The sequence below is a fragment of the Mytilus trossulus genome, chromosome 4 (assembly GCF_036588685.1).
Source record: "Mytilus trossulus isolate FHL-02 chromosome 4, PNRI_Mtr1.1.1.hap1, whole genome shotgun sequence".
Classification (NCBI taxonomy): Eukaryota; Metazoa; Mollusca; class Bivalvia; order Mytilida; family Mytilidae; genus Mytilus; species Mytilus trossulus.
In genome coordinates this window covers 10,567,866-10,712,044 of record NC_086376.1, presented here as the reverse complement: position 1 = coordinate 10,712,044, position 144,179 = coordinate 10,567,866, and the positions used below count along the sequence as shown (strand labels likewise).

General features: G+C 32.1%; 8 protein-coding genes across 12 annotated transcripts in view; 3 read left to right on the top strand and 5 right to left on the bottom strand.

Moving 5' to 3' along the window:
• The window catches only part of LOC134714647 (xylulose kinase-like), a 22,296-nt gene extending 2,569 nt beyond the window's left edge, over positions 1-19,727 (bottom strand). Inside the window, exons 1-16 of one of the 2 annotated variants that reach the window (XM_063576069.1) lie at positions 19,592-19,727; positions 18,064-18,146; positions 17,700-17,769; positions 16,770-16,850; positions 16,420-16,506; positions 15,821-15,913; positions 14,759-14,860; positions 14,300-14,431; positions 13,786-13,845; positions 12,994-13,075; positions 12,556-12,596; positions 3,992-4,107; positions 2,037-2,149; positions 1,331-1,404; positions 917-1,013; positions 26-84 (exon numbers count right to left, since the gene is read on the bottom strand). In XM_063576069.1, coding sequence (XP_063432139.1) covers positions 26-84; positions 917-1,013; positions 1,331-1,404; positions 2,037-2,149; positions 3,992-4,107; positions 12,556-12,596; positions 12,994-13,075; positions 13,786-13,845; positions 14,300-14,431; positions 14,759-14,860; positions 15,821-15,913; positions 16,420-16,506; positions 16,770-16,850; positions 17,700-17,769; positions 18,064-18,146; positions 19,592-19,678 — 1,377 coding nt within the window. In that variant the 5' untranslated portion in view covers positions 19,679-19,727. Of the gene's footprint in view, positions 1-25; positions 85-916; positions 1,014-1,330; positions 1,405-2,036; positions 2,150-3,991; positions 4,108-12,555; positions 12,597-12,993; positions 13,076-13,785; positions 13,846-14,299; positions 14,432-14,758; positions 14,861-15,820; positions 15,914-16,419; positions 16,507-16,769; positions 16,851-17,699; positions 17,770-18,063; positions 18,147-18,607; positions 18,686-19,591 lie in introns of those variants that run through there. The other variant, XM_063576070.1, reaches the window with a different exon arrangement.
• Positions 19,728-25,713: 5,986 nt separating this feature from the next.
• On the top strand, positions 25,714-48,330 carry LOC134714646 (ornithine aminotransferase, mitochondrial-like). Of its 3 annotated transcripts, none has more exons than XM_063576065.1 (9): positions 25,714-26,007; positions 27,826-28,017; positions 28,633-28,857; positions 29,999-30,222; positions 42,695-42,867; positions 43,481-43,559; positions 43,937-44,050; positions 44,997-45,135; positions 48,052-48,328. In XM_063576065.1, the coding sequence occupies exons 2-9, from the start codon at positions 27,837-27,839 to the stop codon at positions 48,213-48,215; spliced, it is 1,299 nt and encodes a 432-aa protein (XP_063432135.1). In that variant the 5' UTR covers positions 25,714-26,007; positions 27,826-27,836; the 3' UTR covers positions 48,216-48,328. The 3 variants fall into 3 exon arrangements, with proteins under 3 accessions (XP_063432135.1, XP_063432136.1, XP_063432137.1); XM_063576066.1 differs by lacking the exon at positions 25,714-26,007 and adding an exon at positions 26,173-26,229 and having other exon boundaries at positions 48,052-48,330; XM_063576067.1 differs by lacking the exon at positions 25,714-26,007 and adding an exon at positions 26,266-26,286 and having other exon boundaries at positions 48,052-48,330.
• LOC134714327 (uncharacterized) lies at positions 33,277-42,279 on the bottom strand. The gene is made up of 8 exons (XM_063575564.1): positions 41,810-42,279; positions 39,572-39,756; positions 38,965-39,031; positions 37,716-38,265; positions 36,973-37,143; positions 35,652-35,736; positions 33,793-34,326; positions 33,277-33,654 (listed from the first exon to the last, which is right to left on the bottom strand). Exons 1-8 carry the CDS (start codon positions 42,255-42,257, stop codon positions 33,277-33,279), a joined length of 2,418 nt encoding a protein of 805 aa, XP_063431634.1. The 5' UTR covers positions 42,258-42,279.
• A 6,591-nt stretch (positions 48,331-54,921) lies between the features above and the next one.
• LOC134716420 (uncharacterized) lies at positions 54,922-61,095 on the bottom strand. The gene is made up of 5 exons (XM_063579415.1): positions 61,071-61,095; positions 60,607-60,748; positions 57,492-58,096; positions 56,309-56,992; positions 54,922-55,273 (listed from the first exon to the last, which is right to left on the bottom strand). The coding sequence occupies exons 1-5, from the start codon at positions 61,093-61,095 to the stop codon at positions 55,029-55,031; spliced, it is 1,701 nt and encodes a 566-aa protein (XP_063435485.1). The 3' UTR covers positions 54,922-55,028.
• Positions 61,096-69,460: 8,365 nt separating this feature from the next.
• Positions 69,461-88,699, bottom strand: LOC134714645 (serine-rich adhesin for platelets-like). Its single transcript, XM_063576064.1, has 9 exons — positions 88,589-88,699; positions 85,407-85,467; positions 81,713-81,816; positions 80,515-80,585; positions 78,871-79,040; positions 78,001-78,126; positions 75,589-75,615; positions 73,005-74,650; positions 69,461-71,308 (listed from the first exon to the last, which is right to left on the bottom strand). Exons 1-8 carry the CDS (start codon positions 88,595-88,597, stop codon positions 73,044-73,046), a joined length of 2,175 nt encoding a protein of 724 aa, XP_063432134.1. The 5' UTR covers positions 88,598-88,699; the 3' UTR covers positions 69,461-71,308; positions 73,005-73,043.
• Positions 88,700-99,558: 10,859 nt separating this feature from the next.
• LOC134716419 (lithostathine-like) lies at positions 99,559-107,124 on the top strand. The gene is made up of 3 exons (XM_063579414.1): positions 99,559-99,580; positions 104,237-104,423; positions 106,896-107,124. The coding sequence occupies exons 1-3, from the start codon at positions 99,559-99,561 to the stop codon at positions 107,122-107,124; spliced, it is 438 nt and encodes a 145-aa protein (XP_063435484.1).
• Positions 107,125-110,607: 3,483 nt separating this feature from the next.
• Positions 110,608-115,247, top strand: LOC134713720 (uncharacterized). Its single transcript, XM_063575011.1, has 3 exons — positions 110,608-110,807; positions 112,473-112,598; positions 114,846-115,247. The coding sequence occupies exons 1-3, from the start codon at positions 110,627-110,629 to the stop codon at positions 114,992-114,994; spliced, it is 456 nt and encodes a 151-aa protein (XP_063431081.1). The 5' UTR covers positions 110,608-110,626; the 3' UTR covers positions 114,995-115,247.
• A 9,248-nt stretch (positions 115,248-124,495) lies between these two features.
• LOC134714644 (nuclear receptor-binding factor 2-like) lies at positions 124,496-127,001 on the bottom strand. 2 transcript variants are annotated; one of them, XM_063576062.1, is made up of 3 exons: positions 126,890-127,001; positions 126,130-126,214; positions 124,496-125,220 (listed from the first exon to the last, which is right to left on the bottom strand). In XM_063576062.1, exons 1-3 carry the CDS (start codon positions 126,908-126,910, stop codon positions 124,577-124,579), a joined length of 750 nt encoding a protein of 249 aa, XP_063432132.1. In that variant the 5' UTR covers positions 126,911-127,001; the 3' UTR covers positions 124,496-124,576. The 2 variants fall into 2 exon arrangements, with proteins under 2 accessions (XP_063432132.1, XP_063432133.1); XM_063576063.1 differs by having other exon boundaries at positions 126,873-126,938.
• Positions 127,002-144,179: the final 17,178 nt, after the last annotated feature.

Here is a 144,179-nt window from a genome sequence, read left to right as displayed (position 1 = left end):
TTATGATCAGATTGATTTCTCTTACCTGCTGTATGGCTTTGTTATTTGATGCTCCACCTGTAGCCAGAAGTCTTGTCTGCGGAGCTGCAAAAATTTATTTAAGAAAAGATAATACAGCAGTATATGATATATAACTGAACAATCATATGTGGATAAAGCCGATTTTTACACTATTTTAGGGAATTTAAGTTTTTGGTCAAATTTTATCAGTCTTGAAATTTATCTGTCTATCTTTTACACAACGTCTTATGAGATTAATATTCAGTAAAATTTCATCAGCAACCCTCATTTATCTATCTTTTTTTATGTTACAATAAAACATATTACAAGCATTTGGACTTCTATTGTAACTTTATTAACATTATTGTAAATGGTAGTCATGCAGTCTTGATGTTTCCAATAACTCATGAATTCTTGACATATCAAGATATAAGATTCAATCCCCCCTCATGAATGTAAAAGGTAAATGTCAAAGTATATTTTGTTCATATCAACCTACAGCGTTTATTAGCTTAATCACCAAAAGTGCAATATATCTAAGCATCGATCTGTGAATTAATCATAATTTCTCTACTGATGACTCAGAAATATCAAATTGCTGATTATGCCATGACAATAATTGTCAACACATACCTGTCACCCTTTAAAATGATTATTCAGCCTGATTATGTGACTGTGATAATGGTTTGGATCAAGTGTTCATGTTAGGAAATTGTCAATGCAGTTATATTATTCTGATTAAAGAAATTTTATAGGCTTTTCAAATTTTGTGTCTTGTGGTAATTTTACAGCATTCTGATGCAAGAAGTGGCTTACTTTTGTACTTTATTGGGTAATTTTCTCACCAAGAGCATACACCTGTTTCAGTTACATTTTTTGTATTTTCTCACCAAGCATACACCTGTTATTTTCTTACTTATTTTCATGCCTCTGAGTTCTGAATAAACCCTTCTTGCTATCATTTGTCCTTCTAAAACAGCTCTTACTTCTACATCTGGTGGGAAAGCATCTACCTGCAATACAGAAATAAAGTCTCAAATAAATTTATCAAATACCGGTACACTACTGCCGCTCTAAGATGGCATTTAAAGAGTGGACACTGATGAAAGTTATAATACAGTTTTAAATTGATAAATGTCTTGGTTAATTATTAAGATTATGTTGCATCTCATAATTGTTATTGGCACTGGTTGGATTAACATTTCAATAGGACAGTATTTCAATATTTAATTAAGATTTGTATAGAATATGAACATAATAAATCATGAATTGATATGACATTATGCATGCAATCTACATCAATATTTTTTTCATTTAATTTTAAGAGTACCTTCTCGTTTTTCTCATTGAATCTAAATGTTCCTTTTACAAATGGCTGGACTTCAACCTGACCAAAAAACAACCCTGAAATTAGAAACAACACTCAAATCAGAACTGTTTAAATATTGTAATTAAAATTGAATTAAGGTCCTGATTATAACTAATGATAAATAAATTACACAGTTGCCTACATAGCATAAAAAATTGACTTTGTTGTTTATTTGCCAGGAGATGGTTCAGATATTTGTTTATTGTTTTATATGGTTGTTCTTGTGTTGTGCTGTTGCATCACTGTCCAAGGTAAGGTATAGCAGTTGGCACCTTTAAACATGTTTAACCCCACCCAATTCTGTTTTTGCCTGTCACAAGTCAGGAGCTTCTATTTTTGTGTTTGTGGTTAGTTCATGTCTGTCAAATTTGATTTTTTGTAATTGTTTCATTTTCTTTCAAGTTGGAGCCTTTTATAGCCAACTTTACCTTAAGAGTTTTTCTCATTGTTGAAGGCCATACAGTTGCCTTAAATTTCTTACATTCATTTCACTAGAACTTTGGTGGAAAGTTGTAACTTGTCACATTGGCAATTGACCATATCTTCATATTTTTTCAACATACAAGTATAAAGAAAATCATTGAAAGCATGGTAGATTGGATGTTTTTTCCTTAATACTGCTTTTCCTGAAGTTTGTTTAGAATATTGATCATCATTATCTACTCACCAAAGTTGCCATTATTTCCCATAGGCGTTGATTTCACCATATCCTCAAATTTCTCCCATGATCCAGCACATTTGTCTTTTATAGCTTCTCTTTCTAAGGAACCATTCTTAAAACTGGAAAGAGTATTCAACTAACATAATTTAAATCCTACAACATATACATATAATATGACTACTGGTACATATCTTGGGGGATGCACACAAATCTAAGTAATAATTGGACATATACTAAATGATATATTACTTTATTCACTTCTAAGTTCTGTGACATTGTAAATAGAAGTTCAAAATAATATTTTAACAAAGAATATTCACCAATACTTCATGGTCATAGTTTTACCAAGAGTAAGTTTGAGTCATAAGTTTGAGTTAAACCTAGTCAGTCATACATACATTTCAGTACATTTAAACGAAATGAGTAATATATATGTAATTTGGACAAAGCATAACTAGTCAAGAATTATGTAAAAATAGTGCAAAGCTTGGTTTGAATTTAAACATACTTGATTTATAGATTATCGTTGATTATCTCAACGAGAATGATTTTCTCGCTTGAGCTGGAACAGCGAAAGTGAGAAAAGCAATCGAGTTGAGATGACCCATGATAATCTGTTTATCGCTATTTTACCTATGACGACGTTGTCAATTTCAATGTCAATTTCGTTAACAACGCACGTGGCGTCCTTAGTTTCTAACGATAATTTTTCCATCTCAAGCGAGTAGCATGATATGAAAATTATCACAAAAAAAGATCAAAGGAAAAATGCACAAAATAGCGATAATATTTGTTATAGTATAGCTATAAAAAGATACATATTCATGTCATTCAATATGCAACGTTAAACATGTAAACAATTGTCCTCCTTTACAGACCCTGTGTGTCCCTATGAGGGTTTAGCTTTGATAAACAATTAACTTGGTTTTTACATAAAATCCAAATGGTGAATCAACACCTTTAAGAATCCATTTTTTAGAGCATCTGAGTTGAGTACCTTGGTATGCAGGGTTGTCAAATATTGCAAATTGATGAAAGACTAAATTTATTAACCCTTTCCTCCATAATGACGCCTTTTGACGCCACCCCCCTTACTCCATAATGACGCCTTTTGACGCCTGTGTAGTGCCTCAGTTGAAACACTTTGACTACAAAGTGTCTGCAGTTGACTTAATAAAGTTTGTATCCAATATGAAAAGGAATATCATAGGAATATCTGACTTAAATTTATTTGATGAAATAGTTGTTTTTCACAATGCCTCAATACTTCAAAGCACAAGTTCAGCATTTTATCAAAAAAATCCTATGCGAATCAAGTATGCAAAAAAAAAAATTCAATGGAGAAAACTACAGTTCAAATGGTCTGCAATTTTATTAATCACATCAACATGTTTAGCCTGCCATATCTGACTATTTGAGGTGTTGTTATTAATTCAAATAAATTTAGTTCTTACATGTTTTATCTGGTCTATAAACTAATTAAACATGCATACACATGAAATGTGGAGTATAGTTTCATGAGAAACTCTGACAACAAGAATATAACCAGATGTTTGACAATGTATAATATATCTAGCTCTAAATCATCCTGACCACCTAGGTGTTTGTGTGATAGCGTGTTTGCCTCAGGTGCATGTGAAACAATGCAACAGAAATATAACAGCCTAATTTTCATCAATATAATTTAAAATAAGCAAATATGACAGACATGTAATTTGTTGCTGTGCAACATATTTTTTTATCGTTCATAATTTTGTACATTAACATGATTAATAGGTCATTAGTTTTCTCCTTTGAATTGTCATTTCTTGGCCTTTTATAGCTGACTATGTGGCATGTGCTTTGCTCATTGTTGAAGGCCCTACAGTGACTTTCAAGAAAATGGACATGAAAATTTATAAACTTCAATTAAAACATAGTTTTTAGATTTCAATTTTGAAAGCACTTATAGGTGTACATACCAAACCATAATCATATAATCATTAGGGTCAATTGGGTTGACAAATACATGTCCCTCGGTTTCTGCCCTTTGCTGTGACATCCACAGAAAAACTGTATCACTGGTACCAAGACTGACCTGTGTATCAATGAATAAATTAAGCAACGTTTACAGACATAGGTAAGCATATAAGCAAATTAGCATAACAGAGTACTCATCAAATACTGAGTGCATAACAATCTTCTTATCTAAAAAGCAAAGCAAAAGCTTAATACTAGTAAGCTTAAGGATAAAATACTGTTTAAAGTTTGATATATACAATGTGATATATTTAATACAGTGGATTCATTATTATTCGTTGAAAACTAAAAATTTCATGGATTTTGTGGGTAAAGGTCAACCATGAATTTAAAAGTTTAACAAAATATGCATTTTCTATAGGCTTGTATGCACACTTCAGCAAAACCATGAAATGAAATATACACAAAAATACAATTTGTCTTCACATTTTTTTTTTACCTAGTGTGGAAAGGAAAATCATTTCTGAATGTCTGTCCTGTCTTTCAATTAGGATCTAGTTTCATACCTTTTATTTCCACATGTAATCATGTGGTCAGTAAAAAGATATAACTTAAAACCAACAATGCATCCAAGCAACAGTACACTACAACATTTCAAAATGAAACAAAATTGGTCAAAATAAACAAACCAAGAATTTCAACAACAATTTTAGAAACTTTTACGTATTTCATTTTCTTTTTAAAGTATTAAAAGTTTTATTGGTCTCTATGTGACCCTTATCTGTCTCTGAATAACCTTCAGACACCATTCAATAATTATTATTTTTTTACAAAAGTGAACTAATGCCTGGTGAATCTGTAGTACTATAGAGTCCCTGATTTTTTATAATGATGCTAAATCTTTAAATAATTATAACTGTGATGCAATTTTTTCAAGGAACTTGTTTGTTACAACACGAGAAAATCAAAGCGCGAAAGCGCTGTAAAGGCAGTTAATTACAGGTTGTGTGTATTTCTAGTCCAGTTATATCATTATCTTCCATAGAACAGAGGTGGTTTGAAGAATTTAAGATTTAGAGTTCTTTTGTACCTAGTTCACCTATATCTAGTCTACTGTTTACAGTATATTTTCTGTGCCTCCCATGAAATGCATTTTTAGCCATGGCCTTGTCAGTTTGCTTTAAATTTATGAGTTTGACTGTCCCTTTGGTGTCTTTCGTCCCTCTTCTTTAGACATATAAGAACTTTTCCTTTTCAATATAAATAGACTATTTTTAATTATTGATTGTATACACATATTTTATGACTCCCATAAAAAATAGTTCACAAAGATTGACTAGTCTCTGTACTGTGTGTATAGCAAGGACATCAAGTAACATAATGGTAAATGTACATAGTAACATGTCAACTTTTTTGATGACCATACCTGTCAACTGTCAGTATTTGCAGAGTATTTCCCCCATCGAGCTCAAGGCTCCCAAATGGAAATTTTGTGAGAGCAATTTTGTCTACTATTTTAAGGAAAACAATTAATTCAACAATGGCTATGAGCTTGTTAATGCACGAAGAAGCCAAAAACCACATTGGAATATATTTGAAGGGTATCCATGACAAATCGCCCCACTTTTTCAATAACTCGCCTCACTTTAAAAACAAGAGTGCACACACTGAAATGTCTCGCCTTCTTTACTAATCATTGATATTCTGTTGATAGTCCTAATAAAAAAGCGTTATTACAACTGTCACATAATCTTAACATAAACCAAGAAAACTAAACATTGACCTTTGAACCATGAAAATGAGGTCAAGGTCAGATAAACCATGCCAGGTAGGCATGTACAGCTTACAATTCTTCCATACAACAAATAATATTGACTAATTGCTTATAGTTTAAGAAAAACAGACCAAAACACAAAAGCTTAACACTGAGCAATGAACCGTAAAAAATGAGATCAAGGTCAAATAAAACCTGTGCGACTGACATGTAAATCATGAAATATTTCCATACACCAAATATAGTTGACCTATTGCATAAAGTATTAGAAAAAAAGGCCAAAACTCAAGAACTTAACTTAAACCACTGAACCATGAAAATGAGGTCAAGGTCATATGACACCTACCAGGTAGACCTGTACACCTTACAACCATGCCATACACAAAATATAGGAGACCTATTGCAAACAGTATAAGAAAAACAGACCAAAGCACAAAACTTAACTATAACCACTAAACCATGAAAATGAGGTCAAGGTCAGATGACACCTGCCAGTTGGACATGTACACCTTACAGTGCTTCCATACACCGAATATACTAGACCTATTGCTTATAGTATCTCAGATATGGACTTGACCACCAAAACTTAACCTTGTTCGCTGATCCATGAAATGAGGTCGAGGTCAAGTGAAAACTTGCAAGGTACGCACATACCAAATATAGTTATCCAATTACTTACATGTATAATAAGAGAGAAATTATGTAACATTACAAAAAATTTTAACTTTTTTTTCAAGTAGTCACTGAACCATGAAAATGAGGTCAAGGACATTGAACATGTGACTGACGGAATCTTCGTAACATGAGGCAACCATATACAAAGTATGAAGCATCCAGGTCTCCCACCTTCTAAAATATAAAGCTTTTAAGAACTGAGCTAACATCGCCGCAGCCGTATCACTATCCCTGTCGAGCTTTCTGCGACAAAAGTCGCAGACTCGACAAAAAAACTGCCCCAACCTGGATTACCAAATCACCCCACTTGTGAACTGTGTTAAATCCCTTTAATATTACTCCTGCCAACTGGTCCCATCTAATGGAAATGGGTGAAATCTAGATAAATATATTATTAACCAGGATGAATTAAGTAATGCCAACTCGCCCCACTTATGGAAAAAGATGTTATTCCATTGAATATTAGTTAAATTCCTTATATTGCATTTTGATACATTTAACTGGTTACTTTTCAATTGTTATGCAAATAACTAAGCTTCAAAACTTAGTTATTCTTCAACAATCAGTTTTTTTTTAGAATTATAATTTCAGTATATATCAATAATAGTAATTAAATTAATTTTCGGTTTGTTTGTATTCTGTGTAGATTAGTTTTCATTAAAGTGGTACGAGTTTTTATTTTTAATTGTATATATTAATCTAAATATTACTGTTTTTTTATAAGTAGGGCGAGTTGGCAGGAGTAATATTAAACATGATTTGACCAATTTCACATGTGGGGCGATTTGATAAATCAGTTTGTGGCGGTATTTTAAAAAGTGGGGCGATTAGCCAGTGGGGCAACTTGTCCTGCTTCCATTTGAAGGCTCCCTTGAAGGTTTTGTATGACTATATGGACCATCTTTCACATAAAACCCCCATGTGCATTTTGAAAAGTTGGCAGATATGTTTCTAACTCCAGGCAAAATCTACCGGTATGAATGAAAAAGAAAATTTCAATTAAGGCTATGTGGCCATAACAGCTGTCTCATTAGCATTTTAACCACTTCCCATATTTGCAATTAAAACAATAGAAGAAAATTATTTAACGCAAAAACAAAACTTGCTTGTAAATATGAAATTCTCTTTTATACAGTATGAGTTTTTCTCATTGTTTGAGATTGTACAGTAGTACCTGTAACTGCTTATACCTATTTCTTATTCACTTTTGCTTGATAAACTCACTTAATATCAAATACATTGTACCACATCTCCTTATTTTTATAAGCATTCCAATAACATGAACAATTGTAATTCAATTCTATATACCAAAGCAAAATGAACTGCACCACCTTCATTCACTAGTATGCATCTTTTGGCAAAATACAAGTTCTTAAATGACACAATATATATTTATTGATAAAAGAATAAAATTTAGTATTCAACTCTTTAACAAGTATAAAAAAAGCACAGCTGTGTCATAACTTGTGAAATCTGTGCTGAAAACATAGACATTGGTTTTTGAGTAATTCCATATGTGAAGCTCAACATTAGCTCGTCAGTTGGTGGTGGACAGTTAAATATATAGTTCCTTTCTGTAGGCTAGGATGAATGACTTTTCAGGAAAACCAATTTCACAAATCAAAACTTTCCTCTAGATTTCTCCTACAATATTCATCCAGTTTAGTTCTCAAGTTTGTTTTAATTGGACACCGTCCTGATTTTTAATTTTGCAAACCATTCAGTCTCTTGCTTGCAAATGGTGCATGAAAATAGGATGGGTATGGCAGTAGACAAGTCTCTTTAAAGTGGGTTTGTGCCCTGAAAAAAAAGTTTTATAACCAGGGGTGTGGAAATGCTATGCCCGACTCGTACATTTGAACAACCGGACAAGTAATTATTTTTGTCTTGGTTGCCCGTGGACAAGTAAAAAAATACACAAGACAAAGTTCAAATCCAACAAAAACATAAAATTAATTTCAAAACGTATAGAGATGTTTAATTTATGTAAGAGAAACAAATGTTCAGCAAGTAAAAACATCAATGTTCATGACGATAAATATTACATGATACCGGAAATAGATCGATTACCAAAATAAATAAAATAAGTATGCGAACCCGAGTCGCGTAACATTGCATTGGCTTTGTCCATTGACCCGGGATCGTCGATTAGGTTTTATCCGTCATTTGCCGGAAGTGTCATTTTGGCGGGAAATCATGTACACATACACACGTAGATTGGCTGGTACCCGATCGTAATGTTACACATCACATATATCAAATAGCTAATACCCGGAACGTAGTACCGGGAACCAGGATAAAACGTGGACAACATACATAACTAGAACCGAAATTGAAAACGCTTTACGGTTTCTCGTTCATAAACCGAATTCCGCTTTGAATTATAGAAAATGCAATATTAATCATGTTCAGTCGACTTTTCATTGTTATATCAACGTCTGAACTAATTAAAGAATCTTTAGATGTCAGATAACACTCGAAATTGAGCCGACCTCTTTCCACACGGAATACACATAATGATAGTTTGTAGTCAGGTTGACTGCTTATAATGCAAAATACACACTAATAACAAGTTCTAAAAAACGAACAATACACACTGATCGTTTCTTTAGTCCCCAATGTAAATGAAAGAAACAAAAACCATATTATACCATAAAAAGAAGAGGAGAAATTCGAACATTTCCGGATCTATTTCTGGCCAAAAGACCCCCTGCAAAGATTGCGTATGAAAAGATGAACCTCATGACTTAAAAGTCAGGCCTTAAAGCACTGCCTTTAAAAATTGAACATGTCAAAACATTTTTTTTTTAAATTATAATATCATTAATTTCTTGTTGTAATTATGTAGATAAAATTTGGTTAAAAAAGTAATTTTAGTAGGCTGAACCATTCCACATGCCGAAACTTCAAAAACAATCTGTTTATATTGTAAAGCCACTTCCATCTAACCTTAACTTCAAATTAAGTACATGTAGCACCGGCTTTATAATGCCTCTACTAAATCCCAAATAAACACACTTAGTGGAATTCCTGTTTGCCAATTTAGGTTAATTTCTAAACATTTGGCTGAAAATCTTCTCATTTTCTAATATGTGTGTAAGGGGAGTTAATTCATTACTTGTGACCTTTTTATATGCATGCTTTACTGTATATATATGCTACATAAATATTAGTCAATTACTATTAGTTTGATATATGTGTGTAGCTTCAATGAAACTTTTTGTTGACCAATCTTTTACTTTTCAATAAAGAGGGGAACAAAAACATTCTCCGTGACTGCCATGTTCTAGTATGTGTAATTAATTCATAATATGCAAATATATATCAACCAGGATATATAATCATTGATAATAGGTTAGAATTACAGAGGACTTATCTTAATTGAATAGCCTTAATCATGTTAATGAAATACAAATTTAACAGGAACAGATTTTTTTGTCCTAAAATATTCAATCTTCATCAAAATATCAAGCAATTCCTTCATTTATTCCTTCATTTTAGGCCAAACTTTTTTCTGCTTTAGTACACTTTTCATACCAATTAATTTGAGGACAAATTAGGTCTGATTGCAACCTTGTACATTTTCAAAAAAATAACAAAAATCGGCTTGATGTGTTTTTACCAAATGAATGTTTTCTTGAAAGTTGGTCATCAAATATAGATATGAAATCAAAAATTCATATGGACAACTTTTGATTTGATTTCAATTCAATTTGAATTTAATTAATTTGGATGGTCTTTTTCTTATGATTTTTATTTCACAAATCCATTGAAGCTGTGTTAGTAATATACTCTTGATTAAGATGAAGATATAATGCCTCAATGCTGGGAGGAAATAACTGGTGCACCACCTAGACACTTACCCTACAAAGTTATAAAACTCATCCTGATGCACAGGGTTTATATAAGCATCGCCTATTAAAATTGGTCGCCAATCTGGTACCCAAAGGAAGATACAATCACTGGTTCCAAGACTAAACTATGAAAATGAGGAGCAAAAGTTCTAATAACTTTGTGAGCATGCTAGAACATGAAGACATTGAAGAGTAAAAAAATATGTAACATCATAGAAATTAATCTAGCATCACAACATTTTGTCATGAAACCAAGTTCTATAAAACATTTTTTAAATTCTTCAAACTAAAAATAGAAACAAAAAAATGTATCTACTTTTGTCAATGGATCATGGCAATCCACTTTTAAAATTTTGATAAACTTTTACTAATTTATTCTATTCATAAAAATGTACCGGGAAAAGAATTTTGATAAGAATAAAAATCATTGTTTTGAAAAAAATTGGGTCAAAATCTGAAAATTGCAATCAACAAGTTTTACAACAATTCTAGCTATGAACGTGATGAAGAGAAAAGTTCTATAACAAATCTATGAAGAGAAAAGTTCTATAACAAATCTATGCAGAGACAATATCTATAACAAATTTATGTTATGAAGAGACTAGTTATATAAAAAATCTATGAAGAGCTTAGTTCTATAAGAAATCTGCCTGGAGACATTATTATCAAAATGCACAATGGGTGTACTTATATTGAAACCTCAAACTAATGTTGAATAATGAAGTTTAATGGAGTAGTCAACAAATGTAATTAAATAATGTAATTTTTGTTTAGTTAACATTATCACCATAAAAGCAACACCTATGTCTCGGCTTCCACAACTTTTGCAGGTGAGATGAAATCGCAATTGGTAGCAGTGTAACTCATTCAATTCATTTAAAATAATATTTCCTGTTGGACAAGTTAGTTCAGTTCATTTCTATATTTAAAACAGCACATCTAAAAAGCATTTCTCATATAACTACAGGTGCTGCTAACAAATCTCACAAATTTATATCCCTACTTCCTCATAAAGCAATGCTAATGTTTGTTATCTACTTTTGAAAAACCCATTAATAATTCAGATAAAAAAAATAATTAGAGGTATACAATGGCATTACATGGCTAAGAGTCTGAGAAATTTTAAACAAAATGTGGTGAGACCAACTTTATATCTTTCTTTGATTTTGAAGGAAATGAAATACCTTTACTAGACAATATGAAAGCAGAGAACCAAAATAATCACACAGTTCAGCTTATATATATCAAACTTGGTATAACATATATAAAAGCTATGAGTTGTTGTGGGTAAGTGAAGTGCACCAAAAAGTTTGTATATATGCAACAATGTCAAGAAAGGACATGTATCTGGAAGAGTGGAAGCAGATAAGTGACAGATCTACATATGTTTCACACTATATAGTTTACCAATAAGAAGCTTGGTTCCAAATATCAAGATTGATGAGAAAATGTAAAGAAAAATTCTTATATGTGCATTAATAACACATATGAGGCAAATTAGGGGTAAATTTACACAGAAAAGCTTACCTACATATTGGTGGTAAATTTATAGAAGATCACACAGAAAAGCTTTCCAATACAAATTGTAGTGTTGACTAATGCTTACTAATGATAACTGTAGTGATAGAATAAACAGGATGTTGATGAGCAATTGACAAGAAAACACATCATTTAGTGTCATACTTATTTGAAAATTGATACCAAATTTCAGGAGGGTATGAGCTTTATTTTAACTCAAATCGTCAGAATGTAATGCAAAAATTTCACAAGATATATTGCCTCAAGCTCATTTTTACTAACTACAGTAATATATCTATACAAGAAGAATAAATTGTACACACAAGCTTTCTTAATGTGTAATAACTATACATTCATATAAGGATATAGCAGTATATAAAGCAAATATAGACCAACACCTAATTCAGATGACTTATTTTTGGGATACCAATACAATTTGTTCCATTTAGACAATTTTCAAATGTTCAATGAATCTTTAGTCATGCATTAGCTATAAAGCATAGCAATTTAATTTCAGGTTCAGTAAAGAACAAAAGACAGCCCCATCCATATCTCTGTTTAGAAATTATTAACAAAAGAATTCCCTTTTAACAACTTTTTCTGTAGCACTCAAATTTAAGATGGCATTTTACACATCTCTTTTACAAAGACTTCAATTATCACAATATTATTTATAGGAATTTTTTTTAAAGAAGTGTATAAATGAGAATAGTACATTTGTACATAGATACAATTAAATACTTACAATAACATCCCCAACCCTAGGTGACAGTCCTGCTAGAGATGCTGAAATCATAACAAATATATTACTATATATAGCATATATACGTTGCCTTGGTACTAGATATTTGTAAAAATGTATCATCATTTGGATGTGTAAAACAAGATTAATTGTTTCATCTAGTGCTTTCCCATATAAATCAAGTAAATCTTAAATATATAATTGAATTCTTTGTAAAATGGAAAAAACATAGAAAAAGTTAAAAAGTTAATGTATGATTTAAGATTGATGTACACATTTTTGTGAAATGCAAGCCAGATGTCTACATATATAGTATTGACATTTTCAGAAATATGACTTACAATTATTTAACAAAAAGTATTACCCGGGATATTAAGAAGACTTAATAATATGTTAAAGATACACTGTTAATCTTCTCTTAATTTTGAATAGTTTACTTACAGGGATTATCACCAGTAAATGCTACAATCTTACATTCATCAGGAAAACCATATTTATCACAGAAATAGCTATGAATATTTCCCTGAAATATAACAATGACAATAATCAAAATAATCAATGTTATAAAGATACAACAAGATATACCATTTGGGGAAAGGCAGAACATAAGTGTTGTTTCTTGGTGATGAATAATTTGTTTTCAAGTACAGATTTTACCTCCTTGGGTCAAACATTTTGTCTCAATCTTTCTACTTATTTGACTGTATGGCACTAATGTTAACTACCTGGTAAATTTGCTAATATCATAAAAAAAAAATCTAAAAAAAAAAAAAACAGTATTTACTTTTCATATAATTGGTTGTTATTTTAAAAACGTAAAACACACAAAATAGTTTTATATTCAGGTTGCAAGAGAAAAAAAGTTGTATTTTATATATAAATTGTAAAAGAAACATTTATAGAAACAGATGATATAACTACTTCTTGTACACATTTTCTTTAACTTCCTTAAATCAAATAACCAATAATTGACAGTTTGTTTAACATTTGTTTTTTAAAAAGATTAAATTCAATACACATATAAATGTGTTAACACTTTTGATATTTAGTTAAATTTTGTCTCCGAAAGGCCTTTGAACTGCTCCAGATAAACTTATGATGTAAAAAAAACAATCATTTTTAATTCTGATGTCAAATTTTTGGAACTGTGATGTCAAAGCTGATGGTACCTGTGTGATTTTACGTAATGGTGGACAAATTGGCATACAAGTATAAATATGTCTATTAACTTACAACTACAGTGGGTGATGGAACAGGTTCTCCTAACTTTTCTCCTAGATTCTCACCACAGGCCTAAAAATGAAAAAATAATTCACATATAGTTGTTTAACATGTTCCAAGCACATCATTATATCACAGCCTCTGGTTGCTGACTTATTTTAATTATTTGAGACTTGTTAGACACAGAAACAAGAAACAAAGCTTGTATTTTAAAATATTCACTTCAACTTAGGATTAATAATGAAGGTACTACTGGACAAAGTCTAGTCACCTTCTGATTTAAAAAGGCTAGAGGTTGATTGCACAGTACAATCTTACCAAATAATAGCAGATGTTAAAGTTCCCTTCACAAACTTCATCTCATAACTCTAAACACTGATATTGATATAAGAAATTTTATATATGGGAGCAATTAAAAAGTTATGGTTTTTTTTTCTGTTGATGAATGTTCCCTCTGTTTATTCTATTATGCATATCTAGACTAAATCCTGAAGATAGCTATGTAAGAGCAAAATATTAAACTTACATCTAAACATTGCTTAGACCATGTTTTAGTATTGATATCCAACAAATTCATCCCACTTCCATCACTAAAATCTATTGGAGCATAATCACCAATCAAAATACTTGGCACAAAACTACTGACCAATGATATCCTCTGAAAAACAAAGATTTATTTAAATTGATGCATTTTGAAATCATGGTATTTCATTACAACCAATGGATTAATTCATTAAAAAATTATTGAGGATGCAGGGTGACATGAAAAATTTATGTCTATGAGTTGATAGGCAAAATCTTTCAGCCAATCAGAAGGCATTTTGCATTCAAAAATAAAAATATGACATGTAGTCATGCTGTGCCTTTTTTAATACTATTTAGTTGGTAATTTTGAGATATTTTTCTAAAAAAGAACTATTATTGGATTGCATTTATTCTTCAAAACTGAGAAGAGTTTGTTTTTTTTCTTTTTAGTTACACAAACCTCTGTATTGGCATATGTTTCAGGGTCATTCTGTGAAATCTTCATTATCTGTTCACCAGTCATTCTTACAAATGCTCTAGAACCAGTTATTTCTGCCAATTTCTGAAATCATTAAGTAATAACTAATAACCAACATACCATTTGATTATATTTTAAAATTCTTTAACATGTTTAATGAAACAATTCTTATTTTTTAGTATCACTGTTTTTAAAGAAATACATAGATGCAAACCAAATGTTATGAAATAGGAAAATTAACATAATTTGTTTTTCACAAACATCTGGTTGTAATAACAGTTATCTGATTTTAGTTAATTTGGACCAGGTTAAATGAAACTGTAATAGGTTCTAAGTCAATATCATGTCTATCCCACAAATATTCCCAGTATTATTTGTATATTTGTAAGTGTTCTTTGGTGGTAAGGTGTTTACATAATCCATCAATAAAATCTCAATTGATTCAATCCATACAAGTTTCATAACTGTAATGTATGTAAAAATTAATGTGGAATGTTTCATTGGGACAAATATGGTGCCCCAAATTTCTCACATACCCCATGTCCCCACATTGTCATTGGAGAATAAAATAAGTGTAAGAAAAAAAAATTGAACCATAATTTCCTGTCAATTTGCAAAAAATCATGAAATTCTGTTGTTTTGTTTCAGAGGAGTTGTGATGACAAACTGTTGCAGTTGTACATTGAAGCAAATAAGTTCCAAGGGGCGTAACTCTGCAACTTCGTTGTGTGGGGTATAATAACCATTGAGTGTGAGTTTTATAACATTTAGTTGAGGCAAACTTTATTAAGAGAATGGAAATGAAAAATTCAACAATTTTTCCATTTGTAAAGGGGCATAACTCAAGAATGGTAAAGTGACACAACCAAAATTTAATCTTGATCTGTGTTTTGTGGTAATAAGTATTATGTATAAGATTCCTAATATTTGATTAAACTAAACGGAACAATAAATGTAAAATAATCTGTGTTCCCTTCCACAATAGCATCTTAATAATGTCCAAATTCACAAAGCTACAAGACATACTGAACATATTATAATTACCAGAGGACCTCCTACGCTTTCTTCTAACTTTTGACATTGTGTCATAGTACTGGCATCCATCCATATTGGAGACTCTGGTACACTAAAACCCTCCTAAAAAAACATCAAAATTTTGTTATTTTATGTAAAATTATTAAAAGTTGTGGAATTTAAACTGCTCCTTGAACCACATTGGTATGACTGCAAATCTAGTAACAGAGATTGACATAATTAAAGGCCAAATTTTCTGTCAAAGTGGGGAGTAAAAAGAAATCAACTTCTATTTGTACATTAGTGGGCATAGATTGTTTATTTACATGCTGTTTAAACACACACATATAGTAGTAAACAAATATGATATATCCAAGAATTTCAGCTGTCATGTAATTTTACCCCTAATAACAGATATATTCTAATAACTGCCCCAATATGTTGAAAACCCAACTATGCCATGATGTGAATTGCCAATTTATTCTATTCTAGTATAAATATGTATTGATAACATATTTTAACATGTTTAAAAGTGCCAACAAAAATATTTGATTGAAAAGAGCTATAACAACTGTATTCCATTAAAGTCAAGTTCTCTTTCATAAGCTTTCAGAAACTATATTATTTACTTTGAGCTGATCATGTAGACTAGCCAATGGTTTAAGTTTATTCAGTTTTAACTTTGATCCCTTTTTCCAGTACACACTTCCATGTTGCTGCAAAGAGAGAAAAAAAATTGTTCCACAAAGCATATATAACAGCCATCAAATATACATTAAACATAAATTTTGCGGTCGTATAAAAATCTTACTGTAGTTACAAGTATCAATTAATACGAACACATAACTTTTTTGTACATCAAATAAAAATTCTGGGTACATGTATTTTCAAATATTGTGAATTTTCAAATGTTTATGTTACAATTGTGTTTGTATTGCACTTTTGATCTGTAAAAGTTGTGAATACAATAAATCCATACCTGTCCACAACCAGATATTCCCATGACATTGGAGAAATCAAACAATCCATTCTGTAAACGGAATAACAGAATATCCAGTGCCTAAAATACAAAAAAAAAAGTGTAACATAAAACAAACAAAATGAATAATTAACAGTGCCTAAAATACAGAAATACAGCGTACAATAAAATACAATAAAACATAAACATTAAAATATAAACCTGTGTAACATAACTTAGAAAAACATAACTGTAGAATAAATTACTAGAGTCTACATTCTGAGTATCTCTATTGAACATGACTGATTTGTTGAAAGTCTTAAAGATCAAGTTCTTCCTCAAGTTTCACAAAAGTGGAACATTACCTATGATTCATGAAAATGAAATAAATTTCAAATAATTACAACCAGACAGACATGTTCAGCTTACAATCCTTCCATACACCAAAGATACATTTCTTGCTAATAGTATTCAAGAAACAGACATTATCACTGAACTAGTATATATTTGTTTAGGGGCCAGCTGAAGGACGCCTTCGGGTGGGGGAATTTCTCGTTTCATTGAAGACCTGTTGGTGACCTTCTGCTGTTGTTTTTTCTATGGTCGGGTTGTTGTCTCTTTGATACAGTCCCCATTTTAAAATCATAAAAAACTTAACATTGACCAATGAACCATGAAAATGATGTCAATTTAACATGATTATGATAGACAGATATGTTTTTCTTATAATCATTTCATACACTTAATATATAGTTGACCTACATGTATTGCTTACATATGTAGTAGCAAAAAAACATGCCATATCATGAAATTTAACATTGACCAAAAGTAACATGTTCTGCTATCATGCTATGGTAGATCATTAATTCTTTGTTTTCAAAATTCCAATAGGGAACATACATAATTCTTAATGTAATGTAACTGTGCCTTATCTACTATTCTACATCTTACCTTGACCCATAATGCTGTAGGCACAGTTACCGTAACTCTGTCATCATGTACATTGACTCCTCCTTGTGTTCTGAAAAAAAGTCTGACAATTATCCTTAAATTCATGCTCTGAATTTTTTTCTGATTAAAATACCTTAAACTCTTTCAGATTTGATCTCTTTTGTATTTCTCCATAAACATGGGAAGGATAATCAAGTGTTACAGTAGTGTATTTTACTATTATACTGACTAGGTTTTTTTTACAGCTATTAAATACAAATAAATGAATTGTATTTGAAATATATGAATATGCAATACATGTTTGTGCATGTATTACAATTATGATCTGTCCAATTTAAATTTGGTTGTAACATATCAGTCTTACTTGAATTCTGGCAAGTCTGTGTCAAATCTAACTGCTTTCTCACAAATAAAATTCAATTCTTCATCGATTGCTACACATTTAATCTGTAAATGAATATGAACATCTATCATGTCTATATTGTTGTACATGTATAAAAATGTATCATGTTTGTTGTGTTCATTCAATAGAGAAAATAAACATTTATGCGATTGTAATATTTTTCAAGAGTCCAAAACAGGAATCAAGGCAAAATGACCTGGTTAATTGTGTTGTACACTTGTTCTTGATTGACCAGGTTGGGAACACACCCTACATGTATATATGGTGTTTATATCTATATAGAGGGATTATCCTTCTAAAGAGATATACATTTGTACCTCTATAAAGGGATTTATTTGTTTAGATTGGATTTAAAACAGGAAGATGGCATATTGGCATTTTCTAGTTATCAGGTTATATTGACTATAATCTATACTAATATATGTATATCAATTATTGCAATTTACTAAATATTGGAATGCCTACTATTCTGCTAAAGGGACATGTAGAGATGTACAGAACTTACAATCTTTCAAGTACATGTACATGTACCTATCTGAACACCTGATCAACAACAAGAAGGACATTCGACCTTTAAATCTATTAACAATAAACATTTTCTCATTGAGGCATAACTGAGTTGAATTCACCTGATCATTACAGCTTTCAATCATGATGAACAAAAGAATGTATATTCAGTGAGTTAAGTAGTAAACTGGAAATGTGCATATTAAATTAAGTATGTTGATTGGTGCATTTAATGTTACTGTCATAATAAGTAGTGTAGTGAATGTGATTTTTGTATTCAATCAAACAAATATATCTCTTTATAAAGTTATATACACCATGTAGACAGTTTTTTCCCCCAACCTGTTGATACACCATATCGCTATTTAGTCCATTCCTGGAAAAACAGTCATTTATACAACTTCCTGTTTAGGTCACGCGTGACAAAAATGGAGGTCATCAGCAGTGAGCTGAGGGAGGAAAAACTTTAGAAAGTGATCATCAAGAAACTTTGATTTCGTATGATCCACTTTTTTCGAAATTAAAATTGAAGTAAAAAAATATTTTGTTTGAAGTATTTACGGTAGTATAAACAGGTCTCATTAAAAAGTATCATGCATGGTGAATCGTTTAAACAGGGTCCCAGATAGCTTCAACTGGATGAACAAGTTGTGTAATTTTAGAACTTATCCGGAATGGAATAAATAGCGATTAGGTGTATTGTTGTTGTTTTATACCATTTTCAGCAAACTTACATTTGTAGCTCCATTATGACAGCCATTTTTTACAAATGGAAGAAGCCGGAGTTCCTGGAATGATCAGTTCTCATTTGGGGTTCTGTGTCAGAAGAGAACCAATATGACCATACATGTAGGCATAGCCATAGCCATAAGCACACCATCTCATATCATTTTGTCAATATCCTTTATTTATAAGTGCACCTGGCGCATACATTTTTTAATTCTTAAAATATTCTGACTAAAGTGAAGAAAACCTCTCTCACCTGCTGTGTGCTAAAGTCAAATCCTAAATATATCGAGTTTCCACTCATGTTACCACCAAATATTTGTCGTTTTCGTCTCCCAACCATCAGGTATATTCACTAAAGTGTTAATTTTTATTGCACCCTTTTTACAAAATCGCAATTAAAATTAAAAAAAATTAAAAGATATTTCTTGTGAGTTTACATATATTTTAATTTAGAAATACTTAAATAATGCAACAGAACCTTTTGATGCATGTATACTATATTTGACGAAAAGGTTAAAGAGAGTCCAAGTTTATTTATTCATACACTTTACTGTGAAATACAGATAAAAAGTGTAGAGCAAATACGGACAGATGCGTAAATATTCCGAGTTATTTTTAGCGCAATCTTTTTTTTCTTTCGGTACATCAACTAAAAAAAATGTTGTATTGCTTCAGTCCGGTTTAAGCTCACCGTGTTACTTTATTATGAAAACGGATACGAAGTTATGTTTTACTAGATATACGGTTTGTAAGGTTTGTGTATACTTAGTATAGAAAGTCCCTGGTGTCACTATGTATACAAATCCTTGAGGGGGGACTATATGACTTTTATCGGGTCTCCGGGATCGGGTCTTTTAAGCTCAGGATTTCTGGATTGACCCTTTACTGAACCTGGGATTTTTTTTCGGATTTCGGGACGTCGGGATTTACAAATATATAAATTAGGGATTTCGGGATTTCGGGATCAGGACTCCTTGGTAAGGTCGACTACAAAAACCTTTTGGCGTCTTGGTCAGAGCATGAATTTTTCAAGTCAGTTGGGTTTGTCCGTTTGGTATGTTTCCACAGATTTAACTGATGGGTCCCATTTTTGTCACGAAAACCAGTTATGTATTTTCACCAAATTTTGTCAATAGCGGAACTATAAACGTTCATGCCGAGATACGGGAGGTTTAGCTAGTTATAAAATAAGGTTTAACCGACCATGTTCATCAGAAAATATTTATATACCAAGTCAGGAATATGACAGTATTCGTTCCTACTTATTAGATGTTAAGAATGCTTAAAAGTTCTTCTTTGTAGAAGCCATAAATTATTTGCTAAATTTAATCCACTAAGTTAAACCTGAGACTACTATAACATATAGTAGTCTCAGGTTAAACAAGAAAAGAAATTGCGAATTTATCGAAATGGGTAATGTGTCAAACAGACTTAGAAAGCCACCGTCTTGGTCAAATGACAGTCAAGTGATATCTTTTTTCTTAAAACTTCTAATTGTTGAACAGAGACATCGACAAATGTATAAAATGATATAAAATAAACAGCTGCGCCATGAGCGCATGATACGCCTTTCGTCTTGTTTGAGAAGTTTTATGCAGTATTCATTAATAGTTTCTGAGATATGTCGCGACATGTGAAAACCCTTCTTTTTTTACAAAAAACTCAATTATTCGAAAATAAATTTTGAATCATAACCAAAAAATATACACATTTGTGTGCATAAAAAAATGTATGCAAATATCTAGACTGATGTTGTACTGCGATTGTACAATCCAAGATGGCGGTATACCATAAATTTATCATCAAGGCCATGATTCCCGTCTGATGCTCCTCTCAAATAAAACTTAGACAGATAGTTTTTTTAGAAGGATCCCAAGGACTCAATCAACATTTGCCAAATTTACAAACTTCTCTGATTGGAGCAGTGAACAGAAAACTGTCATGATCGATGTCTCTGTTCAACAATTATCAGATTTGTTGTTTGGTCGATGTCTCTGTTCAACAATTACCAGTTTTTGTTGTTTGTTCGATGTCTCTGTTCAACAATTATCAGAATTTGTTGCTCATATATGGATTCTCATATATTCTATGTATAATTTTTGGACTAGTTTGAATCTCGGTCTATTTCTGTAATTTATTCTTACATACTTTTGATTTTTTAACCCTGTATGCGTACATTGCCTATGTAAATTTTAAAATTGTTTGTATGCACATTGAACGACAAATTTATGTGACGTATATAATTTTTCTGACGTCGGACACTCAAGTAGATCCATGTGTTCGTGGATAGGTTTTTGTGTCCTGTTAAATTGTTCCTTTTAAAAGTTTTGGATTCTCATAAATTCTATGTATAACTTTTGGACTAGTTCGATTTCTGTAATTTATTCTTACATACTTTTGATTTTTTAACCCTGTCTGCGCTCATTGCCTATGTAAAATTTAAAATTGTTTATAATCCAGGTACTTTTGATAACTATTGTATGCACATTGAACGACAAATTTATGTGACGCATATAATTTTTCTGACGTCAGACACTCAAATCAATCCATGTGTTCGTAGATAGTAGATGTTGTTGTGTCCTGTTAAATTGTTATACGATGATGACTGATGTTCCCATATTTTGACTATTTTATTGATTGTGACTGTTTATTTAACGCATCATGTAAATGTAACGGAATTTGATGAGACTGTTATTAAAGTGAGAGGGTTAGCGCTATAGAACCAGGTTTAATCCACCATTTTCTACATTTGAAAATGCCTGTACCAAGTCAGGAATATGACAGTTCTTGTCCATTCGTTTTTGATGCGTTTTGTTTTTTGATTTTGCCATGTGATTATGGACTTTCCAAATTGATTTTCCTCTGAGTTCAGTATTTTTGTGATTTTACTTTTTGCTAAGTCGATGTCTCTGTTCAATAATTACCAGTTTTTGTTGCTTGGTCGATGTCTCTGTCCTTTTCTTACACTGGTTATTATTGTAAATTCTTTTCTTTACACGTTTTGTTGAACAAGTTTAAAAAGGAGAGAGATCGCAAAAAAAACTACTTTTGAATGTGCCTGTCACAAGTCAAGGACCTAGACTAGTCATTTCGTTTGTCGTATGTTATAAAGATATAGGAAGATGTGGTATGAGTGCCAATGAGACAACTCTCCATCCAAATAATTAACAATTTATAAAAGTAAACTATTATATGTATTATATTGAAGGTACGGCCTTCATCACGGAGCTTTGGCTCACACCGAACAACAAGCTATAAAGGGCCCCAAAAATTACTAGTGTAAAACCATTCAAACGGGAAAACCAATTAACGGTATAAATCTATATATGTCTTTAGTAGAAATGTTTTTCTTTACTCGTTTGAATTGTGTTTTGATTGCAGATCTTTGATTGTATCTGTTAAATTTACTTGAGTATAACGCTTTATAGACTAGAGCTGAATTAGAGCTTTACATATTGTATAGGCCTCTCAAGTGTCTTACCATATCTTTATATATATATATATCTGATCTGTAACAACAACATCTTCATGCCTTATATATCATGTACTGTAGTACGCCGCTAGATTAAAACTGACGTGGAAAGGTAACATATGGCCACCGAAAGCTTTACTTTTGTGAAGCCCAGGTGGTCGTGTGGTCTAGCGGGACGGCTGCAGTGCAGGCGATTTGGTGTCACGATATCACAGTAGCATGGGTTCGAATCCCGGCGAGGGAAGAACCAAAAATTTGCGAAAGCAAATTTACAGATCTAACATTGTTGGGTTGATGTTTAGACGAGTTGTATACACGGTGGGCATGTGTTACCTTTCCTCGTCATATATATATATATGCAACTATACATGCATATGTTGGACCAATCCCAATGCAACCAAGAGTCACTCGTAATAAAAATGACGGACGAAGTTTCCAATGTGTATTAACCGGGATAAGTGATATTGAAAGTGCATAAGCTAGACATTTCGGTTGCCTGATATGTGTTACACCACCATGTCGAATCTGATATATAACAATAACACAAAATAGCTATGAGATACGAAAAGTAAATCATATATCATTTAAAAGTTGTGGTGTAATTGGATGTCATACTTAACTAAATTCATTCAATTCACGAGGAATTGTGTTCATTTTAAGCACGTTGGTTTGCTCTTTTTAAAAAATCTGGACCCCAGAACCATACATGAAACTGCCCCTTCAAACAGATCACAGGTAGCCTAGGTTGGAGGTAGCCTAGGTTGGAGATATCCGTGTACAAGTTTGATTATGAACTAATGTTTCAAATCTTTTCTCCAGAAAATGAGAAAACCATTTTAAAAAGAGCCTGATGACCAATTTTGTTAGATCTCTCCGATAATATAGAACAAAATTTTGTTTGTTTATAGAATCTTCCTTATACGTTGGATAATGATTTGGACAGGCTCAGAATGAAGAATAACCAATAGCATAATTGGTGAAGAAAAAAGAAACTGTACATAGGCTTAAAGGTGCTGTTGACTTAAGTTGTTATAGGCAATACGAATGTTGGTTAACATGGACGTTTACATACAACTCAATAAATATATAAAATCCTAAGTGTAAATACAAATAGTTCACATTATCAATGGGATAGACGGTCTGATTGACATTTTGAATGAGTAATCTCTGGTTAATATTCAAAATTGGCATGTCTACACCTCTGGTTTGCCGTTCCTCAGCTCTTCTCCTTTATAAATTCCATGCGTCCGAAGCGCTTTTCTTGATTTACCTTCATCGGGAACGCTCCAAAACAATATCTATGAATAATGCTATAGTAGTCCTTTGTTATTAAATTCACGTATCATTGTCATTTTGCATAGTTTATTTTGGGTTTTTTTTAAACATGTTTAATCCCGCCCCATTTTCTTAGTGCGCCTGTCCCAAGTGCGGAGCCTCTGGCCTTTGCTTTTCTTTTATGATTTTCAACTGTTCAGGGCCAGCTGAAACCCGCCAGGGATTTTCTCGCTGTTTTGAAGACCCTTTGTGGCCTTTGTGGCCTTTGTGTAAGTAAGTAAGTAAGTAAGTAAGTAAGTAAGTAAGTAAGTAAAAGTAAGTAAGTAAGTAAGTAAGTAAGTAAGTAAGTAAGTAAGTAAGTAAGTAAGTAAGTAAGTAAGTAAGTAAGTAAGTAAGTAAGTAAGTAAGTAAGTAAGTAAGTAAGTAAGTAAGTAAGTAAGTAAGTAAGTAAGTAAGTAAGTAAGTAAGTAAGTAAGTAAGTAAGTAAGTAAGTAAGTAAGTAAAAGTAAGTAAGTAAGTAAGTAACTTTATGAGAGTATAACTGCCCTGTAGGCTGTACAGTCAGGCGGTCAACCGGTAATTTTCGGCTACCATTAGCGTCGAATTAATGAACATTTTAATGTGATTCGTCAAAAAATCCGGCCTTATCGTGGTTCGTCAGAGGTCTCAAATAATTATAGTTACCGTTTATTTTTTTTGGAAATAAATTGTGGGAGGACCATATTCGCCGGGGACACAATTTCGTCATTTTATGATTTTGAGGGGGTCTCATTGGGGGTTCCGATCCTGGATCCGGCTTAATGTTTTATCTGTTTTAATCTGGTGCAAGAAAATTAGTACCGTTAATTTTATTATCACATCCCCGTATCCCGCTTACACTATGTACGTAAGCAATTCTCATTTTTTTGTCATTTCCCGGGTCCCGCAAGACCCCATTTCCCGCTTTCACGCCACAATAATTTGACTTTCACGTGTCACGCTTACAAAAAATCGGCAATCCCGCGTCACGCTTAGACCCGAATGAGACCCACTTTTGAGGTATAAAAATTAACACTTCAAAGGATGGCTGAAATGGAAGAAAATATGCCGATGAATTACAATTTTATAACAATCTAATATGATTATTTTTCAACTTTAACAAAATTACGACACTATTTAAACCGCAAAAGATCGAAAAACGGACAGCAATTTTCGGTCAATTTCCTGAATGAAAACCAGGATTTTCAAAGATTTTTTTTCTAAGGTAATTTTTTGACTGATTGGCCTAAATTTCTGTTTTTTACACCTTTGAAATGTCTGCTGTTCATCTATAATGCAATTTATTTGATAAATATTATAAAAAGCTGCATTTATATGGTTTTAAATATATGTGTAAAAACGGCGAATATGAAGTGATAATAACTGTAAATTCATTATAGCGCTGGGTTTTTTTTTATGATTGTCTTAAATTGTTTGTTCATTATGGCCATGCCTCAATGCCCTGATAGTCTGTAACTTGATGTACTAGTTTTGCTTTTATGAATACGAGTCAGTTTCATATATAAATCACTAAACTGGTTAATAATATTAATATCATGACTCATATACCATAGTATACTTGTTTCTAGACACGGCCATAATCTGGTGAGTGCTCCACATGATAATGGAGGAAAATACATATAACATGGGAACTGAATAACAGAACTGAACGTAACTGGTTACCACTTGATTGTGGAAGTTTTGACCTGATTAGTGGACATAGTATGGATCGATATATAAATTTAAACAATTCCACAACATACATGACATAAAGGATTTTAAAATATACCATTCCGCACGTGTTTACAGTTGAGCTGCTTCCTCCCTTATTGGACCTCATTTAGTGAACAAAATAATATTGCATCAGCAGCAGCTGTTACGTAGTGGAAAAAGTTACTCTCAAGGTAAGAAATTTACACTGTAATTTTATACGATTGAGTCTCTTATATATATGTAGAATAATTGAGAGTTTAACAAATATGGTCAAATTAGCAAATTGAAAAATAACACTTTCTTTGACTTTGTCATTAAAATAAACATCGTCTTGAATTTCATACTAAAAAAAACCACAGCACAGACAGAGACTTTGTTTACTTGTTATTTCACACTCTCACAAGAAAGTACCGGTATGTATATGTAAACGACCGCTTTGATTCGAACTTCATGTGAACTTTGGTGAATAGGTATTTTATTGTCAATCATACCACATCTACTTATAATTTAACATTAAGCTTTTATTTGGCATATTTTTTTATTAGATAAATTGTATATCATCATGATCATGTTTGTGTTGGCTGTTCAGTAATATTCCACAGTTCCATATCTATATATCCAGATAAAGATACAGATGGTAAATAATCACACCTGTACATGTGTAAAATTTCCATCAAGATCAATTAATGCAAAAATTATAATATTGTAATATTTGCCACTGGACACAAAGCATCAGACATTTAGTCAATCAACAATGATATGATATGTAGATATCCAAGGATATAAGGGTAGAATGTAGATCTGCATTATAATATTGATTGTTGGTTGCTTTACATCCAGTGGCAAATATTTCATGCATATTCAGGACGATGCATTACAATAAAAGCACTTTCAACTGCACGCAAGACATGTGTCTGTGATATAAGAAATGTATGAAATTCACTTTGAAGTGAAAAAAATTAATTATGAGTAGCAAACACTTGGCATCCTTCATTGTAAGTGTAAAATATGATTTGAATGGATAGGTAGCAAAGTCACTGTTCCTGTTTACTACCATCATGACCATATAAATTTATTTAAAAGCCATTTTATTTAAAAAAAAAATATTCTTAGTCTTTCCCTATATCATGTCTATTCATTAAATCCTATTATTACAGGGTATTAAAGATAATAGCTTAAAATATTTTAAGTTTTTAAATGGGTCAAATAAATATGTCAATACAGTTACAAAGTCAGGATATATACAATTGAATTATTGTTTAAAACCTTTAACCTCACATTTGAATGAAGTATGAATACAAAAAAATAATGGTATATAAATGGTAACCTATGAAAATATAAGGTGATAAGTTTAACATTTATAGGTAATTTATAAAGAAGGAAGATGACAGGCAATAACTTAACCATGTTAATTTTTGTTATTCCCTATGCCAAGGACATACATTGTATATTAGTTATACATCCTTGCCTATGCATTGGCATGGAAAAAAACATATCAAACACCACACTAATATATATGATATTGTCTGTCTCTGTTAAAATCTAGCAAAGACTAACAATATCATATAATACTTGTGGTGATTGATATGGTGATGACTTGTGGCCATAAGAATAAAAGAGGAGTAGTTAAATGTGGGGGGGGGGAGGGGGTGGGGGAAAGGGAGGAATGGGTATTTTGCCAAAAAGTGATTCTGATTTTGTACTGGTTTGATTTGTACAAGTGTATATTTTTAAATAAAAAATCAACATAACACATTTTTGTTGCTGATTATAGGATTCATTTTCCAATTTGTGGTGTGCACAGTAAATACATGTTTAATATCAATTAGATTATATCATTTTCAAAACCAGGAATGTAATGTAAAGTCTGGTTTAAAGTTCACAAAACATAACATTTCATGAACAATTTTTTTTAATGTTAAACATGGGGTAGAAGGGTTTTAAATGGATGTGATTGATGGTCTTTACATGCAATGTGATTCTTATGAGAACACTTTTTTTGTTTTAAGCATAACCAAGAATGTTGAGTAAATTAGTAAGACAGCCATTGGCATGTGCAGTCAGACAGGTGTGTGCACAGGGATCAGGTGTCAGAACAATTGCCACACAGACTAAAAAGTCAGAGGAAGTGTTTAAAAGAGAGGACAAGTTTGGTGCTCATAATTATCATCCCTTACCAGTAGCTCTGGAAAAGGGAGAAGGTATGTTTATGTATTGGTGCTCATAATTCATTATCATCCCTTTAATTTTTTTAATTTTTAGAAAAATCAGGGCTTTTGTTGTTGATTTGCTGGAAAACCATTGTTCATTTTAATTGAGTCTTACGCAGATCACCTTATATTTTTTTTTTTTTTTTTTTTTTTTTTTTATCTCATTGTTTGTATTGTATTATGAAAAAATTATTGATGTTGTAATGTTTATGCCCTTTGGGGCCCATAATTGGAAATAAAATATCTTATCTTATCTTATATTATTATGGGTATAAATAAAAAACAGTAGTATACTAATGCTCAAAAGTCCTAAATTGATTTACAGAAAACAAATCCAGATTATAAACTATAACCGAGGGAAACATATTAACAATGAGAGGAAAACAAAAGAACAACAGGAAAACTAAAGTGCAACAAAAACAATGTTGAACATAAACATTGATAAAGACTACAGTCATTGAAAAGAAGGAGAAAATGTGAAAGCTGCTCACATTGGATGTATCAACTATTGTCAGGTTTTGAATAGAATGCAGAATATGATTGACAATAATTGATAGGTCTTTGAAATTATCAATGTAATTGAGAGCTCTTTCTTGATTTGTACAGGTTGTTTTGTATGGGATGTAGAAGGCAACCGATACTTTGACTACCTTAGTGCATATAGTGCATGTAACCAAGGACATTGTCATCCAAAGATTGTCAAGGCATTAAATGACCAAGCATCCAAGTTGACCTTGACTTCAAGAGCATTCTACAATGATGTGTTGGGAGAATTTGAGGAATATATCACAAAAATGTTCAAATATGATAAAGTTCTTCCAATGAATACAGGTTTGTGTTTACTAAGTGGAGGGTAGCGTATCAGAACATCGGATTTTAATGAGATTGCACTTTAAGAATAAAACGTACATATTTTGCCTGCAGAATGAAAACATTTTCCAAAAAATTGATACTGGGATATATGCATTTAATCTTGTAAATTGCTACTTTTAAAAATCTTAATACTTGTAAATAATACTAGGTTGCCTGGCATTTTCTAACAAACATAAATGCATGTGTATACATTAAAACACTTAAGGTTGGACATAAGAATACAGGGAGATAACTCTGTAAAAAAATCAGATGAATGATTTAATTTAGTGCAATTGTATAGGAGATATTCACCTTCCCAATGATCAAAATTGGTGTTAGTCATACTGCTATTTGTCCAACAATTTTCTGATGAAGTGTGTGGTTCAAGTTTTTTAATTTTTTATATTTTTGTCAAACATATCAAATGGTTATATAAACATGTAATGTTAAAGTTGTGACATTTTTGTCCAAATTTTATGAAAATAAAACTAACCAAATTAATTTAAGTGAAGGTGTTTGGTACCAACTTAAGTCAGTTATATTAATAAGAGATCTGAGTACATTTGTACTGATACAAAGTGAAGTACTAGCAAATAATGACAAACTGCAATCTATTGGAATGAAGTGTACTCTACAGAAGTTCACAGTATTAGGACTGATGCTTTAAAAGGGAAGCATTCTATAGTACATGTCATAAATTCTTCAATTAAGACACACATAAAAGACTGTGGTATGATTGATAAAAAAAAATGAGAGGAAGATCAATCCGAGAACAAATGATGTACGTTTTATCAACTATTTGGCCTTCAACAATGAGCAAAACCTATACCATGTAGTAAACTATGAAAGGCTCTAACATGCCAATATAAAACAATTCAAATAGGGCAACCAATAGACTGATTTATGTACAACTGATGTTTAATGAAAGACTGCAATCAACAACACCAAGACCACTGAGTGGTGGGCTAAACAAGATATTTGTGAGGATTCAAATTTACTCAACTTAAACTGATGTTTAATATTTATAGTTGTTCTGTATGCCCTAGTTGAAAATGCCCAAGCTGGAAAATGTTTTAGGTATTTGACTTTCAAAGCATTCTTTCAATTTCTTCGATTATAGGTGTAGAAGGAGGAGAAACAGCCTGTAAATTAGCCAGGAAGTGGGCTTATAATGTGAAGAAAGTTCCAGATAACCAAGCCAAGATTGTGTTTGCTGCTGGTAATTTCTGGGGTCGTACCCTAGCTGCAATCTCATCATCTACAGACCCTTCAAGCTACTCTGGCTTTGGACCATACATGCCAGGATTTAGCATGGTACCATATGATGATTTAGGTTCTCTTGAGGTAGATACTTCAAATATTTCCTAAGCTCATCATGTTATGTATTGCATCTAAACGGACGGAATCTTAAACCCTGTATTTTACTTTTTCTAGAAAGCTGTTGAAAAGTTCAGTCTGCATTTTCCAATCAGATTTAGCCTAGCTATTTTTATTTATTTATTTATTTTTTGTTGGGGGAGGGGGGACTAGAAATGCTTAAATAACAACTTAAACAGGAACTTTTTATTTCAAGTTGGATTGGTTTTCTACTTGAACAATGTTGAATTCCTCAGAATTAATTTTTGATTGCCAATATGTTACTATATTCAGCATACTACTTGGTTGAGGAAAACCTAGGTACAAAGAATGTACATGCTTGGAAATTTCATCATCTTCTTTAAGATTTATGGATAATTACACACCAGCAAACACAACTCACTATTTCTATTAATAGAAATGCTAAAAGATATTTTGAATATCTAGAAATGCATGTCAGTACCTGATTTTACCAAACTGATTAAACAATACATTTATAATTTTTATTTAGTCTTTGGCAATTCTTATCTTTGCAATACCTAATAATTCTTATATGATTTGCATATTACGGAATATGTTGATATGATTGGTCCATAGAACTTCCGGTAGTTGATCTTGACGTTGGTTATTTTTGATAGACGACATTGACCACACTTCTTTTCGTTACCAATGTAAACAAGATGGCAGCGATGATGACGCTGATGTTAACAAAAAGTTAATTTTTCTTCAGGTTAATCATTAAATCAAATAATACACAAAAACATTTGTTTAAATGATAATACAAGTTTTTGCAGTTTACTTTTGATCACTCAGCTAATTTCATTGAGTACATGTGTTTACGTTTACTAACAAATATATTCATGCACCAGGCCTATTCAATGACATAAATATACAATTTACGTGTGATAGAGGTAATGAGTGTGGAAAAATGTATACCTTATCTCCAATTGTTCAGTGATTACAGTATTTATGCAAGTTTAGATGAAATTTTATAAAATGAAAAATTGTCCAACTTTCAGAAGTATAAAGTGTTTTGGGGATCTTATCACTTTTTTCAAACGTAGCACTATGACCTTCACCTTCAGTTGAATGATCAATACAACACTTATATTCTCAAAGAAGAACAATGAAACTGAAGTATAATTATTTCTTTATCTTTTGAAAATAAATGTTCGTAACATTAACAATGTAAATTAAGAAAAATAACAATAGGATATATATATATATATATATATAAGCTGGTCCAAAACTACCAACATCTTCAATTGCACCCAATCCATTACATAGCCAAAAATACAAATGGTCCTATATCTGTCACTCTGTCATATCTGTTATACTAAAGTACCTATAACTGTTCCAAACCCAAACTGACTATCACACCCTCAAAACATCATACTGAAGTTCCCATAACTGTTGCACCCTCAAAACATCTTCCTGACGTTCGGATAACTGTCAGATCCTCAAAACATCATACTGAAGTTCCAATACCTGTCAAACATTGGTAATACCATACCAAATTTCCTACGACTGTCACATCATCATGACATCATATACCCAGGTTTTTATAACTGCCACACCCTCATAAATATCATATCCATGTTCTACTAGCTGTCACATATTGGTAACATCAAACCAAATTTCCTATGACTGTCACATCCTCATAAACATTAAACCCAGTTTCTATGACTGTCACATCCTCATAAACATTAAACCCAGTTATGATTTTCACACCCTCATAACATCACACCAAAGTTTCTATAACTGTCACACCCTCAAAACATCATACTGAAAATCAGATAACTGTCGAACCCTCATAAACATCATACCCATGCTCTGATAGATGTCAAACATTGGTAACATCATATCAAATTTTCTATGACTGTCACACCCTCATAACATCATACCTAAGTTTCTATAACTGTCACACCCTCATAACATCACACCAACGTTTCTATAACTGTCACACCCTCATAACATCACACCAAAGTTTCTATAACTGTCACACCCTCAAAACATCACACCAAAATTTCTATAACTGTCACACCCTCCTAACATCACACCAAATTTTCTATAACCGTACCACCCTCATAACATCACACCAAAATTTCTATAACTGTCACACCCTCATAACATCATATCCAAGTTTCTATAAATGTTACACCGACATAAACATTAAACCTTGTTTCTATAACTGTCACACCCTCATAAACATTAAACCCAGTTTATATGACTGTCACACCCTCAAAACATCACACCAAAGTTTCTATAACCGTCACACCCTCATTATATCATTATACACAAGTAGTAGAAGGGGCATTAAGATTTACCATTGTAGGTACACATAGGCTATTTGGAATTTATTGAATATTTAAAGAAAGTCCCTCAACCTGTACAGATGAACTGGACGTACATCCTATAATTGGTTTCCATTCTCTAACTTTAGTATGCTTTTATGAAACTTATACACAATGTTTATTACCAAAAAACACAGATCAAGTTTGAATGGTGTAGCATGGCAGTTACCATATATACTAAAATTATGCCTTTTTACAAACAGAACAATTACTGAATTTTCGTTTCCATTGTTTTCCTCAAATAAATGTTATGCAACTTATACACAGTGCTAATTACCACAAAAGCTAATAAATTTGAAATTGGTGTAGTATCACTTCTACCATTCTTGAGTTATGCCCCTTTACAAATTGAACAATTGCCTTAACCTAATATTTTGAAACTTATACACAATGCTTATTACCACAAAACAAAGATATATTATGATTTTTGGTGGCCTTACTTTTACTGTTCTTTAGAAACACCCCTTTTCAAATTGAAAAAATTGCTGATCTCTTTGTTTTTGTTTTCTTCCTTCAAGTTTGCCTCAAATAAATGCAATGAAACTGATATGCAATGATTATTAGTAAAAATAAAATTGTAAAGAAAATGGGGAATATGGCACAATAGTTTCAGAGAAAAATTTTGTAAAAAGTAGAGTGAAGACAGTAAGACAACTACGGACGCCAAGTGATGCCAACAGTATGAAATTCACTCTTCTTTCTCCAGGAAACTAATCACAGATGTTAAGTTCTTGTTTGTTAATCTTATATGCAGATCAGTTAATAATAACTTTAAACCAGAGTTTCTGTTATGCGCTAATCTAAGATGAAGTGGAGAGACACCATTTCTGGCCAACTTGGTCACTGCTGCTAATGACATAAATTTCTGTTGTAAAATTTCATCATATCTTTTCTTCACATCATGAAAGGATATGTGGAAAAGGTCTTCATCAAGCACTTCCTTCTCTATTTTTTCTGTGAATAAAGTAGTCAATACTCTCACATCTTCTTTTGCATCATGTGCTTGATAAGTGCAGTTTGTAAGTTTACTGACGAGATTTTCCTGCTTGTAGTTGCCAACATCACACTTTTGGAAGATTCTTTTTGAAATTTTCAGAGTGTCAACAAAACCAAAAACATGAGAAGAAAATTCTGAAAATAATTTAAATTCAGACATTCTATTACAAACAATAGGAATGTCAAAATTACAAGCATTGTGTCCTACAAGTATGGGTTGAGGAACTTTCTTTAGATATGCAATAAAATCCAAAAGAGCTTCCTGTATTGGTTTTGATAAAACTGGAATACCTCTATGGAACATAGTATTTGTTCCCCTATCGTATCTTAGCATATTCACAGCAGATGCCTGTTCAGAAATTTCACAACGTGGCTGAGCATACACATTAAAATCATCACCAGCTGCTATCTGCAAAATGTCACTATTTCTCCCTCTGCCAGTTGTTTCTGTATCAAATACAACATATGTAAAGGCATTTTCAGGTAGTGTTAATCTATTGGGAATTTCTGTTGTTTGGGTGAGTTCTTCATCTAGATGTAATTCAGCAGCTTGGTAGTAGGTAACACCTTCGTGAATTTCCTTAGTTGCTTCTTTCTTACTTTTCAATATTTTTTTCAACAGACGTTTCCTCTTTGCTTGTAAACTAATCTGCTTCGCTTTTTGAAGCTTTCTCTTAGCAGCAATTTTTAAGGCCATTCTGAAGGTAAATTCTCCCGGTGATAATCCTACAGCCTTGTTAACCTATGAAAAAGAGACAAAACTTATTGCCACTAGCTTTATAAATCAAATATAAAGATATAGATTGTAGAGCATTTGATGAAAAAGTGACTAAAGTCAATTCTTTTCCCTTATGGTCATTAAGGTAAATAAAAGGTCAGATTTCCTCAGATAGATCTTTTTTATACTTTGCCAAAATAAAGTCTTGTCTATGCTTTTTACAAAAACTAATAAAAAGTATGGGTCCTGGGCTATTTATCAAGATACAGGTCATACAAATTGTTCAAATGTGCCCAGATTGTTCATGAAAAAAACACATTTTTTGGCATTAATAAAAGAAATCTATGAGAATTTTGAGATAAAATATAAGAAGATATTTTTTTTAATATGCTTAAAGAAAGTTGAAAGAAAAAATGTTGTCACCAAACTTGTTGTATTGCTACAAGTAAGATACTAAATTACTCTTTCAGTCCAGTATAAAAAAATAGTAGAAGATTTATCTCCCCTTAAATGGCCAAGCTGAAAAAATAATCTAAAAACACAAATATTTTGTATTTATTTGAACATTTTGAATAATGCAATATATCCCCAGGTTTTTCTTTCTATAAATCAACAGTCTAACATATAAATTCCCAATCTGTCTCCAAATTAGCAGATTTATACCATGAATCTACATTAAAAATTTCAATTAAGGGGAGGTAAAAGATCTGCAAAACCTATAATACATCCATGTCCAGGACAGTATGATGATAGTGGACTTATGATGAAAATATTCATGATGTAAGTGTCATACTATCATATAAAGTAATAGTACACAAGAAGACAGACCTCCAGACTCCTCAGGTGGATAAACAGCAAATACAAGTTTTAAAGCCTTTTGTTAGACTCAGCCAGGAATCTAATCCCAAACCTTCATTATGGGCAAGGCATTGACTTAGATAAGATTTCTACTTGGTTTTGTTGAAAAGTAACAGTACGTATCAAGTTTATTAAATAATGTACACAAATGTACAAAATGTAGCTCAACAATATGAACCAAGTTTTGTGTGAAATTTTTAATATCCATATATCTTTGTCTCTGTGTCATTGACTACATGGCTTGGCATATTGTTTCCTTTGTTTTTCTTAGCTTGCAATAATTCTATACTCAAAATGTAGTTGAATTAATGCTTTTAACATGTGAAATACAGACAAAATTACAAAAACTTAACAATAACCAAAGAATCATAAAAATGAAATCATGGTCAGATGAAACAAAGCCAGACAGACATGTACACCTTACAATCATTCCACATACCAGGTTTAATCTGCCTGCCTGTCTATCACTTATAGTTCTATCTAACACAAACCTTTTCTAAATACTTGTGACCCTCGTTCTTCTGCAGAACAGATGCTGAAATTCTCCCTGTCAGAGATTTGCTTGATCCAAATGACCTGTAAATATTAAGGTTGAAAGTCCCATTTATAATGCAGTTGAACAAGTATTTTTTGTATGAAAAATTAAATGCAAAACAACATGTTTACAATGAACAATGAGGCAAGTGTTGACAGAATAAACAAGTGAAACAAATCTGAAAACGCATCACACGGTATAGCTGACTTATATAAATCCTGAAACTTAATTTCAGAAATCCTTGTATTTTAGTTCCTGAGAAAAATGTGACGAAAATTTTCAACTTGGCTATCATGTGTAAAATCATACAAGTGTTCGGTAAACAGGAAGTTGTCAAGTGATCAATCTGAAAACGCATTAAACAGTATAGCTGACTTTAAATATATAAATCCTGAAACCAAATTTCAGAAATCCTTGTATTGTAGTTCCTGAGAAAAATGCGACGAAAAATATTCATGGGACGGACGGACTGACGGAAGGCCAGACAGAGGTAAAACAGTATACCCCCCTTTTTAAAGCTGGGGTATAATGATTGGTTTGATGTATAAATTATTGAGTGGCTGATTAAATGCATATTAAGGATAAAAATATTCCAAAAATTTGGTTGCTTATATAGGGAATCAATGAAGTGTGACTGGAGCAGGCCCCTTTAAGGCAGCCTTTGGCAGTGATATTGTTGGCTTTTTTCAAAACTACCTCTACCTTTTTTTATAAGGAATATATGCGTCATTTTCCTGGAATTGGGAAATCTGGAATAAACCATAAATTTGACTGAAACTTCAATTTACAGACCCATTTTCAAGAGTCAAACCCTGCTTTAAAATAAGACCCCATTTTGTCAGTAAATTAATGATACATAAATATACCCTCAAATGTGCACATAATCCTAATATAGAAATTTTAGGCCAAAAAATTGATCAAATGAGTGTTTTTCAGTTTGTATTTATGCATGATTTCTACTGAGACTGCACTGTTTGGGGAAAAGGTTGTCTTTTAGGGAAAAATTTAAAGCCATTTTTTTTTCAAATTTGGATTATTCTCCAGGGGGAAAAGCCTTTATTCTCCACTAATTTAAGGCAAACAAATATCACTGATTGGGCCCCCCCCCCCCCCCCCCCCCCCCCCTTATAAAAAATTCTTGATCCGCCAGTGATAGTTGTTGATTTGTGTGTTATTTTGATCTCGTGTGGAGAGTTGTTTTATTGGCAATCATACCCTATCTTCTTTTTTATATCATATAAATTCTTATTCATTATGAATATGAACAGATATCTTACTTGTTTTTTGGAGCTTTTGTTGAAACTATGAAATTAAAATTCTCATTTGCTTGGGTTGATCCTAAGTTGGTCAAGCAGGCAGCTCTATCTTTTTGGCTGTTTACAATGGCTTTAAGATCTGTCTGAAGACTTGGACATGTGAGAGGCTTACCCTGCGGTAGACTGCGGTACCTATAAAATTGATTGTTTAAATGTTAAGGATAAAAATCACAACCCAAAACAACTTTTTAGACACAAAAAATAATCAAATAATCAGTTGTACAATACATGTACAAAGCATTATCATAACTCAAGTATATCTGACTTCTGTGTTTATTGGCTAAGAATCTCAACATATATTTTTTTATTCTTGTTTTATATTTACCTATATATATACATTATATATTAACATAGTGGTATCAACTAATAACTTTTTATACTTGAATATTTTGCACAATGGGACACCTTATTGTTATTGAACTTGTTATATGTAATCTGTATAAGAAAATAACAGACTTTAAACAGATTTTTTTAAGGATCTTTTCCCAGGCATCTCATCTAATGTCCCCCTGTTCTTTGGGGGGTTAACGCTGCAAGGACTTTACAAGGTATCATTGTTAAGAAGTTAAAGCTGCAAACCAATTTTAAAGATATCCAGTTCAGAAGTAGATTTATAAATGCTAAATATTTACAATAGTATTAGTAGCATTAAACTATTTGAAATAAATATTTTTTTCTTTTTCTTAAAGAACTATGTACTATACCTGAATTGAGAAGGATTCTTCTGATAACTGCACCAGGTAGCATCTTCACTGGCACAAAGAGAGTGGTCACCATATAAATGTGGAACTATAATATCCAGTGATTTTCTAAGACTCTCTGGCTCTTTTGTCTGGCATTCTTTTATGGCGTACATGAAGCATCTCCCAATGTAAGATATTACATTTGGTTGTTTTAGAACTTTATATTTGTGGCTAAGCTTATATAGTTTTGATGTGATGCCTTTTTTAGTGTGGTTACTGTCATCTTTCTTCTCAATTGAAGGGAAAACAGCTTTCAGTCGAGAAGTTGTGGTCGAGTCATTATCACCATGGATGACATCTATTGCACATCCAGTTTCCTCTAACTCTCTGGCCATTGATATTGCCATGTCAGGCTCCATTGCCTTACTAGAACCATCCCAGTTTTTTGAACATTCATGTACAGGTATAGTGTGGTTTTTACTCTGATGTAGGGCACATATCTGGCAAGATTTACTTCTAAGAGAGAACTGCAATACCTTTCCTGTTTCTTTCCCAATTAATGATGCATGGCCTGAAATTATGGACGTTATTTTTACATAAAATGATTCCAAACAGGTAAATTACCATGAAGGCAGACGTAAAAAGAGTTATGTCTCTTGTTAATATTAATTACATGTAAAATTACATGTGTACAAGTTTTACCAGATTTTTATGACATTTATATCATTTGTTTTTTATCAGCAATGTTTAGGACAAATTAGAAAATCAGTGTAGATCAATTATTTTTAAAAGAGTTATGTCCCTTGAAAATATCAATTATATTGAAAAATGTATTGTAAGCATTCGAAATGATTCCAAATGCTTACATTTCTATAAGATAATAATACTATAAGATAATAATACATTTGTACATGCAATATGAATAGTTTAAAATAACTAAAAATTTAATTTATTTTTTGATTATTGATCTTGGAGTAAGTTTAAGTTGGACAGATAAAAAATGTGCAACATAATGAACACTGAATTTAGTTTTGTACATAAATCAGGCCATTAGTTTTCTCGTTTAAATTGTTTGCCATTTGTCATTTCACTGCCCTTTAGAGCTAGCTTTGCAATATTGGTTTTACTCATTGTTCAAGACCACATGGTGGGACATATAGTTGTTAATATCTAAATGTTTTGGTTTATAGGGAATAAATGTCTAAATTTAGCAATCATACCACATCTTTCTTATTTTCATACAAGTAAAAATAAACAGAAAAATTCTCACCTGTATTACTATTATAATTCCATCCTGTACCCCTTTTCTGCCACCCACCGTCAAAGCTTACTTCCATCTTTAAAAAAAAATAGATACATACATATATTAAATACATGTACTGAAGAATTCATGTTAGGCAAGAAATAAAATTTGAACTGTTTGATGTTGCCTAACCAACAATCTATAAAGCAGTCTACCTATATTCTAAAAAGCTATTTTACAGAAACAGATTTTGGCAACAGATTATAAAATATTTGCTCTTTCAATGATGAAAATGATGGAATACATAGTTACTTTCCAAAATATTGATCCTGATCAATATCAAGCCAGTCCTAAATCAGCCCCATATCTAGAAATGTTTAGTGTTTATATATGCAATTGTAGTGAGTTTAAGTGTGCACTTTTCGATAATCCCTATTTTCAAGTAAGTAAGCGGTCCATGGGTTTTCTTTGCTACAAAACAGGAGAAAAGCTCAGCAATTAGCTTTCCTTTTCGTCATGTTTTTGAAGCTCATAAAAAATAAATTTTATATTTTCCAACAATGTACATATATATTGTATATTTATTCATGATAATTAATATAAAAATAATCATTTGGAATTTTAAGTTTATTACCTTTCCATTTCCCTTTTCAATTTCTTCCTTTTGGGCCTCAAGACAAGATTTTTTGGCTACGGTCTCCAGAGTTGTATCAATTTTTTGTTCCCTTCTCTTAAGAGTGGACGGCACAACTGGTGGTAAATTTAAAGTTGCAAGGAAGTTGTTAATCTGTACTGGGCCCATTCCTGTGTGTACCATGGCTACAATATTTTGCATACATATTAGTTTAAAGAACAATCGCTTCCAAGAAAAGTCACATTTTTATCACATTAAATGCACCAACACTGAAATGAAATATCAATTCATTATTAAAATCATGATTGTCAAATTGACATATTTATTCCGTATTAATTTTTCATGCAAGCTGAAGGAAAAGTTGAAAATGTATACATAGTATTGGATGAACGAAATTTTAGTCATTGAGCTTTATAATAAGTCACTTAAACTTTAATCCCTTTTTTAACTACATAAGGAATAAATTAAATTAGGGACTGCCTGATCCAACACCACTTTTTCCAATAATGTAAAATCTCATCTTAGGGCGAAATTTGATGGGCATAAAATTTACATCCGTCATCATGGTAATATACTTTTCTTTTGCCTAATATAAATCATTCTAATGTAGACAGGAAATGAGAAAATAATAATTTATAAAGCAGCAAAATTTAATCTTTAACCTTATAGTATTGGATTCAAACTTTAACAGGTCATGATAAATCTATACCAAATATCAAATATCAAATTAATATCTATGTAGATCTTCCCACTGCATCAGCTTGTCTTGCAAAACAGGCATTAGACTTCAGACAATCGCTGAAATGCAGTTGTAAGGGGAAAAGAGGGGGGGAATTATTTTTTTAAATGGTTTAAAAATAACAAAATAGTGTAAAATAATTGATTTCTTCCTATTGAAATCAGAGTGATTGTAATACCCCCACCCAGGGTTTGAAATTAGCAGGAGCCCACACGCCAATGGCCCCTAAAATTTGATGTGGGTTTCTTAAATTTCAGTTTTCTTGGGTATTGGGTCCGTTCGCCCTAATAACATGTTCCCCCTGGGATTATTCTTCCATAGCGTCCATTGCCCTACTAAAATAAATATAATATTCAGGGCATTGAAGTTAAATAAACTTATTCAGACAGATTCAGTCTTTTAATTGCTTGTTTAGGATCAGTAAATTCAGTGGCTGAATTATTGAGATCCTTGTCTTTTCAGTTGATGGATTAATAATAAAAACAAATGTTTTGTTTTGTTTTGATAAAATATTCAGCTTTAAATTAATGAAAACAATGATGTACGAAATGTAAACCACGAAACGGATTTACAAGTTCCCTTATTATTATACTATGAGACTACTATAAATAATCTGTCAATTTTTAAACAAATTTTAACATAGTTTTTTTTTTGTTAAATACTTAAAATCATGCAACTAGACTGAGACTCCTACTGTAGTAGTCTCACAACTAGACAACAGTTAAAAACAAGAATGTGTCCACAGTACATGGATGCCCTACTCGCACTTCTATGTTTAGTGGACCGTGAAATTGAAATAAATTCTCTAATTTGGCATTAAAATTAGAATGATCTTATCAAAGGGAACATGTATACTAAGTTTCAAGTTGATTGGACTTCTACTTTATCAAAAACTACCTTGACCAAAAACTTTAACCTGAAATTTGCACTGTCATTTTCTATGTTCAGTGATTGTGAATCGAAAAATTGGGGTAAAAACTCTAACTTGGCATTTAAATTAGAAAGATCCTAAATGGGCACATGTATACTAAGTTTCAAGTTGATTGGACTTCAACTTCATCAAAAACTATATATACGTGTACTTTGACCAAAAACTTTAACCTGAAGTGGGACAGACGGATGAACGAACAGACGGATGACGGATGGACGAACGGATGCACAGACCAGAAAGCATAATGCCCCTCTTCTATCGTAGGTGGGGCATAAAAAATAATAAGACAGGGCGAATGTATCCTGAGCAAACAGGTATCAGTTAATAATCAGGGCGAACAGGTACTAGGGTGAATGTAAATCAGTGAGAAATTCAGAATGGACCCAGATTCCTTTTCTTATATAGGAATATATATTTGGCATACACAATTTAAGCTGTGGGCTACAGCTGCCAGTCTTCAGTTAAATCCCTGCCCACCCCATCCATACATTTGTAGATTACATAGTTGTTCCCTTTCATTTTTTTTTCTATAATATTTAAATGTATGTACAAAAAACATTGTAATTACCTAGTGCTAATTTTGAATTGATGTCAAATGTTCCGTTGTTTCTCTTTCCTGTTTTAACGTCGTTTAATGAACTGCACACACTGTTCTGACACCTTATAAAAAGTATGCTGCCTAAACCATATCGTCTCTCGCTCTCGATGTCGGCCAGGTGTAGTCGAGCATCACACGAGGTGCAAAACATCTGTTGGGCTAAGGCTTGAAGCTCGACTACCCGTCTACCTGTCTTCCAGTCATTATTAAGAGATGGGTCAATGGTACAGCTTGCACCAAGTTCAAGATCTGAGTCTGAGAAAACTGGATAAGTGTTGGCATGCACGTAGTTGTGATCTGCTGTAATGGGCTCATCAACAGGATGACTTACTAATATATTTCTTCTGGACTCTTGAGCTTTGAATTGCTTAACAAATGACTTTTTCGATTGAAATTTTCCTGTTTTACTTCGCAACATTTTGCAGACGATAAGTAGAATGATTGCAAATTATGTTTGCATTGACAAGGTAAATTTCGCTGATTTCAAACGCTCGAGTGAATCAGTGTTATTCCACGATTTGAATACGAGTTGTCTCCCTGTGAACGCAAACCTTACCTTAAAGGAATTTATTGGTGTATAAACTGGACCAAGTCACTCACAAACATATTATTTGTTAGTGAGTGAATTGGTCGAGTTTATACACCAATAAATTCCTTTAAAAAGGCATTTGATCCTAGAATACTGAAATACAATGATTTTTTTTGAAAATTTATTGTAGAGCTGTGTAGTCCTAGGGATCAGAGGTTATAAAATAAAGGGTAAATTTGATGGGAAGTGGTCAATGTTTACAATGGACAATAAAACATTATGACAGGCTTTTTGTACTTCTTTAACGCCAATTTTTTTATTTTTAGAGAGAATTCCAAGATCCCAATGTATGTGCCTTTATGGTTGAGCCTATCCAGGGAGAAGCTGGTGTTGTTGTTCCATCTGAGGGGTACCTGAAAGGGGTTAGAGATCTGTGTACCAAATATAATGTTCTATGGATTGCTGATGAGGTTCAGACAGGTTTATGTAGAACAGGAAAGTGAGTACAATGTTTACTATGGATAGTTATGTATACATATATTAGACAGTAAGTGCTGTAACTTTAAATAGTCTGCCAATTTTTTTCAGTTTCATTGAGCCAAAAACAACACGAACAAAAATTATTAGAAAAAAAATGATCCTTTTAACTGTTTAGAAACATGTTTTATTTATGTCATTCAGTTTGAGCTGTATGAATATATCCTGAGTAAAATCATCAATTTTAATATCTTTTTGAGTGTTTCTTATTGTTGATCTTAAAAGTAGGACGCTGTCTCAATATTCTCAATATTTCATGTATTTTTGAGTTTTTGCATATTTCATAATTACATGGCTAAAATTGAAGATATTATGACCTGATATTTTATGTATGATCACAACTAAAAAAGAGGAATGTTAAGATCTCCAAAAAAACTTGAAGAGACAACTCTCAACCAGAGACCAAATGACATAGAAAATTAACAACTATAGGTCACTGCACAGCCTTCAACAATGAGCAAAACCAAATAGTCAGTTATGAAATACCCTTAAATGACATGTGAAACTATTCAAATGAGAAAATGATGTTTGTATAACATATGAATGATGGTGATAGTTTTGCTTATTTATTTCAGAATGTTATGTGTAGAACACAGTGGTGTAAGACCAGACATGTTAGTATTAGGCAAAGCTTTATCTGGAGGTATATTTCCTGTAAGTATTTCAATGTTTCTCTTTTATCACTTCATTAAACCTTTTAAGATTGATAGTTTTCTCCTCCCAGCTGAAAAGCCAAGATATTTTCTATTAAGTAGCAATAATGGGAAATATGAAGTATTTGTTGATAGTCTTAGGTGTAGTATTGTCTTATTGGGGCTTTTTATAGCTGACTATGCAGTATGGGCTTTGCTCATTGTTGAAGGCTGTACAGTGACCTATAGTTGTTGATGTTTGTGTCATTTTGGTCTTTTGTGGATAGTTGTCTCATTGGCAATCATACCACATCTTCTTTTTTATAAGGCATAACTTTTTGCATGGTAAAATTATTTCAATTTTAACAAATATTTCACACAATTTGGTTTTTTTTATAGGTCTCAGCAGTATTAGCAGATGATGAAGTGATGTTAACAATAAAACCAGGAGAACATGGATCTACTTATGGAGGAAATCCTCTAGGGTGTAAAGTAGCAATAGCTTCATTAGAGGTAAGTTTTTATAAGCCTATCAAAAACAGGACTTGTTATGGTATACCACTGTCCATCAATGTGTCTGTTTGTCAGTACTTCATGCTTCAACCAATTCTTGTTGGATTTTTGTTGGCATTGATAAATAGAAGCTCCCTTCTATTTTTGATATATATTTTTTCCCTTTGCCCAAGGTTGCAGAACTTTTAACCACTTGATTTGAGGCAATTTTTCATTTAACAACTCAACAAGAGAAACATATTATATCTTATTTTGAGTTTGTTTTGTATGGATTTAGTGAAACCATTATATAATTGTTGGAATTGGTGCACATTAAAAAAAAAATATGTCATTCCAGGGTTGTGGGACTTTGAACATTAGATGAATTAAATAAAAAGCATTTTTTAAATGGCATACATTTGCTAAAGTGTTTTTAGATCAATTTAATACTCTTGTTTTGTCTAGTTTGTCATTCCAGAGTTATAGCACATTTGACAGTCATAACTTACATAACCAGTATATTTATATACCAAAGGGAATCCTCATATATGGTCAAAAACACACCTATATCTTTCCATGATTACGCTATTTCTTTTGAGAAAAAAAATTATTTGACAAATATCTCATGTATTTAAGACTATGGTTATTACTGTTTCTGTGAAAAAATATACCAGTATTGAAATCTGATTAGTTTCTGATACTCAGCAACCTTGTGATAGATTTCAATTTACAATCTTGATCTCATATATTTTTAAGCTCAAAATAGTTATGTAATCCAGCAGCTCATCCTTACCAGTAATTAGGTAGTAAGTGCCGCCTAATGTGTAGAGGCGTACTGATAAATATGTTAAAAGTCGCTTGCGGGTGTATTAATAATAACTTTCTTGAATTTTAGGGAATTGGTTTCCATTCTAAATATCCTTGCATTTATTGGTTATAGATGATTTGATAATTTTTCTTGTTCTAGGTTTTACTTGAGGAGAAACTAGCAGATAATGCAGCCAAACTTGGAGAAATGCTAAGAAAAGAATTAAACACACTTCCTAAAGAAGTTGTCAAGGTTGTAAGAGGAAAAGGATTATTGAATGCTATTGTAATAAGTGAAAGTGAGTATATGTTAAGGATTTATTTTTGATTTAATATGAGATTAGACTGGAAACATTTAATACATCTATACATATTGGCCATTTTAATACAAAATTGTTATGAAACAATGCCATACAGGTATGATAAATTGTGATAACATAAGTCTACCTTTGCAAATAACAAACATTTTATATGCAATATTGTGAAGAGTTCATGATATCAAACAACTACTGTTAGAACCCCCTCTGTAAGTGTGTGTTGTCCAATTTTAAATGAGCAATACATATACTAATGGGAAATGAGGATTTTGTGGTAATGTGTGATAATGAAACAGATTTTTACAGAAAATCCATAGATTTTATCACAGAGATTTTTGTTTTACAACTTTAAACATTATATCTTATCCTTTTTAGCTCACCTGGCCCGAAGGGCCAAGTGAGCTTTTCTCATCACTTTGCGTCCGTCGTCGTCGTCCATCGTCGTCCTGCGTCCGACGTTAACTTTTACAAAAATCTTCTCCTCTGAAACTACTGGGCCAAATTTAACCAAACTTGGCCACAATCATCATTGAGGTATCTAGTTTGAAAATTGTGTCCGGTGACCTTGCCAACCAACCAAGATGGCCGCCATGGCTAAAAATAGAACATAGGGGTAAAATGCAGTTTTTGGCTTATAACTCAAAAACCAAAGCATTTAGAGCAAATCTGACATGGGGTAAAATTGTTTATCAGGTTAAGATCTATCTGCCTTGAAATTTTCAGATGAATCTGACATTTTGCTGTTTTTGGTTATTATCTTGAATATTATTATAGATAGAGAAAAACTGTAAACAGCAATAATGTTCAGCAAAGTAAGATCTACAAATAAGTCAACATGACCAAAATGGTCAGTTGACCACTGTAGGAGTTATTGCCCTTTATAGTCAATTTTAAACCATTTTACGTAAATCTTATTTATCTTTTAGAAAAATCTTCTCCTCTGAAACTACAGGGCCAAATTAATTGAAACTTGGCCACAATCATCTTTGGGGTATCTAGTATTAAAATTGTGTCCGGTAACTTGGCCAACCAACCAAGATGGCGGCCATGGCTAAAAATAGAACATGGGAGTAAAATGCAGTTTTTGGCTTATAACCCAAAAAACAAAGCATTAAGAGCAAATCTGACAGAGTTGAAATTGTTGATCAGGTCAAGATCTATCTGCCCAGGAATTTTCAGATGAATTGGATCATCGGTTGTTAGGTTGCTGCCCCTAAATTGGTAATTTTGAGGAAATTTTGCTGTTTTTTGTTATTTTGAATATTATTATAGATAGAGATAAACTGTAAACAGCAATAATGTACAGTAAAGTTAGAACTAAAAATGAGTCAACATGACCAAAATAGTCAATTGACCCCCTGAGGAGTTATTGCCCTTCATAGTCATTTTTTAACAATTTTCACAAAATTTGTAGATTTTCACTAACATTTTCCACAGAAACTACTGTTATAGAGAGATAATTGTAAGCAGCAAAAATGTTTAGTAAAGTAAGATCTTCAAACACATCACCATCACCAAAACACAATTTTGTCATGAATTCATTTGTGTACAATGTTTAATATTAACATAGACCAAGGTGAGCGACACAGGCTCTTTAGAGCCTCTAGTTTTCTCATCACTTGGCGTCCGGCGTCTGTCGTCCGTCGTCGTCGTCGTTAACTTTTACAAAAATCTTCTCCTTAAAAACTACTGGGTCAAATTGAACCAAACTTGGACACAATCATCATTGGGGTATCTAGTTTATAAAATGTGTGGCGTGACCTGTCAAACCAACCAAGATGGCCGCCATGGCTAAAAATAGAACATAGGGGTAAAATGCAGTTTTTGGCTTATAACTCAAAAACCAAAGCATTTAAAGCAAATCTGACATGGGGTTAAATTGTTAATCAGGTCAAGATCTATCTGCCCTGAAATTTTCAGATGAATCGGACAACCCGTTGTTGGGTTGCTGCCCCTGAATTGGTAATTTTAGGGAAATTTTGTCCTTTTTCGCTTATTATCTTGAATATTATTGTAGATAGAGATAAACTGTAAATAGCAATAATGTTCAGCAAAGTAAGATATACAAATAAGTCAACATAATCAAAATGGTCAGTTGACTCCTTTAGGAGTTATTGCCCTTTATAGTCAATTTTTGACCATTTTTCGTTAATCTTAGTTATGTTTTACAAAAATCTTCTCCTCTGAAACTACCAGGCTAAATTAATCCAAACTTGGCCACAATCATCTTTGGGGTATCTAGTTTAATAATGTGTGGCGTGACCCGGTCAACCAACCAAGATGGCTGCCATGGCTAAAAATAGGGGTGAAATGCAGTTTTTGGCTTATAACTCAAAAACCTAAGCATTTAGAGCAAATCGCACAAGGTTTAACTGTTTATCAGATCAAGATCTATCTGCCCTGAAAATTGGTTATGCTACTGCTTATTGTTAACAAAAAGTTCCATAGTGTATAGTCTCATCCTTGAAGGTGTACTTGAATAGATCTATACATACATACATACTTTTTTTCACTTATATATCTATATTCAAACAATTGTAAAGTGAAATAATTAGTAACACTGCATGCAGTTATCCTCTATCAATATTAAAAGTACCTAATTACCAGATAAAGGCATTTGAAAGGAAAAGGTGTGGATTTTCTATAAAATTCACATATTTGAAGATGAGGTGATTTTGAAAATGAAAATCCTGATCTGGTAAAGACTGAATATAAAAATAACCTTGTATAGACTGGATGGAAACAAATATTCTTTAACACAAAATAGATACTCTCAACACCCCGACACCCGCACCCCTTTTTGCTTGAAAATTGAAAATCAAATGGTTTTCTACTTCACCTGCTTCATTGCTAAATGTTTTAACTCAGATTTATTAACATTACATTTTATTTTTACAGGGTTTGATGCATGGGAAGTATGTATGAGACTAAGAGACAATGGATTACTAGCTAAACCTACCCATGGTGACATCATTAGATTTGCCCCACCCCTTGTAATGAACGAAGAACAGTTAATGGAATCAGTGAACATTATAAAATCTACAGTGATGTCTTTTAATTAGAACACTTTATTTATAGTGATTTTGATTGTTATTGAAAAAAAAAATTACTTATGGACTCCTTTTGATTCAAACAAGAAATGTTGCCAATATTTGGCAGCATTGAATAACTTGAAGGTAAAAAAAAAACTGAAATTTGAAAGGTTTATTTGCAATACTTTTTTGGTTTTTTTTTCAATATAAAATTTACACAGAATTATTTTCTTTCTTTCTGTTTCTTTTGAATGTGAATAACTTAAATTTTTGGTATATGGACATCATTCTTTTCATTATTTTTCTTTTCTTATACTATACATAGATTGATTTGATTTTGTTATTGATTGAAAAGCTCAACTTAATTTGTTTTGCATTTTGTTTACTTGTTATATGTAATAGATCTGAAAACTGTTATACCATCTGAAGTTGTTTATATTTTTACCCCCAAAGTATTTAGAATAGATCTTTTTGTAACACTGGGATTTTCAGTGGTGAAGACTTAATTATTTGATAAATATAAAATAAATATTAAAATTTAACAGAATAATCATGGCAATATTTATATTACAATTTTAGTCAGTGATATTTTGTATTTTGTGCATAAAATTGTTTGTTAATCTCATATTATTGATTGGTGATTAATATAAACACTGATAAACACACTCATGATTGTTTGTCTTCAAAAGGTCATGAAGAAGTGGCAATAATTACTATGAGTATCACTCATTTTTCATTTTGAATCTCATTATATCATTTGTATTTCATTTGGTAAATCTGTCTTTTAAAAGAAATAACTAGTAATTTCCACATTTCTATGTCTATCATGTCAGAAAAATGTATTTCAGACACAATATTTTGTTCATACAATATGTTATTTTGAAACATAATATGTGTTTATTAGAGGAGGTTGAAAATACCTCATTTTAGTCTCAAATTATAAAATAGGCAGTCAATTGAATTTTTATTTATCAGCAGTCATCAATATAGCTGATACATTTTGTTTTACTGAAATTGATCTAGTCCAAATTATACTTAACTTATTATTTTTTTAAATATCTTCAAACAAGCAGCTTTATACATGTTACTTATTCATACTTACTTTGTAGACTAATTGAATCTTACAATTTAAGTTAATATTAATGAAATCCAAATATGTTTGAAATCTCGATCTTTTTTAAGACTTGTTTATCATGAATATTTGGGATTTTCAGCATTTATAGTTAAGACTTTTAACTTGATGAATCTGCTGGCATTTATTTGTATGTTAAGATACAGGAACTACAGAAAAAAACAAAGAATAACGGCTATATTCCTTATACACAATATTTCATGTACATGTACCAAACAATTCCCATTTTAGCAAGTCATATTGATAACGTAATTGATGTCATAACAAAAACATGCATTCTTAATATATTTGCATGCAGGATTGAATTAAATAAAAAAAAATAACGCTACATCTATTATAAACTTAGTCCTGCATATTTCAGCAGGACTAATGTTTTGTATGTAAGGTACAGTTGTTATATGTGATACAAGATCCAGTCTTGTCATCCACATTTCTTTTTTAGATCGTTGTAAAATTTATATCAAAGTTGAGCATATATCACCAATGTCTCAACAGAGTTGGAAAACCTGTACAGTTCTATTTTTAAGCCCTTTGGTTAGTGCTATTAATTGTTTCGAGTATTAAATTGTAAGTGCTATTAATTGTATGGAAAATTGCATTGTAAGTGCTATTGTATGTATGTAAAATCAAATAGTAAGTGCTGTTTAAACTGCGTTTCTTGTTAGATTTTTATGATATTTATATAAAAACAGACCATGTTAAAATTTTGGAATATGCAGTAATGTTAGAAGGTGTTGACACAACTGCAGGTCTTGTAAAAGCATAATTATTTTTTATACAAAATGTATTGAGCCAAATGTTTTATCCATTTAACTTTTTTGGAATTTTTTGGATGATTTCTACTCATTGTCTACATGTAAACTTTTCTGTATTCATTAAAACCATATGAATCAATGACTTTGTGTTGTCTTGTGGTTACTGATGTTGATGATGGGGATTATACTAAGATGTTTTGAAGCTAGCAACAGGAGTGGTCAATATAGAACATTTACAAGGATTCATAATCTGTATAGAATAAATGGCAATGGCATCATATTCTATTATCTTATAGACCCCTTTCTCCAAGCACTTATTTTTAACCACGGAAAAAGGGGTATACTGGTTTACTTTTATCAACATTTCCTGAGCTCATTTATGTTACATTCACTACAAATCAGAGGTTTTTGGTATGTATAGCCTTTCATATTGGGAAGCTAGACTGATACTTTTTTTTAGATTTTCACTCTTCTACTACCTGTTTGCTACAAACATTTATTTTTCACATGATTCATGTCTAACAAATTGTTGCAATTTTTTCTCAACAACTGCAGATCAGAAATATTAAAGATAAAAAAACAAGTTTGGTGTATACTGCCATTTATTAGTTAACATTGTAAGTGAGGTGTTGTTTGACTTTAATTAGGGCCCCTCTTCAAATTTAAATAACACTACCTCATTGTTTGGAAAAAAATTCAATGTTGTAGAAAAATATACCCCAAAACTCAACTCATTCTCATGAAGTAATGAACTAGGACTGCATCATGTGAAAAAAGCTTATCAGAATTATTATTAAATATGCAAGACCCACATGTCTTCTACTCAAGGCCAAATCAAAACAAAATTGAAAAGCATTGAAAACAAGGGAAAAACACCACAATTTGTGCAATATCTGGCGGTTGGTCTAAATAGAGCTTATGCATTTATACTTTTTGAATGACTTCAATGTTTTATGAACCGTTAATGTTCAGATATGACTGTACCAATGGCAGTACTTTAGCAAAATAATGTATTTGATAAAAGTACACAAAAGTTTTCCTCAACTTTGTTCTCTTGACAAAATTATCTGCATGAAAAGTGAGGTATAGTAATACGTTTCACTTCCTTAACCTGTTTATTTCGCATATGCACGGTCCAGTGATCAGTGTGGTTTCTGATATTTACATCAATTTCATGGTTCGTTGGTTAAAGATATGTGGTGTTTGTGTTTCAACCATTCTATTAGACCTATTGGTGACCTTCTGCTGTATTGTCTGTTCATGGTTGGGTTGTTGTCTATGACTCATTTCCATTCTCAATTTTATTAAGTATTTTTAAGCAACTATAGATCAACTACAGTTATTGTATGGGATTATTGTAAGGTGAACAGCTCTCGAAGAGTCTATCTGAATTTGACACTACATGCAATAGGTTAACTATATTTGTTTATACTGTGTTTGTACAGGTCTGTCTGACAGGGTCGTCTGACCTTGACATCATTTTCATAGACTTGTGGGTCAATATTAAGTTTTCTTTTATTAGGATTGTTTCCCAGATTCAAAGATTTACTATATACTAATTCTAACAGATAGTATACATAAAGTTAACTTTATTTGGTTTTTAGAATGATTGTATGGTGAACATGTTTGTATAATGGTTTCATTGTTGTTTTTGTAATCAGAAGAAAAAAAATCAGAATATTTTCAGTCAATATTAAGTTTAGTTAAAATACGAGTTGACTAACTGTTATGTATTTTAACAGCCCGTTTTATCATGTTATATGCCAGATAACTTTTGACACAGACAATCAATTTGGAATATCAATTTCCACGAAATCCTAGCACACACTTGAAAATACTTTTCTGAAGTTTTTTTCCGATTTACATAATTTCATTATACAGTACGAATTAATCTGGAATAGGTATACTACATATATATTTCGATTTCGTTGAAACCCTAAAAATGATGTTTCTCAAAATTTGTGATTTCTTTTCACAAAAATGTATCTACCCCTACCCGCATCTTCAAAACATGATTATTTACACAAGGAAACAGCATATTATAATTAGTTATCAGAGGTACCAGGCTTATACTTTAATACTTCAGACGCGCGTTTCGTCTACATAAAGACTCATCAATGACGCCAAGATAAAAAAAAAAGTAGACAACCAAACAACTACAAGGTTGAAAAGCATTGATGACCCAAAGTACAAAAAAGTTGTGCCAAATCCGGCTAAAATATCTATGCCTTGGATAAGAAAATCTTTAGTATTTCGAAAAATTCATATTTTTGTAAACAGTAAATTTATAAAAATGACCATATACTTGATATTCACGTCAACACCGAAGTGCATTGCTGTCTACTGGGCTGGTGATAACCTTGGGGACGAAACGTCCACCAGCAGGTGCATCGACCCAGTGGTGTATATAGTTTTAAGGTACAAGAAGTATAATTTAATAACAATATATAAAAGTTTGCGCTCTCATCCTAGCTTTAAAACCTGTTTCTCAAAATGTGCCATTTTCAAAAACAAAAATATCCCTTTATCCCATAGATAACACATTATTTCACATTTGCTTTTTATCACTGTCTAACATAAGGGTACCCAAATTGCACCTATTTAGAAAAAATAGCAACGGAAATCTTACAAGATTTCCTAGAGGCTGAACAATTTGTATCTTTATGATTTGATACTATGCATGTCTTTCAACATAGGTAAACATATTTAGATATACACAAAACGTTCACAGTATTTATCAACAGATGGACTGTTTACTGAAAAAGCAAAATGTATGAAAACGTCATCATGCGACGTCATCAAAACGTCATTTTTTTTAAATTAGAAAATACAATATATTATAAGTATCCATTTCGTAAAATATGAAGAGGGAGCATGGACTAATATCCAATTGTTCAAAATATTTGAAGAAATTAAACAAAAGCTCGGTTATTAGACTTTTGACGATGTGAATTTAAGCATGGGTGCAATTTGGGTACTCCTCATTACAGTATCATGGATAGTTTGGAGGTTGATTCGAACCCATTTTTTTATGACTCAATATGGATTAAATATTAAATTGGTGTACCTATACAATAAAGAAGGACAGGGCTACAAAATAAACACACTAAGGACATTTATTTCTTGATCATAAAAAACGTAGGTGAAAAAACTGTCAAAATAGGTGCAATTTGGGTACCGTCACGTTATATATCTCAACAACCAATTGTTTCGCCCTAAACGTAAAGACTGATAAACCTTAAAAATTGATTTTCAAAATTCGACAATCAGCGTTTATCCAAACAAGGTCAACGACGTACGATAAGACAATAATGCAATGGCAGATCAAATCTGGCGATTTGTATGAAAGTCAATATACACATTACTTATAGTAAAATTAAATACAGAATTTAATCCTGGTATCAATGGTAAATATATTTACAACCACTGGGTCGATGCCACTGCTGGTGGAGTTTTTTTCCCCCAGAGTATCACCAGCCCAGTAGTCAGCACTTCTCTGCTGACATGAATGTCATTGATATGGTCGTATTTATAAATGAACTGTTTACAAACGTTCAGAATTTTTCAAATGCTAAGGCTTTTCTACCTAGATAACCTTAGCCGTATTTGGCAAAACTCTGGAATTTTGGTCATTAATGCTCTTCAACTTCGTACTCTATTCAAGCGTCACTGATCAGTCTTTTGTACACGAAACGTGCGTCTGCCGTAAATACAAAATTGAATTCTGGTATCTATGATGAGTAATTTCCTACTAAAGGATTTTGAGATAGAGTATGGGTTAAGTATATAAAACATTTTCATATTTTTTTCGTTAATTTTAAGGATCGTATGACTTTAAAAAGATCAATAGAAATAGCTGTAAAGTTTAGATTTTTCTTTTTTATCAGACCTGAAATTCATACAGCATTAGACAAAGTAACATCTGACAGTGCAGTCAAATGTGCCTGGTAACGACGGTTTTAGATTTAATTGTTCAACTACAAACATAATTTTCAAAGACATTAATTTGCGCAAAAAATATTTCTCATTAAAACACGTCACAAATCAATCTACATGATGAGTTGGATATTTACAATGCAGAGGACATGAAACCTTCAATATATCAATGAATTGTGTAATCTTAAGTAAGTAACTACTTTTATTTAAATGCGTTACTAACACTAGAGGCATACATATATACATGTTTCTGCTTACTATATTTGAACCATTGCTTATTCTGCGTTTTATTAGTTATCAAAGATACCAGGCTTATAATTTTAAAACTGAGAAAAAAACCATTCTAAAGCCCAATAAAATTTGAGGGTCTGGATTGGGTTAACAGAAATGAGAATAGAATAATGATAAAAGAAAGTACAAAATAAAGAACTCAACAAATAATGAATACAGAGCAATAGACAATAAAAATAAACAATAGAGAATAATGGTGATAACAATAATATACTACGAGAAGAACAAATCAATCTTATGATTTAACACATTTCTTCGACTTTGTTGTAATTAATTTTTTTAGTGGTGCGAGATTGATAAAGTGATGAAGTTGTAATAATTAGTGAGAGCGTTTTAAGTAGCAAATTGGCGTGGGCCCAGTTATCATACATTCATGACAAATAGCATACAAAACCATTTTCGCCTGTAAATGAACCAGCTTCGGAACTTTATTTGGGTTTTGATTACTAAAGTTCGCTAATGAAAGCTCTATATGAAACAATAAAGTACATTACACACGATCGTCGACTCGGAAACAAACTGGCTATAAGTATTTGGTCTACACATTTAATACTAGTATTTGAGATATATAGAGAAAAATGCTCCGAAAACTATGATAAAGAATACAGAAAAATGGCCCAGATATTCAAAGAATGCAGGGAAAATTGCCTTAATATATGAAGAATGCAAAAATGAAGGTTTCCCGTCAAACCTCGTATTTGTTACATTTGAAAAGTTCCAGATTTATGACTATACCATGGTATAGAGATAATTTCCGGACAAAGTCGCAGTAATATACGTATTGTCACCGATATAGCAGTTGGTAAATGTCATTTCCTGCCCAACACTAAATTGAAAACAAGAAGTTGTTTCCCAACAACGCTGTGCACAATCGTTCAAGTTGGTTGCTGTCTGTATCTGCACAGGATTAATGATGGTTGTGTCATTAGCAGTTCTCCGAAAGTAAACACATCTCTCGTTGATCACGTTATTATCTATAATATACACATTTATATATATTCTAAAATAGTAATGATAATATGCCACCTATCATAAACATTTTAGATATTTAGGTTTACTTGGGTTACTTTCATTTCATTCTAGTTGGTCAATTTCAGATTTAAATCTAAGAAATGAAATTCAGAATGGAAATGAGTAATGTGTCAAAGAGACAACAACCCGACCAAAAAAAAAAGAAAAAAAAAAAGCAGAAGGTCACCAACAGGTCTTCAATGTAGCGAGAAATTCCCGCACCCGGAGGCGTCCTTCAGCTGGCCCCTAAACAAATATATACTAGTTCAGTGATAATGAACGCCATACTAATTTCCAAATTGTACACAAGAAACTAAAATTATAATCTCTGGTCAATATTATACGACTCCTTACGTTTTCAATAGTTTGAAATTAAATCGGAAAAAAAACATTATTTGTTTGAAATACTATGGATAACACACAACAGTAGAGATAACCATTCACATGATGCTACTCAGTTTGGGTTCAGTTTTCCTAAAATTTCCGTTGAAAAGATTTCTAGAACAACCAGAACTGGCACAATCATCATGAACACTAACAACTGTCGTCTTTAGTCAACTTTGTTTTGAAAATTGTTTCTTGATTTTTCTAATTTACATAGCTTGTAATTTTTGAATGTAGTAATTGATCCAGTCAAACCATGTCTGTTTAGTACAGAAGGCACTGGATGGATTAATCGGATTATGTTACTTGTATCAAATTTATTTGGAAATCTAATGTAAAAACCCTCCGGACTGAATTTTCCTATGTTTTTATACTGTTATCCTTCTACTATTGGTGAATGTTAAATGACCTTGACTACCCGTTCCATTTCTATTTTGGACTTACACATTATTGAACTAGACAAAACACGAAAAAAATATATATAAAATGCTATAGTATTGATGCTTTTGTTATTTACCAACTAAATGCAATAACGCCATGTTTTTTCTGCATCATTAGTTTTTTAAGATATTGCAAAACAAAATTATAACGCGATCAAACATGTTTTACCATACCTTCTGTAGAGGAAAGTGTGGTTATCGAAGGCGTTGTTTGAGCGTCTGGAAATTTGTCTTCTAGTTTAACAGACGATGTGTAAATTTGAGTTGATAAGACTTTTGATAAAGGTGTTGTTTGAACTTCAGGGAATTTGTCTTCTGATGTAACAGTCGATGCGTGAACTTGTATTGATAAGGCTTCTGTTTGCGAATGTGTTGTTTGAGCTTCAGGATCGTTAGCGTTTGGTGTCAAAGTCGATGAGTGAACTTGCGTTGATAAGGCTTCTGTTTTCGAAGTTGTTGTTTGAGATTCAGGATAGTTAGCCTCTGGTGTAAAAGTCGATGAGTGAACTTGAGTTTTTAAGGCTTCTGTTACCAAAGGTGATGTTTGAGATTCATAGTAAATATCTTTTGATGTTATAGAGGTTGTATGAGATTCGGAGCTCGCGTGTTGGGAGACCACTGAGGTTGTGTGAACATCGAATGGAGTCTTCAGCGATGATAAATATGTATACAAAGCATTGTCAGATGTTTCTTCTATTTCTCCTGATTCTGCCGTTTGATTTCCTGTTTCACCTGATTGTTCTGTTTCTCCTGTTTCTGCTGTTTGATACTCTGTTATCTGATTCTGTTGGGTAATAGTAGTTGAAAACTGTAAAACAGTTTGAGTTTTGGGTTCAGTAACATCAATTGTATAGTCACCTGAAGTAAAACATATCTTTGTAGTCATTTCTATTTTCTGGATTAATCATAACGAGCTTTTATTTAAGTTTGTCGACTCTATTTACAAAATGAGGAGATTCCTCATTTATTGTCAATAAACTTTCAGGTCCTGGAAATTACTTTAAAACATATACATTTCATATGGTCAACAGTTTCTTAAATTTAGTAGTTTTACAGCATTTAATGTAATTTCACATGCGTATAAATAATAATAAAAAAAAGGAGTATTTAAACAAATATGGAAAAGTTTACATTTCATTCCATCATTTTATGGGTCCGTGCTGTTCAATTTTCAGATTTCCAGTGTTTCGTGGACTATTGTCTGTGATATGGTCGTTTAGGTTTGGTTTTGGTGGGGTTTTTTTTGCTATACATATGTTATTTATTTCCTTTTGATTTTGAGTTTTCTTTGTTTGCTCTGTTTAAAAAAAATGTGTTACTGAATGTACTCAATTAAGTTTTACTGAATATTCATTACCAAAAGAATCGTTAATGGCTAGCACAGGATCACAAAGAAGAGGTGCGTCTTTTAGCGGTGATTTAATCACTGACGAATTATAAAACTGAATACAAGAAATGTTGCCATGGAAACCAGAACCTATAAGGACATACGTAGTATCCTCCAAAAACAAATTAAATGAAGCATTTTTTAATGTCAGGCTTTCAGGATCAATTTTCTGTTTCCCATCATCGGCCGTATAGACATGAAAGAAATCGAATTGTTTGTCCCAAAGAAAGTTGAAATTTACTCCTATGAATTTTCTTTCTGTAACTTTAATTCTGCTTGTTACGTTGTACTGATGGCCGTTGGTGTCTCGCATTGTACAACTTAAATTTCCATCTGAGAGTAATTCTAAATGAAATGGTACAGTGCCATTTTGATCTTGGTATTTGAGTATTGTTGATCGGCTACCCGTATCACCAGGTTCTAAGTACATCATCCAAGACATTGCATATTCTCCAACACTAAATGACTTGTTGACATTGTCCATATAAACGTAACTATCATTAGAGCCATTAAATGACAGGACACCAAACCGGCTGTCACTTTCCACCAATGCAACATTATGGAGCTCGGCATAACTGTTAAATATTTCAGAATTCTATTAATAAATGCTATACACACATTTTAAAAGACAAAAATCAAAGCGTTATTTTTTCATAATAGAGAAGATAATTAACTCAAAAGAACATTTGAACTCATCGGTTTAATTCAAACCGACATCGTCATTGCAAACAAAAGAGAACAATATCAATAGACCGACAATAGCAAACACAACGCAACGCAAATTCCCCAAAACTGAGCAAACGGATTTCATCAAAACCGGAAATTATCTCAGGTGCTCCAAAAGGGTAGGCAGATCCTGATCTACACGTGGCATTGTGTTGACCATTTTTGAAGTACAAACCGGGTATTAAGTTTAATTCAGTTGAACACATTCATTGATAGGAGGATTGAATTGTGGTTACGATAAATGAAACAAACGCATTTGCATGATTACATATATTTAATTACGGTTAAAAAAAAACCTCGTTATGACGCCAATAAAACGTTTGAAAGGATATTCCAACATCACCAATGGGAAATGTTAATTTAATTGCTCACTGTATCTAAGAAATAATGGTAGGAAACATGGAATATGGAATATTGCATCAACTGGGATAAATACTCGTTATACAAGCGATGCTCGAAATTTGCTACTGTACATATTAATTGAGATTTTACAATTGGAAAGTTGAAGTTATCACTTTGTCTCTGTGTCTAGTTCTCAACCGACCCTCATTGTCAATTTGAAATTGTAAGTCAAGATATAAAGTAAACTAAACTGTATCTGTTGTATCCATTATTTCAAGTTCAATCGGATTGATATGTGCAACATAGTGACCGAACTTATTATTAAATGTTTTCGTGAGAGGACATCATATCATGGCGGAAGGGGAAGTTGAAGCAAAATGCGAGTATCTTTTCATTCTTCTTAGATAAAAATCATGTTAGAAATTAGTCTCATATGAAATAAGAAACTAGTCGACAAGACAGCTGCCTATCATAAGGTTGTTTGTTGATAACACGTCCTTTAAACATTACAAATATGTGAAACTATCAATAACTTTAAGATTCGATAGAAAGATGCTTCGTCAATGACATGATTTATAAAAAAAAAACATTTCAAATATGTTCCGTTAATGGAATTGGAAATTATCAAGAACTTATATTTCAACTAAGGCAAACTTGACTTTACATGTTTGATATTCTGTCATATAACGACTTAAGTATATTAAAATATCTAATATTCAAAGTTTGAACTAAAGCGGTTCTGATGAGACATCACACTACACATTTATCTAGTGTTCTTTTAAATTTAATGTATTTATCTAATAGATTGATGGAAGGAAAAATAGATAAATTAGTAGCTATATATATAGATGATAATCACATATTTATACAATCTGGCATTGTTTATTAAAATGAAGTTAAGAATTAAATATGATTCACCGATTCTCATTGACAACCTATTCGTTGAATCACCACGGCAGTTTTCCTTCAGAATGTTATCATGCACCTTTCCTTGAAGACCTGTTTCATATTTTCATACAAGTTGGGGTTTCATCAGTCAATTGTGAATATTAGATCCTAGATCATTTAAAATTGCATACATATGTTATATACAATTCTCAACTCAAACTATATGCAAGAGGTTATAGCTGCTACTCAGTCTTCATAGGCGATTAACGAAATATTAATTAGCCAGGGTTTTGTCAAGAATTTCTCACCTTTTTTACTAAAAAATATCATCGGAAGGTAGCTTATCTCATTTTGTGTACCCTTATATTAAGATTTACTTAATTTGTAAACAGAATATGTGGACTATAAGAGACAAAAACATTTTGTTGGGGTCTTTAAAAGAATTGTTTTTCATTCATTTTTTTAGTATAGATTATTAAATATAGTTCAAATGTGTTGTAAACCTTAGCCGTATTGGTCACAATTTTTTGAAATTTTGAGTCCTCAATGTTCTTCAACTTTGTACTTGTTTGGCTTTAAACTTTTTTTTATCTGAGCGTCACTGATGAGTCTTATGAAGACGAAACGCTAGTCTGGCGTATAAGTTATTATCCTGATACCTTTGATAACCATTTAATGTATTTTTACACAATTTTAGCTGCTGGATCCTAATTTTTGACACATTAATGAATTACGTCTGTTTGAGTCGCTAAACAATTTTCGGGAAGTTTCGCAAGCTACAAACAAAGTGTAATCCTCCGTTTTCATCTGACTGCAACATGCAGGAAAATGACAACTATTTGCCAGTCGTTCCTTAGGTTTTAATTTTTTTTTGCACTTTTTGTTTATGATGCCGTACCTATATATTCACATGTAACAAAACGAAGCAAATGAAAAATAAAGATAAAGGTGAATCATAAATAAGCATTTTTTTCTAAATAAGGTCAACGTCTGGTTTTATAATTATTAAATCAAAATACATAGTAGGCACTATTAAATGTATTCAATAAGACAACTAGCTGAGTTGAAACGACAAGACATACTTATTTTGATTAAAATTGTCTATATAAGAATCCAGTTATATACATACGTGCGGGAGGAATTATATTCTTCGTCATGTTTTGATGCTTCTAACTTCCAGAAGCTAAAAGGATCTGGAGCTTCTTTAGAAACACACCAATCGTTCTTTCTGTTCACAACAAACGGTAAAGTTATCAACAGAAACAGAAAACCTTCAGGAAATATGAAATTCAAGATTAAATAATTGATAAGGAGTTTTCTTTTCACTCTACCAAAATATGAAAAATAGTTAAATATCAAACTGTTAGAATCTCATAACCTGTCAAGATCAGACAGTATAAGTATTGTTTTCCGACATAAAGAATAGCGCTTTAATATAACTTCTACTATTTATTATTATAACATATACTTTTTTCCCATTTTTATTAGTATTATTAGTAATCATTTTAATTATTATCAATATTTTATTATTATTATTATTATTAGTAGTAGTAGTAGTAGTAGTAGTAGTAGTAGTAGTAGTAGTATAATTACCAGGCACACTGCATATTCCAGTCATCATGTCCAACTATTGATAATCTCTAATTTATCAAACTTATATTCTAAAAACGATTGTAAAGATTAGTATAGCCGCTACTATTAAAGAACATGACTTTTAGTTAGTACCCCGGAATTGTTTTCTCTCTGTCAATTTATGACTTTTCAACGGTTTACTACTTTTGCCTTTTATTTCTCTTACATGTTTATTCGTATTTGCTTTATATTTACACCAAAATGCATTAGAATGTTGATATTAAAACTTAAAAAAACACTTAAAGAGAATCCTTTAATTGTTTTATATATGGATTCTTTTTAAATGATAAGCTTGAATGGTAATGTAAGCTTGATTTTAATAATTTATTTAGGTTTTGGAACTATCCGATAAAGGTTTGTAATGAAAATAACTATACAAGGTACATTCCAAAATCGTGGCATTTTGCCCAGAATTAAAATTCAATTACACTGTGATAATTTTTTAGTCTTTTTCAATCTGTTGTTTAATTTATAACTATGCGCTGAAGAGGTTTAACAAAATAATGATACTCCAATTTATCAAACTTATATTGTCAAGATGATTGTAAACATAAATAGAGCCGCTACTTTTAGTGAATATGGTCTTCCAATTCAGTTTTGTTTGTTTTTATCTTAATGTTTACATCGAAATGCATAACATATTGATATAATTAGTCAAATACTTTTTTAAACACCAACAGAAGCCTTCGCTTGTTTCATATATAGATTATTTTTAAAAATTGCTATGACATTAAACTTGATTTATTTTTTTCTAGGTTTTGGAATTATTCAATATTGGTTTGTAATAAGAATGATGATACAAGTTACATCCAAAAAAATATGGCTTGTTTGCTATTAATCTGATACAGTTAGGATGGTAACTCTTGAATACTTCATACACTTACAGAAGTAAATCCAAAATAAATTTTATACAACTATGAATGTTCATCTATACTATTAAACGAGGAGACCTCATTTTGGGTGTCGCTTCTCTTCTTTCTACAATAGATTAATCATTATGCCTCTGTGTCCTATGGGAACAGTGCATAATCGCATTTGTCATCCATTCATTTGATTATTCAGATTGAGTTATTTTGGGTGAAAAACGAGAAAAAAGACGTCCGGATATGTTTCCGTCTTTTGGCGAAATTTTAAGTCAGATTAGACTTCCGGTTTGCGTTTTTCTGTATACTTTGAACATACATTAATACTACGAAAACAGTGTATTTTCTGCCTTATGTCCGTCATTGGACATAATCTAAATCAGATTAGACCTCCGGTTTGCGTTTTTCTTTTTAATTTGAAACAAATACATGTACTACGAATAAAGTGGTTTGCGTTTTTCTTTTTACTTTGAAACAAATACATATTCTACGAATAAAGTGGTTTGCGTTTTTCTTTTTACTTTGAAACAAATACATATACTACGAATAAAGTGTATTTTCTGTCTGATATCATATTCAAGTTTACTATCCACGGCAGTCACAGGGTTTATTTAATAGAGAGGATCTGAATAATATATCAACGTCTGGAACGGGTGTTTTTAAGATCAAAATTTCAGGATTGACCATTTCGGGATCCGGGATTTCTCTTTTCGAATTTCGGGATGTCGAGATATTTAATTTGTATAATAAATTCAGAACCTCGGAATATCATGTTTTTAAGCCCGGGCTATTGGGATCAGGGCCCCTCCACAGTGGCGAATCCAGAAATTTTCATACGCAGGGGCCCGTTAACTGCTTAAGAGGGGCCCGCTCCGGTCATGCTTCAGCGATTCCCTATATAAGCAACCAATTGTTTTCCAGAAAAGGGGGGCCGGGCCCCATAAATCCGCCTCTTCCTCGACCCCCCTTTAATGAATGTTCATAATATACAGATAAGCGCTAAAATTATTCATGTGTCATTAAAATTAATAGAGAACAAACAAAAACAAAAGGATTTTTTTGTGGAAAAAGGAGGAGCCGGGCTAGAAAAACAATTATCCTGTCCCAAATTACCTATGACTTTTGACCTTTTTCTGAAATTCTCAAGTCACTAAATGTTTTACAAAAAAAAGAAGATGTGTACCAATGAGACAGCTCTCCACAAGAGACCAAAATGACACCGAAATTAACATTCAAAGGTCATCTTACGGCCTTCAACAATAAGCAAAAGCCGATACTGTATAGTCTGATATAAAAGGCCCCGAAATGACAATGTAAAACAATTCAAATGATAAAACTAACAGCCTTATTTATGTAAAAAAATGAACGAAAAACAAATATCACTGAGCCACTGAATTACAGGCTCCTGACTGGAATGTTCATAATACATGTACACTAAATGTATGTTCATAATGAAATTAATAGAAAACAAAAAATGGGAATTTTGGAAATAAAGAAGGAGGGTTCAAAAAACATTTTCCTGTCCCCAAGTACCTATGACTTTTGATACTTTTCCTGAAATTTTCAAGTCATTAAATCTGTTACATTATTCTTCCTACAACACTTTACATCCTTTCAAATACGCTCTGAATGCCCGCGATTTCGCGGGTGTGTTCTAGTTATGATTAAGCGAGCACTTTGGTCAGTTTTCTTATTCAACTTGATGTTTACTTTTAAGGCCAAACAATGAAAACGTAAGCATGGGAACTATTACATAGCCTATATAGTTATAATTTCCCAAAGTTCATTAATTTCAAACCTTTGACATTTCTAACCTATAACATAATACTTTTCGATGTTTGTACCTGACACAACAACAAGTGTTCTTAGTTGACCTTGTGTTGTTAATCAATGGTTCATACCTAGGTTGGTAAAAATTAAATCCCCAAAATTCTGAACTCAGAGGAAAATCAAATCGTAAAGTCCATAATAAAAATCAAATGCCAAAACACATAAAAAACAAATGGACAAGAACTGTCATATTCCTGACTTTGAACAGGCATTTTCAAATGTAGAAAATTGTGGATTAAACCTGGTTTTATAGCGCTAAACCTCTTACTTTGTAGACAGTCTCATCAAATTCCGTTATACTTACAATGATGCGTGACCTAAAAAGACATAATAAATAGAGTAGTAAAAATATTGATACAGCAGTCATCATCGTGTAACTATTTCAAAAGGAACAATTTAACAGAACACAAAAACATCTATCCACTAACACATTCATTGATTCGCGTGTCTGACGTCAGAAAATTTTATACGTCACATATTTTTGTCGTTCAATGTTTATACAAACAATTTTAAAATCTCACATGGGCAATGTAATCATACAGGAAATAACACCCAAAAAAAGTATCCCAAATAAATAAATAAATAGAAAGGATCATCAACACACACAGTACGTATTGTGTAACTGCATCATACACTATATTCTTGGCTACTCACGTTTCTACTTGATATGCGTTCGCTATCATAAAACAAAGCAGATTTACTGTGTTGATGACCATACGTAAATGATAAAACTATAAGAAATTTTACTGCGAATGATGAATATCTGGAGTTAAAGGCCTATGTGAAAACATGTTCTAAAGGAAATGACTGATTCAACACGCTATAAAACAGATAAAAGTACACCAACTTGGAGGTAACTTATATACACCTGATTTTGTTGTTATATCATTTCATACAATCATTTGCATTCAACATTTTCACATCGTAGTTTCAAACTTATCCTTCTTTATACCGGTCTTTCAAGCAAAGGAGCTACTATATAATATATTTTATTTTATTTTTATACCTACTGACCCATATTTTTCATTTTATTGAGACATGTCATTGAATTTTATCAACTACATTTGGTGAGCAGTTTAAGAAATCTAGCAGGAAGACTCAAGGTAAAGGAATGAAAAGAACATACATAACCTTGACAATAGATTAACATCAGGTAAAACAATGATAAAGACTTGATTTAATTCCGTTACAGTAAATGTTCACTCAGTGCCACTTAATATGCTTCTAACATTGCCAGTATTTCAGAACGTGCTCGCAACCCGATTTCGATAATTGTCTTTTCGCAGTCTCTCAAATAATAGCTATATAAACTAGAGGCTCTAAAGAGCCTGTGTCGCTCACCTTGGTCTATGTGAATATTAAACAAAGGAAGCAGATGGATTCATGACGAAATTGTGTTTTGGTGATAGGGATGTGTTTGTAAATCTTACTTTACTGAACATTCTTGCTGCTTACAATTATCTCTATCTATAAGAAACTTGGCCTAGTAGTTTCAGTGGGAAATGTTAGTAAAAAGTTACGAATTTTATAAAAACTGTTAAAAATTGACTATAAAGGACAATAACTCCTTAGGGGGTCAATTGACCATCTTGGTCATGTTGACTTATTTTAAGGTCTTACTTTGCTGTAAATAATGTTGTTTACAGTTTATCTCTATCTATAATAATATTCAAGATAATAACCAAAAACAGCAAAATTTCCTTAAAATTACAAATTCAGGGGCAGCAACCCAGCAACATGTTGTCTGATTCATCTGAAAATTTCAGGGCAGACAGATCTTGACCTGATAAACAATCTTATGCCATGTCAGATTTGCTTTGAATGCTTTGGTTTTCGAATTATAAGCCAAAAACTGCATTTTATCCCTATGTTCTTTTTTTGCCGTGGCGGCAATCTTGGTTGGATGGCCAGGTCACATGACACATTTTTCAAACTAGATACCCCAAAGTAATTGTTGCAAAGTTTGGATTAATTTGGCCCATTAGTTCAGAGGAGATTTTTTTTTTTAAATTTCTAAGATTTACCAAAAATGGTTAAAAATTGACTATAAAGGACAATTACTCCTAAAGGGTTCAACTGACCATTTTGGTCATGTTGACTTATTTGTAAATTTTTCTTTGCTGATCATTATTGCTGTATACAGTTTATCTCTATTTATAATAATATTCAAGATTATAAACAAAAACAGTAAAATTTCCTTAAAATTACCAATTTAGGGGCAGCAACCCAGCAAAAGGTTGTTTGATTCATCTGAAAATTACAGGTCAGATAGATCTTGACCTGGTAAACAAATTTACCCTGTCAGGTTTGCTCTAAATGCTTTGGTTTGTGAGTTATAAGCCAAAACTGCATTTTACCCCTATGTTCTATTTTAAGCCGTGGCGGCCATCTTGGTTGGTTGGCGGGGTCATCGGACACATATTTTTAACTAGATACCAAAATGATGATTGTGGCTAAGTTTGGTTCAATTTGGCCCAGTATTTTAAGAGGAGAAGATTTTTTTAAAAGATGACTAAAATTTACGTAAAATGGTTAAAAATGGACTATAAAGGGCAATAACTCCTAAAGGGATCAACTGACCATTTCGGTCATGTTGACTTATTTGTAAATCTTACTTTGCTGAAAATTATTGCTGTTTACAGTTTATCTATATCTATAATAATATTCAAGATAATAACCAAGAACAGTAAAATTTCCTTAAAATTACCAATTTAGGGACAGCAACCCAACAACAGGTTTTCTGATTCATCTGAAAATTTCAGGGCAGATAGATCTTGACCTCATAAACAATTTTTCCCTTGTCAGATTTTCTCTAAATGCTTTGGTTTTTGAGTTATAAGCCAAAAACTGCATTTTACCCCTATGTTCTATTTTTAGCAATGGCGGCCATCTTGGTTGGTTTGCGGGGTTACCGGACACATTTTGTAAACTAGATACTCCAATGATGATTGTGGCCAAGTTTGGATTAATTTGGCCTAACAGTTTCAGAGGAGAAGAGTTTTGTAAAAGCTAACGACGGACGACGACGGACGACGGACGACGACGGACGACGGACGACGGACGACGACGGACGACGGACGCCAAGTGATGAGAAAAGCTCACTTGGCCCTTTGGGCCAAATGAGCTATAAAGAAGATGTGGTATGATTGCCAATGAGACAAGTATCCACAAAAACCAAAATGACACAAACATTAACAATTATAGGTCACCGTACGGCCTTCAACAATGAGCAAAGCCCATACCGCATATAGTCAGCTATAAAAGGCCCTGATAAGACAATGTAAAACAATTCCAGCGAGAAAACTAACGGCCTTATTTATGAAAAAAAAATGAACGAAAAACAAATATCTAACACATAAACAAACGACAACCACTGAATTACAGGCTCCTGACTTGGGACAGGCACATACATAAATAATGCGGGGTTAAACATGTTAGCGGGATCCCAACCCTCTCCCTAATCTGGGACAGTGGTATAACAGTACAACATAAGAACGAACTATAAAAATCAGTTGAAAAAGGCTTAACTCATCAGATAGACAAAACATACAAGTGGAATAGTTGACTTATTGCTTATAAATTAAGAAAAATACAAACACTTTTATTAAAATATGTTGGTATAAAGTCTCGCTTTAAATTTAAAGTAAGTGGGTTCGTAGAAAACTGTAAAAGTTACTGTTAGATACGAAGTTGAATGTTCAATGAACCTTTAACAAACACTACGTATCTTAAAATTAATTGGTTTTCGCATGTCTAGAATAATAACGGAAGATAGTGAGAAGTAAACTTAGATCTGAAGTGAAAATAAGATATGAGAAATATTAATTTCTTTTCGCGTTAATCAGTTCAGACCATAAACAACTACGTACTTAGTATTACGAAGTTGGAACCTCTGTTTCTTAATAACTTTTAAATGTATCAAGTAATGTTATTAAATTAGTCGTTTCCGAATGATTAACCACTGAAAGCGGTCCTCCTCTTCAGTATCTACCCAGTGCCAGAAAATGAAAATGAAAATTTATTAATCCTGTGTGTCCGAAGCAGTTTTGTGGATTAACATATATCAGACACGCTAAAACCCTTTACAAAACAAACCCTTGAAAATAATACCAAAAGATGAATTTCAATGCTTCTGATGTTTATTTCAGCTACGTTTTTTTTTCAACTCTAAAATGTAGGGTGCATGTATAAATAAAGTAAACATGCTTTTTCGTATATATAAATGCTCTATGCCACGTAAAGAAACACATTTATTCCAAAACCAATTATTGGCATGATAGAGTTATGTTCTTCTAATATATTTTATGATGATATAATACTTAACCTCTAACGGGAGGGATCGTACTTGATATTCATATTCATATTGTTGTGTTTTTTCCTATATTGGGTAGAGGTTTAAGGAATGGTTAAGATCTCGAAAACATGTTTAATCCCGCCACATTTTTGCACCTGTCCAAGTCAGGAGCTCTTGCATTTGTTAGTCTTGTATGTATTTTAATTCTACTTTCTTGTGTTTATTTCGGAGTTTAGTATGACATCTATTATCGCTGAACTAGTATAGATTTTGGTTAAGGGGCTAGCTGAAACACGCCTCCAGGCGCGGGAGTTTCTCGCTGCATTAAAAACCATTGATGGCCTTCGGCTGTTGGTCGCGCTGTTGTCTCTTTGACATATTCCCAATTTCCATTCTCAATGTTATCTTAGTGTAAAAACAACAACAAAGATGATAATGAAAACTTTAAAAAAAATAGTTTATATGTCACATTTTGTTTCTGGATATTTGGTTTTAAATGCTCTTCAATCGTTCGTGTTTTGTTAAGATTTCCAACTGTTTTGATTCACTTGTGCGTCACTGATGAGTCTACTGTAGACGAAAATCGTATCTGCCTTGTCAAGTTTCAAGCTTTGTATATATGAGGGAGACATGGAATAGTTAGTAATAATATTTCAGGTCAAGGATAAAGGCAACAGTAGTATACCGCTGTTCAAAACTCATAAATCCATGGACAAAACACAAAAAAATGGGGTAACAAACTAAAACCGAGTGAAACGCATTAAATATAAGAGGAGAACAACGACGTAACACTAACATGTAACATACACAGAAACGGACCGAACATCAGACAAAATCCCATGAGAATAACAAATATAACATCAAAACCAAATACATAAATTTGGGATAGACAAGTACCGTGACACTTCTTATCGCAATATGAATTTACACTCAGAAATAAGAGAAAACAAACGACGCAACGTTAAAATGTAACACACACACAGAAACGAAATATAATATAACAATGGCCATATTCCTGACTTGGTACAGGACATTTTTAAAGGAAAAAATGGTTGCTTGAACCTGGTTTTGTGGCATGCCAAACCTCGCATTATCATGACCATGTGAAATATAACATCAAAATGACAACACAACACCACAGGACTACAATATAAATAAATTGGAGAACACAATTGACAAAGAATCACACGAACAACAACCAACAAAAGGCAACAAATTCAAAATTTTAATACGCCAGAAGTGCATTTTGTACACACAAGACCTACTAGTGACGCCCAGATACAAAAGTGTGAAAGCCGAAACAAGTACAAAGACGAACAGCATCGAGGACCAAAAGATAAAAAAAGTTGAGCCAAAAACGGCAAGGGTTTTCTGTTAGTTACCAGAACATCCCTATTATTTAGAATAATTTATACCTTTGCAAACAGTAAATTTTATAAAATGACTATACAAAAGATGTACATGATAAAACTGAAGTATTAACTAATTACAGGTAACAACTGAAATACATAACATAACCAGACATTTGCAACACAAAAAGTAGGCACATCCGAATAAGTTTAAACCTCAACGCCAAGTGACGTCATATTTGAAACTGTACAAAATTATAAAAAAAATGACAAGGAACAGTAAATGGGCTTTGTCGCAGATTTTGTTAAAATTTAGCATAAAACCGTAGATCAATGAACTACAACTAAAAATTTAAAAAAAAATAATGCATTTGTCTCTTTTATAACCTGATATGTTACAGATTGATTTCTTTAAATATGGATGAACATTTGTATAAAAAGCACATACACTATAAAATGTCTTAAAATCATCAAATCTCTAATTCTACTCTATAGAATTTTCTTAAAAACTATATATTGTTCACAAGTAAAGGAGTAGGTTCGGTAAGACCCCTATTTGGCCCCAAATATAGCAGTTTTACAAAATTGTTTAAATTTTTTGGAAGGTATAATATGAAAAAGAAGATGTGGTTTGATTGCCAATGAGACAACTATCCACAAAAGACCAAAATGACACAAACATTACCAAATATAATTATAATGCCTCTGCTACATACATATTGGCTTATTGTGGCATTACAATGCACATATATCGCGTACTTGCATCATTAAGTTATGCTTAATTACTGAAATCTTCACAATTTCAGCATTTTAGTTAAAGTTTGGACGGTTTCTGTTTTAAATGAAAGTGGCCGCATTCGTGTCCATTCTTGATATTGAAATGTAAGTTGTGTTTATTGATAATACATAACATATATAAAGGTCGAGGATGAACACGGATGCAGTCACTTTCATTTTTGACAAAAACTATATGAAAAGTGACAGTTTTTGGCATATTTGATAGATTTTTCAAATTTAAGATTGAATCGGAGCGTTTTTAATGAATGAATCAGTTTAAATATTTCACAAAAAATAATTGAATCAATTGAAATAGACATGTAAGTGTCCAAAATCTTTCGTCAGATGAACTTGAAATTTGAGCCCAAAACCAGCCCGTACCGGACCTACTCCTTTCTGTTTTAATAACATTAAATAATCATATGGTTATGGACTTCTTTTTTTGTCTATTAATCAAGTTATTACCTTGTTGGTAGTGAAAAACGTAAAATATCAACGTTTTACGGCCTGTAACGCGGTCACTTTACGATTACCTCGACGTTTAATAATTTTTTTCACAAGGAGCACAACTTTGAATGATGTATACCATAAACACGAAGTCAGTGACCCTATCTTTTTTTTAATTATTAAAACGGAAATCTATGTATCAACATCATAATTTTTTTTTTTTTTTTTTAAATACATGGAATATAATTAGAATGATGATTTAAAGACAAATTTTAGAATTTGTTTTGCTGATTTGATGTGCTTTCTTTACAAATGTTTATCCATTTTGTAAGAATTCAATCAGTAATATCTCAATTGATAAATGTGATAAATACATTATTTGTTTTCGAGCCAGAGTTGTATGCAAAATTTTCTTGAATTCTGTGACATAGCCCATTTGACATTACTTGACTTTAAATATGAATAATATGAAAAATATACATTGTTTTAATGTTTTAACATAATATATTATAACTATGTTTTACTATTCCTTTGACAATATTGTTAAACGCATTGTCTCCTTCATTTACAGGCACCGAAACTCTCAAATACGCCCATTTAAATTAGTGCTAATCGTTCCTTTGCGATTGATTCCACTTCCTGCAAATAAAAAAAGGAAATGAAAATACAAATACGTATATCATCATTTACTTTTTCTATGTAGGTCACTCTAAAATTGACACTTAACTGCTGATTTTCTGATTTAAGGTTTGTATTTGCAGTAAATTTACCACTTTACTTCCAATTAAATACGAATGAAAAATAATATCAATACTTATTTGTAACTAAACGTATATTTTGAGGGATAAATCCTACTTTGTAAAGAATCATTCTGATTCAAACAAAATATTCTCTGAAACCGATATTATCAAGATGCTTGATTTCTTGATTGACAACATATTTGTTTCGTTCGGAGGACGTGTTTTTCAACAGACTGTTGGCATCCCAATGGGAACGAACTGTGCCCCTCTACTTGCTGACTTGTTTCTTTATTATTATGAGGCTGACTTCATGCAGGAACTTCTTAGGAAGAAAGATAAGAAGTTAGCAATATCCTTTAACTCTACTTTCCGCTATATAGATGACGTTCTTTCACTTAACAATTCAAATTTGGTGACTATGTTGATGGCATCTATCCCATCGAATTGGAGATAAAGGATACTACAGATACAATTAAGTCGGCTTCATATCTTGACTTACATCTAAAAATTGACAATGAGGGTTGGTTGAAAACAAAACTTTACAACAAAAGAGATGATTTCAGCTTTCCAATTGTAAACTTTCCATTTCTAAGTAGCAACATTCCAGCAGCACCTGCATACGGGGTAAATATCTCCCAATTGATACGATATTCCCGTGCTTGCATTTACTATCCTGATTTTTTTGATAGAGGGTTACTGCTTACAAGGAAGCTATTAAACCAAGAGTTCAAAATGGTGAAGTTGTAATCATCCCTTCGTAAATTTTACGGACGCCATCACGAGTTGGTTGACCGTTATGGAATAACCGTTTCACAAATGATATCGAATATGTTCCTTACGTCGTAACTACTATCCCCTTCCCTTTCATGAATTTGACCTACCGAATTAGACTATTTACCGGATTTGTAATCACATAAGCAACACGACGGGTGCCGCATGAGGAGCAGGATCTGCTTACCCTTCCGGAGCACCTGAGATCACCCCTATTTTTTTGGTGGGGTTCGTGTTGTTTATTCTTTAGTTTTCTATGTTGTGTCATGTGTACAATTGTTTTTCTGTTTGTCTTTTTTCATTTTTAGCCATGGCGTTGTCAGTTTGTTTTAGATTTACGAGTTTGACTGTCCCTTTGGTATCTTTCGTCACTCTTTTATGATTGATCAAGTTAAGTTTGCATATTACTCTAAATTGCAGTATATGGAATTGGTTTTGTTAGAGTTTATTTCTTATTCCTTGCCGAGTGAAATAATGATTACTGTGACATTAATATACACAGTTTCAGTTACAAGCAATTCACTTTTATCTACTTTTTCATGTTAAAGAATGTGAGTTAATATTGTACTTTTTTCCTTTGGTGAAGTATTCTTAATATTCATGTTAATGTTTAAGAAGGGATAACATATTTACGCTATCATATTTCTCGTTTTTACATTTTAACCCAAAAACAAATAGTAGAGTTAGAAAATAAATATGTTTCGTCGTTTGATCTGATATCAATCGGCGTAAATTAAGTAATTAAAAATTTCGACTCTGTCTGTGTTGTGATACCATTAGCATTGATCTTATGAAAACATCTGCGAATTTTTAATAGACTATACCTGTCTTTACAGATCTGTTATATTGGTTGTAGTCTCCGGTTACAACATCGTTGTTGTCATTTCACGTTCAGTCGTGGTTGTATCTTTATATGTAGATGATGATGTCGTTCCTGGATCAATAGTCGTTTTTGTTGTTTCCTCATTCATCATTGTTGTCGTTCCCTCATTCTTCATTGTTGTCGTTCCGTCATTCATCCTTGTTGTCGTTCCCTCATTCTTCTTTGTTGTCGTTCCCTCATTCTTCTTTGTTGTCTTTCCCTCATTCATCTTTGTTGTCGTTCCCTCATTCATCCTTGTTGTCGTTCCCTCATTCATCTTTGTTGTCGTTCCCTCATTCTTCTTTGTTGTCCTTCCGTCATTCATCCTTGTTGTCGTTCCATCATTCGTCCTTGTTGTCGTTCCGTCATTCATCATTGTTGTCCTTCCGTCATTCATCCCTGTTGTCGTTCCATAATTCATCACTGTTGTCGTTCCGTCATTCGTCATTGTTGTTGTAGTCCTATCAGCTATCATTGTTGTTTTAGTTCCATTATCCGTCATTGTTGTTGTCATTTCTTCATTCATCATTGTTGTTGTCGTTATCTCAGCAACCATTGTAGAAGTTTCCTCAGCAGTCATTGATGTTGTAGTTTCCTCAGCAATCATTGTAGAAGTGTCCTCAGCAGTCATTGATGTTGTAGTTTCCTCTGTCATCATTTTTGTTGTCGTCTCCGTATCTATCATTGATGTTGAAGTTCCCGCAGCCACCATTGATGTCGACATTTCCCCATTCATCATTGTTGTTGTAGTGCCCTTTTCCATCATTGTCGCTGAAGTTCCTTCTGTCATCATGTTTGTTGCCGTTCCCTTATCCATCATTGTTGCTGTCGTGTCGTTATCAATCATTGCTGTTGTCGTTTCATTATTCATCATGGTTGATTTCATTCCTTTATCGATCATTGTTGTGGTTCCGATATCTGTCATGGTTGTTGTCGTTCTTCTATCCGTCATTGATGTTGTCGTTATTCTATCCGTCATTGATGTTGTCATTCTTCTATCCATCATTGTTGTTGTCGTTTTGTTATCCATCATTGTTGTTGTCGTTCCCTCAGTCATCAATAATGTTGTCGTTCCATTATTTGCCATTGTTGTTTCATTATTCATCATGCTTTTTGTCGATTCTTCAACCATCTTTGTTGTTATCGTTCCGTTAGCCATTATTGTTGTTATCGTTCCGTTAGCCATTATTGTTGCTGTCGTTCCCTCAGCAGCCTTTGTTGTTGCTGTCGTTCCTTCGTTCAGCATTGTTGACGTTTTTGATTCCACTGCTGTTGTTGTCTTTTTACTTTCCGCCGTTATTGTTACCGTTTCCTCTTCCATCATTGTTGTTGTCGAATTACCTTTCGCCATCATTGTTATCTCGTCTTTAGTTGTAGTAGTTTCTTGCTCAATCACTGATCCTGTTGTATCACTTTCTGTCATTGTTATTTTTGTAGTTTCAATTTCCGTCTTTGTTGTTGAATTTTGACTTCCTGCTATCGTTGTAACTTCACCAAAAGTGATTTTTCTCGTTTCTGTTCCTTGTTTATTAAGTGTGGTATATGCTAAAGTTGTTTCGCGTTCTGTCGTTAATCTATTTGATGTTGGTTTTGAACTTGGAGTAAATTCTGTGTGAATAATTAACAAAGTTAAAGAAACATATAGAACTTGTTTTATCTGCTGATCAGATCTTTAAAATCAGCAGAAAATAATCAATCGAATGAATTTCTGTGAACAGTGAACAGTGAACAAATATTCTAAAGTCTATACTTTTATTATCAATTATATGGTAATTTTGTTAAATTTGTTGTTTGCAGAAGTTTAAATTATTTGAAATACTTAGTATTTTCTTATCCCATGTATATATTACCTTAGCCGTATTTGGCACACTATTTTTGGAATTTTGGTTCCTCAATGCTCTTCAACTTTATACGTGTTGCCTTCTTAACTATTGTTTTTGCTGAGCGGCACTGATGAGTCTTATATAGACGAAACGCGCGTCAATTGTATCAAATTATAAGCCTGGTACCTTTTATAACTATAAAATGTCTCTGATAAGACTTTATGAAACAAATTTTAGTGCGATTAGCACATGTTTCTAGCTCAATGTCTTACTTTGTATCAATTGAAAACCAAGTGCTTGTAGGTTTTATTAAAGTTCAATTAAGATTTCTACAAAAAATCAGATTTTCTAAAACAGGGTGAGTCTTAAGCACCAATAAGGCATATTATGAGTCGAACACTTAAACACTCCATGTATATAAAGCTGATGAAGATACCAGGCTTATAATTTGTACGCCAGATGTACATATCGTCTTTAAAACTCTTTAACTCATCCGTGCCGCTTGAACAAAAATAATAAAACGCCAAATAAAGAACGAAGTTGAAGAATACTCGTGGAACCCTAAATTCAGAACGATTTTGCAAAATATGATTACCTTATCAGATATCAAAACCGTAACATCAACCCAGGGGTTGTAAAATGAAAATTAAAAAACCGAGGATAATTACTATATATTTTTAGTTATCCAATTTGATTGGTTAAAATTAATATAACCAAAGTTACCTGTCTTTTGTTCATTCGGCAGATTATCTGCAAAAGAAAACAATTCTTGATTCAATTCCTACAATAACAAACAGTAGTATTCTGAAAATAACTAATTGAAAACTAAGAATGTCTTTATCGCAAACTGGAATGTTCATGGTTAAAGATGACTTGATTTTTTTTATGTCGGAATTCTAGACTTGGACGAACAATTGTGATTTCGTATGATTTCGAGTATTGAAAGTGGTGTTGTTAAATAATTTGGTGTTGTATAATTAAAAAGTTATAGGCTACACAAAGACACATACGTAAAAAAAAACAACACATTTTTATTTGCTGATGTTTTTCATTAACTTTTCTAGATATGTCATTTACAATTTTTTCTTCCATTTTATGAAAGAGAGGCAAAAGATACCAAAGGGATATTGAAACGCAATAGGTTAAATCAAACTGTTATTGAGATGACAGAAATTAAAAATGACGAAAAGTAAAACAACTGTTAACAAACACGACAACTGAAGACTGAGCAACATGAACACCACATAAAACCTGGTTGATCTCATGTAATGCAGAAGGGTAAGCATATTCTGCTCTATTTGTCGCATCAGTCGTGTTGTTCATGTACATACAAACCCGGTGATAAGTCTCATTCGGTAATTAGTTTCAAAGATTCCATATAATGATGCATGAAAACATGTTCGTAAGTTACCTATGATTGGAAAATACCCTGTATCAATCGGATAACTTTCGAATTTGATTTCTAGAATTTTGCAAATATTCAAATTACTTGATGAATGACTTAACATTAAGACTATAACAAACATTTCTTCTTTAACGTCAGACGTTATAAAAATGATAAAAATCTGTCGTAACTGTTAAGCTAAACGGCAGATTAAAAGCAAATTGAGTTCTCAGTAAACGATGAGCATTTTGGATGTACCGCTAGTAAAATGTGTCAAGTATAGGTGATAAAATAAATCTAAGAATACTTTATAGAAATTTTAACTTTAAATTAAAACAAAAGATAACCACATATTAAAAGTGAAAGATTTTAACATTTACACCAGAAAACTACATAACTACATAAAATACTTTTAATTTTGATAATGCAAATATACATTCCACCCATTGTAAATTAGTACACACATGCCATTTTGATGAAATGCACAATTTTCTTATTTTTACTCGTTTGTTTCAAAATTTGCAATTTGCATGTATATGTGATTCACATTATTCATTTATTTTGGAATTTTAAAACAAACCTTTATTTGTGGTATTTTTAGGGGGCACTAGCTAAACGATAAATGACTTCTTTGTTGTTCAATCATAAATGAAAGTGAAAAAGTGAAATGACAATTTGGTTTAAGCAGCCAGTATGGTTCCATTTTGTCAAAATAAGCTAAGAAAAATCAACGATGAATTATTAACGTGCAAATGAATAATTTGACATCATTGAATCCGTTTTCATATGACCTTCCATGGCACTCCTTAGCTAGTGATAGATTTACGCATGAATGTTGCATGTTAAGTTATTTAAAGAAAAAGACTGTCCACAATAAAAGCGATCCTAAGGTTAATCATCTGATTGATTGATCCAAGCCACAAAAACTTATTGTTATTCTTTTCTTAAATGATAAAGCGGGTGATTAAGCTAAACATTACATCAGGTTCAAACCACCATTATTTTTTTTTAAATGTCCAGTACCAAACCAGGAATATTACAGTTGTTATCAAAAAGTTCGTTTCTTAGTGTATTACCGTTTTTATTTGTTTTACTATGGTGTTTCTGTCGTTCCCTTGTTTTCATCATGTAGTTGATGAGTTTCCTCGGTTTTGGTTTGACACCCGGATTTTCTATCAATCAATTTATGACTTTTAAACACCGGTATACTACTGTTGTCATTATTTTTTTCTAATGCAGATAAAAACAATAATTAAAGTATTTTTTCAATCTATATCGTGAACAATCTATGTATAGTTATGTGTATGTTTATATCGTTTGACGTGACCACCGTCAGTTTTCTTAGTGCATCTCGATAGATAATTAACTAGCGAAATTCTATTATGTATTATCTAGTATATGCTTTGTTACTGTTTATCTTAGACTTTTTGTAATTGGGGTATGTAATAAATCAAATATAAAAACTTGAGGCAAATCGGTGAACACTATTTTGACAGTTGAAGTGCCCATTCAAAAAACGAAACATGCAAGATGGAGTCAACAATCAAGTGAATTAAAAAAAAAAACGTTGGTTCCAAGACAAATCGAATTGAAAAAGAATTTGTGAAAAAAAACCATCTGTTGTAACTGAAACATGTTTATCACAAAAGAAACCAACTATAATGATAAAAAAGAGACCTAAAACTAAAACAAACATTATTTTATTTCAATATTCTGTTCAAAACTATAGTCAAAGGTTTCAGATTACTTACGGTCAACTTTTGATATCTCCACAACAAGAGCAATACATATAGCTATTAGAATTATAATTAAAAGAAATATGCCTAGATTTTGTATTTTCTGCAATCCTTTTTTTTCCTGTAATGATTTTTCATCACCTTAAAGTAGAAAGAATATTTTACTATTTATAACAATGAATAAAACCATATGTTTTTTTAAAAGTAGCATATTAACAATAATAGAATGCCTTTTTTTTCCTTCAATAATCGTACAGTAAATACGTGTGTTTGAAAGGCCATTTTTTTGAAGGTCCCAGGCTATGACAAGAAGACGATAGCGGACTATACGGTATAGATTTTCCTAATTTTTGAAGGTCATACGGTGGCCAATTATTGCTCACATGCACTTCATTTGAACTCTGTCGGATAGTTGTTTCATTGGCAATCAAATTCCATCTCCTGAATTTTTATATTAAAAGTGTACATTAGAAATCAAAATCTAAATAGTAATATCCAGTCACAAAGAAGATACATTTTACCATCACTTGGATGCTTAATATACTTCCGTCTCTGAACATGTATATTTTTACATTTTATCTTAAATAAAGGAATGAGTAAGGGAGTATTGTATCAATCATTTTCGATAGCGTTTTCATAAACTTAGACAAAAATTAGTATTTGTAATGTCTTATATAACACTTGTTAAATCTGAATAACCAGTTTAACAATGAGGCATATAAAAGATAGAAAGCATAAATAAAGAATGAATATTGATCGCTTTGTCAAGGTGTTGAGAAGAAAAAAAAATATCCCTATTACACGACTTTAATCCAGTAAAAATCCTGACAGTTTTTTTTTTATCCAGGTTTATCAGCTATAACCGCCCCAATAATATTTATATACCAATTTTAATGGAATGCGCAAACGCTCTCCTTAACCAAGGCAATGCTGTTCCTTCAGTATTTGTATGGCTAAGGACTTTTTGTTGAAAGACATTTTGTAATTCTTTACCATCGATATATCTATCACTAAATGTAAGATCAAATGAAAACAAAACACAGCCTTCCCTGGGCCTGTAATAGAAAAAAAATCATAATATAATATAATAACTGGTTGCTGGAGAGTTCGATGAGATTGCATTGCTGATCTGATATTAATGAATAATAATGAAAGAGGGGCGAAAGATAATAGTTTTGAATTAATAATGACTGTTGTTTCAATTCCATTTTTTTGCACTACCTTCTCCATACTGAATGTGTTTGATTTGTCAGATTCGCACAAAGACCAAAACTTGCTTTGGCAGTGGAAGCAAGTTAAAAGTTACTTTCAGGAAACAATTTGGCAAATGTGTATAAAGAGGAAGTTTCCAATAACATTATTATTTACACGGATTGGGCGTATTCACAAAAATAAATAAATATCTATCGACAAAATATGTTAGGTATATTCAGGTTTATTTAATGGTGTCAAATAATGACATAAAAGATAAAGAATAAAAATAGAATTCAAACATACATTCTTCTTAAGTTGTAAGATGTGCAAAAAAGGATAAGGAACATACTATTTTGTTATAAAGTTGTGTTCTTTTATCAAATTGAATGCATATCATCTTTTGAATTAGAGCATTTCCAAAATTTTCATTGTAATCTGAGTTGCAAATTTTCTGCTGGTAAGTAAACTAATACTACAAATCTAATGGTATATATACTCCTTTTCCGATTCTTGGTGCATGTCTTTGCTTTAACATTAATGATTATACCCTGTTTAAGTATTGTTGAAGTGTAATTCGATTCCGAAAATTTTGTACTGAAAGAAAGCTACTTTTTATCATCTTTTCAATAATGTTATTATTGCACTCCTTAAGTTGTATTGTATCTAATTTATTATGAGTTTTGAAAAAGGGGGATGTGAAGATAATGACAGGGCAATCACAACTGTACGTAAATAATTCCGACGGCACCATTGATAAACGTCAATGGACGAACAATCAGTTAATTGTTCACAAAACGGCACACAAGAGGTCCCCCCTACACACACAAAAAAAAATAAAAATAATATCCACACAACCCGTTAAGAAGATCCTAATCCACTAGTGGCACCATGAGTGCTACTCATGATAAGTAAAACATTTGCTGATAAGTTCCATTCGGTAATGTTGCTATTGAGGAAACGATGACGGTACTGGGATACGACATGTTAAACCTATCTTGCAGTGCACAAGTTGAAAACAATAAATAAGACAATTCTATAGTATTTGCACATATTAGGAATTTTTTGTCCTTAAAGCTCTCAAACTTTGTAATTGTTTGGCTTTATAACTATTTTGATCTAAGCGCCACTGATGAGTCTTCTGTAGACGAAACGCGGTCTGGCGTATTGAATTATAATCCTGGTACCTTGTTAACTATTTTGAATTTATCTTTTTATCTTTTTATTTATAATTTCTTCAAAGACAGATGGTTAGTTATTGGATGATGTGCGTTTAGTATTAATGATTTTAATCACAGGTTTTCAACTTTGTATATTTACAGTATTTTATTTCCCTACCTTAGGTCAGTCCCTCTAACAGACAGTAAATCATACTTAAAATATGTTTTAATGTTGAACAGAGCTTTTATCTGTAAAATAAAGCATTTTGATTACTTTTAAATCAAATTGTTAATGTTGTCATTTCAAAATCAAAAATCATACCATGTGTTCTTGTATGTTTCAGAACAGAACTATAGAAAGCATTCTTTTTCTGACAAGTAATCAATAATTTGCAAAATTGACGCACATATGACGTCTAAATATGCACGTCTCCCGTTATATATGCCATATATCATGAAAATCACAGCTTCATCAAATGCTATTACGTTTTTTTACAGACAACATTTATTAATTGAGATACCTTATTCAATGTTATTTAACAATTTGGTTCGTCAAGGGTCACAAGAGATACACATCAGATTAAATGTTGTGAACAAGCGTCTGAATATGTGATATATTTTACAATATAACGGGATCTTCAGCTCGGTAGTCAATGTTTCGATACTGAAATTATTACTAAAACATTTTTCTAAAATACTCTGTCGATAAATTAAAAAAAATATTAAAACAAACCCGGTTTCAATTCCCTCAACTTTTAAATATATAGCTTAAAAGGATGACCTTGTGAAGGAAAATCCAGGAACACTAAAATTTTACAACGATATGGGCTATTAAGGTTTACAAGTAGGTGACATCTCGGCTTGAAATATTTCGGAGATATCAGCGTGCCTGAAGAAGTGAATCCAGAAAAGCACTCCCGATACATGGAATTATAAAGTGTAAATTTAAAATATTTACAATGTGCCTCTCTCACAGATAATCTTAACTGTTAACCAATGATAGGCCTGATTTCTTTTATGTCTTTTTTAAACCACTCAAATTATACTGCTGATGTTTGATGTTTTGTCCCGAAGATTGGAAGACCATATAATGATATCATGAAATATCTATGTGTGTATAAACAAACAAAAAACAACACTATTCTTCACAAAAACAGGTCGAGCCTACCTTATTCGTTTTAAAGTTGTGTTCTCTTTGTTATAATTTTAAATTTTGCGATTTTGCCTCAAACATTCCAAATTCAAACGGAAATAATTCGAAAAATAAGTCATTAAGGTAACTTTTGTTTTGCATAATTCGAGAGTGCATATAAAATTGACGTTTTCTTTCAGGATTTAACAGAAAAATATGTATCGTTTGCCTTTCAACAACTCACCTCTTTTTCTAATTCCAATACTACATTCTTATACTCCGTCCTTTGTTTGTCGCCATAATGCTCTTCTATCCAATCAGTTTTAATTAAAATTTCGCCACTAATATCTAGAAAGAAGAAATTGATTGTATGTCACGTTTATTGTGAAATTATCTAAGCTTTTAAAATGAACGAAGGTACTGCACAATTCAATGCATTGGTTTAATTAAGATGTTAGATATATGTATATGTCAATAGGATACAACATACTCCAAATTACTTATATCAAAATCCAATTGATCATACCCAATGGTTAAAACATTTTGTTAAATTAATCAATGAACAACAAACTGACATCAAAACACAAAACGATCTTTACGATGTTCTGACTACCACTTTCAGGAATACCACATGCACATTGTCATGAAATATAACCTGAGTATTATGGCATTTTAAAGTATTAAAGGAATTTTTGTTTACAAAAATGGCCGCTAACCTCTACACCCCAGATAACGCTGGATCATCATTTGCGGATTTATTTTACAGATAAATTGAGAAAATAGTTATCAAAGGTACCAGGATTATATAAAAAAAATTTATAGAAAAGTTATACAATAAAATAAACTAAAAAATATATTTTGGAAAAAGATAACCAACGTCCAGGACTCACATGAAATAAATAAAAACGGGAATAGTCCGTGCCTGTTTCCGTTTTGGTCAAAAAGAGTTAAACCACATGATGAACAGATTAAGGATTCATTACATTATTGATTTGAAACCGTATATGCCTAACTTTGTGAGATTTAAACAAAAATATGTGTAAAAATTGGCAATGAGACAACTCTCCACAAGATTCAAATGTCGTAGAAAAAATGTGTAACAATACGGCAAAAATGAGCAAAACTCATACCGCCGAGTAAACTATAAAAGGCCCCGAAATGACAAACGACAAAAACTGAATTACAATTACCTTCCATAGGACAGACACATACGGAATGTGGGACCATAGTGTAACTGTTACAGTACAATATAAGAACGAACTATAAAATCAGTTGAAAACATCGAAACCTCATCCTTGACTTGAAGAGAATTAATTACGGAAATAATCAAAAATATCACATAGAAGATAGAGTTATAGAGAAGAAACACGTCGATGAGGAAAAAAACATGAATAAAAATTGTCTGTTGAAAAACTTGACTACCAGTCATAATGAATATTCGACAAAAGTCAAGTATTTTGATAATGTGTGTGGAATTGAATCACTAACACATCGTTGGATTTTTCATTATCCATATCAAATTTTCACGACCCATATAATTATCCTTAACCAAATAGGAAATTGACTTATTTCCTTTATTTCACATTTAAGAAGAATTACAGCTTTCCAGATATGAACTTACTATTTTAATAAAGTAACTTTCCAGTGGCACCTCTTTTTGAAGAATATATCTTTTAAGTTGATACAACATCCCGGATCTTACTTTTTCTATATTATTTTCTTGATTGAGAGTAACTAATTATAAGTAAACTACTGACCCAATCGGTAAATTTGAAGTCAACCCTTCGAAATTTTTACGGACGTCACCACAACGTTGACCCTCTAGTATCATTCAAGATCAACCCCATTCTTTTTTAACTGGGTTTGTATTTTTCACGTTTTAGTTTCTATGCAGTGTATTTTAAACTTGTTTGTCTTTTGTCTTCTTCACTACAAAGTGTTCCTGTAGTTCCTTTGTTAAACTTGTGGCAATATCATAGATGGTAGCTGTCAGTTTGTTTTGGTTTGAAAGGGATTTTTTAACAGGAATTGTACGGATAATGAAGTTTCGAAGGTGTAGTAATTATAGTTTCGTACAGATGTGATAAATATCCGAAGGCTCCTCTTTATATGGCCGAAGTCATCGTTAAGAGTAAGTGCAAAATGACTATGAAGATGGTTTTTGTCAAGTCGAGAGCAGAGTTGAAGGTATTCTTAATGCTCAACGGATTGAAGTTAGGATTTTACTGAATACGAATAGTTAAATTTTTTCATTTAGGAGTAACTGTTTTCAATTCTCGAATGAATTTGTCCTTAGCGATGTGTAGAAAGATGGGAATTGTAAGCCTTTTTGTGTATATATATTTTTAATGATGATAATTTATAGACAAGATTAAATGATCCAGCGGATTAAAATATTGATTGGCAATGCCATTTGCAGTGTAATAGATCTCTGATTTTGGGCTAACATTCGATTGTATAGCCTTCCTTTTATGTCATCGCAGTTGTTGATCTTATGTGACATGTCATAGTTATTTGTTATGTCTGGGGATGAATGAAAACCTGTTTTTGCAGACGACATTGTGTCCTTAATGACGCCTATGTCTGACTTGTTTGTACTGAGTTACGTTCAAGCTAGTATTTGTCACGTTCTTCTACATTTCATGCAATGTAAACATCTGTGACACAAATATTTCATTACGGTCGTTTAATGCATGTTATCATCCGTAAAAAAATTCTTCAACTGATCCACTAGGAACCCTTTTTCAATAGCTTGCATGTAAGCAGCAACACCAAACCAATGCATTTTTGATAGGAAACGCAAGCACTGGAACATTATATCAACTGAGAGATACACATCTTCACATGACGGCGAAATAAGAATGTTGCTACAAAAATTTATTATTTTACTGTACATTAGTTTACAAAATGAAAGTTATCTAGTTATGATTAAATACTGTGTTGTTCATTAGTTCTAAGAATGAAATTTTGAATTGCAAAAACTGATTTTGATAATGACGTTTTGCCTAAATGGCTAATATGATGACCACAACTAACATAGGCATACATATCTAATTTGATTTTTTTTTAAAACAATTAAATATGATGTATAATTTGAGGGTATGATATCGTTCGCAATTTATTATAAAAATGTACAATTACTTCCGTGTTAATCCTATCACTGAAAATGTTCGTGCGCGATAAAACAAAATGAACATAAAATAGATCTGACCTAGGAGACGATTGATCATTTGGCTAGGTATCTTGTTAATATACTTTTACTTATTACGGTCCATCATTATTACGGTCCATCAAAAATTTACTTAAAAAAGTATGGTATATTTAGTAAATGAACAGTTGAAATCATCTCTTCGTAAATTTTACGTACACCATCACGAGTGTTGTTGACCGTTATGGAATAACAACTCCAGAAATGATATTTTCCTTTTTCACGAATGTGAACTACCGAATGAGACTATAAACCGGATTTGTAATAACATAATCAACACGACAGGTGCCACATTTGCAGCAGGATCTGCTTATCCTTCCGGAGCACCTGCGATCAGCCTCAGATTTTGGTGTGGTTTGTGTTGCTTAGTCTTTAGTTTTCTATGTTTTGTCTTCTGTACTATTATTTGTCTGTTTGTCTTTTTATTTTTAGCTATGACGTTTTGAGTTTATTTTTAATCTATGAGTTTGACTGTCCCTTTGGTATCTTTCGTTCCTCTTTTAAGGACAAAAACTCTTTAAAGAAAAGGACAAATGGCAGATAATCCAACAATATATGAGACAATTGATAAAAGACTTGGAGGTGTTGGTACATAATTGAATAGAATATAAATGAAATAAAACTAAGAGCAAGCCAAAGGACTTCGAGATATTTCAATGCGCAGTAATCCAGTACTGAAAAGGTTCTGATTTTGTCACTTTTGTGTTGAAACTAATTATGTGTAACTTACCTGTTTCATGTACACGCTGGTTCTCTTCATCTTGAAACGTTTTATTTTTAAAACTAGTTATCTACAAGTAATTTATTTTCATGTAAGTAATTGTTTCTATTCATTTCACATTTATTTCAGCTTTTTCGATGGAAAACTTAATTTCATATTCCTTTTTTTAAATTCATCAAGAAAGCGGAGAAAAGCAGCACACAATTGATATATTGGACCGCAAACGCAATTACTCCACAAAACAATGATTTTCATTATTGTTATGCTAGCTATTGTTCAGTTATGATACAGTTATTTGCATATGTTAAACTATTTCTTCGTTGTGCGTCTCCACTGATCTATTTTAGAAAGGATAGGGCGACATCTGAAAAATAAAGTTTAGGCCGCCATTTGTTCCTGTGTCTGTTCCAAGTAAGGTAATCTCGCCTGGCCCAGTGGTTGCCATATGTCATATCTAATATTTTTATGTTATTTTGAGAATTTAGTGGTGATGGTATATCATATACGTTTGATCGCGTGCCGGTTTAGAGCTTGACGTATTGTTTTATGTATAGCTATAACAACTATTAATAGTATTGCAGACCGTGTGTTGACTGTGTTGTGTATGTTTTTGAACTTGGTTTGCTGTCCAATAAACGTATCACCAGTTTAATCGGCTAATTATGCGTTGTGGGGCTTACTCATTGAATACCGAATTATTCAATCTATATATAAGGTGTTTTAAACGTCTATGTCAATTGGTCTCTTGTTGAGAGTTGCGTCTCTTTAGCAACCATATCAAATGTTATATTGATATACCCAACATATGATGTTATTGATATATAAAATAGAACTGTTGAAAAAAAAATGAGTATGTAAATATAAAAAGTCATAATGTCAGCTGTTTATATAAGTTTGAATATCTGATACACTGCCGGAAAACGTAAAACCATCACATAAAACACAATACTCTAGAATAAAAAAAAACAACATAAAACCTAATAAACTAGACTAAATAAAACACTGTAATGAGATATGTTAGTAAAAAACCTAAAAAGGAAAACTTTAGTTAATATACATCCTGTTAAGTGCAGTTGCGTTTATAAAAACGTTTGTTTGGTCGTTATATCGTCTACAATTTGTGCTACAACAATTAATCATGAAGACAAAGAAGATTTGGTATTATTGCCAATGAAACAGTCCTCCAGATTTTAAACTAAGAGGATATAAGTAAATATTGGTTTCTTAAAATGCTTCAAAAATAAAAATAAAAAAATCAACCGTATAGCTAGCTATAAAAGGCATACGAAATTTGAAAAAAATTAATCGAGACTATTTATAAAAATACAATTTGCGATAAACGTATATGAGAGATATATAACAGGTTCTTAATTTAGGACAGAACATAAACGTGTTACCGATCTTTTAAGTCAATTATAAATGATTTTTTACAGATTGTAATTGTTGTTTGCTGCAAAACTACGATCATATTCTTAATGTGTCTGTCACATGTCAGGGGCATGCAGTTCAGTGTATTCTTAATGTGTCTGTCACATGTCAGGCGCATGAAGTTCAGTGTATTCTTAATATGTCTGTCACATGTCAGGCGCATGAAGTTCAGTGTATTCTTAATGTGTCTGTCACATGTCAGGCGCATGAAGTTCATTGTATTCTTAATGTGTCTGTCACATGTCAGGCGCATGAAGTTCAGTGAATTCTTAATGTGTCTGTCACATGTAAGGCGCATGAAGTTCAGTGTATTCTTAATGTGTCTGTCACATGTCAGGCGCATGCAGTTCAGTGTATTCTTAATGTGTCTGTCACATGTAAGGCGCATGCAGTTCAGTGTATTCTTAATGTGTCTGTCACATGTCAGGCGCATGAAATTCAGTGAATTCTTAATGTGTCTGTCACATGTCAGGCGCATGCAGTTCAGTGTATTCTTAATGTGTCTGTCACATGTCAGGCGCATACAGTTCAGTGTATTCATAATGTGTCTGTCACATGTCAGGCGCATGCAGTTCAGTGTATTCTTAATGTGTCTATCACATGTCAAGCGCATGAAGTTCAGTGTTTGTCGTTGGTTTCTCCTTGTTGAATGTTATGGTTGTCTGTATTTTAAACTCTGAATAATAGTTATCTCACTGGCATTCATACCACATTTTCTTACCTTTATATTGTCAGCGCTCAACCCTCCCCTTATCTAGGACATTACTGTATAGCAAAACATAAGAACCAACTATAATGATCAGATGCAAATGGGGTATCTCAATAGATCGCTACGAAGCACTTATATAAAACAACATATTCACAAAAAAAAATACTGATAAATGAGTACTCGCAATTACTGAAAGCATGTGGACACCCAACGTATCAAATGTATAAGCGTTTAAACCACGTTAAGAAACGCATGAAAATGTGCAAAATATTCGTAAATAGTAATGACCTGTAAGCTCGGATAACAGGTTCCAGTTTTCCTGTAATTACATGTAATCATATTCTAAGATGGAACAAAAATTTAAAGCGATGTGTTAAATAGGGAAATGTTATAGATATTACGATAATTTTATGAAATCATTTCCTTAACACTTTGTCTTAATACCAACAGGTTAAATACAGATCGCAGATAGGCAAAGTTGAGTTCATAGATTACAATAGCTAATTGTAGTTTTTGTATGAAACAACTATATTTGTCTATAGACTCAGGTACATTCGTCCTTATTAGTAAATTATGATACTATGTAATCATACTGCACGACATAGTGATTACTATATTTCTATACCTCATAAAATATAAAGAAAAAAACACAAATTATGCTAAGGATCAAGAATTATGAATACTAAAAGCTCATATAAGTATAAGTTTGGCAAAAAAAGTATGAATTTTGAAATAAAATTTGGTGCCATTCCGATTTACCCGAAACATTGATTGTTTCAGTTTTTGGCATATGTATAGCCTCAGCTCTTTTTGATACATTACGCATCCTTGTTCAGTTTGGAATCCACAAGAGTTACTCCCAATCTACGGATAATTCAATATGAGGAACATTTTTAAAGTATGGTTGGTTTTTTTTTTTTAAATTTCAGTTTGAAGGTTTTTATGTTTAATTAACAAGAATCAGATTCCACCTAGTTCTTACTCTGGAATTTGAAATAGTTTGGAACATTTTACATTAATTTTCTTGTTAAATGCAAGAATTTGTAAAACTTACTGTGACCATGATGTTTATATGCTATCCTTCTTTCATGTGTTGAATATTTTACAAGGAAGTATATACCATTTTACTATTTAATGAAACCGGATCAGAGCCTTTTTTTCTTCCCATCAAACCGTGACCATAAACAAAATAACTGATACAATTAAAAGTAATTTAAAGTTGTCATTCATTCTAAATACGATCATATGTATTGAGTTTCGTATAGTTTGTGTGCAATTTTCTGTTAATCATCTTTAATTGTCAAAACAGATAATATATAACAGTAGTCATCCACCTTAGTCCCTTTAAAGAAGTATATTTACGAGCAAACCAATAAATGTTCGATAAATAAAGTGTGATGAATAGTACAAAGAATCAAGAACGAAAACCCTGGTAAGTGGATTACCAGTGCCACACCCTTAAAGATTAAGATGACAAGAGGTATCCATCTTAAATTTCTTTTAATAGAAATATATTATTACGGAAGCTAGTGTCAGGGTTTTGTTTGAGTATTTTGTTAAGTAATTATCACGACTTAGTTACTCGTGTTCTCGACTTATTAAACTCGTTTTCACCACTATACCTACTCATAATAACAAGTTATCTTATGTTTAATTTCGGATATTTTTTAATCATTTTATTTTTTCTTACGCAGCGCTTTTTATTTTAAAAAAATTACCTCATCATTAAACACCAAAGCCTAAATTGATCACAAAGTATGTACAAGTCTTTCGTTTGAACAGCTTTATCATAAAAAAAAAGGACAGTCACATTCATTAAAGGTCAATTTTGCCCAAGGAAGTTGGAACGATTGTTTCTATAATTTCTATATAGAAGCAAAGATTTCCTAAAATTATAGATCATATTGATAATTGAGAAGATGATACCATCGGAAATTTCCGTCCTTATAAACAAGAAAACAATATTTTGTTTAATAAAAACTGACGAATCCATTACCAAAAAGAAAAACTCTGAAAAGACAAAAAACAAAACATAAATTAACCGTTACTCAAAAAAAGAGTAAACAACACGAACCACTGAAAAATACTTTGAGGACCTCATGTTGCAACCGTCAAGTTGCTCGTTTGAATTAAAAAAAAAATTGACAACGGTTAAACATCTCATTCAGCTGTGTCCAAAATGGGGTCATTTATGTGCCAGGAACCTGTTGTTAAGTGTTGCCGTTTTCTATGTTGTTCATAAGTCTAGTTTTTTGCTTTTTTTTAAATATAATAAAGCTAAAGCTTAGACCGTTGTTTTTTTCTGTCTGAATGAATTCAAGCTACGCATTTTTGTAGTATTTGTAGCTTGCTGTTCAGTGTGAACTAAAGCTTTGTGTCGAAGGCCATACTTTGACCTATAATTGTACACTTTTACAAATTTTAACTTAGATGGACAGTTCTCTCGTTGGCATTCATATCACATCTAAAAAATTTTTTTACCGGTATCTATTAAATAAACGTTTGCCAAAATCATTTAGGTTAACAACTGTTCTCATGCATATTCACATGTAGGCGTTTGGCGTTTAGATATACGATGATAAATTAAGTAAAAACATACAATCAAGAATTGTGTTAGTTTAAAGTCATATGAAACCAATGAGTGGTGAAAAATAATGTTTATCCCATTCTTGAACCAATTCAAGTATATATCATAAACTTAGTCCTCTGTGCACGATTTTATCATTTGTTACGCAAATACATTGTATAATCGTCATTTTTTTTCTCTCTCTGTCTGTTTTGATTTAACAAATATGGCTGCTCATTAAATGTCGTGTTTTGAAGCCGAAGTTTACCGATTGTCACCTTATAGTAAACAAATAACAAAAAGCATGGGTATTGAGCATCTGTTTAACATGCACAATTAGATAATTGATTATTTTAATGACGGATCCCTGCGTATTGCGTTCACCGAATAAATACGAGGAGGGTTACGCTCAGGTCACTATATATACGGAAAATATGTCGGCAAATTGCTTCCTGGAAGCAAGCAATTGAAAATAAGTAAACTTCTTCTAAATGTGGACAAATTAAAGAATTTTCCTCAGAAAAAAGTATATGTACATAAGTTGTACAATGAAAACTATTCATTAAGTTATAAAAAAAACATATGCATATTTTTTTTTGAATTGAGGTTTCTTATGACTTTAAAATGTCATGCTTATCGGTGGAAACGATATATACTATACTCAATGAATATTTGTCGTCGAACAGCCAATTTTATCGTTTGTCTTCCGATTCTGTCATAAATAAACACATCATAGATACCAGGATTGAAATGATGTATTTTCGCCAGACGCACGTTCCGTTTACACAAGACTCATCAGTGACGCTCGAATCGTAACCTGATGAACATAAAAGGTTCATAATTCCAACATAAAGTTTATAAATTCCTGGCTGTTGATACAACAAGAATGTGTCCCCAATACACGGGTGCCCCCTCAGCACTATAACTTTCTATGTTCTATGAACCGTGAAAATAGGATAAGAACTCTAATTAGACATTAAAATCAGAAAGACCATATTATAAGGAACATGTTTAATAAGTTTCAAGTTGATTGGACTAACAATGATTGGACAACGCAATCCAAAAACTATATCGATCAAAAACTAGAACATGAAGCGGGACAGACGGACACACGGACGGACGAACGAACGGACGAACGCACGGACTAGACAATATAATGCCCATTAATAGGGCATACAAATGTGTCGTTTTAACAACTGAGATGTATTCTTCGAATTGACACAAGGTAACAATTCTGTAACGTGCTTTTTACTTATTTAGATATGCTTAATTCAATATATAATAAAAGGGAGAGGTTGTATGATTGCCAATGAGACAACTTTTCTCTAATATTCTAAAAGAGAGGTGGATGTAAGCAATTATTTGCAGCTGTACGGCATTTAGCAGTTTAAAAATCCCATACCGTATGGTTGGTTTTCTTATTTTTAGGCTAATATTAGTCAAATGTTACCATTTTTAAACGTCGACATATTTTATACAAACGATTGAAATGTTTACCGTTATAATGCATAATAGTAAGATTGGTTTCTTGCAATTAAGATGTGATACTGTTTTTTCTTATGGAAAAACCGAGATATATGGTATTTGAATCTTTCAGCAAATAAGGAACATTTAGGTAAAATACCGACATAGCTAGAAAATACATTTAATTATCCAATTACTAAATTTAACACAATTATAGTATAGTAGTATTGTAATTTCTATTCTTATCAAATACATCAATTCTCATTATTGCAAACCTAATCTTGAACTCTATCCTAATTTTTGAAATATTTTTAGAAATTAACCTGTGACGTCACTTTTGTGCGTCCATCATACACTGTGTGGTTCAGCATTGCTGTTTTTGTATGTTGACCTAGATTGTTTTAGGTGTTTGTTTTTATTCTATGTTGACATGAATATTATACATATGATCATTTTTATAAATTTATTGTTTGCAAAAGTATGAATGTTCTAAATACTAAGCAATTTCTTATTCCAATTTTGTTTTTTGTCCATAGATTTACGAGTTTTGAACAGCGGTATACTACTGTTGCCTTTATTTCTCCTAGGCAGATAACATAAGCCGTATTTGGCACAATTTTTTGGAATTTCGGGTCATCAATGCTCTTCATCCTTGTTTGGCTTTCCTAATTGTTTTGACATGAGTGCACTGTTAAGTCTTATGTAGACGTCATACGATTGTAGCGTATTAAATTATAAGCCTGATATATTTAATAACTATAAGCATGTCGTTTTTTTATTGTAAATTTGTGTATTTCTGTTTCCTTAATGGTTTTTTCCATTTATTTGTATTGTAGTCCTGTCATGTGATGTTGTCATTTTAGTGTTATATTTAACATTATGATTAAGGCGGGAGGTTTGACTAGCCATAAAACCAGGTTCAACCCACCTCTCTTTTTAAAACATGTCCTGTACCATGTCAGGAAAATGGCAATTGTTGTCTTATAGTTCATTTTTGTTTGTGTTGCATTGTCGTTTGTATTTTTGTTGCACATCAGTATTTCTGTTGTTTCGTTGTTTTCCTCTTGTAGTTGATGTGTTTCTCTCGATTACAGTTTGTAACCCGGATTTGTTTTCTCTTAATCGATTTATTACTTTCGAACTACGGTTTTCTACTGTTGCCTTTGTGTACCGTCGTTGTGTTTTGCAAAACCATTCGGAATTTTCGGTTCTTTACTTTTTTTTTTTTTTTTATTTCTTTATTCGATTCTCACTTATAAATAATTTGTAGACAAAACGCGTGTTTGGTATCTAAAATTTTAAGCCTAATATCTTTAATGACTTTATTTACAATCATTGGGTTGATGACACTAGCCGGCTAGTGGTTTTTTTTCAACAAAATGATCACAATCCCAGTCAGAAGCTGGCATTTTATTGTTTAATTGAATGAGCATTGATACGGTCATGGTTAAAACAAATAACTGTAAAAAAGAACTTTTAATTTTCAAAATACTAAGGATTTCCTACCCCAGAAATAGAGTACAAAAGCTGTATTTGGGAAACATTTTTGGAATTTTCTCTTTGCTTTTCAGTTTCGTACTTATATGGACTTTAAACCTTTTTTTTACGGTTGCACTGATGAGTCTTTTGTAATTAATTTCATTTATCTTTTACATCTATTAAATATGAACGATGTTTAAGATACCTTGAAGAATTAAAACACCTATATCATAAGTGCGATAATGTCAGGTTTCAATGACATAACTCAATCACGTTATCAAGTGTAGAAAGTTGACATCTAGACAGATATGTTTCTCTTATGGACACGCAATATTCCATTGATTTAGTCAACATAAACACGTGTACGTTTTCTCTCTTTTTTAGCTGACAAGACTCATGTGATTCAGATATATATTACATGTTGCTTTTATAAAAGTTAATTGTTTCCAATAAACAATATTCATCCAAATTTCATTTCTACTGCTGTTATAACAATATGTTTTTCCATCTGGAACAGATAACATGCAAAAGCACATTTAAGAAACCTGGCTGATTGTTGTCAAATTAGGATTACTATTAATTTAAGTCATTTGACTTCCGTGCAAAACCATCACCACAACACAAATTTAAGATATTTATTGTTAAAACTACCGGCTAATAACAAAAGTCTTCAATTTTATTGATTGATAATTGTCATTTTTGACTTTGATTCATTCTTTTCCATGACAGATGATGTTGCTTTTCTACAATTATTATCAAGCGTTGATTAAGTTTGAAATATAAGTTGCACAGTTACTAATTGAATATCAGCGGGTGTTTCCGATTAGGTCCGCGTTCTTGGTAGTGATATGTTTTAATGCCTATCCAATAAAATAATACTGCGACAAATAATACTGCAGTACTGGTTCAGGTGTGATAGCATGTATCATTGATCATGTTATCTTCAACACAATTTCAGGTAAGTTTATACTTTTCTTTCCTATTTATTATTCAGGAAAAGAATGATTAACGAAGTTAATGTTTACTGTGAAACACATAAAGCCTTAACGTTTTTTATTTTATTATTTACATTAAAAGTAATATAAACAAAAATACCAAACTCCAAAATAAATTAAATTCGGAAAGTCCCTTACCAAATTTTGTAAAATTGATAACGGGTTTTTAAGCTTGCCAAACCTATTACATGAATTAAACTAAACAAAGATACCAGGATTTTTGAAATTATATATTTGTGCCAAACGCGTGTTTCGTCTACAAAAGACATATCAGTGAAACTCAAATAAAAAAAAAACTAAAAAAAAAAAAAGGTCAGGTAAAGTACGAAGTTGAAAATATTTGGAACCAAATATTCTAAAAGTACTGCAAAATGAAGCTAAGGTAATCTACTCCTGATTAGAAAACCCTCAGTATTTCAAAAAGGTAAAGTTTTGTAAGTAGTTGATTTAAAATTATTATCATATCAATAATAAGTCATATCAATACAGAAGTGTTGACTACTGTGCTGGTGATACCCTCGATGAATAAAAACTCCACAAGAAGTGGCATCGTACATTCCATTTGTTAACCTCGAAAAAAAATTATAACAAAAATAAAGAACACAATACATGAAATAAAATTGTGTGTAATGACTACAATTTAGGACAACTCTCTGTATTATAATGCAAGGATTGCATTTAAATCGACTTTTTGAAGCTTAGCGTTGAAGTTGAAGTTCATTAACTATAGGCCCTTGGTGAGAATATGATAAATGTAAGATCTGTAGTGATAAAATATTAGGCCCTTAGTGATAAAAGAGGGACGAAAGATACCAAAGGGACAGTCATAAGGTGATCTTAGTGTAGACCCCTTGTGGCATATTCTAGAACATTTATTTTGCTAAAAAAATACATTTGAAATTAAACGGCATTAGATAAAATATTGTATCACTTGTTGTCTATTAGTTGTTATGTATCTATTTTTTAATAAGATTGGATTTTGCAATTTCTACGTATGGAATCGTTTCCTTTATTACATTGCTGTTCTGAATTTGAAAGTTTTTTTGTAGATTGATTATCTTTAAAAAGGCCCTACAATTGTACAAATGCGAGAGGAAACGGAGCAGACATATTTTAATGTGCATGTCAAAATAAACTTTTCATTTCAATTGGGAAAAAGAAACGATTTCATATTTTATTTCTGTCAGCTTTCTTTCATCATTGTATTTTTAAAGTTCTATATTGATTTAGTTTTACTAACTATGCATTTCATGGAGCTAGAACAAGACTACCTATATATGTAAATGAGCAATCTATATGACTGTAATTAAAAATTGTTTCTTAGACAAGCTTTTGAAGATATTGTGATTTTCAAATACGCAATTGATCTGACTCTTTAATGGCTTGTACAGTTTGTACAACACTAATTTTCACTGTGTTTAATGCATTTTAAATTGCAATTTATCCTGCAACTACGATATACATAAAGTCAATTTGTTTTACTAATTGAACGCGTTTTTTTTTAGCTTACTTAGAATTTAGATGTGCTTCTAAAAATAAGAATGGTATTTATTTGTAAAACAAATCGCAAAATCATTTACATAGTTACTATGTATTAATTTTGACATTTGATATAGAATATAAATACTTTCATTATTATTTGTAGTGGCACTTTACATGGTTATAAGGGGACAACTTATTATGTTAAAAATTGAAAACAACACGTTTAATAATTTACCGCTTCCGATGTGCTTTTTTGAATTTAAAATTATCTGGTTGAAGTCAAAATATTGCAAAAGGCGAAAAACAAAGGAATAGACAAATTAACAGTCTACAAAACACTGTATAAAATGAAGTTAAGAATAATTTTAAAAAATACAAGACAATCTTTCTGATAAATTTCAACTAGAGTAACTATCAAATATGAGTACAAATGTATAGAATACTGAACGTTTGATTTAAAGATCTCTCGTGTCAGTCTTTATATAGCATACATTGTATCCGAACATATTAATTGTTATACTATTCTATGTTTTATTTTACTTTAATATTCCCCTTTACGAAACTTCACCCACAGACCCTGTTCCCTATGAGGTAGCATTTTACTTCAAACTACCAATAATAATGCAACTGAAATAGATAGATTTCAACAACAAAAATAGCATTTGCAAATTCATTAGAAATTAAAAATATAGGCTGTTAAGATACGGGTTATGTTCTTCTCGTATAATTTTTGATCGCATAATACTTAACCCATAAATTAAGGGATTCTGTTAGATTTGGCATAATCTTTCAATCAGTTTAATTCAGGTCTGGAGCTGACTAGTCCTTTATCCCTAGTAGTCCTTTGCTTATGTGTGTATCATAGTCAATTAGCTTATATTATTCTGTTACCTATTCTAACATCGGACTCGGACTTCTTCTAAACTGATTTTTAATGTGCGGTTTGCTGTGTATTTGTGTATTTGTGTGATGGTATTTTTTTTGGTTTATTCTTGTCTTTGATTTATGTTTGTTTGCTTTGCCCTTTTGTGTTTTCCTTTTCTTTTCGATTTGTTTTGTTTTTTATTAATTAAGATTATTATACAATTTTGACTGTTGTAACACTATTTTGACATTCGTACCTTATATGTCTCTTAGTTACGTTCGCACATAATGGTCAATATAACAGAATTGTAGGCGACTGTCTTCAAGCGAGAGGTTTCGCAAGCTTTAAAACCAGGTTTTATCCACCAATTTCTACATAAGAAATAAGAAAATGCCTACACCGAGTCAGGAATATGACAGTTGTCATCCATTCGTTTGATGTGTTTCAGCTTTTAATTTTGCCTTTCGATTATGTACTTTCCGTTTTAAATGTTCAGTCCCAAGTTAAAAGCCACGTTAGTGGTTGTATCTTGTTTTACTTTAAGAATAGAAACTCAATTATATTTTCACTGTATATTATTTCTATTGATTTTTTGATTTTTTTCTCTCTCTTATTTGTAAAAACCCAAGCTAGTGTACATTTGTTACCAATTAACATGACAAATTCATTCTTGAGTTACAAGTCTCAAACTCGCATACAGGAAATTGCACTTTTTCAGAAAGCAAAATACTAATCACTAATTATTGAATGTTCCATAGTTCTGTAGATTATTTAATAAGAGATTTTATTTTTAATTAGTTTTTTTGGGTTCATCTACCTTTCTTTTTGTTATCCTTTAATCAAACCGTGATGCATGTTTTGATTCAATATGTTCATTTAACATTCAATTCACGCTCGCCCGCTGTGTATGTCATTTAAACTATGATAATCTGAACATTTATAAAACTGAAGCTAACCTTTTTATCCTGTCAGCTTTCATTTGAATGCAAATGATCACAACAGTTTTCTAATTAGAAGTAGCATTTCAAGACAAAACGCAGATATGATTTCCTTTTTATGGTAATAAAATTCGATTTTATAATTTATCATTTTCTGGTGGGTTTGAAAACTTACATTTGAATATGATACCAACATGGCTAAACTTTGACATAAAGCTGCATGGTATCGTTCTGCTTCTCTGCTTATTTATGGATTACTTTATTTCATTACATTAACGGTTCCATACTACAGTGGTATTGTTGACGATGTTAAATATATATTAGAACAAATTTAACTGATAGAAAAAATCGTGCGATCTTAATAAAGCCTCCTTAACTATCGTGCAATGAAATCGATTTATTTACTATTGACCGCTTTTAAACAATGTTGTAAATTGAACTTTATTTTGCAATTTAATGGAATTTTGTGTTGGTCACTTTAGATTAAGAACGAGAATATATATATACTATTGATACTGCTATTATTATAGACGTCCTATGTTCTAGGGGAGACCCATGATGAAACAATGTAAACACACGTTTTCATGAAGGAAAATAGAGATAACAGATTTAAATCAGCAGACCATTTAACAACGTTTACGGAATCGTTTAATTAACGCATAGGAATACTCAAAAATATAAAAACAAATATCATTCACGGGTAGTAAGGTCGTCATATCGAGGAACGTTTAGTACAGTGATTTTGTCATAATTTGGATAATTTTGACATGTTTAATTTATGTTTCTTCTCCAAACTATTGCCTCAGTTCTAGTCACACGATCAGATAAAAATCAAATAAGATGCTTGAATCTGTATTGGAGGTCAAACGATCTATATTGGAATTGTTGTTTCTCGAAATTAACGCAGAATAAGCAAGATATCGGAATTGCTATGGTTTGGTTAAGCGATTGACATGGTTCGGTTAAGAGTCGAGAAATTCGTCATGGTTTTGGTCAAGATTTTCATGGTTTAGATCGAAATAAATATATATGTGTTCCACTTTAATACTGAAAATTTGACTGATATCGCCTGTTATTGAACGAAGTTACACTATACATACTGCCTGAGAAGAAAAAATGCCTTTTTTAACCAAATTTAGTGGGTGTAATCGCCAAAGCGTAAATAAAACATGTGATGTTACTTTTTGTAAGTTTTCTACAATATAAATTTAAAAGTCACTGCTCTTTTAAACTAGCTTTCGATATAATTTTACATAAAAAAAGACAAAGTGTTGCTTCTGTTTCACATATAGCCTAATCTTTTCTCCATATGTCCATTCTTGACTCTGCCGGGGATACCATGAGCAGCATCACTAGTCAAATAGCTAAAGGCTACTCAAAAATGGCAGCCAGTCAAAAAGTAATTATTGTTTTTCATTTTCTTTTCTAGAAAACTATACATTTGTTGGTTTTTCTTTATTTTAAATTTTGAACCAGTTTAAGATGAATAAAAGGAGATGTGGGGTTATAGGTCCATGATACAGTAACCCAACTAGAAACTAACCAAAAGATATTAAGAGGACATCATAAGTCTTTAACCATTTACGAAACCCAATATTTACGCGTGACATGGACAACAGTTTTAAAACTTATTGGTTTTAAAACTTTAATAGGTGAAATTTCAATAAAAAGAACTTTCAAAGTTCGAATTTGAAATATGAAAGATCACAAAATCTTTGTTATATTGTATAAATGCAACGTTTTCATTTAATATTGTATAAATGCATCATTCATTTTTTTACATATATAAAACCGTAACTTTTCTCGTTTGAATTGTTTTACATTGTCTTATCGGGGCTTTTTATAGCTGACTATGCGGTATGGGCTTTGCTCATAGTTGAAGGTCGTACGGTGACCTATAGGTCTTAATGTTTGTGTCATTTAGGTCTTTTGGGGATAGTTGTCTTCTTGGCAATCATATCACATCTTCATCTTCTTTTTGATCACGCGTATAGTATCATTAAATTATTTCAAATATTTTACTTTTTATGTTATATAGTTTCTATACTATCTGAAAAAAAACTCCTGCTATCTAATTTTAAGTATGTGGAGGTATATCATTAAATGTGATTGAAAAAAGATTGAAAATCAAGGAAACACGTGTTATATTGTCTGCTACATGTACATTTAAACTGTTAATTTTGACCGTGCTAGACAAGAAATCATCGTTTGTAATAGGACAGAACGCATTATAAGATGGACGAAGATGAAACAGATGGTAAGTTTGTTGATATATATCACAAGTACACTTCATTTGAACTTCTTAGAACATTCAATGATACTTTTATGCTATCTATATTTGCCGTTTATCATTTTTGCTTATTTGATTTTCTATTTACAAGGTAATGTCAAATGTAAGATGACGCAGGAAATACATAAATGAGACAGCAAACCAACAACACAAACATATGAATTCTTCAACAATAGGATAAATTAAATAGGCCAACCTCTGTATCTGCCTGTTTCTATAAAATGGGTAAATAAATTGGACAGAGACAACCAGAGATCCGAAACCATCAAACTATTCTCAGTAAAGCGTAAAATAGTAAGGTATGGCATAGGACAACTTGTCACGTCACTAGGTTCTGAACATTTTTGGTGAGTCGCAACTTCGGAATTCAGTAAATATGTTTTTGAAATAAAATGTGTAAAACCCTTTGTTTCACAATAGTTAGCACTTATGAATGCCTGTTTGGTGTCTTAGATGAAAACTTATATTTTCATGATTTCGTAGTTTATAACTTCTTTTAAATTTGTGTAACTTAATATGTTAAACATAAAAACAACGCAGTCTAATTCAGAATTGTTTTTTTTGTTTTGTTATTTATTTACATGATAAGGCTCCAAATTTTACACAAATGCATTGAATTGGACTCATACAATTTATCAGAGGCAATTGCATATATTGCTCCTTGTGACGGGTCATTTGAAATTGTTGGTGATACTGATTAATTTCTAGCATTCATAAAGTTTAAATGATATATTGTCTCATTTTCAAGATAATGACATTTTTAGAGATCATAACATGCTCTTTTATGGTACTGACGAATCCTTGAGAACCATGTGCAAATCCATCATATGGGTTCACGATTGCACTTTTACGTTTAGCAGTCGATCTTCGGGGTTGGTCAAACATTGCATGGCTGTTGAAATAAATAAACGTAGTATTGTTTAATTAGTTCTTTAGGATTCAAGTTTATAATATGACTACGGCAATAAAAGATTTAAAAATTAAGAAACAAATATTGAAAAATTGGATCCTCTCAATATTGATTCATATAATGCTTTTCAATGAAACTAGTGTTAAATATATATCGTTATTTATTGCTAGACATAATTCAAAGATGCTCACAAAATTGGCAGCAGAATTCCATCCTGAAATTTAAAAGAAGCTATCTTAGAATCTTGACTTTTTATCATTTGTTATTTGTTTGAAACTAGGTCCCACTAAATATCAGTACTTTATTTGTGTTTTAGTGATTTTGTTACTTGATTTTCTTGCATTTTTAAACCCATGCAATCTGGTGAGTTTTACATGTGTGGCATTGTTGAGGCGAACAAGAGGTTGGGGAGCCCGCAAACATGTTTTAAATAAGGCCGTTAGTTTTCTCGTTTGAATTGTTTTACAATGTCTTATCGGGGCCTTTTATAGCTGACTATGCGGTATTGGCTTTGCTCATTGTTGAAGGCCGTACGGTTACCTATAGTTGTTAATGTTTGTGTCATTTTGGTCTTTTGTGGATAGTTGTCTCATTGCTATTTATTTTGGACAGAAATTAGGCTGATGGTTCCCTAATTGGAATTCCTATACATTGAATTTTGTGGCAGCCTTTTATATCTTGCTAAGAAATATGGTTTTGCTCATTGTTGAATGTTGAAGGCCTCTTGATGACAAATAGCTGCTAATATCTACGTCATTTGATCTCAGATGGATAGTTATATCATTGGCAATCCTATTGCATCTACTTATAACATATTACTATATTGTATACGCGTTCTTATTTCCTTTTGTGTTTCAAATGCAATGATTTTTGTTAATTTTGATAGTAACTCTTCATTATACACGGCACGAATTACATAACTGAACCATGTCGAACATGAACTTAACCATGACACGAATGAACCAAACCATGACACAGTTATTTCAGTTATTTTGAATTTATTGCAAAAGTAGGTATTTTTTAGAATAATTGACCGCAGTGTTATATCACGAACATATATGTGATGTAACAGACTGTAAGAGAATAACTTTTTTATGCACGATAAACCAAATAGCAAGTTTTAAATTTTGACATACGCAAGCTTTGTTCTGTGTTAAATCATTAACCATATGAAACAAATTGTGATTTACTAACATATTTACTTTATACAAAGGTACCAACCAGTTTGAATTAATGATCAGAAGATCTTACTACCCGTGATCATTGCTCTTTTAATTCTCTTATTTGTCACGCGTACAACGCGCTCTGCTTTTTGTTTAAGAGTCGGTAAATTTCGGCAGTTAATTAGCTTGCGATCAACAACCACTTGATGTATAGTATTTGTCGATAATACGTTATGGATGTGTAATTTATATGCAAAAAAAATGTTGATAAAAGACTTAGTTTTTTGTAAATGCATGCATGCATCACCTCGAGTGAAAGAGGTCGAGGACTCGATCCCGGTAGATGTCAAGACAACGACTTATAAATTGATAAAGCTTCTCCTTTAAGCACATGTCATTTAGACGCGATATGATATCGAAGACTTTCGAACCGGAGTCAAAAGAATGCGTTAAAGTATTACTAACATCGTTTACGGTAGAATCTTGTCAAGTCAATATAGTCTGTCTTAAAGTAGTCAAATTTAGAAACAATACTGCAAGGGTAAGGAATAGTGTGAATCCTTCTTATTTGTTGAAAAGAAGTTATTTAAGTGGCCAATATCGGCCATCATATAGTTTAGTTTGTGTCACTAAGAACAATTAGGCGTTTTCTTTTAGTTTGATAACATTATCACTCTTATCACTCATATCATGTACGGCTTTATGTTATAGCAAAGGGATTGCAGACCGATTTTACGATTTCACAAAAGATGATATGTGTTAACTTAACCATTTTTCTTCTGCATTCGAAAAACTGATACAATCCCCGGTCTGAAAGATTGATAGTTATGAAGTGTAAGCACACACTGTCCAGATCGTAAGCATCATGAGAAATATAGAAAAATACTAGTACATATCTACATTAATCTGCAAATGCAAGTTTTTTCCCATTTTGACAAACACTGAATATATTGTATTTTGATACGTAAAAGCAGATTGAACTTGATTTTCATTTATGATTTTGTAGGTCTTTTACATCCTTACATTGACAACACAAAGAGGTGAGCATTTTAACAATTATATTTGTGTTTATTGTTTATTACTTCCAGACTGCTCTGTTGTTACTTTAAATGAGATCACCACTTGCAATAAGACGAAAAAACTCAGACGTGATATATATTCTCAGTCAGTTCCCCTTTTGGTGCATAATTTAATATGAGAAATGATTATAATAAATACTGTAAAACATCTCATGTAGCTTAACCTGTCAAATAGTCGATTCATTTTTCTTCAAGACATATTTTGTACGAAATTAAACACTTTAATAACATTTCTTTTTCAAATGAGAATATCACTATTGAACGTTGTGATATATATTCTTATTTTGAAAAAATCTTAATCATAATTGTAATCCTGGAAGAGAAAATCAGTAATTCTGAACGATTCACTAATACGAGGTACTTTCAAGAATATACAACAAAATATGAATACAACAAAGAAAGTGGATCATGAAGAACCGCATTTAGTACTGAAAGTTTATTTTTGTTGATATCGGTTATATATGAATATGATTTTAAATTATTTATATAACTTATGAATTCGAAACAAAAATGAATGCCATTATAAAGATTTAAGTTTTGTGAGATCATTCTACAAATTAACCATTTTTCATTACTAGCATCCAACTAGAGTTATATCTGCAATGACAATTCAAACCGAAGTCCGTTATCAAATGGCAAAGTCAAAGGTTCAAACACATCAAACGAATGAAAAACAACTGTAACATTCCTTACTTGGTACATGATTTTTCCTTATGTAGGAATTAACAAGTTATCAAAGATACCAGGATAATGATTAGTACGCCAGACGCGAGTTTCGTCTACATTAGACTCATTTGAGACGCTCATATCAAAATAGTTATAAAGCCAAACAAGTACAAAGATGAAGAGCATTGAATATCCAAAATTCCAAAAATTTGTAGTACCAAATACGGCTTATGATATCTTTTCCGTGGATAAGAAAATTCTTAGTTTTTTCGAAAAATTCAAAGTTTTGTAAACAGAACATTTATAAAAATGACCACACAATTGATAGAAATGGATCAGTACATCTGGCTTTATAGCTAGCAGTAAATCTCTCATTTGTATGCAGTGGGCTAAAATTCCATCGCATTAACAACATCGAATATGTTTGCAACACAGACATAAGTGCAACTGCGTAACATCGGAATATATTAGAAACGAGGGTAACTTTTGAAGTGAAACAGCAACAACAATTACCACACCAAAGGCAATTCTCATCTTCATAAATTTGCAACCTTTCGAATTCATACAACAGAAAATCTTTGAACGCATTGTAAAACATTGTAAAAAAGTAGGATAAACCATTCCACACAATTTCAAAATAATGATTCAAATAAAGAAATCTTTTTCTTCAATATTTTCGGGAAACAAGAGACACTAAAACAAGCTTGTTCTCAAAGTTCTCCTTCCGATATTTTGATGTCCTGGAATTGGAAAATAATTAGGAAATATTCAGAACTTTTTGTAATTGAAATTCTTGTTTTAATAGCATATGCCTTATGCCCATCCGATGGTATATCAAACTCAGACGCCTGCTACTGGATTGTACCTAAAGGATTAAATGAAGCTGCAGTTTTGAATATGTGTAAAGCGCACAATGGTACTCTTGCATCTATTCCAAACCAGGCTGTGTCAAATTTCATAACAAATAACCTTCGCAGTGTGTTGACGAATCTGTATGTATTTGTAGTGGTTTTAAATTTGATACTGTTATTTATTTGTACCTTATACATCTTTAACTTGTATACTTTGAAGGCAACTTGTCGTAAGCAGGTTATTGTGGTATTGTATTTTGTAACATTTATTGGTAAAATGAGACACGTTTGCCACGGAAGATCGAATTATTGTTAAAAGAATTATTCTTAGCGCAACTGATAGAATTTCTTACTTTGCAAGACACTTGTCATACCTCCATATCAAATAGCGTGTTGTACCCGAAGAAAAATCCCAAAATAACATCGTTTTACCTCACCTGGTCAAAAGGGCCAAGTCAAGTGAGCTTTGCTCATCACTTGGCGTCCGTCGTCGTCCGATAACAAACTTTTACGACATGGCAAAAAATAGTACATAGGGGTAAAATGCAATTTTGGCTTATATCTCTGATACAAAAGCATTTAGAGCAAATCTGACATGTATTAAATTGTTCATCCGGTCAGGATTTATATGTTCTGAAATTTTCAGACAAATAAGACGACCCGTTGTTGGGTTGCTGCTTTGAATTAGTAAGTGTAAGAAAGTTTTGCAGTGTTTGGTTACCATTTTAGATATTATTATAGTTAAAGATAAACTGATAAACTGTGAACAGCAATAATGTACAGCAAAGTAAGATCTACAAATAAATCAACATGATCGAAATGATCAATTGATCCCTTAAGGAGTTATTGCCCTTTATAGTAATTTTTTCTCAATTTTCCTAAAATTTGTAAGTTTTTGTAAATTTTAACAAGATATTTTTTCTCTAGAACTACTGGACAAAGCTCATTATAGATAGAGATTATTGTAAACAGTAAGAATTATTAGTAAAGTAAGATCTACAAACAAATTACCATGACCCAAACACAGTTTAATCATGAATTCTATTCTTGTTTATAATGTGTGTATTTTGTTTCATATGCAAATAGACCAAGGTGAGCGACACAGGTTCTTTAGAGCCTCTAGTTTGTATGTAAATCGTATTATATAAACTACTTGTTAAATGAATTAGAAATTGCCAGTTCACTTTAAAACTTAACGTATATCCCCACGACACTTACAAAAGAGGACAATCTGGATAATCATAGGTCTGTTCTATGTTCCTTTGACATTTCAACCAACGATGAAAAACTTGATCTTCCATCACTGTATTGAATACAAAAACTACAAAAGTGTCCTTACAAACAACGGTATATTGATGTGTCTTAAAGTGCACCACGAAACCTTTTCCAGATTATTAACATCAATTTTATCACACTTAAAGTCGCGCTTTAAAGTTATTGTGAAACTGCCTATTCTACGGGTGCCGTGAATCAGATGTGGATACTTGAAAATCTAAAGATCTTTTAGACCACATACAATATAAGACTCTTTTATCTTGCAAAAGTAGCAACTCATAAATATTTTACACTTTACACAATTATTCACCATCCTTAATTAAAATACAAATTGAAAGAGTTGGTATTGCTTTGTTTCATAAAAAAATAATGGACAACGTAGATACAAGTAGCTTGTCTAAGGAAGCGACATAAAGTTACCCTGATTAAAACATTTTTTTTTAAAACTGACATTATCAAGTTGCTTGATTTCTTGATTGACCACATATGTGTTACGTTTGTATTTTACAACAACCAATAATATCTCTTATCTTGTTGACTTGTTCCTTTATGTTTATGAGGCTGACTTCATACATGAACTTCTAAGAAGAAAGAAAAGAAGTTAGCAATATACTTTAACTTCATTTCCCGCTATATAGATAATAGTCTCCCACTAAACTAAAGGATACAACAAATACATTTTAGTCTATCTTATATATTGACTTAAATCTAGAAATTGACAACGCTTTTCGACAAAAGACATAATTTTAACTTCCCAATTGTAAACTTTCATTTTATATGTAGCAACATTCCATCAGCGCCTGAATACGGAGTATTTTACAATTTTCCGGGCTTGTATTTCTTATCATGATTGCCCTGATAGGAGGTTGCTGTTCACAGGGAAGCTATTCAACCAAGAGTTCCAAATGGTGAAATTGAAATTATCCTTTCGATAATTTTACGAACGCCATCACGAGTTAGTTGGCCGTTACGGAATATCAGTTACATATATCGGATATGTTCCTTGTGCTGTCTTTAGTTTTCTATAATGTGCCTTGTATACCATGATTTGTCTGTTTGTCTTTTTTCTCTTCAGCCATTGCGTTGTCCGCTTATTTTATTTTTTATCTATGAGTTTGAATGTCCCTCTGGTATATTTAGTTCCTTTTTCACTATTTAGTTTGTCCCTGTAAATTAACAAACAATGTTTACATATTCAGAACGATTGTTTTGAAGTAAAGAAGAAAAAATAAGTGAGTCTATAAGTTATAATAAGGGAATAAATTATAAAGCATATAGTCAATTCTTCAAATTGAAAATACTGTAGATTTTGAGCTGACAGATAACTTATGACTTCAGGACATATTTATATGCTGCAATTTTAATTGGCGTGAATGACAAACATACTGAAGGACGCTACATGAACTACGAGGGTGAATTACAGAATTGGACAAACTGGGATGCTGGATATCCAGGTGGTGGAAGCAGCTACAATTGCGTTAAAATTCTACCTGCCTTTGGCAATAAATGGCATGATGACGACTGTTTTGTGGAAACACCTGGTGTGTGCTACTTCAAATGTAGGTAGATATTTATTTGCACAATAATATTTTAGTCAACACAAGGGTATCAGCAACCCAATAGTAAGCATTTCGGTGTTGACAAGAATATCAATTATATAGTCATTTTTATAAAGGAGTAGGTCCAGTAAGACCCCTTTTTGGCCCCAAAATATAGCAGTTTTACATAATTGTTAAAATGTAAATTTTTAGTTATTTATTGGACAGTAGAATGCTTCTGCTACATCCATATGGGTTGTTTTTGACAATACAATGCACATAAATCGGGTGTTAGCACCATTAAGTCATGCTAAATTACTGAAATCTTCACAATTCTAGCATTTTAGTTAAATTTTATACGGTTTTCGTTTAAAACGGAAGTGGCCGCATTCGTGTTCATCCTTAATATTGAAATGTAAGTTGTATTTTATGATAATACATAACATATATAAAGGTTGAGGATGAACATGGATGCGGCCACTTTCATTTTTGACAAAAAACATCTGAAAAGTGACATTTTTGGGCATATTTGGTAGATTTTTCATATTTTACGTTGAATCGGATCGTTTTTAAAGACTAAATCAATTAAAATCTTTAACATAGACTAATTGGTTCAAATGGAATAGACACTTAAGTGTTTAAAAAGGGGTCAAAATCTTTCGTCAGATGAACCTGAAATTTGAGGCCAAAATCGGTCCTTACCGGACTTATTCCTTTACTGTTTGGAAAATTATGAATTATTCGGGAAAAAAATAAGGATTTTCTTTTCCTTGGCATAGATTGGCACAACATTTTTGGAATATTGGGTCCTCAATGCTCTTCAATTTTATACTTGTTATGCTTTCCTAACTATTTTGATAGATCTGAGCGTCACTGGTGAGTCATATGTTGACGAAGCGCCATCTGGTGTGTCAAATTATAAGCCTGGTACCTTTGATAACTATTTATTCTTTTATTCTGTTTTATAACTCCTAAACATCTTGCAAAGTTTCTAGATTTTACTTTCAAATATGCCGATGATGTCCTGTCACATTTCATTTATTTCAATGACTTATGATTATATATTAATGTTACTATGGAAATTACACGTGTGAACGAAAATATTTCACTGATCGTTGTCAATGTGGACTCGTATTTTTTTAATTTTTTTTATTTTGGTTGCTTTAATTTGGCTGATTTATTAACTTATTATTAAATCAATTATTCATGGATTACCACAGCTGTTTTAAATGCACCTCGATTGCGTCCTCTTTTCACCAGTCACTGAAAATATTTGTCACCGATAATCTGCGAACATTTTATCATGTTTATAGAGGTATCTTCTCACATTTACCTTAAATTCTGTCATGTAGTTGCTTTTTATCACACAAAATTTAATTTACCATGCATAATCTATACAAAATCTGACAGTTTTGCACCACCAGTAGCCGGTGGTGGTGGGGGGGGGGGGGGGGGGGGGGGGAATGATCAATACTTTTTATTATATTTTTGAAAAATAGCATGATAAAAACTTCATTTAGACAAGTTACTAAAATATTGCGGTTAACCACTGTTGTAACATTTTTCATATTTTATGTTGAGTAGTGTAATTATGCATCTCTTTTCCATTAAACAAACGAACATAAGGAGGAAGAGACATAAAAGAAACCAGACAAAGCTTCTGGCATATCGTAACGATTCCGTTGTTTACTAATAACATTAACAGGACTAATGTTCTGACCTCGATGCGCATTTTGAAAATATCTGCTTCTCTAGTAATGATCAGGACCATCACATTTGAAAACCGAAAACTAATTAAAAAATGAAGAGCTCATCAAATCAAAATTGAAAAAAGTATAGCCATAGCCGTGCAAGGGAATAGTGAATGAGACAAATTTATTCCTTTAAGGTCAAGGTGGTACCCAACACGTTCACTAAAATTAATTTGGCTCGTTTAATTTTCATAAAAGTTTGTCAAAGTATATTCTTTGACCCTTTAACAAAAATATCAAAAAATTATGAACCAACCGTTTTGTTAGAAAAAATACACTGGTTATATAGCAATTTGTCAAACACCCATTTTGATCATTGAGAAGCTTAAGGGCATACGATACAGTTTTGATCCTGTATTTACAAGTTCATTAAAATTTGCATATAGGCTATTTTTTACCTGATTAAATCAAATATGTAATAAAAAATATACCTTCATGTGCTTCTTTTTGCGTAAATTGAGGTCGAAATATTGTATATTTGCTCGAAATTCAGATTTGTGGCCGTAATTTCTTTTTCGAAAGAAAGACATAACTTTTTTGTTATAAAAGATAAAAACAAATTGTTTTTTGTTAAATAATCGGTAATTTCTGTATTTTATAAATATCTTTAAAAATATGCATTTTTTTTATTCAGAAATGACTCATATATATCAAATGTTCATGAATTGAGGAAAAAACGTAAATTTTTACTGCATGTTTATCACAATTAAAAAAAATCCTTTATTTACAGTTTTATAAAATTTGGGTCACATTATCTCCCTGCAGAATGAAACCAAATGCCGTTTTGAAAAAAATAGGGGTCCATGAACTCGTTTTCAAATTAAATCAGTTTGAATGATAAAAATCAGTCGAAAAATGCATCTTTTCCCGATATGTCACAGTTTGACGTCGCGAAAATAACAAATAACGTTAGCAACGTCATTACCTTCCCTATAACTGTATCGTATGCCCTTAATATTCCTTTTACAACACAATGTAATTAAAACGTTTAGCTGACTTTACAGAGTTATCTCCCTGTAGTGTTAGGTACCACCTTAATTAGATTTCAATTGAAATTGTTAAAACCCAAATTTCAGTAACGCAATATTTATCCACGTATTTTCATGCAATTAACGAAATATTGACTCCTGGTTTATTGATACCCTCTTGAACAGTCCAACATATCGACCCAGAGGTAGTAATTATAATAACAGTTCCAATTGTACTGCACCATATGCAAAATTTGACAAGAAATGTCTCTTTATTGACGTTTGAGGCCAAAATATTTTAAAATCCAAAAAAATTGTTCGAAACTAAAGGTTTGATCAGATCGAAATTGACAACAAATGTACAATTAATCAATGCCGGCAAGGTATAAGAACATTTCTTGAGGAAGGTGTATCTTTTAATTAGAAATAATTTGGAAAATTTGGAAACAGTAAATTTAAAAAACCAAATATCTGTAAATTCGTGTCCGTATCAAATTAGTGTTACTGATACTAACGGGAGCTATCAGTCGAAGTATAGATCTATAGGTAGTAATAAAATCAACCGGTGCTCATATAACTGCGCCTGTTGAACAAATCGTCAAGAATAACTCTTAAGCGAAGCTCGATGCAGACATATTTGAAATTTAAAAATATTAGACTAAAGTGGACAAAAAGTATTGCTAAATCGGGGCGTAGAAGTAGATAGTAATTAAAAAATGAGTTAGAATAATTAGGCTACTTTTATGATACGTATGTAATTGATAAAATGTTGCATTTATAATGCAGTTCCCAAAGATACATCGACTGTTTCCATGGAAACAATAGCAGATACAACCTCAACACAAAGTACACCAAAGCTGATAACAACACGATTGCTAGAAACAACTTATAAAAAGCAAACAACGATAACCAGTGATAATACAACAGAAATAAGAACTAGTACATTGGTTGCAACAACATCAGAAGCAATAACCAGTGAAACAACATCTCCAGGTATAAAGTAAAATCACAAAAATACCCGAGGAAATGGAAAGTCCCTTGTCAAGTGGTAAAATCAAAAGCTCAAACACATCAAACGAATGGATAACTATCATATTCCTGACTTGGTACATGCATTTTTTATATAGAAAACGGTGTAGTGTACCTGGTTTCAGCACTAAACCTCTCACCTGTACGTCAGTCGTATCAAACTCCATTATATTGACAACGATGTGTGAACAAAACAAACAGACATAATGGAGAAAAAAACGCACAAATGGCAGCTGTATTTTACCTTGATACAAATCATTTTAGTTATTTCCTACGGATACACGGGTAAAACTATTTAAATTAATGTTATCTCTATAGTTTTAAATTTTGTTGCTTATTGTGCTTCGTGTCGATCTACTGACCTCATATTGAAATAAAGAGACATTGTATGAAAAAGAAGTTCAAATAGGGTTGATTTAGGCAAATATGGACAACTTTACGACTCTCAACAATGAGAAAAATCTATACCGATTGATTGACTAAAAAAGCCCTTTCATAAAAACTTGAAACAATTTAGTTGAGCAAACTAACGGCCTAAATTCTAACACAATTGACAAAAAACAATATTGACAGACATGAACCAACGGCAACCACTGAACTAAAGGCTCCTGTCACAAAAATATAAAGAAATTTATCGTACGTTATACTGAAATGTGTATGACTGACAAGTATTTTACCCGTAAGATTCTTTTGTTAAAAGAGCTCCGACTTGGGACAGGCCCATAACAAAATGTGGCGTAGTTTAGAATTAGCCATTAACAACTGATATATTTTGTCCTTATATTATGTTGTTACACCCCTATCCCAGATCATAAGAAATATAGCATTCACAGACATATTGAACCCCGCCGTATTTTTTATGTGTTTGTGTCTAGTCAGGCGCCTTTCGTTCAATAGTTGTCGTTAGTTCATTTCTTTGATATTAGGGTTTTGTAAATAGTTACTCTATAATTTATGTTTTTGCTTCAATTGTTTTATAATTTGTCATGTCATTGCCGTATAAAGCTGACCATACTGTATGGGTTTTGCCAAATATTATAGGCTAAACGATAGGACATAGTTTTTTACATCTATTTTTATTGAGTTATGATGGGAAAGTGTCTCACCAGCAATCACCATCTCCTTGTTTTTATAAAGTCGTATAGATAACCTAACAATCGAGATGCTGGCTTAATGTATTATTATAGTTTGACGAGTATTAGACAAGATTATGTTTTTCTTGTTGTTTCAATGACAATCGTTTTTAACTAAAATCGTTCACAATAGATATATATTGGTTTTACTGATTTGTTCGCCAATGACATTTTAACCTCGAACAAAGACTTGGAAAAAAACAAATGAAGGTAACAAACAACGATGGAAGGAATCCCATATCTCTGACGTAAATAAGAGCGAGACCGGTGTATCGACGTGGTAATAAACTCCTACTAAGTATGCACCACCAGCCAAGTAAATTCGGTGTAAGGTATAAAACAACTAATTCATAGCCCATTGCTTTCTATTTTGAATTCTTCAATTTTAACCATTAATGGCTACTTTGTCTTCAGTTCAAAAAAAGTGGCAGTTATTTCATGTCATCTTCATTTTTATAAACACTGAATTATTTGTTGTATTTTTCTTTTCTTTTAGAAAATACCACTGAAGAATGTGTATGTGTCTGCTACGCTACAAATCAACCCATAGATCGTACAGAATTACAAGCGAAGATTGATAAATTAGTCGAAGAATTAACCATTCCTAAAACGGAAACATCACGTAAGTAACCAGATATCTTACAATGGTTATAATTTGATACACCAGACTCGCATTTTGTTAACATCAGACTAATCAATGACGCTCAAATTTAAAAAAAAAGTTATGAATTAAAGCCAAATAAGTATAACATTGAAGAGCATTAAGGACCCAAAATTCCAAAATGTTGTGCCAAATAAGGCTAAGGTAATCTATGCCAGGAATTATTTTTGCAAATAATTCCTCTCAACTCGGTGCTACATGCCATCTAAAAACTGCAATGTAAAGGTTCGAGTTTCTTGCTCCGTGCTGAAGACATCTCTGTAAATTTTAGATGAAGTACAGAAAACTGCTGCTGTTCATTTGCCATTTGTGTGTTTTTGCTACATGTGGATGTACTGGTTCTGTGTCATGAATTGATATCCCATATCCTTCTTCAGCTTTTCTATTATAGATAAGATATTGAGGAGTCAGAGCAAATACTAGTTGGTGTATTACATTTGCGCGCATTAAATCAGTAGGCATTGGAGTCAGAATGATGTTCCCAAGTAAAGTGACACGTCTTCCTATGGATTGTTTCACTGAGTACTAGCCCGTTTTTAATCTGGCTCAGTGTATCAGCGAAATACGACAATGTAATTTCACCAAATGGAAATGCAGGCCTGAAGATCTGACACTTCATCGTGATTTTAAAGTCTCAGAAAATAAACTTAACTATACTATTGTGTACGGCAACTACGAAAACATAGCGTTACGTGATAATTGTATTCTAATATACTTATCATCATTTGATATGCATTTTATTTCGATATCGACTTAAAAAACATAACATTTCTTTTACCTTTATTCGTCGTTATTCACTTTTTATACCGTTTTTGCTTGTATGCAATATTCTTTTAAGACTGGTCAATCATGGAAAACAGATAATTGAAACAAAATCAAAAAAATCAAAACCACACTGTATAAATCTCAGGCTTCCAAAACGCATTTCCGGAAAAACGTTCAGAAAAGCTTATAGCCGAATATTTGGAAGACAATGATATATAAGAACCGAAACAGTCAAAGAGCTATATATATGACCAAAAATGACCTTAAAATAGCAAAATTAATTAAAGTCAAACTTTGCCTGAGGGACTTGAAACCCTAGTTACTTTTAACTCGTTAATTAACATGAAAAAAGGGAAAAGCTGGACAATTTTATAAATGATTTGTTATAAATAAAGGCAACAGTGTTACCGCTGTTCAAAACTCATAAATCCATGGACAAAAAACAAAATCGGGGAAACGAATTAAATATAAGAGAACAACGACAGAACACTAAAATGTAAAACACACAGAAACGGACCAAGCATAGACAAAATCCCACGAGAATAACAAATATAACATCAAAGCAAAATATATGAATTTGGGATAGACCAGTACCCTGACACGTCTTATCGCATTGTGAATTTACACTCATATAAATCGTACCATTAACGAAGTTGTGACTACTGAGCGGATGATACTGCTGAGCACTGCAGGGAGTCAACCTGTAGCAGTATTGACCAAGAGCTTTTAAATTTAAAACAATGATTTATACATGTTATGAATCCCAACCGCTTTTCTGTGACTGGTTTTATCAGGAGCGCTCAAAGTAAATTATGTCAAACCGTAGGATGCAAAAAAACCAAAACCTTAAACAGCTATATGACAAAAAAAAGACATATAAATAAAAGCAAAATCAACCAAAAGTCATCTTTTCCTGAGGGAATTGAACTGTTACTTTTATAATTATAAGTTGTAAACTCAGCAAGCTATTCCCTAATTTAAAGGGGTCATTTTTTCATTAACGAATAAATAAAAATGCTCAGTATTGTTTTTTGGTTGTTGAATATCTAGTTATTCTAACATACGTTTTTAGTAATTAATGTCAGAAATAAAATTTCAAAATTCGAAACATTTCGATGGGCACCGCCCATGCCAATATATGCTGCAAAATCTACGTTGTGACAGACTTATAGCTATAGTTGTAGCATTTCCTACTGGAGAGAAGATTTTAAATGTTCACTCTGAAATAAATAAATCCACCATTTTCTTCATAGGAAAAAATGCCTGTACCAATTCAGGATTATGACAGTTGTTATCCATTCGTATGACGTGTTTGAAGTTTTTGATTTTGCCATTTGATTATGGACATTACGTCTTGAATATCCTCTGAGTTCGGTATTTTTGTTATTTTACTTTTTATGTCGATTTAAACATATCTTTACATTATATTTTTAAAACTTTCAGGGAATAAAAGAAAGTTAATAAGTGCACCAGATAACAGAACCAGTGCGAAGAGTATTGGATACGTTGGCGCCACTGTCCTGATACTGATCTGTGGTCTCATCATTGGAATGGACGCTTTAAATATTTGTAAAAATGTATCATCAAAATGAATCTTTGTGAGCAGTATATTACCTTTAGTTCAACTTGACATCATGCTATTCAGCACTCAAACATACGATAATGTCGGTACATGTCATTTACATTTATATTGTGCGGTTCAAAACGTTTTCAAAAACTCAAGAAATACAAAATCAATATACCAAGGAAAAACAGCTGAAACCGTAGTTATCATTTGTTAAATACAAAAAAAACGAGATACAGTGTCATAATTAGTGCAATGAACTATTTATACAATGGTTGTGTTTTTACATATTTGTTATGCTGTTTAATGCTTTTATAAAAATAAAGTATCGCCTTACAGTGAATGTTTTCTTTAAATATATTATTTGTCAACCCAATGCAGTAAAGGTATCCGCAGAGCACTTTATGCGGATAATTAAAATTGACACAAGTAAACAGAAGAAGCCAGAGTATAAACAATGGTCATGCAATATTGTATATAATTATGGATTATACTGAACATCTTATTTATTTTCATTGTTATTTTCTATCGATAAGAATGCTTTTGCATACAAATGTAGGGAATGATATTAAGAATAAAGATAGAATTTTTTTAATTACTTTCCCAGATATATATAAAAAAAAGTGTTTTCATTCGTATCGACATTTTTTATATTTACATTTTCAGAATAATTTAAACATTTTCCAGTGAACTAGTTTAGATCAATGAGTAAAACTTGTTTTACAATATTTGTAATGGAAACATCAGAATTCGTTTGTTACTTTGGAGTATAAATACATGTTCGATCAAGCTATGTCGCTGTTGAAGCAGGTCTTTTGTTTTTCTAGGCCAGGTTATTTGTAAACGAAGATTATAATCCAGATTGGTTCTGATGTAAAAAAAAAAAGAAATCATAGAAATTCAGTTGCACTTTTTGCGAGGTTTTTATATATAAAATTTTGTTGAGCAACATTTTTTATATGGTATTACTCAATTTATTTCACTTGACTGGGCGGAGTTTATATAGTTCGCTCATAATAAACTAGCCCATCTATAGATAGGTGTTTTAGAATACACTCATCAATGCATTGTCCAGTCATTCTTTTGTAAACTCCTTTGAGGTCACTGATAGGTGATAAGAAATCAGTAATAACTATAACGGCAATCATCGTAATCACACACATTTTCAAATCGACTGTCCTCATGCAAATTTTAAAAAACGTAAGCTCCGCCCGATCAGTTGAAATAACATTGGTAATATTACACCTGTATATGGTAAAATGGTTGGCGAATTACTAAAATGAAGGAAACGAAAAATTAAATAAAGGCAACAGTAGTAAACTGCTCTTCAAACATAATAAATCGGTTGAGAGAAAAAAAATCCGGGTTATAAAACAAAACCGAGGGAAATACATAAACTATAAGAGGAAAACAACGGAATAACAGAAACACTGTAGTTTATAAATTTTCTGTTTACAAAACTTTGAATTTTTCGAAAAAACTAAGGATTTTCTTACCCCAGGAGTAGACTACCTTAGCCATATTTGGCACAACTTTTTGGAATTTTGGATCCTCAATGCTCTTCAACTTTGTATTTATTTGGCTTTTTAACTATTTTGATCTGAGCGTCACTGATGAGTCTTATGTAGACGAAACGCGCGTCTGGCGTATAAAAATTACAATCCTGGTACTTTTGATAACTAGTCCAACAAAAACAAACGACAACGTAACATACATAGAAACGAACTATTTGATAACAACTGCGATATTCCTGACTTGATAAAGAATATTTTAAGAAAAATTGTGTGTTGAACAAGGTTTTATGGCTAGCAAAACCTCTCGCTTATAATGCAATGTTAAATACCGGTAAAATTACAACATGGCGTGACAGGAATACAGTACAATTAAATGCAAGAACACTCGGGACTGGACACATACTTAAATTTCAGAACTAATCCCTTTCAGTAGCGATACATTAAAAAGGTAAGTTTCGATGTGTTCATACAATAGAATAGACTGTTGACACATAGATGTGTCTCGCGTTTTGTAATTTGATAGAATTAATGCAAAATTAAGTGAAAATGGCAACATTAAAGTAACCTTTGCAAATTATTCAAAGACAAAGGACCATGACCAAATTTGCTAAGTCAAATAACCTCAACGGAAAAACATAAATAAAACCAATGACTTATCATAGTTTGTTTCCTCCGAACAAACCTAACAAGAAACTTAAACTTGTAAATTATGTTAAATTTCGAAGTCAACGAAACATAATGTGGGTGTGTTACCATAATATCTCCAAAGCAATGAGAGGTGCAAATGCCAATACATCTGCATACAAAATATCACTGATCTTCCAATAATGTTTCTCCTTACATTAATTAATCACAAACTAATACATGTCAAATAAGCAAAAGTTTCAAAGTCAATAGACCATAACTGAGGGGATTGGGTAAAATAATCAACATGAAAATGAGATGTTCCAATGCTTATACAGCTGCAAACCAAATATTATTGACCTACCAAATGCGGGTGTCAATCAACTAAGCGCTCAAACTAATAAATTGTTGTCGCCTAGGTAAACGTGCTTTATCTTGTAGATAAAAGGTAGCAAAAGCTTAAGTAAAAAAATAAGAAAAGTATGAAAAATGTTACTCAAATTTAGCAAAAAAAAAACAAACTCGATGAACACTACAAAATATTTAGGTCGATTCTTGGCTATTGGTTCCCGTGGTTATCGTCAGTTCAGTGGTCAGTGCTTCGGTAATGAAATGATTTATAAAGAGGTTTCTTGATTTATATAGGGTAGGGATTTTAAATCGTTATCATCGTGGATAAAAAAAAAAAGTGTTGGATAGTAGATCTTACAATGGAGAGAAAACAAGTGTCTGTGATCCAACTACCGCAGTCAAAGATGGCCTAAGATGGACGCGGTCATTGTTTCATGGGTCTTTCTCTGATCATATCTATTCTTAAGTTTTAAGTTTTAAGTCTTACACAGCCTTGACCTTCAAAACTATGGTTAAGTGTGTTCCTTGTGAAGCTAATCATTGAAAATGCTTTGGATGTGTACAATTTATAAGTTGGTTGACCGTTATGGAATAACTGTTTCACAAATGATATCGGATATGTTCCTTACGTCGTAACTACAATCCCCTTCCCTTTCATGAATATGACCTACCGAATTAGACTATTTACCGGATTTGTAATCACATAAGGTAGCAATAAACAGTTAGGAAAAAATACTAAAATTTGCCCTTATGAATTTTACCATTCCCTTTTCATTGCTTGCTTGCAATAGCAAGCTTACTGTTTGTGTCATATATGGGCATATGTATGTAATCAGAATCTTCCATAGATTTTATTTTCAGTATATAAAATGGTAAAATATAATTTCTTTTTGGTGTAACCATGGCAACAATCTGCATTTATTTGTTATAAAATATTGCAAAAAGGGGGGGAAAGATGTCTCATATTTCCCCAAATTTGGCTAAAAGTAGAATTTCAATCGCTTGAAGTAATACCTTTTCTGAAACTGTGTACATATATCATTCAGGAAATCCAATGAAAATCATATGTCTTTAGTCTCATTTTTTGGTAAAATTGCGTCAAAAACTTCGTGTAGAAAAAGAGTGTTTGTAAACAGCACATTAATTTCTGGCCCGATGGCCGGTCTAGCTATGAAAATACGGACTGTCAAACAGAAAACAGCCCATAAAACATGTAAAGAATAATCTTGATGCTCTTATAAACCATCTTTGAAGGCTAAATTAGCGCTCATCTGTCTAAAAATTAATTTTATTACACAATAACTTTCCTATTTGAAAAATCCACAGGGGCCATAATGCGAAACTAAACTCCTAACTGTGTATTGCTACCTAAGCAACACGACGGGTGCCACAGGTGGAGCAGGATCTGCTTACTATTCCGGAGCACCTTAGATCATCCCTAGTTTTTGGTGGGGTTCGTGTTGTTTATTCTTTAGTTTTCTATGTTGTGTCATGTGTACTATTGTTTTTCTATTTGTCGTTTTCATTTTTAGCCATGGCGTTGTCAGTTTGTTTTAGATTTATGAGTTTGACTGTCCCTTTGGTATCTTTCGTCCCTCTTTTATAAGTGTTAACAAGTTTTATATCAAAGAAGAATGATCCAAAACTGCCACACTCAAAATGTGTATTTACAGACACAAACAAGTTACTAATAAACCATCTGATAAAGCAATTGAAATTTCTATATAAAAGAGGGACGAAAGATACCAAAGGGACAGTCAAACCCGTAAATCTAAAAAAAACTGACAACGCCATGGCTGAAAATGAAAAAGACAAACAGAAAAACAATAGTACACATGACACAACATAGAAAACTAAAGAATAAACAACACGAACCCCACCAAAAACAAGAGTGCACACGCTGAAATGTCTCGCCTTCTTTACTTATCATAGATATAAAAATATGTTGATAGACCAAATATAAAGCTTTATTACAACTCTCACATAAACTCAACATTAAAAAAGAAAACAAAACATTGATCAATGAACCATGAAAATGAGGTCAAGGTCAGATGAACCATGCCAGGCTGAAATGTACAGCTAACAATTCTTCAATACAAAAAATAAAGTTGACTTATTGCTTATAAATTCAGAAAAAAACAGACCAAAACACAAGAACTTAACACTGAACAATAAGCTGTGAAAATGAGGTCAAGGTCAAATAAAACCTGCGTAACAGACAAATAGATCATAAATCATTTCCATACACTAAATATAGTTGACCTAATGCATAAAGTATTAGAAAAATGGACCAAAACTCAAAAATTTAACTTTGACCACTGAACCATGAAAATGAGGTCAAGGTCAGATGAAACCTGTCAGCTAGACATGTACACCTTACAATCATTCCATATACCAAATATAGTAGACCTATTGCATATAGTATAAGAAAAACAGACCAAAGCACAAAATCTTAACTATAACCACTGAACCATGAAAATGAGGTCAAGGCCAGATGACACCTGCCAGTTGGACATGTACACCTTACAGTCCTTCCATACACCAAATATACTAGACCTATTGCTTATAGTATCTGAGATATGGACTTGACCACCAAAACTTAACCTTGTTCACTGATCCATGAAATGAGGTCGAGGTCAAGTGAAAACTGTCTGACGGGCATGAGGACCTTGCAAGGTACGCACATACCAAATATAGTTATCCAATTACTTATAATAAGAGAGAATTTAACATTACAAAAAATCTTAACTTTTTTTTCAAGTAGTCACTGAACCATGAAAATGAGGTCAATGACATTGGACATGTGACTGACGGAAAGTTCGTAACATGAAGCATCTATATACAAAGTATGAAGCATTCAGGTCTTCTACCTTCTAAAATATGCTTTTAAGAAGTGAGCTAACACCGCCGCCGCCGTAGCCGTCGCCGCCGGAACACTATCCCTATGTCGAGCTTTCTGCAACAAAAGTTGCAGGCTCGACAACTAGGGGTGATTTCAGGTGCTCCGGAAGGGTAAGCAGATCCTACTCCACATATAAATGTTTAGGACATTCCGAGCAACATGGCTTTCTGCAATGTATGTACCAGATAAATATAATACCAAATACTTATCAAAGGTACCAGGATTATAATTTAGTACGCCAGACGCGCGTTTCGTCTACATAAGACTCATAAGTGACGCTCATATCAAAATATTTATAAAGCCAAACAAGTACAAAGTTGAAGAGCATTGAGGATCCAAAAAGTTGTGCCAAAAACGGCTAAGGTAATCTATAAATTGAGAATGGAAATGAGGAATGTATCAAAAAGACAACAACCCGACCATAGAAAAAACAACAGCAGAAGGTCACCAACGGGTCTTCAATGTAACGAGAAATTCCCGCACCCGGAGGCGTCTTTCAGCTGGCCCCTAAACAAATATATACTAGTTCAGTGATAATGAACGCCATACTAATTTCCAAATTGTACAAAAGAAACTAAAATTAAAATAATACAAGACTAACAAAGACCAGAGGCTCCTGACTTGGGACAGGCGCAAAAATGCGGCGGGATTAAACATGTTTATGAGATCTCAATCCTCCCCCTATACCTCTAGCCAATGTAGAAAAGTAAACGCATAAAAATACGTACATAAAAATTCAATTCAAGAGAAGTCAGAGTCTGATGTCAGAAGATGTAACCAAAGAAAATAAACAAAATGACAATTATACATAAATAACAACAGATAACTAGCAGTTAACTGACATGCCAGCTCCAGACTTCAATTAAACTGATTGAAAGATTATGATTTCATCATATGAATATCAGGCACAATCCTTCCTGTTATGGTTTTAGTATCATACCATCATAACATATCTGAGAAGAACATAACCCGTGTCATGCCACAAACTGGTTTTTTAATAAATGTGTTTAGTTCCGATGCAAAGACCCTGCCTGGAATAAGAAAATCCTTAGTTTTTCGAAAAATTCAAAGTTTTGTCACAGGAAATTTATTAAAATGTCCACATTATTGATATTCATTTCAACACCGAAATGTTGACTACTGGGCTGGTGAAACCAAAGATTGGCAACTAAACTTAAATTTATCTATTGAAATATCATTCTTTTGGTTACATGTTCATTTTTGTTAAAAAAAAAAATTTAAAGTAAAGATACATTTTTTTATCTCTTTTTTAGATCTGTTTTCAATCTCGTAAATCCATAATAAAGGAATAAGGAAAGTCGTCATAGAAATACAGATGAACTGTTATCACAGAGAAAGGTCTCACCATTTTGTTATTTTGATTATGCAAATGTTGAATTTGGAAAAGCAATACTTTATTAAACATCGTACAAAGTTATGCAAGTATTCAGTCAATGGATCATGACTAAGGTACATGGCTAAACAATCTCAATGTTTATAATGAGATGTGCCAATGCTAATACAAATGCATGCCAAATATCATTGGCTTATTCTAAGTCGTTCCCTTAAAACAAACCCTAACACAAACAGCAACTTGCAAACTATATAATTAGTTATCAAAGGTACCAGGATTATAATTTAATACGTCAGACGCGCGTTCCGGCTTCATAAGACTAATCAGTGTCGCTCAGAACGAAAAAGTTATAAAGCCAAACAAGTACAAAGGTGAAGAGCATTGGGAACCAAAATTAAAAAAAGTTGTGCCAAATACGGCTACGGTAATCTATTCCTGGGATAAGAACATCCTTAGTTTTGCGAAAAATTCAAAAGTTTGTCATTAGGAAATTTACTATTAAAATAAAAGTTTCAAAGTCAATGAACCATGAAAAGGGGTTGGGGCTATATGATTTCCATGGAAACGATACTAGCAAATGCCAATATATTTGCGTAACAAATATCATTGCCTTAACATTTGCAGTCATCTTAAATTGGTCTAATCACAAACTAATACATCAAACAAAGCAAACAATTCAAAGTCGGTAACCATAAATGAGGGAACAGGGCCAAATATTATCCAAGGAAATCAGATAATACTTTCAAATACGACTGAATACCAATTAACATCGGCCTTCCACTATTGGTTCCGCTTGCACTGACTTAAATACAAACTAATACATGTTAATTTACCAAAATTTTCCATGTCAATAGACCATGAATTAGGGTACGGAGCCAAATTTTCTCCATGGAAATGAAATATGTTAATGCTTATACAACTGCATACCAAATGTTATTGAGCTAACACTAGCGGTTCCTCAAAAACTAACTTAATCACGAACTAATACTTGTAATATAAGCAAGATATTCAAAGTTAATTGACCATGGCTAAGAGGGCAGAGATAAATATCCCTACGGAAATGAGATATGCTAATCAGAGGCGGATCCAGGATTTTTGAGAAAAAAAAGGGGGGGGGGCTGCGAATAAAAAAAAAATTGGGATCTTTTTTGGGCTAAAACACATAAGATAAGTGTAAAATGCACTTTTAAAACGGTTCCTGACGTATAGCAATGTATATTTTATAGTTGCAGTAAAGTGTAAGGGTTGAACATTCTTATGCTGTATTCTCCCTATTAATTGTATATTACAAAATGATAGTATGTGTTTTAAGCTATATGTACTGATATATTTGATGTGGGCTTGTCAGCAAAAAATAGACATGGACAATTCGTGTTTGTTGCAGGTAAAGTTAGCATAAACTCACAGATTTCCTGATGTAAAAAAGATATACCCCGGGCTATTCAACGAAAATTACAATACGCCCTCTATCATCTATGCCCCCGTTAGGATCCGCCACTGCTAATGCCCATACAACTGGCCTGCATACCAATATCATTGACCTACCACTAACAGTTCCTTATAAACTGACCTACTCACAAACTTATGCACGAGACCATGACTGAGGGGACAGGTTCAAATATTCTCGATAGTAATGAGATGTGCCAATGCAGCATTATACTTATACAACTGCATACCACATATTCTAACTGTATGTCAAACCGGACAATAACAGACAGACCATTTTATAAGTTGTCTCAGTTTTATACTGAGATCAATTTATCCATGTGTACCGACTAATTTTTTGGTGTTTTGTGCCTGTTGTCGTTTCCATATTTTTGGGGAATAATACTTTGTGTTGATCTGATGGAAGTTTTATGATTTTTATCGTTGGTATGTTTGTTTTAATTTTATGAATAAAAGACGGATTGAGCTTTCTAACACAAATTGTATGTGCCTGTCCGAAGTCAGGAGACTTTAATAAATTCATTGATTGTCAATGCATATACTTTTATACATTGTATTTGTCTATCGTCTATTGTATTGTCATTAAATTAGGTATTTTTTTCGTTTGAAAGTCTTTTGGTCAATTCAAGTTTTTATCAAATATGCTGGTGTAATTAGGTGGTATTGTGATCAATACTTACATCAACATCATTTGGTCTCTGCTTGATAGTTGTCTCACTGGCAATCATTATATATAAGTTCTTAAGCACTCAATCACTTTTAAGATGTTGTGCAAGTTGGTAAATGCTATCAGAAAGACATTCCTTTTTAATTTCCTAAGTACAAGTTATCCAAAATCACTTGAATTAAAGGACTGTTAGGGCAAGGGATTTTATGATAAACTTATAAACCTTTTGTAATTAGTAACATGCTACCAAAAGTTAGTTTTCAAAATGGATCTGAATCTTTAAACATTTTGACATTCAGTATTGACACATGCGAGGATAGTTATTGTGCATGGTTTGTTGTTTTGATTTCTGTAGTTCTGACTACCTTAACTATCTTTCTGTTGTAGCAAGGAACTATAAAAGAGGGACAAAAGATACCAGAGGGACAGTCAAACTCATAAATCGAAAATAAACTGACAACGCCATGGCTTAAAAGGAAAAAGACAAACATACAAACAATAGTACACATGAAACAACAGAGAAAACTAAAGAATGAGCAACACAAACCCCAACAAAAACTAGGGGTGATCTCAGGTGCCCCGGAAGGGTAAGAACATCATGCTATAACATGGCCCACACTAATCTCCATTAAGGCAGTCAGATGTCAGAGCAATCTAGATTAAATTTCTAGTGATATCCCTGAAGACTTTATTTTCTAAGCAATGTTCACTAAAATTTTAATACAACAATGTTTTTTTCATTATGGGAAATATTAGTCATTGGCGAATAGTGTGAGTGTTTCAGTGTCAGTCTCTGTTTGACTTTGCAATGAATCAAGGTCAAACTGAGGCATTTCAAGGGGAGGTAACATCAGATCAGGTATACATGATCCCTCTTCTATATCAAACATATCTTTACCACCTGATTCTATCAATTTTAAGTTATCATGTAAGAGTTTCTTTTCTCCTCTTAGGTCCATCACTTCTCTACTGAGCTGAATAACTTGTTTCTCTAGTTCTTGATTTTTCACATACATTTCTTCCAGAATATCTTTATCATCTCTAGGAATTTTTGTTATGCTGTGAGCTACATTTTGTTTCTCTGATCTAAAATGCACAGTTATGTCTTTATTTCTTGGATCGTTGAATGTTTTATTTCTATTGACAAGAAACCCTAGTACAGAATCCGTGTCAGACATAGCATGTAATACGGCTTCATCATTGACCTCTTGATCAGTCTGTGTACTTTGGTTGTGTCTAACCAGTGGAGTTATAGTTTTATTGTACTGGATGCGTTCCTCTCTGTCTATCTTATGTTGGAGATTATCCTGCTGTCTAAGATGATACTGATGTTGATGGTAGATAGACTCTTTGGCTAACTCCGAGTTTGTAGTCTGTAAAGCTTCTAACAAGTAGTCTGAATGAAAATCGAAAATACATCATTGAAGATTATAAAAATTATATAATAACACAAACCAGACATACATTTTAAAATGCATTACATGTATGTCCATTTCTGTTTAAAGGATCCATAAAACTGACTACATTTATATGTAATAGTTTCACAAATTAACAAAACTGGAAAAGAAAAGCCTAATTAAAACTATTATTGAATTTGGAAAATTATTTAGTGACACTGTATTTAACAGGCATGGATTGAAAAGGTGTACATGTACCTGGCATAGGACCCACCTCCATACTGGAGCTACAAAGTAATACATTGTAAAGAATGCCATAGAAATGACATATAAGAAAGTGCAATATATTCAACAATTCCAGCAAATACATGTATGTAAAGTTCCCAGTAAATTAATTAAACTAACTCAAGATATCTGGTTATGGTACCGTCTATGAGGTACTCAGCTGAAAGCTGTCTACTAAGTAAATTGGTACAGCAAATGTGCAATAAAGAAATCATTACATATATGTTGAAAAATAAATACATGAGAATTGGGGTAATTGAATGTAAAGCTAATCTGAGATATCATATTATGAAGTGTTGCTGAACTGGTAGATAGCTAGGTTTTGGTATAACATAACAGAGGGGCCTGATGGGAGGGGGGTCTCATCACGATTCACAAGTCTTTTTTTTGTCAATCATGATTCACAGAAAATAAATTTCCATGATCATGGATCATGAAAATATAAAAAAAAATCTGTAGAAGAACTGATCACAATAGTGAAAATACGCCGATCATGAAGAACGAATATACATGTAACCCATCAGGCCCCTCATAACACATCCTGTTTTTGATGTGCATATACAAAAATGTACATGTACAAGTAATAAATGTAAAAAAGCAGCCAATTGAAGTATAATTTTTACCTGCAGCTCTTCTATGACAAATCATTGCCTCTTCAAACTTTTTAGACTTCAACATCATATCTGCTTTTCTACTCTGTTGATGAGCCTACAATTAAAAAAAATGATATAGTTTGTTAAATTCCTCTCCTACCTCAAATCTGATAAAAATAAGTATTGAACAGGTTGAGAACAAACCGTCTATATGGTGGTCTCATTGGGGTCTAAGCATGACACAGGATTGCTGATTTTTTTTCTAGGCGTGACACGTGTGACGTGAAATTCAAATTATTGTGCTGTGAAAACAAGAAAGGAAGTCTAGCGGGACATGGGAAGTTACCAAAAAATGATTATTGCTTACTTACATAGTGTAAGCGCGACACGGGAATCAGACAAAACAGTAAGCAGGAGACGGGATCAGAACTCCCCAATGAGACCCCCTATATGGTGTTTATACCTCTATAGACAGATAGAGGGATAATCCTTCTATAGAGGGATAAATTGATTCCTCTATAGAGGAGTATTTTTGTTTAGACTGGATTTAAAGCAAAAAAATGGCAGATTGTCATTTTGTAGTTATATTGGCTATATGCATCAATAAAAGAGGAGTTTAAACAGTTTAATAAAAGAGGACTGGAATTTATAGTCAAGTAACTAAAAATTACATAATTTAAATCTCATTTACTTTTGACCAAATGATACACGAACATTTCCTTTGGTTATACATTAAATTCTCAAATGCTTTTAAGGATTAATTATTTACTAACGGGAAATTAGAAACTACCTGATTTAGTGGACTGTCCATGGTAAATCTGTTCCCGGATATTTACAATGCTACAATAAAAGCGAGAACGACGTCGGATAGCACGATAAAATCCGCACAACAAACATCAGTCCTGTTGATATGAAATGAAATGTATTAATACCATGACTGCTCTTCTATAACCATATAGATGCTAGAGCATGTGATAGAATGTTTATATTTGAGAACATTTTCACCCACCTTCGAACAGAGTTGTATAGAATAGAATAGAATAGATATAAGGCCCCTCTTATAAAATTAACAACTTCAACTCGTAAAGGAACGACCTTTTAACTTAAAAAAAAAACCCAGACAAGACCGAATAGAGTGAAAAATTAAAAGGTAGGACAGAGATTGCAACTAGAAAAAATGAAAGATTTTTTTTCTCTCTTTTTTTATTAAATTAATAGAAACCTTTCAAATGTAATTTAGAGTTCATAAGATAAAACGGTGTTCTTTTTGGAATCCCCAGGTTTCACGGTTTGTGATCTCAATTTTCAACCCTCGTATTAAGATTTCCAATTTGACTAAAATTAAATCCCTGCTTTCTAACAAGACAGGCAAGATCAGGCAACTATATTTACTAAAAAAAAACATCTAAGGTGCCTTTATACACATGCATGTTGACTATACTTGGAGTCCCCGCCCGTAAAACAAAAATCATAGCAAAAATCTCCAAGATACTATATTCCTGAATCACTAATGTGATTTTTACCACGTGTAGCTCACATAAGAATAAATACCGGATATGGAAAGTGAAACTACAATTCAAAACATAAAGTCTGAAGTAACATCATAGAAGAAAAATAATGTTTTTTTTGCAAACCGGATGCCGTAAAAATCATCTCTTTGTTCAAAATATACATGAAATATTTGCTACTGCCCCTTATCTGTTCTATGGATTCTAACCCTGACTTGTTTCCTCTTTGTTGCGGCATAATATATATTGTTAATGGATTGTCAAATATAAAATTGCGATATAAAATATAAAACATATAATGAAATTTATACAATCCCTTTCTTCAAATATACTACTGGAGTCAACAAAAGAAACGATACACGACTTGGAAATGAAATTCATCAAAAAGTATTAAATATAAAACAAAATGAGATACACTATTTTAAAAAGCTTTTATTTGCAATGTATGCACATGTGATAATGAAAATCAAAACTTGTCCGAAAGTATCTAAATTCCGTGCAAACGATCATAGGGTGCAAATTCGTTTTGCGGAAAGTTGAATAAAAAATCGACACATAATTTTCTAAGTACTGAATAAAATTTCAAATTTGTTTAAAAATATTCAATATTCTAATCAAGTTGTGTTCATGTTGTAACTAATGGGTTGACTTATTGTTTTTTCCATTTTTTTGGGGAAAAAAGTTTTTTTTGAAATCTGAAAAAATGCAATTTTTTTTTTTTATTTTCGTCTCAAATCAATGCTTTAGATATGAAAACAACACACAGTAAATTTGAAACCTTATGGATTAGTTTTAAGACTGCTACCGATTTTTGAATATCGCTATACACATACTGTATATGGTAAATCAGTTGAAAATGTATACATTTTAACGATTTGTCGTGGGGCCGAACTTTGCTTCACAAATAAACTAAGAAACTGTATGATTTTTAAAAACAAATTGATGGCAAACACTGTCTTTACCTTTAAATGAGAGGTTTGCATCATTAGTTGGAACTTCTGTTTTTAAAATTGTCGTTTTATGTAAATTTTGTTAAAAAAAAAAATCGCAAAAAAACGTCACAAAAGCAAAAAATTTTGTTTTGTTTTAACGGATTTATATTTCCATAATGATTAAGTATAACTTCCTTCAATATTGGTCCAATGAACGGAAAACTTTATCTTTAATTTGAAAAAAAGTTTTGTAACGTTTCTTTTGTTGACTAGTATATAAAAAAGAAGATGTGGTATGATTGCCAATGAGACAACTATCCACAAAAGACCAAAATGATACAGACATTAACATCTATAGGTCACCGTACGGCCTTCAACAATGAACGAACCCCATACCGCATAGTCAGCTATATAAGGCCCCGATAAGACAATGTAAAACAATTCAAACGAGAAAACTAACGGCCTTATTTATGAGAAAAAAATGAACGAAAAACAAATTTGTAACACATAAACAAACGACAACCACTGAATTAGAGGCTCCTGACTTTGGACAGGCACATACATAAATAATGTGGCGGGGTTAAACATGTTAGCGGGATGCCAACCCTCCCCCTAACCTGGGACAGTGGTGTAACAGTACAACATAAGAACGAACTATAAAAATCAGTTGAAAAAGGCTTAACTCATCAGATGGACAAAAAAAGTGTACGTGGCCGGGTAAAGACTGTCAATGCAAATCAGATGTTCGCCTTTAAAAAAATCTGTTGAAATTCAAATATACATAGACATAAAATTAGGAAGAAAGATAAAAAGAAAAAAAAATATATTGAAAATCGAAAAAAAAATATCACTTCTTAAAATTGATCAACCTATCAAACATCTTTAAGAATGCCAGAAGGAAACTTGTAACTGGAAGATGGATGATTTTTACCTATGCGTATCGAAAGACGATTTTCTTTAGCTTTTTGAAAATAACAACGGTAGCGCGTTTAAAATTCAACTTCACAAAAGCTACACATTGGACGGAGAATGAGAACGTGCACTTTTAAAACTGCCTTCGTACCGAAATTTTCAATACCAAAGAGACGGATCTTCTTTTGCTCGGACTTTGTGGTCGACACGTGTGACCAGGAAATGTCCCAGCCGATACTTCAATCGACAGGGGTTTTGAACAAAAAACTAATTTGCCTCAAAGTTACCAGAAACAAATTGTACCAAATCGAATTCGTCTTGGAGAATGATAATCTCAATATATTTCGCCCGGCGAATGACCACCTGTTTTGCTAACTGCATGTTCCAAAGAAACATATAGAGGTTGTAAACACAGGCAGAAAGGTGAACTTAAGATGTGTCAGTGCAAACTGACACGAAGCGTTTATGCTCAGCAACTAATCCTCGAAGACATTTGAAAAACATAAACGCGTAGAAGCAACAACAACACTTCCGACAACAGCCTCAGCATCAATAGCAGCATCAACAGCGGCAGTCATTCCTCTGAAAGAGAGTACGATTTTTCTGGGTGGCAGTATCCTCAGTCTTAACAAAAACACCACCAGCATTAACAGCAGCAGTAATTCCTCTGAAAGAGAGTACGATTTTTCTGGGTGGCAGTATCATCAGTTTCAACAAAAACACCAGCAGCATCAACAGCAGCAGTTATTCCTCTGAAAGAGAGTACGATTTTTCTTGGTGGCAGTATCATCAGTTTCAACAAAAACACCAGCAGCATCAACAGCAGCAGTCCTTCTTCTACAAAAAAAAAGAAGAGTACGATTGTTCTGGGTGACAGCAGCGACAGCCCGCTCAACAATAACACAAACAGCATTCTAGTAATCACATTAATCTATGCTTCAACATTTTTCAATTTTGGTACTTTGCGAGCCATGATTATATTCAATTATTCTAATGCTTTTTTATTTCGTGAAAAGATAGTCTGGATAATTTAGATTTGTTAACTTAATACAAATACTAACACAACTATTTTTGATTGGACTCAGTTGCTGTTGATTGATATGTTTACTAAATGGATTTTGAAAGAAGCACACTGACAAATGCGACGTCACGGTGGAGAACGAGTTGCCTACTATGTCAGTACCGAAGGTAACGAAAAACAACCTTACATATCAATAAGTTGTGGAACCATTCTTAACCTTTATGTACAATTACTATCAATTAACATGTACCATCAAAATACAAATCTACTAGATACAGTCAGCATTGGTACAACCGTAACATCAAATAGTAGGTGAAAAAGTAGAGCTCATAATAAGACCAAACAATCCATTGCTAAAGCAGACTTTGATCGATACAGTAGAGTCAAAAATAGAGAGCAAATATGCACATGATGCATGCAGGACAGCCTTCAACAACTACATCAATTACATGGTATCTTACGGTAAATCTAACAAAAAAATCTAGTAATTTATCAAAGGAAACTCACAACTTTGGTATTGCCCCACCTCCTGACGAGGGCACATTACATTCAACACCATCAGAAAAGACAAAAATACTGAACCGCCAATTTTCATCGGTCAACAACACCGAGAACTCAAACTAGACAAAATATCAACCAAGTTAATTAAGAATACAGCTGCAGTAATTTAAAATTCAACTTTAAAAATACTGTTTCAGACCAAGGAACTGTCCCAGATTACTGGAAGCTACCATTCCTCACTTCAATATTTGAAAAAGAGACAAAGCAACGACATTCCACTACCGTCCTGTATCACTAACATCAGTTTGTTGTAAGGTGTTAAAACAAATCATTTACAACCAAATCACCTAGAGGCCAATTACAAACTTTCCAGTATACTCGTACACTGTTTCAGGAAAAGGTGCTCATGCAAAAAAAAAACAGCTCACCACGATCGATTATCTCGCCAAGGAACAAATTCAAGAAAGAAGATGCCATCCTGCTTAATTTCAGCAAGTCTTTCGATCAAGTACTCCAGAGAGACTAGCGATGAAATTGCACTACTATGGCATGAGAGGCAATATCCTACAGTGGAACTAGAGCTTCCGTTCATACATACAATAGCAAGTAGTGGTCGATGGTATGCCATCTAAATCTGGAGTGTCGCAAGATACAGTCTTGACCCAATTACTATTCCTAGTCTATATAAATGACCTACCATCAAATGTCCAGTCTATAACTAGATTATTTGCAGACGATTGCCTCACTTATATGCATATCGAGAGCCCAGAAGATGTCATATTACTACAAAATCTTGATCAACTGCAACAGTGGAAGAAAGACTGCACGATGAGTTTCAACCCGAAAAACTGTGAAGTCATCCGCAAAACCAACACAACTAGCAGAAAACTAACTGGCGCCGAATATTCCATCCATGCATGGCTATATTTTTCAACATATATACCGGGCGAAATACTTGCTTGGGCGTTACAATTGACCGTAAGATCACATGGGGTTCACATATCAGAAACATCTCGAAAAGGGCAAAACACGCCTTGGGATTCTTAAGAAGAAACATAAGCAGCTGTCCAAAACATCAAAGAAACAAGCTACAAGATCCTAGTCTGCCGCCACAGATTGAATATATGCCCACTGCCCGGGGTCATTCAACCAAACAACATACCACAGCCATCGAATCTAAATAACGACGTGCAACAATATCACCAGGAGTTACTTTAGGAAAGATAGAGGTGTTACATCAATTCTCAAGTAAATATAGAAAGACTGCAGTAAAGAATATACATGACCCGTTGCACCATGATGTTTCGAGTCATCAACCAACTGATTGAAACACAATCAATATCGCTTCAGCCGGTACACCTATCAACCAGGTGACATACAAATTTCAGAAAGTAGCTTTCTTCACCAGAAGCTCATTATTCCCCGCTGGTATAGTCCGTCGGAATACCCTACCAAAGACCATAACTCTTACCGCCTTCAAGGAGAAACAGCCTAAAAGAACCAACTTGTTTTTAACCTGCTTTAAATTTGAAAAGGAGAAGTCCATATATCCTGAAAAAAAAACAAAAATTCGCCTATATTTACCAAAGAAACGAAAGGAACAAAACAATGATACTCCTGACTTGATACAGACATTTTCCGAAGGAAATACTGGTGGTGTGTTAAACATGTTTTATAGTTACCCTAACCTTCAACTTGAATGACAGTTATAGATAACTCCGTTATATACACCATATTGTGTGAACAACTTAAACATACATGATTGGTAAAATTTACAACAATTGAAATATATTACCTTTTTTATTTATTAGGTCGTATCTATAAAAATAATCATAAAACATGAATTAAGATGAAATTTCTAGTGAAAACGACTTAGCAACATGGAGTGAAATGTTCAAGTATCTGACCATACCGCTATCTTAAATAACATTATTCAAGTTGACATACTTTTTAATGCTCAGCTACAACAGAATATGCGACGTTAATAGTTAGCTGTTATCGCCGCCTACGAATAAACTGTTAACACAGAGTTATGTCTCCACTTTTTGTAGTTTTGATAATGCAAATATTCAAAGTCGCGGAACAATGACCGAATGTACATGTCTAAACTATCTCCATGGAAATGCCATTGACTTATACTAAATCATTCTAGAAGACAAACCTAAACACAATTATTAACTTGTAAACTATGTACACGTTTCAAAGTCAAAGAGCCGTGACGCGGGTGTGAGGCTATATAATGTCAATGGAACAAGCCTTGCAAATACCAATATATTTGCATGCAAACTATCATTGACTAAATATAAGTGATTTCTCTTAAACTCATGTAATCACAAAAGGATATATATTAACTGAGTAAAAGTTTCAAAGTCAATACACCATGATTGAGATTGAGGGGCCATTATTCGCCATAAAAATTAAATGTGCTAATGCTTATTTAACTGCATACCAATTAACATTTGCCTACCACTAATGGTCCCCCTTCAGGCTTAATCTGACCTAATCACAAACTTATACAATTCAATTCAATTCAATGTTTTATTTAAGTCTCATCTCTCAACAAGTACAATCAATCTTTATACAATAGTAACATTGTAAAATAACACTAAATAAAATGAGAGCCATTCTATACAGAATTATAAGAGACTATTAAAATGCATAGATAATAATAATACATAATATGAAATAAAATACTATGTACAATATATAAAATTCCTACGTCTTTTTAAAATTAAATGACAGGTTTTGGCACACACACGAATCATATTTACATCTGAGAATAAAAACACTAACTTTTGATTATCATCTAAAGTATTAAAATTATCATTAAAAGTTTCAGCAACATGATATAAATGGTTTCTAAAATCGTCATAAAGAGGACATCTTAATAAAACATGCGCTTCATCTTCAATAAAAACGTCACATATATGGCACACTCTATTTTCTAAAACAATATTTTCATATCTCCCTGTTTCAATTCTAAGGGGAGCAACACCACATCTAAATTTGGCGAAAGCACTTCTGTGACTGAAGGGTAAAGCTATTTTGCAGTATTCCTCTGGTTCAAAATTTTCCTTAAACAGTCTGTAAGTTCGTAGCTTATTGCCACCTCTACCCGATATAGATTTATCAGAATGCAAAACAGCATGCCAATTATCGACATGTATTCTATGTAATTTTGACATAAAATTTTTTATAACATAGTTAGTGTCCATATTTTCAGGACACGATAAATGACTTAAATTTAGTTCACAGAAGGTTTTCTTTACTACAAAATTCCAGTTTTTAACACACTTATGCTTAATACTCATACTATCAGCCCACTTGTGAACTTTCGCATTTAAACGGTTTGAGCTCATGTTATTTAATCTACACCACAAACGAATAATACTTTTCCACTGCTTATCAAAAATAGGTGTTATACCTAAGTCTCCAGTAACTGCAGCATTTGGTGCATATTTTCCTACACCGAGAAAAAATCTACAAGCCCTATTATGAATGGAGTTAATACAAGAATATGATTTTACACCCCATATACCTGCTCCATATTCTATTATAGGACAAACTAAACTTTCATATAATTTTACAAATACATCGAAACAAACACCACCTAAAAGTTTACACTTGGCTATTACCAACCCTAAAGCCCTATTTGCTGAAGATGCAACGGCTTTTGCAGTAACATTATAGTCTAAATGCTCGTTTAAAACGAGACCAAGATAAGTATAATTACTAGAAAACTTAATAGTATGACCATTACAATTAAAAATTACATCAGATCTAGGTATAGATGGCGGTCTAAAATGTACAACGTTACTCTTGTTTGCATTAATTTTCATACAATTATCTTTACACCATGTAGATAAAGCATTTAACATAAGTTGAAGTTCTTTTTCATCGTTTGCTATAATTACAACGTCATCAGCATATAACAAAATACATAGTTTTTCATCACCTATTTCTATTCCGCAGTCAAAGGACTTAAGAAATGTAACTAAATCATTAATATACAAGTTGAACAAAATGGGCGACAAGGGACATCCTTGTTTCAAGCCACAGTTAACATCAAACCAGTCTGTGAAATGACCGTTTATTCTTACAGAACATAAAACATTTGTATAAATTGACTTAATAGCAGAACAAAAAGTCTGTGCAACACCCATTTTATTTAATTTATACCATAAAATATCCCTTTGTATAGTGTCGTAAGCCTTTTTAAAATCAATAAAGGCGCAAAAGGTTGATTTACGAAGTTTTTTTCTTACATCAATCAAATTAGTAAGACTAGACAATTGGTCAATTGTACTACGTTGTTGCCGGAAACCATTCTGCTCGTCCGCCAGTACATTGTTATCATCTACCCAATGAGCTAATCTATCGCTCAGTATATTACAGTACAATTTGTAAGACACTGCTGCAAGGGCGATCCCTCTATAACAAAGGGGGTCTCTCGCGTCTGACATGTTAGATTTAGGAATAGGATTAATAATAATTCTATTCCATAAATCAGGAACATTACCATATCTAAAACAAATATCAAATAAATGGTATAGAAATAGAGCTGAACTTTGGTTAAGAAAAACCTCCCCCGGTAAGTTATCGATGCCAGCAGATTTACCCCTTTTTGTCTTTTCAATAACATGTACTGTTTCTTGAAACGAAATGGGTTCCGTCAACAAAAAATCATTAAAAGTACTCGCTTCATTTAAACTGGTACAAGAATCAGAAACCCTAATCGAACTGTTTTGCTGATTAAGCAATTCTGAATATTCAGATTTCCATTTGTCAAGAACATCTGTTAATTCAGAACTTACAATACCATCATCGTCGATTACTTCCATAGGAATTACATGTTTACGACTTTCTGCAATACCTATTTTACCAATCTTTTTCCAAAACATATGCTGATTTTTGCTAGATTCAGAGAGTAATTGCTCCTGCATGTCATACCAATACTTCCTCTTACTTTTTTGAACCTCACTATCAAAATGTTTCCTCTTTTGTACATAAATAGCTTTTAGCTGATTTTGATGCATGTTTTTACATTTATTCCATGCTTTTTCAGCATTACACATCTCATACCACAATTTACTCAAAGATTCATTCCACCAGGGTTTCTTATTCCGATATTTTTTATTTGATTGCTTACCACCAACAAAAATAGTCTTACTTGGTATTTTATCAGACATCTCTGATTCAACCGTTTTACAAAAATCATCATAAATGCCATTTACACAATTTTGTTGATGTTCAACAGTCTTAAGGCTTTCTATTAATGAACATATATTTTGATAAACGTTATTTGTATTCATAAAATTTGCAGGAATTTTATTAAAATCAAATTTCTCAAACTTCGTAGAAAATGTCTCATCTTTATCATTTGTTGGTCGTACATTAGACATAAAAGCATTTAAATCTATACTCCATTTAATAAGTGAATGATCAGGTATTAGTTTTAAATCTACCCCGTTCACGTCGAAGCCTGCGGACGTGACCAGATCATTCGCTCGTATAACACAAAAATCTTTAAACAAGTTTAAATTATCATAAGGTACAATGCAATAATCAACCACTGAACAACCTTTCGTCGATACACATGTATAATCATTGTTTACAAAGTTTCTACCATTGAGTATACAACAATTAGCACTAATAAGGAAATCAATAAATGCATTACAGTATGAATTACACTTAAAATCAATGACATTTCTTTGACATAAATTGTCAACACCCTCAATATAATCACTTTCATTACCACATCTACTGTTAAAATCTCCGCAAATGAAAAACGGCCCTTTATTTTGATGTTCATAAACTTGTGTAATTAAAGTGTCAAAGAAAGCATCTTTATCGATTTGACGTGTTGAATTTTCTGGAGGTAAATAACAAATGCAAATATTAAATTCAAATTCAGATGATTTTTCAATTAAGTTTATCCACAAAATACCTTCAAATGAAGTGTCTAATATAGTAATATGGAATAAGTCATAAAAATACATTTTTATAAAAATACCTACACCACCAGAACCATTTTTTGCATTTCTATGTAACGCTTTTCTATTTTGTCCTATCCATTTATAACCATTAATAAATAATACATCATCTCCTTTCAAATGAGTTTCACCAATACATATAATATCTAAATCGAGTTTATTTATACAAGTAGAGCGAAGAATACAATTATCAGAGCTAGTGTTTTTATTCCAGTTATTTACATTCCAAAAACCTGCAGATAACTACCATCTACCTTTTCTCGACTGTTGATGGTTGTTTCTACTGCTGTGTCCGTTGTTCTGTTCCCGATGACTTGTTCTTGCGTTGTAGTTACTATGACCAGTGTTACTATGTAAGGTGGAAGTGTTACTTCTTGTTGAATTGTTCGTTCCACGTCGTGATGTATTTTGTTGTGTATGAGAAGTACCCCTACTCTCATGTTCATTGCGGTTCTCGGAAGATCTTTTGCTATTAACAAAACGACTGGCAATAACTTCCGCGCCCTTCATATTGATATGTGGATCAACAGACTTTAACACATCTACGATTGTCTGAAAGTTTTTACGTTCTATGCGTTGTTGAACAGTCTGATCTCTGTGTATGAAAACATCACTGTACTGACGACTGGATTTCAGTTTGTATTTAGCTGACATTACATCATTTACAACTGCTTTGGACTTGCACGAGACTATAACAACACCACTCGTATGCGTACTTCGGCTCTGTTTACGTTCACAGTTTATTGGGGTAATTTGCACTTTTAGACCTTCTCTGAACAAGGCGGAAACTTTTGATACGATATTTTCATTTGTACTTTCCGGAAGGTTCCTGATAACTAGATTACAATCAATATTGCTGGTAGATTGATTGGCTATTTGTTTGGAAAAATCTTCAAGTTTTTTCTCTACCACTTGCAAGTCTTCGTCAATATCTAGGCGCAAAGAATCTACAACGGCGTTGACTTCAGATCGGACTTTTTTAATTTTCTGAATTGACACGCTTATCAATGATTTGATTAACCTTAACAGTTATTTTACGCTCTAGATTTCTTTCAAGATCATTAATGCGTGTATTCATATCGCCAAACATATTACGCATATCATGCGAAAGGGTACTGATCATTTGACTAAGAACGCGCACATCGGGAGATATACTTGAGTCCATATGTACAATAAATAAAAGTTTTCAAAGCCAAATTATCTCAATGGAAATGAAATGTGCCAATGCTTATGTAACTGTTTACCAAATATCATTGACCTACCACTGGTGGTTCACAATAAAATAGACCTAAACACAAACTAATACATTGTCGACGCCAGACACAGCATAACTTTGTCTCGCTTTTCGACTCCGGCAAGGCGAGTCAAAAATATTTGACTAGAAGTTGTTAGATAGTATTAAGATTTCAGTAATCGTTATATATGTTTCCGCTTACAGAAGTCAATGAAAGTTCATAAATATGCAAGCTAGAAGAAAATATGATATACGTTTGTTTTTTAAAAAGCGGGACACGATATCAAAAGGCAATATAAAATCCATAAGCATGCAATAAAAATAAAACAATGATGACACATTGTATATTTGTTTTGAAGTGATTCAGATTATGAGACAAAATATGCTGCTGTACCTATTTTTTACATTTTTACCTATTATGGAAGGGAATTTTATGCGACTGTCATACAAGTGAGATGTTAAACTAGCTATACAATAGCTTATACACAAGGAATTGCCTCTACCTACGGGGCGCCGAATGGGACTCTTGTGGTTTTGTACTCAAAATTCAATTTTGTACGGACAAAAGTGACTTTTGTTCAACAAAAATGAGTTCAGTTTAACAAAATTTGTATCATACTACAAATTTGAAATTTTGTCATACAAAATTATCTATCAGCGGACAAAAGTCACTTTTGTCATGACAAAATTCATTTTTGTTACACAGACTTGACTTTTGTTACCTAATTTGAAAATTGAGCGACAAAAGTCAATTTTGTATATAAATTAGTTTAGTTTGGTTTCTGTGAACTAATTTGCATACAAAATCGACTTTTGTTACACAAAATTGACTTTTATTACACAAAAATTACTTTTGTTACACAAAAATTACTTTTGTTACACAAAATTGACTTTTGTTACACAAAATTGACTTTTGTGAGACAAAATTGACTTTTGTGAGACAAAATTGACAAAATTGACTTTTGTCTCAACAAAATTGACAAATTTGAATTTTGTCTCAACAAAATTGACAAAATTGAATTTTGTCTCAACAAAATTGACAAAATTGAATTTTGTCTCAACAAAATTAACAAAATTGAATTTTGTCTCAACAAAATTGATTTTTGTCTCACGAAAGTCAATTTTGTCTCACGAAAGTCAATTTTGTCTCATAAAAGTCAATTTTGTTGTTACAAAATTGAATTTTGTCATCACAAAAATGAATTTTGTCGTCACAAAATTGACTTTTGTCTCAACAAAATTGACAAAATTGACTTTTGTCTCAACAAAATTGACAAAATTGACTTTTGTCTCAACAAAATTAACAAAATTGACTTTTGTCTCAACAAAATTTACAAAATTGACTTTTGTCTCAAAAAAATTAACAAAATTGACTTTTGTCTCAACAAAAATGACAAAATTGAATTTTGTCTCAACAAAAATGACAAAATTCAATTTTGTCTCAACAAAAATGACAAAATTGAATTTTGTCTCACAAAAGTCAATTTTGTCTCACAAAAGTCAATTTTGTCTCACAAAAGTCAATTTAGTCTCACAAAAGTTAATTTTGTTTCACAAAAGTCAATTTTGTCTCACAAAATTGAATCTTACCGTACACAATTGACTTTTGTGATTTAATTTCCATATCAGGTAACAAAAGTCAATTTTGTATGCAAATATGTTTATATTTGCAAACCTTTAAGACAAAATTGACTTTTGTCATGACAAATATGAATTTTGTCTACAAAAATGAATTTTGTCATGACAAAAATGAATTTTGTCTACACAAATGAATTTTGTCATCACAAAATTGAAGTTCTCACAAAATAAGTCTGTAGCACATAGTTTTGTAAGACAAAAATGATTTTGTTATGACAGAATTGAATTTTGTACAAAACCACAAGAGTCCCATTCGGCGCCCCGTATTTTCAATTGTAGAAAACTAATAACTTTTTTGCTGATCTTTTCCTTCCAGGTCGAAACGCGCGTCTGGCGTACTAAATTATAATCCTGGTACCTTTGGTAACTATTTACACCACTGGGTCGATGCCACTGCTGGTGGACGTTTCGTCCCCGCGGGTATCACCAGCCCAGTAGTCAACACCCGAAGTGTTGACATGAATATCAATAATGTGGTCATTTTAATAAATTTCCTGTTAACTAAACTTTGAAATTTTCGAAAAACTAAGGATTTTCTCATTCCAGGCATAGATTACCTTAGCCGTATTTGGCACAACCTTTTGGAATTTTGGATCCTCAATGCTCTTCAATTTTGTACTTGTTTGGCTTTATAAATATTTTGATATGAGCGTCACTGAAGAGTCTTATGTAGACGAAACACACGTCTGGCGTACTTAATTATAATCCTGGTAACTTTGATAACTATTCGATACGTGAAAATGCAATTCATTTGTTTTATCAGAAAAGTGCATACTACTTTAATTGCATTTCCTTACTGAAACTTCTTGGAGCTGATCCCAGTCCAAACGGTTGAGTTTAGTATTTATATTTTTCTCCAGAACTGTCTTTATATTGTTTGTGAGTGTTTGGAAGTAATTCTCATACCTCCATCTTATTTTGGTACTTTACCAAATAGTAAGACCACTAACTGTGATGATGTAATAGGCAAGCTCCTTTTAAAATATTTACCTTCCAAGTTGTTCATTATTCAAAGGTAATTTCAACAACTAAGCTGATGTGGATTTTCTACTAAAATCTGATTTCATGAATAATGTTCTTCTGGTCATACAGTGACTTGACTGTTAGTGTTGCTATCCACCAATTGCAACTCATTCAAAATTTGACCCAATTGCAATTTGTTTTATTAAACCAAATTGTTCAACTGGTCAGAATATTGAACAAATTGTTCAGTCAAAATGTGAAAGTGCAAGGTGATAAAATAAAACATACTTACAATCCTATAAGACTTTAACTCCACTTTAATGATGTTGTGAAAATTTGAGTATATATTTTGTATAGGTATATTATAGTCATTACCATGCTTAAGGTGAAATTGTTTATTTTGAATAGCTATAAAAATGTCCAAACTAAGCTTTCATTTAGTTTTTCTTTCTAAAAGTATTCTATATTCATAAGAACCAGATATCATTTTAAATAAAACATCATATACTCAGGAAAATATGTGTGAAATAACAATATGCTATTGATGAGTTTTCATGGGGAGATAACTTAAAATATTAATTTTTTGAATTAAGACTTTTTGAAAGAAAAATATATTATCTCCCCATGGAAACTTCCTACAAACATATTGCAATTTTACACATATTTTACTGAATATGAAATGTTTTTATTCACACAATGTCTGATTCTTATGAATATAAAAGACGTTTCGAAAGAAAAACTATATGAAAGCTTAGTATGGACATTTTTACAGCAATTCAAAATAACAATTTCACCTTAGGCATGTTACAGTGACTTGACTGTTAGTGTTGCTATCCACCAATTGCAACTCATTCAAAATTTTGACCAAATTGCAATTTGTTTTATTAAATCAAATTGTTCAACTGGTGAAAAATTTGAACAAATTGTTCAGTCAAAATGTGAAAGTGCAAGGTGATAAAGTAAAACATACTTACAATCCTACAAGACTTGAACTCCACTTTAATGATGTTGTGACAAATAAGTTTATCAGTTTGTATAGGTATATGATAGTCATTTCCATGGTTAAGGTGAAATTGTTATTTTGAATTGCTATAAAAATATCCAAACTAAGCTAAACTATAGTTTTTCTTTCTAAAAGTATTCTATATTCATAAGAACCAGCTATCATTTTAAAAATAAAACATCATATGTTCAGGAAAATATGTGTGAAATAACAATATGCTGTTGATAAGTTTTCATGGGGAGATAACCTAAAATATTATTCTTTTGAATAAAAACTTTTTGAAAGAAAAAAAATATTATCTCCCCATGGAAACTTCCTACAAACATATTGCAATTTTACACATATTTTACAGAATATGAAATGTTTTAATTCACATAATGTTTGATTCTTATGAATATAAACGACTTTTTGAAAGAAAAACTAAATGAAAGCTTAGTTTGGACATTTTTATAGCAATTCAAAATAACAATTTCACCTTAAGCATGGTAATGACTATAATATACCTATACAAACTGATAGACTGAATTTGTCACAACATCTTTAAAGTGGAGATAAAGTCTTATAGGATTGTAAGTATATTTTATTTTATCACCTTGCACTTTCACGACTTGACTGTGGTTTTCTGCAGCAGTTGGTTCAAATTTTTGACCAATTGAACAATTTGGTTTTATAAAACAAATTGCAATTTGGTCAAAATTTTGAATGAATTGCAATTGGTGGATAGCAACACTTACAGTCAAGTCACTGTAATGACTATAATATACCTTTACAAACTGATAGACAAATTTTGTCACAACACCATTAAAGTGGAGTTAAAGTCTTGTAGGATTGTAAGTATGTTTTATTTTATCACCTTGCACTTTCACAACCTGACTGTGGTTTTCTGCAGCAATTGGTTCAAATTTCTGACCAGTTGAACAATTTGGTTTAATAAAACAAATTGCAATTAGGTCAAAATTTTGAATGAGTTGCAATTGGTGGATAGCAACACTAACAGTCAAGTCACTGTAACAAAATCAGCAATTATACTTGAAGTTATATCTTCCAGAGATTTGAATTATGCTACTAAAGGCTTTGAGCTGAACATGCTTCTACTTTATATTCTTAGACTCCGCTCCATCAAGGTGGCTAGCTATCACATAACCATATGAAACACTTCTCAAAAAAGCACAAGCTGTATTGCCAACTTTTTTCAAAATGTTGAATACACCATTGAATCTCAAAGTATAAATAAAGGCATCAGTAGTATATTGCTGTTCAAGTCATAAATTGATTGAAAAAAAACCAAATCCGGGTTATAAACTATCACTGCAGGAAACACATCAACTATAAGATATGACTTTACGTAAAATCTTTCAAAGAGTGTCCTTTATTATTATCATATCTATGGCTTGCTTGACATTTTTAGAAGCTGGTTATTGAATTAATTCAGTGTACATTCAAATAAAAATCAAAATGTTTTTGCTTTGACATTGCCATAGAAAACTTCATATGACATCAATAAATGCAATCAAATTGATTTAGAACTTTCTGATTTGAAAAAAAAAATCAGAGAAACTTTCTTTTACAACTCTTCCAATTACCAGGGTCGTACTTATGGAATTTGTATAAATCTTGTGATAGGTAAAACTTGTACTGTAAAAGTTGAAATTTTCGTGGGTTGGAGATTTCATTGCATAAACTTTATGGATTGGATCAAATTCGTGTATTAACTATATTTGTTTACTTCCTATAAGTATCTTTGCTTTCTAAATGCATTAAGTGAATTAGAAATTCTTACTTATTTAACAGAATAGCGAAATAAGCCAAAATAACCCCTGCATGTATATTTCTACGTTAACAGTAATTAAAAGGCTTATAAGATTTCATAACATTGTATTTAGGTCTACACTCACTGAAACTCTTTAAAATATAAAACAAAAAAGTGTTGTAAATATTTATTCAGAGCATTAAATCTTGAACTAAATGAAATTATCACATGTATGATCTGTATAAAAATAAATTATATTTACTTGCAGATTATTTCATGTTAGTGTTACAAACACATGCAATTCAAATGCAATCTGATAAAAATAAAGATTCAATGTCCTTGCTTTTGCATGTCTGAAAAATTTGAAAGATGTGTATCATAAAAACAAAACCTGAGGATCTTGAAGCTCTTACAAAGACGTAAAATGGAGAGATCCTTGTAGGTGAAGCTTAGACACAGAATATGGTGTAACATCAGATTGATATGAATGTCTCGTCGGATACAAAATCATCATGTGTATTGTTTCATTTCTTCTGTAATGCTTTATTGAAAGTGTAAAACATTATTAATTTTCAACTTATAAATAAAATCAAATGTTATACTATATACTAAACTAACATCACCG

What these genes read in the sequence shown, in the direction of transcription:
- LOC134714646 (XM_063576066.1), top strand. Translation starts at nt 27,837, where the DNA reads ATGTTGAGTAAATTAGTAAGACAGCCATTGGCATGTGCAGTCAGACAG. An exon ending in AGCTCTGGAAAAGGGAGAAG is followed by an intron (nt 28,018 to 28,632) that starts GTATGTTTATGT and finishes TGATTTGTACAG; the next exon opens with GTTGTTTTGTATGGGATGTA. An exon ending in TATCTGGAGGTATATTTCCT is followed by an intron (nt 43,560 to 43,936) that starts GTAAGTATTTCA and finishes TTTTTTTTATAG; the next exon opens with GTCTCAGCAGTATTAGCAGA.
- LOC134714327 (XM_063575564.1), bottom strand. Translation starts at nt 42,257, where the DNA reads ATGTTGCGAAGTAAAACAGGAAAATTTCAATCGAAAAAGTCATTTGTT. An exon ending in AAGAATCCTTCTCAATTCAG is followed by an intron (nt 37,144 to 37,715) that starts GTATAGTACATA and finishes TCAATTTTATAG; the next exon opens with GTACCGCAGTCTACCGCAGG. An exon ending in ACAAAAGCTCCAAAAAACAA is followed by an intron (nt 35,737 to 36,972) that starts GTAAGATATCTG and finishes TAATATTTACAG; the next exon opens with GTCATTTGGATCAAGCAAAT.
- LOC134716420 (XM_063579415.1), bottom strand. Translation starts at nt 61,095, where the DNA reads ATGACTGGAATATGCAGTGTGCCTG. An exon ending in GAATATAATTCCTCCCGCAC is followed by an intron (nt 58,097 to 60,606) that starts GTATGTATATAA and finishes AATATTTAACAG; the next exon opens with TTATGCCGAGCTCCATAATG. An exon ending in CACACTTTCCTCTACAGAAG is followed by an intron (nt 55,274 to 56,308) that starts GTATGGTAAAAC and finishes TGTATATTATAG; the next exon opens with ATAATAACGTGATCAACGAG.
- LOC134714645 (XM_063576064.1), bottom strand. An exon ending in CCAGCGTGTACATGAAACAG is followed by an intron (nt 81,817 to 85,406) that starts GTAAGTTACACA and finishes TCTTCTTTCTAG; the next exon opens with ATATTAGTGGCGAAATTTTA. An exon ending in TGCGCATTCCATTAAAATTG is followed by an intron (nt 78,127 to 78,870) that starts GTATATAAATAT and finishes TTCTACTTTAAG; the next exon opens with GTGATGAAAAATCATTACAG.
- LOC134716419 (XM_063579414.1), top strand. Translation starts at nt 99,559, where the DNA reads ATGGACGAAGATGAAACAGATG. An exon ending in GGACGAAGATGAAACAGATG is followed by an intron (nt 99,581 to 104,236) that starts GTAAGTTTGTTG and finishes TTGTTTTAATAG; the next exon opens with CATATGCCTTATGCCCATCC. An exon ending in CGCAGTGTGTTGACGAATCT is followed by an intron (nt 104,424 to 106,895) that starts GTATGTATTTGT and finishes TTATGACTTCAG; the next exon opens with GACATATTTATATGCTGCAA.
- LOC134713720 (XM_063575011.1), top strand. Translation starts at nt 110,627, where the DNA reads ATGGAAACAATAGCAGATACAACCTCAACACAAAGTACACCAAAGCTG. An exon ending in CAGTGAAACAACATCTCCAG is followed by an intron (nt 110,808 to 112,472) that starts GTATAAAGTAAA and finishes CTTTTCTTTTAG; the next exon opens with AAAATACCACTGAAGAATGT. An exon ending in TCCTAAAACGGAAACATCAC is followed by an intron (nt 112,599 to 114,845) that starts GTAAGTAACCAG and finishes TAAAACTTTCAG; the next exon opens with GGAATAAAAGAAAGTTAATA.
- LOC134714644 (XM_063576062.1), bottom strand. Translation starts at nt 126,910, where the DNA reads ATGGACAGTCCACTAAATCAG. An exon ending in TGGACAGTCCACTAAATCAG is followed by an intron (nt 126,215 to 126,889) that starts GTAGTTTCTAAT and finishes TTTTAATTGTAG; the next exon opens with GCTCATCAACAGAGTAGAAA. An exon ending in TTGTCATAGAAGAGCTGCAG is followed by an intron (nt 125,221 to 126,129) that starts GTAAAAATTATA and finishes ATTTTCATTCAG; the next exon opens with ACTACTTGTTAGAAGCTTTA.